The sequence below is a fragment of the Pseudorca crassidens genome, chromosome 8, assembly GCF_039906515.1.
Source record: "Pseudorca crassidens isolate mPseCra1 chromosome 8, mPseCra1.hap1, whole genome shotgun sequence".
In the NCBI taxonomy this organism is placed as follows: domain Eukaryota; kingdom Metazoa; phylum Chordata; class Mammalia; order Artiodactyla; family Delphinidae; genus Pseudorca; species Pseudorca crassidens.
The window spans coordinates 3,935,811-4,068,079 of NC_090303.1; the positions used below are offsets into that span (position 1 = coordinate 3,935,811).

At 48.0% G+C, this 132,269-nt stretch overlaps 1 protein-coding gene across 4 annotated transcripts; it reads left to right on the plus strand.

Annotated features, from left to right (window-relative positions):
* Positions 1-29,375: 29,375 nt before the first annotated feature.
* On the plus strand, positions 29,376-117,482 carry IKZF1 (IKAROS family zinc finger 1). Of its 4 annotated transcripts, none has more exons than XM_067745642.1 (8): positions 29,376-29,608; positions 42,689-42,742; positions 51,325-51,444; positions 96,407-96,667; positions 102,300-102,467; positions 106,593-106,718; positions 109,504-109,638; positions 116,674-117,482. In XM_067745642.1, exons 2-8 carry the CDS (start codon positions 42,703-42,705, stop codon positions 117,381-117,383), a joined length of 1,560 nt encoding a protein of 519 aa, XP_067601743.1. In that variant the 5' UTR covers positions 29,376-29,608; positions 42,689-42,702; the 3' UTR covers positions 117,384-117,482. The 4 variants fall into 4 exon arrangements, with proteins under 4 accessions (XP_067601743.1, XP_067601744.1, XP_067601745.1 ...); XM_067745643.1 differs by having other exon boundaries at positions 109,504-109,608; XM_067745644.1 differs by lacking the exon at positions 96,407-96,667.
* The last annotated feature ends 14,787 nt before the right edge of the window (positions 117,483-132,269 follow it).

Consider the following 132,269-nt stretch of genomic DNA (forward strand, 5'->3'; position numbering starts at 1 on the left):
GAAAAATAAGTTCATACAAAACATATGTGAGTTCAAGTCTAACTTCACCAACTGACCAACTGCTGTGAGCCTCAGTTTTACTCATCTGCAAAATGGGGATAATAATGTCTGCCTCCCAGAGGTGTGATGGGAATTCAGTGATGCATAAAACCTGTTCACACAGAGGTAGTGAGCAAAAAAATGTTAGTCATTTCTCATAACCCGGGTCCCTCCCTCATGAATGAAAATTTACTGTGGAGCCAGACAGGACCTTAAACTGCTCCCAGAGCATCTGCGGTGTCAGCAGAGATGCTGCTAATGGGTTCTAACAAGACACAAACATACAGGCCATTCATACAGAGATGTAGCCAGGTAACCCTCGAAGTCCCTTCTGCTTCAAACACTTGATGTGCTGGGAGTCGAGATTACCATAATTATGGTCGTTGCCTGGTCGTTGCCAACACACGGATCAATACTTGTGGAAGAAAAATCACATTTACTTTGGGAAATTAAATGAAGACTCTCCTTGGGCAAACTTTCTTTGCCTTACATACACCCCATTAGCAGGAAATGAATATATTTCATGTAATACATACATATTTAAATACAAGTAGAAATCAATTATTCCTCAATTCTTTTTTATTTATTTATTTATTTATTTATTTTTGGCTGCATGGGGTCTTCGTTGCTGCGTGCAGGCTTTTTTTAGTTGTGGTGAGCCGGGGACTACTCTTCTTTACAGTGCCCGGGCTTCTCATTGCGGGGGCTTGTCTTGTTGCGGAGCACGGGCTCTAGGCACCTGGGCTTCAGTAGTTGTGGCACGTGGGTTCAGTAGTTGTGGCTCACGGGCTCTAGGGCGCAGGCTCAGTAGTTGTGGCACACTGGCTTAGTTCCTCCGCGGCACGTGGGATCTTCCTGGACCAGGGCTCAAACCCGTGTCCCCTGCATTGGCAGGCGGGTCTTAACCACTGTGCCACCAGGGAAGCCCCTATTCCTCAATTCTAATAAGTTTGAAAATAACACTTTTGGAAAAAAGTTATAGTGACATTAGAGGAAAGGGGAATTCTCTTTGTTTAATTGAAATTTTCATAAAATTAGGTAGAAGATTTGACACATTTTCAGATTTTCCAAATGGAATCATTTTTCTTTTTTAGACAGAAAATTAGAAAATAACTATCCATACATTGTTGATGTCCAAATAGCAACAGATACCATTAAATGACAATAGGAAGCAGCTCCTAATATTGTCTATAGATGCTGTAGCAGTCAGTACAGAGGATTATATAAGTGAGATGTTTGGGAGAAGGGAAAAAAGAAAGGTGAGGTAATGGCGATACATTTTTCTAAACATTTTTCTAATCTGATTTTACAATGGCTCAATTACTCTCTTTTACACTTCATTTCCTCTGTGCCTCTAAATGTATACAGCTCATGAATGTGATCCACAACCCCTGGAATATCACTTATCAACCTCCATACCTTAAACCCCAGCACCATGGGGCAGACCTCCTCCATCCTCTTTAATGGCTGGGCTGATCGATCTCATTCATTGGCAAGAGCTATTTATTTCTTTTCTAATAAATACTTCTTAATTCAATTAATCTCTTTCCTAGAGGACACGCTAAATCTAGAGATTGTGCTTTAATAGCAGAGGTACCATGATGCGGGAAGATTGCTATAATAGCAAATTCATTCTTTCCAGAACATTAGCCCAGAACTTCTAATAACCTCTCAGGAGCAATCGGGTTTGCACAGGAGCACAATGGCTGAGTCTCTGGCCCAATTTATTCTCTTACGCAGATACCCACGCTAATTCACAAGCTTGAAATGTATCCGTTTTAAATTGGGAATTTAGAGGTCTTCTTGATAGAAAGCAGTAAAGTAGTATGCTCCAATTCCAGGCATGGCTAATGGAAATCTGATTCCTAACTGTTATTTAATTACTTGGATATTGTGTTTTTGGTTTCTGTGACCCATTACATACTATAACATCTTTATTTAAATGGCATCTCAGGTCATATTTTCAACAACCTATTAAAAAAATAACTGATTTATCTATAATAAAGGAACTCATTTATTACTAACAGTTCTAAACTGAATAAATTCTTCTTTCCCTTTTAAATGGTCAACAAAGTAAATAATCAACAAATGTTCCTGTATCATTGTAGAGGCAGGAGGCCCATCATGTGCCTCGCATTGGCTGGCCCTGGGCTTCTTTGCAAACACTGATGGAAAGAGAATTACACCTCCTGTGCCGTCTCCTGTTCATTTCTTTATAGATCCAACTCCTGGTTCCTGCATTTTCTAAATATCCCCGACACTCATACTGAAAATGCCATTCCTGAAGCTTTCGGAGAAAAAGAAAACCTACTACATTTACAAATAAGAGAATTCCACGTAAGAAAAACTTGCATTGAGGTAGCAGAGGGGTTGAAGACGTTTCAGTAAAATGGAGGGTCCAGCTCACTCCTGCGGAACAAAAGGAGACAGAAATTCTCTGGTGTCTTGATAATAGACCAAGATTACAGAGCGTGATTCAGTCTCACAGCTAGGATCACCCCAGCCTCAGGAGTGACTCACTCCCTTCACCCCCCACCTCTCTGGAATCTCTCTTCCTTACTCTCCAAGGTCCAAGGCATCAAGTCTTCTACGTGGGGGAGCTAGAAAGCATGGGTGTGTTTGTTTCATTAAACAAAGACACATCCTTTTCTGAAAAAAAATACCAATTTTAAAAAGCCCTTTTTAGATTCTGTTATATGAGAAATGTCAAAACTTGGGAAACAAAATCCTTAAATGTACATCAGCAGGGAAACGAATAGATCAAAAATGACGTGCCTGCATTACAGACTAATATGCATTTTAAAAAAGAATGAAGTACAACTGAATGTTAGAAGTTGGAAAATTATTCACAACATGTTCAATTTTTCTTAAGTATTGAGTAGACACAAAATTATTAATATACATAAAGTACAATGAATAGCTAACTAACAGCCATGAACCCACTTTGTGCATTAGGAAAACCAAGTATATCATTACTTTGAGGTCCCCCTTCCTAATCTCATCTCCTTCTGTCCTATGTTCTTTAGAAAATTATTCTTATTTCTCACCATCTATAAATAATATATTTGGTTTTTATGTCTTTGGACTTTACAGGAATAGAAATTTACCTTTTATATTCTTTGTGACTTGCTTTTCCCATTCAAGAAGAAGTTCATGACATTCATTCATATTGATGTGTGATGAACAGTTAGTTCACTTTAACTGCTATGCAGTACCCCCAGTTTTTAAAAATATTCACTTGCCAGTGGACCTTCTGGTTTCTTACAGTTTTGTTTCTACAAAGAGTGCTACTTTATATTCTTGAGTATTTTAGTTTTTCCAATCTGGTGATATGATAATATGATTTTAACTTGCATTTCCCTAATTACTAGTGAGGTTGAACATCTTTTCATGTGTTCAGTCATTTATGTTCTCTTTTGTAAGTGCCTGTTCAAGCCTTCTGTCATTTTGCTATTGCTTTATAATCGACTTTTAAAATCTGATTTGTAGGAGTTATTTATGTATTCTGAAAATGAGTAGTACATGTTCTTTACAGATTCTGGAAATGACTATGATATGTATGTACTTGTGAGAGAATCCCTCAGTTTGGAGCTTGTCTTTTCATTTTCTTTATAGAAGTTTTTAATATTTTCTTTTTTAAAATGTGCTTTTTGTGTCAAAACTTTCCTTACCTCAAGATCATGAAGAGTTTTTTTTCTATATTTTCTTCTGAAATAAAAGTTTTTTACTTCACAATTTGGTCTTTAATGTCTTCATTTTAAAGGAATGGATTGAGGAAAGGGTTAAATTTCATTTTTTTCCTTCTGTAGATAACGAATTATCCTCTAATTATAACTTACTGAAAAAATTTTCCTTCTCCATCATTTGCAATTTTAGCTCCATTATAAATTGTTTCCATGTATGTATGAGTCTATTTCTAGGCTCTCTGTTCTGTTCCATTGATCCACTTGTCTATTTCTGTACTAAGACTAGACCATAATAGTCACTATGTTATTCATAATAATTCTTGTTAGCTGATCAGGAAAATAGTCCCGCATTTTGAATCAGGATTTTCTTAGCCACTCTTAACTTGTGGATCCCTTCCACATAAATCCTACAATTATCTTTTTGAATTCCTTAAAATGGTAGAGATTTGACTAAGATTGAATTGAACTCCTCAATCAATCTGGAAAATTGACATGTTTAAAATATTGAGTTATTCAATCCATGAACATGGTACATCTCTCTATTTATTTAAAAATATGATGGTAAATTTATCTATTTATCTATTTTAGTCCTGTGTGTGCAATTGTATTTCTATATTATGAGGCTATTTCTCAGTTTACAAGTTTATTACAAGAATTATTATATTTTTCTGACAATGATGTAATAACTCTTATTCTCTCATAATTCCCTTTACCTTAGAGTCTCTTTTGTATGATGGGAATATAGCTACACTTCTTTGTTTGTTTGTTTTGATCTCTATTTGGCTACTTTATCTTTTCTGATAGTTTCATTTTCAATCCTTCTGAAATATCTATCTTATATCTATTATTAAAAACCTATAGCTTTGTTTATTTTTAAAGTCCACCCTCAAAATCTAGTTTAATCTCAACTAGAAAATTTAACCTATTCAAATTTATTTTAAGTAATGACATATTCTGATTTATTTCTATCATTTTGCATTTTCTGTGTATTCTGCCTTTTTTTTTTTTTTTACTATTTTCTTGTTTCCTTTTGAATTGTGTTTTTTCTTTACTAATAGTTTGACAATTACATACCTTATTCCTGTTTTTTGTTTTCAGTGGTCACCATAGAAGTTTTAATATGAACACTTAACACATAAAGTTAATAAATATTTTTACCTCGATTCAGAAAATGTTAGGACCTGAGGCTCCTCAACTCCAGTCCTCTTCCTTCTGGTTTACATGCTATTGTTGTAGTTGGAGCCCAACAGAGCCTGGGGCCAATGCCTTAAAGTTTGTCTAGGCGATTTTTTCCTGAAGCTGAAGTTCATTTCCAAGATTTTCTGTTCTCCCAGGATCTTCCATCACCAGCTTTGGATGGAATCAGAGAGCTCATCCACAGGCTTTTGTGAAACCAGAGAAAGTGACAGGAGGAACACACTGCACTTGGATGCATCTTTACCAGGATGAAAATGACCAGGGAATATTCTCCTCATACCTTACCTGCCCCTGGCTAAATCCAATCCACCTGGGCTCAGAGTGCAGCAGTCAAAGGCTGTGTCTGTTAGCATCTTCTAGGTTTGGGGGCTCTATGTAGTTGCAAGAATATTCTAAAGTTCTTTGAAGAGAGGGGAACTCTGAGGCTCTTAGAGGAAGTGACTGAGGTCACCCAGGAGTCAGTTGGTAGGACCAGAAATAGACTTCAGGTCTCACTCAGTTCAGACAAGACAGAATGTTCGCTTTGATGCTACCAGAGAGAGAGAGAGAGAGAGAGAGGCCAACAGACACCATATTTGTGAAGTCGATACGAGCGAATTATCCACTTAAGAACAGTTCTTTCTTCTCCCCTTCTACTCAAGCCCATCTGAAACTCCTCTGCTGACTGGTGTCACTATTAGGAATATTCCAGCTACAAGAAATCCTGAATGGTAAACACAGCAGCTGCCGTCCCCCACAGCTGCGACCACGTCTTCGTCTTGTGATTTCCGCAGCGCTCAGCCTGTGCCTCTTGCTTTCTCCTTGCCCTGCGTGCTGAGTGTGAGAAAATTCTGTGTGGGAGACTTTGTCTTGAACCCTTGGGCATGTGCCACTGCCGGCCTTTCACTCCTGAGTACACTGGCATGAGGGACGGCTCTGAAATGGCGTCAAGACAACTTTAGGAAAGCACAGGGAGAAGGCACACTTCTGACTTGCCTCTCACCCAGCTCTGAAGTCCCAAAGGCAGGGCTTCAAAGAACAGAGAAACTCTGGAGAAGAGATGAGTCTTCCCTTGGTTTCCTCCCCAGTAGGGCAGCTTGAGGCCCTACACGCCCTCCTCCTAAAAGAGACCAAGGCCACACAGCAAAGTGAAGCTGTGCCTTCAGATTTTCTCCCTTTCCCAGAAATAAGAGGTTACAGAGAAAACACAAATGGAATCTAAATCTGGTAAGATTTGCAGAACCTCGAGGTTTCGCTGGGTCAGGAACAGAGTAAAAATAGTCTATCAGGATGAATCCTGGCCAGAAAAATAGAGACAAGTGAAGGGCAAGAAAATGCATAGGAAAATTTCACTTTTTTCCAACTTCCTGTTTGGTTTCACTGTTTTTCTCTGGATCAGTCATTTCTCCCACCGCCTTCATGGTATTTCTGATGAGCCAACTAGGATACCAGAATCCAGGGGATTGCAGAGTGGGGAATTTTCACAGGTCTGCTCATCAAATCTGTGGCGAAGATGGATCCTGGATGTGGACCCTGTGCCACAGAGCCAGCCAGACCAATTCCTATGATGCAGGACCTCACCTCTCAGCACAAAATATGGCCACAAACAAGCCTTGAGGGAGACTCAAGAGGCCAAAGAGAAGGAACAACCGAGGGTCGCTTCATCACCAGACACTCCCAGCTGTCCCCGATGAGCAACTGCTCTCTTATTTCTGGAAACCTCCAGTATGGAGACATCCCTGCTCTCCTCGATGGCTACCTCCTCTCTGCCTGACACTTACGTTCATTTCCCTCAGGGTGATCCAGCCTGTTCTCACCCAGTTCCTCCTTCTCTCCTGATGCTCTTGTTATATTCTAGGGTCATGACTTAAAGATTCCATGTACCTGTCATTCTGATCATAATAATCTGCTTTTAAAGGACTATCTCAAGAAATTCAACTGCCCAAGGTCAGCAAGCATGAGAATAACCCACACTCTGAGATTCTCTTTTAGGACAAGAAGTCAAGTTCCATAGGTTGCAAGTAACAGAGACCCACTCAACCTGCCTTAAGTAAAAAGTGTGTTCTCATGTTCTTTTCTTTCTTTGATTCTTTCCTCATAAGGAATAAGGGGTGCCTGTGATACCCAAAGTCAGAGAGGTCCCCCGGGGCTTATCAGAAGTTAGAACCAGGAACAGGGAAGTCCCAATTGAGCACAGCCAGGAACCTCGTCTGTTCCTTGCTCAGCAGCAGGTCTCACCGTGTCTTCGCTCTTCCTCCCTGAGTGCCTCTTATTCCTATGAGTCTGCAAAATGCATTTCCTTGTTGAGGCATCTACACCAACAACTGAATAGAACTACCTCAACCTCAGGCTCACGACCTTCCTTGGATATCAATCAGCATGTCAAGTAACAATTCCAAATTCCTGGGGAAGAAAATCTAACTGGCCCGTCTTAGGTTAGGAGACAAACTCTAGTCCAATAAATTGCGCCCAGAAAGAGGAGGGACTTATGGTTGAAATAAAGACATATTCCCACCTTGTATGGGTGAGACCCATGTGGGCTCCCACTACCCATCTGCTATGAGACTAGCAAATGACTTTCATAGGCTTAAAGTAATTAATAAGCTTTGTCCAGGCCACTGTGTCTAAGAAAACGGCCGCTTGGAGGAGAGATGCACTTGCATTCTTCCCATATATTCTTTACTTTGTTAGGACTACACCTCAAGGGAGAGAAAATATTGAGTGGGCCTGAGCCCTCTCTGGGTATGACCAAAAGGAGCCCACATCCATCAGCTGGGCAGATGTAGTGGTAACATACCATGGGTTAGGTCACCGACGGATCAGTTATTAGTCGCACAGTCCCTGAGCGCAGGTTTAGTCCCAATATCAAGCCCATACCCAGCATGTGCTGCTGACCCCAAAAATGTGTATGCAGGACAGTAGGACAACCCACCCCCATTGCTTGGAAGAAAATCACAAAGCCCCAGTACTCTGGATCATCTTTGTTTGTAAAGGTGAAATTAAAACGTGCTTTAAGACTTAGAAGGTGGATGACCAAGAGAATATCAAACCGTAATTATGTCCAAGTTTCAATAACATCTTAAATCACCCAGTGCATTGTCTCAGTCTTTTGGAACTGCTACAACAAAATGCCAGTGACCGGGTAGCTAATAAACAATAGAAATTTACTTCTCACGGTTCTGGGGGCTGGAAGTTCGAGATCAGGGTGCCAGCACGGTTAGGTAAGGGCTTTCCTCCTGGTTACAGGCTTCTCGCTGTGTCCTCACATGGTGAAAGGGGCTGAGGATCTCTCTGGAGCTTCTTTTATGAGGGCACTAATCCCATATGTGTGGGATCCACCCTCATGGCTTAAGCACCTCCCAAAAGCCCCGCCTCCTAATACTATCACATTGGGCATTAGGAATTCACATATGAATTTTGGGGGGACACAAACACTTATAAAGAAGCCCCTGATGTCCTTGGGGCTTTCAGTCTATTTATCTCCTCTTCATAGCATTGATCATCCAGAACGGCATTAGATTTCATGTTCGCCTTCCTCACTAAACACTGGGGCTCTTGAGTGAAAGCACCATAACTTACCATGTCATAGGCTTAGAGCCTGGTCCAAGACCTGGTATGTAGCAATAGACAGTTGACAGTAGATGGATGGATAAATGATGTATGGAGGAAAAGATTTAGGAGTTGAAGGCTGAAGAAAGGAAGGAATGGACTGAAAGGAAAGGAAGGAAGGAAGGAGAGAAGGAAGGAGGGAGGGAGTTCCATAGCAAACATGACATCAGAGTAAGCCTTGGTGTCATCTATCCTGTGGTTCAGCTTGGCAAGCAGGTGTGAGCAACCTCCTGGACCAAACAAAACATCAACACAGTGCTGCTACTTGGCTTCACCCAAGAAGCTAACAAGCTTGACCCCCAGGCTAAAAGTTCCAAGTGTCACGTTGCTTTGGGGATTTCTCTTCCACTCCTGTGTACCTCTCTCCTCTACCCATTTCCTCTACTCCAACAGTGTCTTCCTCACATCAGACAGGGAGGACACTGCTATGGCCATTTGCTTTTGCGAGGGACTACGTTTCTGTGTAAACGTGCTCCAGTAGTTTTAGTCCAGTGGTACTTAACCTTCCTGGGTGGATGCATCACAGGCCTATCGACATCCTGATAAAAGCTACCACTCCCCTTCTAGGAAAACGCACCCCTACTGCCCCTCAAAGGCACAAACTCTGACACTATTCCAGGAAGCTTCTGGAGCTCACAGCCTTGAGATCTGTGGTCCAGGGCTACTGGACTCTGTGTTATTTGGCTCAGGATATTTTTTAATGTTAAACTTCTGCTCTCTCATTGGTAAAGTACCCAACTTAGAGGACTGTCAGGCACCAATAACCAGATGGGGAGAAAGATGCTTCGCTGATCTGAATCAGACCTCAAGGTGCAGGAAGGAAAGCCTTGTTGATCTTCCTGGTAATTGGGAGAAGATAAGGTACCAAGGAGATGCCCTTCTCCCAACCCCTCGGCTCCCACCTGTCCTGCACACACACGCAAACACACACACACACACACACACACACACACACACACACACACACACAAACACTGGTCATTGGACAAAAGTGCCAGAAGACTATCACCTCTGGGGAGCAGCCCCCATGGACGATTGATATGAGTCAATGGATCAGCCGCTCAGCTTCCTTCAGGTGGAACACCTAAGCATGCTCCCTTGTCTCCCAGAGGTCCCATGGGGTGCAGGTGCAGCTGCCCACAGTGTCACCTGTGCACTCATGCACCCGTGTTGGTCTCCTTCCCTCCCCAACTCACCTTTCAGCTCCGCCACCAGGGCCTCCTGGGATCATCTCCTGAGAAACTACCTGCATGTCAACCCTTGTTTCAGAGTCTGAATGAACACAACCTGACACAGGTGGTGGCCAGAACTTTGAACAATCAGATACGATTCTGAGAGGGCTTTATAAGGTGGTCAATAGATTTCACCATCAGGTTCAGTATCTGGCCTCCTGGAAGAGAGGAGCAGGAAGCAGGTGAGGGTGCAGATGTGCCTGGGAAGTAGAGGAACAGAGGGTGTGAAGAGCTCACCTCCAGGCACCTGAGGGTGTGGCCCTGACAGGAAACGAGGTGGGTCTGTCACTCAGGCCATCCTGAGGGAATGCCCCAGGGTGGGCTGCTTACACAGCAGACCCTACTTCTCACAGTTCTGCAGGCTGAACATCCGAGGTCAAGGTGCTCATAGATTCTGTCCTTGGTGAGAACCCTCTTCCTGGCTTGTTGATAGCCCTCCTCACTGTGTGCTCACACAGAGGGGAAATAGACAGGGGGTCACTCCTCTTTTTCTCCTAAGGGCACTAATCTCATCCTGAGGGTCCCACCCGTGTGACCTCCTTTAAACCTTACTACTTCCCAAAGGCTCCACCACTAAATACCATCACAGTGGGAAGTTAGGGCTTCAACAAAGGGATTTGTGGAGGATATGGATATTCAGTCCATATCAAAGTGTATAACTGTTTTAGTTGAAAACTATACATTGTTTCAGTTAGCACTTAACCATGTTTCTCCGATGGCATTTGCTACCCAGCTTGTTGCTGTTGTTTGAAGTAGCTGTACTACATCATCAGATGTCTGATCTGTGGAGCTCATTTTCCAGGGAGCAGCAGCCACTCTAGCCATGTGTATTTAGGGGAGGTGGGTCCTAGACTGCAGGAGCCCAGGAATTTAAGGGGAGGGAGGGAGCCCAGAACAACACCACCAAATGCCTCTTTGCAGACACCCTAGGAGACTCTTCCAGTCATGATGCCACCTTTAAGCCCTTAGGGAGTGGCTCTCAAAAACCATCAGCATCAGTATTACCTGGGAACTTATGAAACATGCAAATGAAGGGCTTCACCCTAGACCCACTGCAGCATGATTCTGAGTGGGCACCAGCAATCTATTCCAACAAGCTCTCAGGGTGAGGACACAGGTTCAAACTGGAGAGTCACTCCCTGAGGGGGGTGGCAGTCCTAGAAGGGTTGTCCTTGTAGGTATAATTTTCTAGCTTTGGGGGTTTAGAACCAGAGGAGTGGGGAGTTGAACACCTACCACCAGGTGTTTTTTTTTTCCAACATCTCACACCAGACAGGTTTTCCTCAACCCTGATATCACCCAATAGGTGCTGGCATCAGTGGTCTGGACCCTTGTTGAAGATTTATGAAGTCAAGAAAAGAAGCAGAACGTGTCCCAAGACTTGTGAGCAAAAGGCAAGAGGAGAAGCCAAAAGTCTTTCTGCCAATCTGTCATCTCTGTGCAACTTCTGACCCTCCTCTTCCCCAACCACCATCTCCCGCTTCCACACAAGTCTGGGATGGCCCTCAGTTCCTGCAGGGATTCTCATGCTTACTTTTAAAATCTTTTTGTTAATTCCCCCTTAATTCCTGTGGTTCCTGAGCCAAAACTGTTGATACACCATTTTGTCACCTACGCTGAGAATTCTAACACTATAAGTCTTGAGACCTAATTTTCTAGAGCAATCTACCCGTGGCATTCTAAATAGACCAATCACTTACAGCCTTCTTTTAAATAGTCCTTATTTTTTTTTTTTATTGAAGCATAGTTGATTTACAATGTTTTGTTAGTTTCAGGTGTACAGAAAAATGATTCAGTTATATATATATATTCTTTCTCAGATTCTTTTCCATTATAGGTTATTACAGGATGTTGACTATAGTTCCTGTGCTATACAGTAGGTCCTTGTTGCTTATCTACTTTATATATAGAGGTGTGTATCTGTTAGTCCCAAACTGCTAATTTATCCCTCTCCCCACCCCAGCCTGGACCTTATTTTTTAAAGAAAAATTGAGCAGAAAGTACAGAGATGTCCTTTATACCTCCTGTCTCCACATACTCATACCCTCCCCACGATCAACACCCCCAACAGATGATACATTTTTTATAATCCATGAATCTACACTGACACATAAATATCACCCAAAGTCCATAGTCATATTAGGGTTCACTCGGTGTTGTATATTCTATGGATTTTGACAAATATATTATGACATGTATCCACTATTATAGTGTCAGAGTAGTTTCACTGCCCTAAAATCCTCTGTACTCTGTCTATTCACCTCTCCCTGCCCCCTAACCCTTGGTAACCACTGTTTTTTTTACTCTCTCCATATTTTTGCCTTTTCCAGAATGTCATATAGTTGGAAGCATACAGTATGTAACCTTTTCAGATTGGCTTCTTTTACTTTGTAACATATACTTAAGATTCCTCAGTGTCTTTATATGGTTTGATAACTTGTTTATTTCTAGTGCTGAGTAACATCCATGTCTGGATGGGCCACACTTTTCTAAACACTCACCTTTTGAAGGACATTTTGGTTACTTACAAGTTTTGCCAAATATGAATAGAACTGCTATACATACCCACATGCAGGTTTTTGTGTGGACCTAAGTCTTCAACTCACTTGGGTAAATACCAAGGAACACACGGCTGGATCATATGGTAAGAGAATGTTTAGTTTTGTAAGAAACTTCCAAACTGTTCTACAAAGTGGCTGCACCATTTTGCATTCCCACCATCAATGGATGAGAGTTCCTGTTGCTCCACATTCCCGTCAGCACTAGGTGTTATCAGTGCTAGAGATTTTGGTCATTTGAATAGGTGTGTAGGTATATCTTATTGTTGCTTTAATTTGCAAATCCCTAATGACATGATGTTGGGTATTTTTCATATGTTTATTTGCCATCTGTATCTCTTTTTGGTGACATGTCTGTACTTCCATGCTTTTTATTCTAATGAGATTTCTGACAGCAAACTCTATAAGGATGTTTCTGCATGGAATTATTGTAATGCTGCCTTGCAACTTTTTATTTTGGATCAATTTGCTCCAAAACTAAAGTTGAATCCCCATTTTATAAAACTAACAATAAAATGAGCTCAAGTATTTGATTTGTCACTAGTAATATAGCTGGTCACTACTCTTATAGCCCATGAATTGATATTGTTAACCACATTATCATTTTTACAATCATCCTGAATCCTTTTTTTTTTTTTTTTTTTTGTGGTACGCGGGCCTCTCACTGTTGTGGCCTCTCCCATTGAGGAGCACAGGCTCCAGACGCGCAGGCTCAGCGGCCATGGCTCACGGGCCCAGCCGCTCCGCGGCACGCGGGATCTTCCCGGACCGGGGCACGAATCTGTGTCCCCTGCATTGGCAGGCGGACTCTCACCCACTGCGCCACCAGGCAAGCCCGGGGAAGCCCCTGAATCCTTTTTTAAAGTTGGCGACTACATTTTTTTCTCAATGAATAAGTAATGGTTCAGTACATAATGATTTGTAATTTCTTAAGTATCATAAAATACAAACCATTGGATCCAATTGTACTGACTGAAATCACTTTTTACTTTCAAAAGTACTATTTAGTTGCTTTCTTTCCAATTATAGCATACATCTCATCTCTCTAACATAGAAAGCTTTAGCTTTTCGGTCACAGTTTTTTGGGGTTTTTTTGTTTTTTGTTTTTGTTTTTTCTGCGGTACGCATGCCTTTCACTGTTGTGGCCTCTCCCGAGGCGGAGCACAGGCTCCAGACACGCAGCCTCAGCGGCCATGGCTCACAGGCCCAGCCACTCTGTGGCATGTGGGATCTTCCCGGACCGGGGCACGAACCCAGTGTCCCCTGCATCAGCAGGCGTACTCTCAACCACTGCGCCACCTGCGAAGCCCAAGGTCATGGTTATTTTTTACGACAACAGATAAAACCCATGAAAAGCTTCCAACTTCTTAATTTTACACTAAAGTTTTATTTTCACCAACTAGATGAAGACCATGCACTTTTTGAAGAACAACAACAAAGGAAACAGACATTTTAATACAAAATTATTTCAGCGAAAGAAAATACATTTAAGTAAATAATCATGGGTGATAAAAACACACCAGAGTTCCTCTTATGGATAAATTTGAATATCCCAAAATTTAATGAAAATTGACATTAAGATATGACAGTAAGATTGACATTAATGCAGTCAATGAAAGAAAAAACAGATAAGTTGGACTTCATCAAAATTTTAAAATTTTGTGCATCAGTAAATCAAGAACACTATCCAGAGAGTGAAAAGACAACCCATAGAATGGACCAAAATATTTGCAAATCATGCATCCAACATGACTCTAGATACTAGAATATATAAAGTCTAGTATACAGCCAGAATATCTAAAGTGTTCAGAATATATAAAGAACACCTACAATTCAACAACAAAAACACACACAATCCAATTAAAAAATGAGTAAAGGACTTGGATAGACCTTCCTCCAAAGAAGATATACAAATGGCCACCAACTATATGAAAAGGTGCTCAATGTCACTAGTCATCAGGTAAATGCAAATTAAAACCACAATGAGATACCACTTCACGATTAAAATAGATATAATCCAAAAAAATGGAAATTCATGGGTATCAATGAGGATGTGGAGATACTGGAACACTTCTACATTGCTGGTAGGAATTTAAAATGGTGCAGCTGCTGTGGAAAAAAAATTAGTAATTCCTCAATAAGTTACACATAGAACTACCACATAACCCAGCAATTCCACTCCTAAGTCTATACCCAAAAGAATTCAAAACAGGTACAGTATTCAAACAAAATCTTGTACACAAATGTTCATAGCAGCTCTGTTCACATTAACCAAAAGATACAAACAACCCAAATGTTCATCAACAGATGAATGGATAAACAAAATATCACACAGTGGGATGTTGTTCAGCCATAAAAAGGAGTGAAAAACAAATACATGCTACAACATGGATGAACATTATTCTCAGCAACTTTCTAAGTGAAAGAAACCAGACACAAAAGGCCACATGTTGTATGATTCCATTTATAGAAAATATCCACAATAGACAAATTAATGGAGATAAAAGCAGATTAATAGTTGCCAGGGGCTGGGGAGGGGTGAATGAGAGCAACTGTTTAATGAGAGAATGAGAGCAACTGTTTAATGGGTATGGGGTTTCCTTGGGATGATGAGAAAGTTCTAGAGATGATGGTGGTGATGGTTTACAAAACTGTGGATGTACTTAACACCCCTGAACTGTACAAATAGGTTATGACGTAAATGTTGTTTGATGTGTATTCTACCACAGTAAAAACAGTCAAATGCTTCAAAAGCATCATCTAAATTTGTTTCATTAGCCAATTTTATTTCAGAAACTAGTGCTTCCACTATGTAAAAATAGAAATTCTCTGTGTTTAAAGCTTATTTTCTATGGGACAGTTGTAACGTTTCCCACCTTCATCTCATGTTCTAAAAGAGCATTTTGTTTGTTATACTGGTTTGAAAAGTGTGTCTACTTTTTTTAGTTAATATGGCTTCCACAGGTGTGTATTAAATCTTGGGGTTCAAGATGTGTGATAGATTCATCATAAATGCTGTTCGATACAAACAATAAATGCTAGAGAGAGTGTGGAGGAAAGGGAACCCTCCTACACTGTTGGTGGGAATGTAAGTTGGTGCAACCACTATGGAAAACAATATGGAGGGTCTTTAAAAAACTAAAAATAGAACTACCATATGATCCATCAATCCCACTCCTGGGCATATATCCAGACAAAACTATAATTCAAAAAGATACATGCACCCCTCTGTTCATAGCAGCACTATTCACAACAGCCAAGACATGGAAGCAACCTAAATGTCCATTGACAGCTGAATGGATGAAGAAGATGTGGTACATATAGACAATGGAATATTACCCAGCCATAAAAAAGAATGAAATAATGCCATTTGCAGCAACATGGATGGATCTAGAGATTGTCATACTAAGTGAAGTAAGTCAGAAAGATAAAGACAAATATCATATGATATCACTTATATGTGGAATCTAAAATATGGCACAAATGGACTTATCAATGAAACAGACTCACAGACTTAGAGAACAGCCTTGTGGTTGCCAATGGGGGAGGGAGTTGGGGGAGGATGGAATGGGAGGTTGGGGTTAGCAGACGTGAGCTATTATATATAGGATGGATAAACAACAATGTCCTCCTATATAGCACAGGGAACTATATTCATATCCTATGGTAAACCATAATGGAAAATAATATTTTAAAAAATATATATATATGTATAACTGAATCACTTTGCTGTACAGCAGAAATTAACACAACATTGTAAATCAACTATACTTCAATTTTTAAAAAAAGAAAAGAAAAAATAAATAAATGCTGTTGGAGACATATTTATGGGTCTTTCTAAATTTTGTATATCTGGGTTTTATTTACCAGTGTGCAATAAACTGTCTTTCACTTTTCCAATAAAGTTGATAATTAAGCTATCAAAATATTTGCATCTAACACTCTTGGACTCATGGATATCTTAGAATTAAATTAATTTTCAAAACAGTCTTTGCTTATTACATATTTTTCTTTTTCCTTATGAATTAATCAGTTATCATGATGGTTTCCAACATAATTTTGACCCAACTTAGTTTCTTGTTAACACTTTTTTAATTCTGTGAAGCAAATCAAATGAGGTATCTCAACTACAATTTTTTATATTACATAGCTTTATCGATAATATTAGATATTACTAATAATACAGTCAAAGAATATAGAAAATTATTAAGAAGAAAGTATGAGTCACTCAAGAACCTCTCACCCACAGGTAATGTTAACATTTTAGTGAGAGCCTTGTAGATATATATATATGAAAAACCTGTGAAATGCTTAAAATCATTCTGCAATTTGAATTTTCACTCAACTACTCATAGTGGGTATCTTTTCATCTCAAAAAATCATCTACATCATCTACTTTTACAGGAACTACTATAAAAACTACTCATTTATAGGAACATATATTTATAGGAACATATCAAATTTTATCTTATCTTGTGATGAACATTCAGTTTGTTTTCAATTTCTGTTTCTAAAAACCTCATTCTAAAGAACCAACTACTATGTATAAAATAGATAACTAACGAGAACCCACTGTATAGCACAGGGAACTCTACTCAATGCTCTGTGGTGACCTAAATGGGAAGGAAATCCAAAAAAAGAGCGGATATATGTATACATATAGCTGATTCACTTTGCTGTACAGCAGGAACTAATACAACTTTGTAAAGCAACTATACTCCAATAAAAATTAATTTAAAAAAAAGAAGACTCAGAGTACAATGGAAAGAAGAAAAAAAGAACCAACAAATCGTACACACACACACACACACCCCTAGCTCTTGAGCATGCATTCCTTGAAGTTACAAAGTACACTTATACATTTTACGTTCTGATTCATATTGACATGCAATGCTCAGTGGCGCACTAATCCACCCTATGAATGCCACCAAGGAGCCCCACTTTCTCCACTCCCTTAACAGCAATCTTTTAGGTGTGATAAATAAAAAGTCATATCTTGCAATATATTTTAATTTTCATTTTTTAACCGCTACTAAAGCTGAATCTTTTTCTTGTATTCAGTGGCCTTTGTAAGTTGTATAATGAAGTGATTTGCCCATTGCTTATTGAGTTACTTCTTTTTCTTTTTTTTATTAATTTGTAAGAGCTCTTTGTATATGAGCAAATATATGTATATATGGACTTTCATATGCATTGCAAATATTATCTCAAGCTATCATTTGTATTTAAATAGTGGTCTTCTTGCCTTCTTTTTCTTTCTTAAAAAATGCTATCACAGAAATTTTCAAATATATACAAAAACAGATAATCATATAATGAATCCCCATATAGCCATCACCTCCATCAACAATTATCAAAGATATTACGAACCCGGTTCTATCCCTCAGCTGCTTTTTTTATTTATAATTGTTGTTGTTGTTGTTGTTTTGCTGGAGTATTTTAAAGCACAGCTCATTTTACCCATAAATAGATCAGTAGGCATCTCTAATTGATAAGGACATTTTGACATATAACTACAAGACATTTTCACAACCTATCCATCTTTAATACTAAGAAAATTTCACCTACCATGTGAAACTTTTTTGGATGATATATATCCATTTCAAAATACCACCCCCCCAGGTCATTTTGCTTAGGCTGTTTTGCCTTTTTAACCAGAGGCAATTTCATCTATTTACTTTGCATAATTTCTTATACACATTTCTATAATTCTTATCATATTCTCTTTCCCTACAAAGAATTTTTGCTCCACTCAGATGTTCTCTACACTTTCATCACATTCTCTTTTCTGAGCATCAGATGATTGTAGGCCTTTGAACCTACACACTGTTGTAATTCTGATCTTCATAGCCTCTCTTCAGTTTCAGCTCAACATTTCCAGTTGAAGTGACAGTGTTTGCTGAGATCTCAGGGTCTCCCTGCCCATTTTCCATGTTGTAGGCATTTACATAGGCATTTGGGGAAGTCATGGGTTTTCCCCAAAGCATTTCCTACTTACCAACGGCCTAGCTCACAGCAGAGTTCAGAATTTCCCTCAGATCGATACACTTACTTTAGTCTGATATTAACTCATCTTCCTTAAATCTCCCCTTGCTGATGCAGGGGGCAGCCTTTTCCAAGAGTTCTGATCTTCACCAGGTGTCTCTCTCCTTTTACTCAGGAGGACTTTCCCAGGAAAATCCTGCTGCAAGCAAGAAACATCAAGCTTCTCTGTGAGGGCACTGCACAGATCAAAGGCACGTGGATCTTTCTCTCTAGCACGTATCTGTTTTACTTATGTTTCAGGTAGGAGAATTGTCTACTTCTTCCCTCCTTCTCACACAGTCCTGAAGTCAAACCATTCAGGTTTGGCCAAAGAGGTTTAGTCAGTATAGGTTAGTAGGTGATGGAGTTGCTGGTTGTGTTGTTTCAGGGTGTGATAAGTTCTGACTGCTTTTGGAAGTTAGCCCTCAGTGTTTGGGGACTTCTGGGGAGCACGGCACTAAAGGACAGAGGGAGGGTGGACTTACAGATAATGGGCCAAGAGCCTGCAGAGCTTGTTGCCAAGGCTATTCTCAGGTCTGTGCAAGCCCACAGGAAAACATGGCCAAAGCCAACATCAAGTCATGGAGGGTCATTCTGGGGAGACCACAGAGACCATCTTGTCAACCATTCCAATCTTATGAACAAAGGAAATGATGCTTAGGAAGGTGAACTGAAGGACTTGCCCAAGGCTGAAGAGAGAAGCATGACCAAAACCAGGTCACCTGACTCTAACAAGGGACACTGTCTGTCTACCCAACCAAACCAAACTGTCTCTGGCTGGTGACACTCTCCACCTACCCAACCTCTACCAAAGCTCAGAAGGCCAGGGATGCTTCTCTAAAGCATCTCATCTTGTCCAGAGCCTAAAATCACCTCAAGGGGGTTGACCACCATGGTCAAACTAATTCCAAGGGACTTCAAAGATAACTTGCTCTATCTGGGGTCCCATCAATTGCAATTCTGGAATCCCTCATCATGGACATCAGGAAGATGGGACTAGATATTGGCCTGTTGGATGAGGTAAGGTCTACTGAAACAAAAGAGAATGGTTGGCCTAGGATAAGATGAAAAATACGCTTCAAAGGGAATAGACTACTAACCCTGCTGTCCTCCGGAAGCCCCAATCCAACGCTTCAATTCCCTCCTACCCTTGGCCTGCCTCTGTCCTTAAAGTACTCAGTCTTTTGTCTGTGAAAAGACAACAGGATTGGGTCTTTAAGAGAAGAAATAAATAGTAAGTAGTTCTCCAGGTTTTCTGCAGCTATGTCTCATATTTGACAATCTCACACTCACCGACTTGACAGTCTGCTTTCGCTAATCCATATGCATATAAGGTGTATATTACCCCCACGTCTACGAGATTCTCACTTAGCCAACGACATCTGTCTGTGAACTGTCACGAAATGCTAGAATGATTCTTTTTCTTTTGTGGTGTCAATTCCTCTACCTGTCATTATGAACCTTGTTAAATACCCTCTTCCCTCCCCTTGTGAAAGGCATGAACTGAGTGCTAAGTTTCAAACATACCCCCTTAGCACATCCAGATGGGGAGAAAAAAAGCACATCTAGCTATCTACTTAATCAAACATCTACTTTTACTCCATCAACGGGGAGGAGGCCCTTTTGTACATTTAACAAATTCAAGCAATTTAGCAACTGGGTTAAAGCCTATGTAAAGTACTTCAACAACATGGGAAATGAAGACACTGGTCTTCTGTCTTAGAATTGGTTAATGGAAGACGTGAAGTCTCAAAGCGCGCACAACCGTGGGTTCTTACGGAGCTGCCCTAATGCACTGCTGGGAAAACCTTGTGAAGTTTTCCATCACGGGGGGAGGTGGGTTGACAGTCTTTGCCTGTGCTGTCAGTTCCACTGTGGGAGGCTCCTAAATTTATTATATCTAGGAAATGATTCTGGTGCAAGCCTATCCTGGAGGAAGCAAAGAAGCAAGGCATGCAGCTTGCTCTTCCGAATGTATTGTCTGTTATTACTACAAGGCTGTGGGCTGAATCTTGGCAACTCCATGGGCAGGGACCTTGGGCGCTTCTCGGTCTAAACTTGATCAAGGGGAGGCAGAGCAAGAAAGAGGTCCCATTGGCCTTTCTTCATCTACCAGCTTGACAAGCCCTAGCTAAACAATATATTCAGAAAGTTAAATGGAATCATCACAGTGGAGCAGCAGTGTTTTCCACTGGTGTGAATGTCTCCATCAAATACCATCTCTGCTAAGTCATCAAAATGCTCAATACCACCGTTAGAAGATCACATGTCAAATATTACGTTTGGATCAAGAAAGAGCTTTGTCTCTTTTTTTGCAATCTCCTCACTTTGGGAGGGTCCATCACCTCAGTTTCTTCATCCACAAAATATGAATAATAGCGTGGTCCAACTTTCTGGGGAGGAGAAGATAGATGAGTGCTTTGTGCTGACTAGCTCAAAAGCCATGCAAATATAAATCACTGAGTACTGCACACGCTGCCCTGCTGCTGCTGTAGGCGCCTGGAGCTGTCACTGAAGCCTGCGAGAGCTCCAGGAACCTACAAGAAGTATGTGCTGGGAAAGCCAGGTCCAGAGTCTTTTGGTGGTGATGACTGAAACGTTGTTGTAGTGGAGGGGCAGCTGCTAAGTTTATGGTTATCGACCACTGAACTTGGACTTGCTCTGAGAAGCCTGCTCCACCAGGCCAACCAGCTCAAAGGGCATCAATCATTTGGTGCAACACTGTGTCTTATGGGCTTAATGGTATTGGAATCTGAAGGGCCAGAAGCTGCCCTTGGAAGTGAACAAAGGGCTGTTCACAGGCTGGAGGAGTGAGCGCAAGATGGACCTGACTTTTGCTTCACAAATAATCTAATAATAAAGGAATTAAACCAACACGCAGGCTCTATTGATCTATCATAGTGATTGAATGATCAGTCAACGCACATCTGCACTCTACAACTTAGCAAATGGAGCCAAACCTCTCAGTTGTATCCTCAGGTTAGTTACTTGGCTTGTCACCTTTTGGTGACCATGGAATGTGTCCCCAGCTACAGTTAATCGTCTTACAAATGTATACAAATCCCCCATCTCAACTTGCACCAAGTACTAGCAATAGCCTTTGCTACCATCTATCAATCAATACATTATCCCTTCTCCCCAAACGCAGGGTCATTTACTATAACCTATTGGAAAATGCTGCTTGGCAAAGACTGTTTATGAGATATAATCATAGAAAATAAGGGGATATTATAATGAGAAGTCAACCCTTCAGTTTAATTGCAAAAGACTGTTTGAGCTAAAGGAAATAGTGTATCTGAGCTCTGAAGTGGAAATAAAGTTGCCAGTTTCTGAAATGCATATCATAGAAAATGAGTTCTTTTTCTTCATTAGAAAAAACATATCTGCAAGTAATAAGAATATTACGAGTAAATACTAAAAGAATACATAGCCATTGGCTGTGAGTAGCTACAGAGTACATTGTATCTTTGAATAATTTCTAAATCACTGACTTAGAGAAATACTGAGTCCTGGCCTTGGTAAATTATAATCTGTGTTCTTATCCTATAGAAATGAAAAGGATCATCACCCCACACCACCAGAACAGGAGAAGTTTATTATGAATCTGAAGTGTTGCATTTGTACATTATTCTTTGTCTCCTTTTAGAAAAATAGCTTGAAAATGAACAGAATAATGTATGTATAAGGGTAGTATGAACTAAATTGTCATATGCTCTATAGACCTAAGGAGGAAAGAAATGTGGAACTTGCTGTGCTGAAGTTGTTGTTGCTAAGGAAGCACTAAATAGGTGAAGGCGAAACCCTACGATGTTCATGAACCTGGTGCCCCAGATGGACGGAGGAACAAAGAGAAGGTAGGTCCTTCCAGCTCTAAAGCCAGGAAAAAGCAGTTCCTATGCAAATTTGAAAACAAAGATGACAACTCTTTGTTGTTTGACTTAAACAAAATTGTTTTTCCTGAGTTAGAAAAGTCAGATTAACCCTTCAAAATCAGTACCCATAAATGGAAATATCAGCTAACTGTTCTGGTCACTGTTGCAGCCACTGAGGAAACAAAGGAAAAATATTCTATCTTCCTAGAGAGTAAACAAAATAAGTGTTAACTCTACAACATGGTACAGATGATAAGGGCTGTAGGGAAAAAAAAGGAAAGAAAGAAGGAGAACAGGAAATTCTTGGGTGGGGGTGGGGGGAGGGTTGCCGTGCTTTACAGAGGGTAGAAGTGACAGTCTCTGAGCCAAGATGACATCGGAGCAAAGATTTGAAGCCAGCAGGAGGGCAGGCAGGCAGGTACCCGGAGGACAGTGAGCTGGTCCAGATGCTTGAAAAGTAGCAAAGCAGAGCCAAGTGGCTGGAGACAAGTGAGCAAGGGGCACAAGAGCTGGACATGAGACATGGGAGAGACACGAGGAAGGAGAGAAAAATCACACCTCCTCGGGACTTCAGCTTTAGTCAGAGAGCGCCGGCACACTGTCCAGCAAAGAAGCACACAATCTTACTTCATTTTTCTCAGGCTCTCCCTGGGTGCTGTGAGGGGCGAAGACAGAAGCAGAGAGTGACTAGGAGGGCCCACAGTTTGCAGATGGAAGGCGACAGTAGTTTGGACCAATATGGTTGCCATGGAGATGAGAGGAGGTTGGGTTCTGGATACCTGTTGGAAGAAGAGCTGGCACGAGGTCTTGGCAGATGGGATGGGAAGAGAAGGAGGCATCCAGGATGACTTCAAGGCTTTTTGGGCTCAGCCATTTCCAGTTGCTATTAGATAAGATGAAGCAGGTTTGAGGGGAAATATCAGGGATTTGGTTTGAGGCCATGGTAAATATGAGATGTCAATTAGATCTCCAGGTAAAGTGTATGAATCCTGATTTCAGAGGGAGGTCTGAACGGCAGATGTCAGGATACACGTGACATTGAAAACTATGTCTGGGGCCTTGTCTGGAGAGCTCCAGCATTTCAGGAAGGAGACGGAGAAGCCCGTGACACGGGAAAACCTGGCAAATGTGGCCTCACGAACATCTACCTCCCTGATGTCATCAGGTCCAGAAGAAATGTTTATGGGTGTTTTAGGTAAACTTTAAAGCCCTAGATCAACGCTCACTTACTACTCCTGGAACCAGCTGGGCTTTGCACCAACCAACCACTTTGAATTAATTCTTCCCAGCTTTTCTCAGATAAAGAAACGATCAATTTGCAACTTGGTCAAGGTGAGTCCCAACTGCAAGCCTGCAAACCCCTTTCAGGCACTTGGCCTTCTTCCTCACCTGCTTTCTGCTGGATGTCACCTTCCAAGAATCCTCAAGGACCTCCCTAAGCAGGGGAAAGGAAAGAGAGGGGACTATCATGGATTACCGGGCACCAGGACTGAAGATTTACATCCAGGCTCTCAATCAATCTTGAAGCCAACTCCATGAAGCAGGATTGACATCTCCTGTTGTAGATACAGATAAGAACGTGATGCTCAGAGAGGTGATGTAATTCAACTAAGTTCCTACCGTGGCCTTACCTGGAGCTGGGAGAGACACAGATATCTTCAGGACAGTTTCCACTATAGAGCCCCAAATCTAAACCCCTTCTCCAAAACCATCCCAATTCCTCTACAGATGGGACAGGAAAGATTTATGATGTATTAACACTGGAAAGAGAAAGTTGCTATAACAATACAAAAATAGCTAGACTCAATGTCTATGTACTTTACAGATTGGAAAGCCCAGTCACAAACCTTCATCTTTCCTGGATGTGTCGATCTGATCCCTTTACCAAGACTGGTGCTGCCAAGATTGGCAACTTGGCCTCAGGGGAAATAAAACACTGAAAGTGACCTGGAAAGAAAGACTTTCCACCAGCGGGAGGAGGATGTCTTAAAGGTCCTTAATGAGTCCTTGGAGGGATCTCAGCTCTCTGCTGGGACACAGGGCATAGGCAGGGGGCATAGCTGAGAGAAGTGACCGAGATTTGTGTCCCAGCCCAACCACTTAGAAACTGAATACTTCAAAAGTATCGAACACTGATTCAGTGCTAAGTGTCCATTCAAGGTTGCTTAGCGCACATTGACTCATTCAGACTGTGGACGTTACTGATGAAGATCTGACTGTTGGTGGTGGTGTTATATTCCCATTTTACGGAAGAGGAAACTGAGGCCCGGGGAAGCCTAGGAGCTTGCCAAGCTCCCAAACGCAGTTTGGCTCCAGAGTCTGGCCCTTAACCTTCAACCCCGGGCAAGCCACGCTCTCTGAACTTGAGTATCCTCGTTGCGTTGTTAGACGGAAAATAACCTGGCAATAATAGTCTGGCAATGTGCTCCACAGAGCTGGGCTCAATAGAGCTGTTACCTGAATATGACTGTTTGCCTTTGGTTAATTGTCTCTTTTGAGGAAACTCTTCTAAAGCCCCCAGCGCTTCCTACACCAGCTCGAGTACCACAGAGCAGCTTCACCCTCTGTGTGTCCGCAGGCTTTGTGTCTGAATACCACAGAGCGTTGCACGTCAAAATGCAGTTTTTTCCACTTTTCTGGATTAGCAGTTAGAGGCCCTTCAGGGATAAGACCACATCTCATGCTTTATGGGGACTACCTGTCTCTCAAATACCACCCGCAAAGGCAGGCGCTCAATGGATACATGCTCTTTGCATAAACGAATAAATGCATCCCACCGGAAGGTGTGACACCACCAGAAATAGTGTTCCAATCCCGAACTTACCCCATACAGTCAGTGGGGGGAGGGTGACACTCAGCTCTCGGTTTTCTTTATCCTAATCTGTTCAGATCACTTCAATATCTGCTTTTCTTTTACTCACACAAAACATCTTTTCATTGGAAGGCTTTTGGGTGATTCTATCTCCTCCAAATCACTATATCTGACTCAGTTTGTTTTTCAGTTGCTTCTAAGCAAACGATATTGATAAAAAGTCACTGTTTTTGAGAGTCTAAGTGTATTCTTCTTACAAATACCGAAGGGAATAAGGTGAAAAAATTATCGTAAAGTGGGAAGGATTTGGTTGTCAGCTGCATCACATCCTTGATTCAAAGCCCAGCTGCACTGCTGCATTTCTCTGAGTTTCAAAACCAGGAGCCACGGAGCCTCTGGGGAGGACATGGTGCACCCTGAGGGGTCTCCTTCTGGGTCCCCAGGCATTTCCCACCCAGTCTCTGCCAGCTGGACGGTCTTGGCTCTGCATGAGCCGCCCCCCACACCTCCCCACCCCTGAGTCCTGGTTCTTCACTTCCAAACCCAAGAAGTGAACCCCAAGGAAAAGGGTCGAGGCCTTGCCCCAGGCTGGAAAGCTTTGGTTTTCAAAAACAGAAGAAGCAGAAGCTGGAGATCATAAAAACTGGGAAAAAGAAACCAGAGCAGCAGAGCCCTTGTTGCAGAAGTTTCATCCCAGTGCTTGGTCTTTTTCCTCAAGTTCATGATCCTTCACACCATACAGAACCACAAGCGTTCTGTATGAGTTTCACACTACAGAAAGATAACAGAATTTCATTTTTTACAGAAAACTTTATCTATTATTTAACAAGATACTTACTATTTAACAAGATACTTACTATTTCTCAACTGCTGGAGGCAAAGGGATGCTCATTTTATTGCTGTTTAATAGATTTCCTTAAAGAAAAAAACACCATCATCATCGTAATTACTTACATACATTATCTCATTCAATTTCTCTGAATTCTAGCAACACCATTGGAAAGTAGGTATGCTCTGCAGGTGACAAACTGAAACTCAGAGAGGTTAAGTAACTTACCAAGACTCACACAGCTAGTAAGAAACAAAACTAATAACCACACTTATCACCTCAACTATCCTTTTCCTCTACAAAACTCACTCTCCTTTAAAATGCAATCCAGGCTCCACCAGAACAAAAGCACCCGTAACTGACTCCATTATTATAGTAAGTTCTGAATAAGTAGACTTTGATTAATTCTATAGGTGTTTTTATTCTTCTGAGAAGATTATCTCGAAAGAAAAAAATGGTAATTTAGCAATTATTGTCTGAATGAACTAAGCTATTTTTAACACTCTAACGTTATGGAAACAGCTATCTATCTGTATCTATCTATCTATACACACATATATATATATATTTCTAAAGAAACAAAATGACACCTATAACTTTTTAGAGGATCACACCTGTTTCAATTTCCACTGATACGTTTTCTCCTCCAATGTGTTTTTTAATGTTTATCGTTTTTATTTTTTATCGAATGAAAGATTCTTTAAATTATATAGTCCTTTACACTTTAAAAAGTTTCACACACGTGGTTTCACGTAATCCCATAATAACCCTTCTTTTAATCCCCTACCCCTATATAGATCCTCCAATATGCTTCTACTGTTGTCTTCAGCAGCTTTAACTTCTGATGGAAGGGTCATCTCTGGCCCCACGGAGTCTTATCCACAGACCCAGGTTACAGGCCGAGTTCCTTCCGCTCCACCTCTTTGCGGTGGTACATGAGACTGGCTAGTAATAGTAGAGTTCATAATAAATAATAATTACTGCTCACAGAGTCCTCCTCTCTGCTATGGCAAGAAGCATATGGCAAGGAGTTTTGTATGTGATCTACTTTATTCACCAACAATTCTGGGAGGTAGCTTATATTATTACCGTCAATGTGTAGATGGGGAAACTGAAGCTCAGAGAGGTTAGTGACCTCGGTCAAGGTCACACAGCCCAACGGCCTGGGCTCCTAGCCTCATGCTCTTCTGCCTCAGGAGGCTTTGCCTTGGTGGGATGAACACATCTGAGTCCTTGACACGCACTCCTGGGGACCATGGCACACATTTAAAGAGAGGAGCCTGGGGGGCGGAGCTAAGAGTGTCGCACTCATCCAAGGTCATGACCCCTCCACCGGGTCATCTGCCTCCCTTGGGGCCCTGCACCCTATGTTTATTGCCTCATTGAATCTTGACAAGGACTCTTTAGGATGAAGTAGCGTTTATTTCTTTTGCAGATAAAGAAGACGAGGTTCAGAGAGGTTCAATAACTTTCCCAAGGGCACACAGGTAAGGGAAGGACTAGGAATTAAGTCAATGAACCTTCTACAAGTCCAGCCTCCTCTGGGCTTTTAAGCACGGAGTTAACTGTCTCGGGGTCGCAGAAGGGGTCCAGCAAGAACTTGGCGCATGCTGTTTGCAGCTCAAGGATGGTAGGAGAGACTTCTCCCAGGGATGGCAGAGGCAAAGGTGGTCAACAGGGCCCCTGGCCCCGCCACGAGCAGCCTCCTTAGACGGGCCACAGCCTTCCCTGGCCTCACTCAGCTGCCCGTTCCCTTTGCCCGGAGCCACTTCTCTCCACTTGGAAGGCCTGCCCAGCCTCCCGCTTCGAGGCCCCAGAGCCCTATTCTCGCTCTTCCCATGGAAAGACGCGGTCCCGTTTTGTTTGTCCTGCTCGCAGGGATGCGCCGGCGTTTATCTGAGCCTTACCGATGCGCCCCTGCAAGTCTTGAAAGGCCGCGGTCTTGGCTCGTGTAACAGACCCTCCCCTGGCGCCTGGGCGGGGGTTGGGGGCGATGCCCAGCACAAATCTGTTGAATTCATGACTCCTGCTCTTCTGCTCAAATTGAGCACTCTCGCCGGGCTCCTGCCGGGTGGGGCCTGCGTGATCAGAATGACGGACTCCTCGCGGAGGACGAAGAGGTGCGCCATCAGAGCCGGCATTCCCGTTTGAATCGATACTCAGCGCCTTACACTCCCGCTTCGGGGCTCGCGGAGGGAGAGGCTGAGGCACAGAGAGCCGAGGAGGGGTTACAGGTTTGCCTTCCGAGCCGCCCGCGCCGCCGCCGCCGCCGCCGCCCTTTCACACTCGCGTGTGCACACAGGCCAAGCCGGAAGGCGCGATCCTAACTTGTGCCTCGAGCGGGTGGGAGGGAAGAGAGACGAGAGGTATTCCATTGGTTGTCTGGGAAAATGAATTGCACCTTCCCCTCACTTGCGGAGGATCAACTTTTCCCACCCCCTCGGGTGGGCACTCATAACCTGGGGTCGCAGCCAGAACCGGGGATGCAAGTGGCCCTAGCTGGAGGGAAACGAAGCCGGGCGGGCAGTGGGCTGCCCTAGACGTCGGGGAAAGTGCTTCACGGGACCCCGAGTGCCCCGGGCGGGCGAGCACGCGGGTGCCCCGACGAGTGGCCCGGGGCACAGGGTTGCGGGTCCCCGGGAGGGCGCCCCGGCTTCAGCGGCCCCGCACGCGTCGTCCGCGCCGGACCCCCAAGGGTTAAGCGCGGACCCCGCGGCGCGGTGGCAGACACGCCAGCCAGCCCGGGACGCGGAAAGGCGGTCACCGCCGGCCGCGCGGGGCCGCGGCGGGATGCGGCGCTGGAATGAGGAAGCGCGGCGGCGCGGGGAGGGCTGGGGCGCGCGGGCGCGGGGGTGGCGGCGGCGCGCCCAGCGGGCCCGGCACAGGCGAGCGGGCTGCAGCCGGCGGCGGCGCCAGCAGGTACTGCCCGTGCCCGCTGCCGCCCCGAGAGCCTGGGCTCGGGGGGGGCCGGCGTCCAGCCCAGCGCGGCGGCAAAGTTTGCGCGCGCGGCCCCTGAGTTGCGGTCGGGACGGCGCAGCGCGAGCGGGCGACCGGCGGCAGAGGCGACGCGCCCCGCTCCGCGTCCCGCTCCGCGTCCCGCTGCGAGCCCCGTTCCGAGTCCCGCGCCGCGCCCGCTTCCGAGTCCCGCCCCACGACCCGTCCCCGTCCCTCTCCGAGCCCCGCTCCGCGTCCCGCCCCCCTTCCGGCTCCTGTCCCGCTCGGTGCCGGAGCGTGCGCGGGGTCCGAGGCGGCGGCGGGGCAGGGCGCGCCGGGACCGGCTTGGCGCGCAGCCCCAAAGTTTGTGGAGCGCGGGCTGCGGGCGCGCGCTCGGGCCGGTCGGCCGCAGGTGGCTGAGCGCTGGCCCGCGGGGGCGCGGAGCGGAGCCCAGGTGCGCGGCCCGTGGGCGGCGCTGTGCGCGCGGGACGGGCCGACCGGCCGGGAGCGCGAAAGCCTGGTGGCGGCCGGCGGGGGGTGGGGAGCGCAGAGGAGAAATGGGGAACAATGCGAGTGAGCAACTTCAGGAAGTCATTGTGAAAGAAAGCTGGGAAGAGCTGGGCGGCCGAGCGAGCCGGGCGCTCTGACAAGTGCCTGCGCGGCCCGCGCCCGGGGCGGCGTCTGCGGCGACGGTCCTGGGTCCCCGCGGAGCGCAGCCGAGCCCGGGCGGGACGCTTGGCCGCGGCGAGGGGGCCGAGCAGGCGAGCCCGGCTCCGAGGTTGCTCTTGGCGCCCGAGGATCGGTCTTGGACCCCCAGAGTGCGACGCACACATCCACGTGAGTGTTTCCAGGTAGAATTTCCGTAGGAAAACGTGGATTAAAAAAAGAGAGAGAAAGAAAGAAAAGACGAGGCGGTTAGATGTGTAAGTCCTGGTTTCGCTCGGGTCCGCCTCTCCCCTCTGGGGACAGTGGGAGCGCTGACTTTTGTCAAAGCCTGGGCCACTTGGTGCTGTGACTGCAGGTGCAGGGCAGGCCGGCCGCGGGACACCTGTGAGCCGCCCCGCTGTCCCCGTGGGGAGGACACCGTGGTCCCTGTCGTGTTTAAATCGATCTACGCTTATATAGTGAGATCACGGAAGTCAGCCTTTATAAAGTCATTCATAACGCGCTTTCTTTTCTTATTTTTGACGTGAGAGCTTTTTGTTTATACTGTAAAATAAACAGATCGAGTCTGAACTTGCTTTCCGCAAAATCGGAATTATCCCGGTTTGAAAAGTTGGTAGTACTTTTGCCGAGTGCCGTTTTGGCTGTCAGGTTACGAAACCCCTCGGTCAAAAGGCGTCGGGTTACTTGCGACTGTATTTGAAACGTGTTTGAAAAATTCGTCAAGGATCCTTGGTGATTCCTAAGGAATCTCCTGAAGGTGTGATTGTTTTTTCTTCTAAGTTGGAGGCACGGAGTGTAGCATCTGGAGAAGCAAAAAGGGTTACGATTCGATTCGCAGGGTCTGATCCGGCACTTCCAAATGCAGCTTTCAAATGCAGTTCCCATTCTCTCTGGACTGCAGCCCCCGGAGTGAATGTCAAGGCCCTGTGCTTCCCTCAATTTCAACACTCAAAATTCCCCACCCTGCTCCCCACGGGGTATTTCAGCTCTGAGGTACCTTATTTTAAACTTGGAAAGACAAACTGGTATTGAAGAAATATCTCCTTCACCTTCTGTTAAAAGTTAAAAAAAAAAAAAGGAAGCTGAAAATATTTAATATGCATAATATTTAAACTTTCATGGAAATTTCAGTGATTTTAAGGATTGGTTCACTTTGGTTGAGGGGAGAGTGGAACCTGCAGGAAACGGTCTGAGCCTCTTGAATTCACTGCTTTGTCTGAAGATGTTTATTTGTTGAGGTTATTTGGATTCATCTTTTATATGGGATTTTTAAAGTAATAATTCAAGTATTATATGTGTTGCAATTGTTTCAGTGACAAATTAGATTATTTGATATGTGGCTTAAAATTTAAGCAGTCACAGATATCTCTAACCGGAAGATTACTTGCTTACATTCCAGATTATACAGAACGTGTTAAAAAATAATTTGTGTGCACAGATATAAATAATGATGTCGCATTTAAAAATCCTATACAACTTGGGTTTGATATAGTGTATCCGATTTCAGAACTTCCCATGGTCATACATGTTTATACCTTTTTTACCTGGGAAAAAAATATGTGTTTCCTGGCCTCAAAGTCCACCAGAGCTGAAGACCAAAACATGTCACTGAGTTAAATGGTCAGGTTTTCTTCCCGTCCTGTTTCTTGGTGATAGTTGAAGGCAGCAGTTTCAGAAACTCCTCCTTGCTTCTTTAATTAATCAATGTTTTAATGAAAGTGCTACATCTTGGGAAACTACATATCCTCGGAAATTCAGGAGCATCGTAACAATAAAAGCCCATCATCACGGCCTCGTGGGATGAGCCCACAGGTCCGTGAATCAAAGTATGTTGCATTTGGGTCTTTTGAGAAGTATGTCTGAAGTCTCCTGAGAGAAGGTAACCAGTGGTTTCCTTGCAGCCATTTCCCTTGTTGAAAATTAAGATCACAGCCAATTTCCTGGCCAAGAGGCTGCAGCCAGTAGTGCTGGGACCACTGTGTCTTCCTCACTGGAGGCCTAGATTCTGAGGATCGTGGTTCTTTGGTTTGGGGATCTTTTCCCCTTGGCTTGAATTTGTGTGTCTCACGTTGGGTCCTGTGTAGGAGCATATTGTCAATATAAACGTCAAACTCTTGAAGTTTGAGGGGACCTGGTGTATATATACAGTCTACTACGTGCCATGCTGTGAAACACCTCCACCCCACCTGTCCACGTGTCGTGTGTATCCTTCACGGTTACATGTGTATTAATAAATACAGGAAATAAAGACATTATGTGACCATATGCACACACACAGGGAGTACACACAGCGTGGGGAGAGACGCAGGGGGCAGAGTGGGAAAGGGTTATAACATCAAACACACCTGACCTGAGTACGAAAGCCCCTCCTTTTTGGGTTTTGGTTGGTTAGTTTGATTTTTACCTTTTACTAAAACAAGACAGCTTTTCCTGCTTGGAATGGTGAATTTAAGCATAAGTGACGTTAGTACTCTGGGTGTCTGCCTCACGTATTTGCAGTTAACCCAGAATTCATCAAGGGTAGCAGCGTTCAGAGGCGTTTTTGTTTCTTTTTCCCGCCTCTAATATTTGTCATTATGAAATACTTTCACTACGAATTAACTCTTGGTTTTGTTGCCTTATTTGAATGGAGACTTATATCAGTGGATCCAGCTCACAGAGAGCGACCCTTTGGGGTTGACTGACAGCCCTTGCTATTGCTCTTTTTTTTAATTATCATTTTTAAAATTTCATTGAGGCATAGTTGATTTACAATGTTGTGTTAATTTCCGCTATTTCTACACACACATTTTTGGGTGCTGTGACTCCCACTTGTGGCCATAAGACCTTGCCCCTCCAGCCCTGATGATTACCGTTAGTCCCTGTCTGGTGTCGGTCCGTTTGTACCTGCAGAGCCCTCAGGCATGTGTGTGGCATCATTCCATGTCACTGGAGAAAACACAAGATGTAAAAGCGACAAGTGACCCATCCTTTTGAGGCTGACAAGGGGAGAACCGTTGATCCAGTTGACACCTTGAGACAGATCATTTTGGTTTTGCTCAGAACAGGCACATGTACACGTGTGATCCAGACCTTGGGCAGGTTGCATTTCAGAGCATAGGCATTACACACACACACACACACACACACACACACACACACACATTTAAAATCCAGATGAGGAGGGAGACAGGGGTTCATCAGGGACGTGGGCCTCCCAAAGCAGACTCAAGCCACACCAGCAAAACTGGTTTTATCATGGGGTCGACCAAATGCCCACCCTGGTTTCTCCACGGAGATCTGGCATGTTGTTGTTCTTCGCAGTGTAATAAATGACTCTGCACTGCAGGTTATCCTTCGGCATCTCCTGTGATATATGTTCACGTCCTTCCCTTTTCAGTGTCGTTGCTTTAATAGCTTGTGTTTGACATCACTTCGAAACGTTTGATGATAGTCTAACAAATATTTGTAAGACGTTAGGGAACATTAAAAGTGAAATGCTGCATCAGTACAAGTGAAACAGAGCAAACAAAAGAAGCTTTGCAGAGAGCCCCAGGGGGGAGAGGTGGGCAGGGCCCACCCTGCTTTGGTGTGTATTTGGTTGGGGGCCAGGAGTCACTCCTGAGAAGGGCCTGGTGGGGAGGCAGCCCAGGCCTCCTCTGCAGGAAATGGCCTCATCCCTTGAGTCCGTCTTTTTTTCCTTCTCCTGTTTTGCTGCAATGAACAGGTGGGTGGATGCCTTGGGTGCCTCCCACGATCCACCTGGGGATGAACTGTGAAAAATGGTGAAAACCCCGAGTCCAGGCCTGGGGGCCGCCTGCCTTCCCCACCACAGGCCTGGCTCTGTCTCCCTTCTCCCAGGGCCGTTTGTTTCTGCCTTTGGGGTGCTCAGAATGCCTGTTGACTAAAAGAGGTCCCGCTCCCACCCGCCGCAAGCCCGCCAAGTCAGACGTCCTAATCTGTAAACCCGTTTTGGTCAGGACAGGAAGCACGGGCTCCCTTCCTGCCCGTGTTTTCCTGAGAGAAAACTACCTTCCCTCCTTTTTTGCATATTTGGCAAATGGGCCCACCTTCCTCTCCACCCCAGTGGAAGGCGAGGAGGGCAGTGACGAGGTGAAGGAGACAGCAGGGTCCCTTGCAGGTGGCTGAGTCCAGGGGCTTCTGCGCAGCTCAGGGTCCGAAGGCCCCAGGCCTCCAAGGTAGGACTGGGGGGCAGCCCCCCTGGGTCTCCAGGGGCCACAGGCTCCTGGGTGAGATCGCCCATTTCTTTGCTGCTTTTCCACAGATGGGATGTTCCCAGCGTGCACTCTCCTCCTTCCCAGGGCAGCCTACAGCCCAGCCCCTGCCTGGCACCCCTCCCGTTGTCTGTCCTGGGTGATGGAGAGCCTCATTACCTTCCATGTGCTCTCTCTGCTTTCGGGGGTCCCCGCTTCACCTCCTGATGGCTTACGGCACAGGGCCACGGCTTAACGAATTGCTGAAGATGGGCCCCAATGAGTGGGAAAGCTCCTCCTTCAGCTTTTCTCATTCAAGTGTGCAATGATTCGTTTTTCTTCAGCAGTCAGCTCACTGCTAAAAGAAATCTGACTCTCTTCCTGCCATGTTCGCGCCAAAAGTGAGCTCTCATGGACGTGCAGTTGGTGCAGGGCTTCTGGGGTGTGTTGAGGGCAGGTGCAGTGTGCGAGGGTCCCAGCTTTGTTATTTCATCCCTTCCCTCCCTCCTTCCTCTCTGTCTCTGCCTCTGTGTCTCCATCTTCCTTCTGTCTCTCATGTGTGGGGTTTTTGCAGAGACGACTAAGAACTGCATAAAGAATTTGTAAATGACCTTACACATGCTGAAATAGACTTCTGGGCTCCATTGTGGAGTTCACATGCTAAAATTGACACTCGAAAGCTTTTTCGGGCAGTTTGAAACTGTCTAAAATTGAACAAGATGGTTTGGATTAGAGTCCTTTTCTAAAGCTAGGGGTTCCACGGCGAATATTGATTCATCAGTTTTTGGTAGATTTTTGTTCTTACATCAAACTTTCACTGGCACACTTGGAGCATATGAAATAGCACGTGAGACACCTCCTTAGACCAAATGGGGAAAATGTTTAATTTAGAATCTTTAGGAGAAATGAAAATGAGGGATTGATCTCTTATAAGCTGACTTTGGAGGCACTCTGAAATGAACTCCGGTGCTTTTAATGGAAACTAGAGAGAGCCGGCGACCCCCTGCTGTGAGCCCCACTTTGAGCCTGAAAAAGTGACCTTTACTTCCTCCTTTGTGCTGGGTTTTGTGTAGGGCAGTGATATTCAAAGAGATCCACAGTGGAAACATATTGATAAATTGTGTATCCTACTTCATTAAATTAAAAATCATACTGCTAATTATCTCAGGTGGTGAGAGATAATTGCAATTAATTACCATTTAAAAATGGTTTAGAAATTTCTAGGGCATTTCTACCTGCGTTTTCTCACTTCTCTCTGGAGTTGTGTTTGTTTAACCTGAATTTCAAGAATTGTCAGTTTAATTTAGAGCAGATAGCCTTTTGTAAAAGAAATGTAATTTGCTGGGAAAAAAAAAGTAAAACATTGAAAATAAATAATTTAAACTTATTTAAGGGCTGCAGAAAAATCTGACTGTAGTGTTTAAAATGAGTTTTCCTATATTTTGCTCCCTGATGGATATGAGCATTTTCTGCCTGATTATACATAAAGATGTGCTGATTTTGTAGGCCTGAAAACGAGGAAGTTGTAAGCCTCTGTGAGGTTCTACTGACGACACCCTCCCCCCACCCCCGGGTTTGCATGAGGACATTGTGGGCTGAAGGTTGTGGATGACAGAACGGACACCAAGCAGTCCTTGTTGGGCCTGCTACCCACTCGGAGGGCATATCCATATGGACCTTGTTACGTGTTCTGTTATGTTGGGCATTTTGTCCTTGGGATCCTACAAGGTTTGGGTTACAGGATAGCTCAGCTCTCTGTCTGTCACCGAATACAATGGAAATCTAGAACTTTTCTTGCTCATTTGGTCCAACTAAAGAACCCATTCAGAATATCAAGTGGTATCCTTCTGTGTGATTATTTTAGTTACTGTCAGTAGCAATCACTGTTACCAAATCATTGATACATTTGTACTTCCTTTACCCTTCTCAGATACAACTGAACTTGACTTAAGCTGACCCATTTGAAGCTGGGGTGACCAAAGTAAATTCCCAAAGTACTGAAGCTGCTAAGAGATTAAGCTGCGATTTAAGGAGCCTGATTTTTGAATTTACATTCTGTGTACTATGAACTTGGTTTTGAAAAGTGAATAGAGATGATTTTTTAAGAATTTTTATAAGAAGGCACTTCATTTTAATTCATTACAGCTGATAATTTAATTCATTACAGCTGATAATTTTGGGGTGTTGTAGACAGAACTGATCTCAGAATGCAAGTCCTTTAGGGAGAATTTCCCATTAACCTGGAAACCACATGGCCTTAACATGGAGAGTCAGCCATCAGGATGTCTGCACCCATTTCTCTCTGGAGCCAGCATCCTATGGTGCTCTGGAATACATTTTCTCTCTCTGTTTGCATCTAGATTTGTAGCTCTTGTTTCCCCACCAGCTAGGCGGGAGAGACTTTTCTAAATTAAAAAAAAAAAAAAAAGTTATATGGTAAACTGGATGGTGTCCTCGGTGGGAAAATCAACAATAGCTTTTCAGTTGTTGTTGATAAATAGATATGTATGGATTGCAAACACTGGGTATTCCTGTGGGGATTAGCATAATTTTACTTCCTTGGGTCTAAATGACATAAATATAGCTTTAAAAAGAAGCCCAATGGCCTTTGTAGAAACCTCAGTAGGACAGGTATGTTTTTCGGAGTGTTATGAGTAGACACGTGGATTTCGCTACCGTTTACAGTTTTAATTTTGAATTTTTCATGTCCGCATAAAACTTCACTGCTAAGAAGGCAAGAGGAGATACTGTATTCATGACAGCATCTTGCCTTGCTGAGTAAAAAACTGAGTTCGTATTGTAACTTTGTATTTATCTATTTTATAAAAAAATGAAAAAAAATCTTTGAAAAATAATAGGAACACAAAAACTATTCCTGGGTTCCTCTGTCTCTTCACTTTGTAATGACAAGAGATCAACACTTATGAGAATATCTGTGTAAATCATTATTTTGGTCCAGTTCCTACATTTTTCTTTAAAGATGGAGATGTCACTTCTGTTGCACAGTTGCTGGCCAAGCATGAAGTCTTCTAAAATCGGGAAGAAGGTAGAAGAAAATGATCTAAACTTAGACTTTTTACTTAAGTGATGAAGTGTAAAAGGCCATTTATATTTGAGGAAGTGACTTAGGAAATGGCCTCTGATGACGGCCAGAATCAGGAAAAGTCCTCTAAAAGAGTATGTAAATTCTGAGTGTGTCTGCCTCTCCCAGGGTTGCTGAATAAACAGCAGTTACTGTTAGTAGTTTGAGAGCCAGTGTACAGGGGTGCACACGTGAGCGGGTCTAGACACACAATAGTTGTGCAGTGCTGGACCTTCCTGGGGCACCTGAAACCCAGCTCTGGACCTGTTTTGAAAGCACAAACTGTCTCCAGCTCTGTTTTCTGTATTATTTTCTGATTTCTAATATTTCACATCTTTTTTCCTGCCTCACTTCGAGACAGGTGGCTCCATGATGGCTTTTACAAATAGTCTCACGGTTCTTTTCATTCTGTATTAAATCCCTCCTCACTAAGAATGTTTTCAGACTGCAGGGTTTTCAGCTGTTTTTTGAAGAGGCTTCCTGAGTTCCCCCGACCCTTCCTCTTTTGCATATCAGTTCCTGCCCCTAGAAAAAAAATGTGAGGACAGAATTGCACATGGGAGCTAATTTGCCCTCAGAAAGCAGGTTCACAGCAGAACAAACCGCTGGAGGAAGAGTTCTCTGTAGCTCAGTTTAAAAAAAGTGTGTGTGTGTGTGTGTGTGTGTGTGTGTGAATGCCTCAGTTAAATATGGGGGAAGGGGGGTGTGAAAGCCAAATTGGATTCCCTGCCATCCTGTTTAAATCTTGTTTTTCATTGTTATTTGCACCAGCCCTAATCTCTGTGGAATAATCATGAAAATGTGTAGATTGGCAGCTAATTTTTGAAAAATGAAAAGACTCAGAAATGGAATAACTGGGCTCCGAAGTTGTTACGTTCTCCCGACCTGTTTTGTCAAGTTCTTAGGACAGAACCAGACACAAAGACCCTGCATACTGCCTTTGCTTTCTCTTGGAAAGTTTCCTTTTTTAAGAGACAGTGTAATTCACAGTGATAGGGTAGATTTGCAAAAATAAAATCTGCCAGTCTGAAGATCAAAAGACTTTCTCTCAGCAGGAATAATGGGCTTTATTAAAGAGGTCTGTGACCTGAAACATTTTAAATAGATTATAGGCTTGGCCCGTGTTCCCCCTTCAAAATAAGCGTCATTGAGATTATAAGGAAATAACCCCAAACGTAACTCTAGTGCAACCTCACTCATCAGGGAGGAAAATAACCAATAGCATCCATTTGACCAAATAACCAGAATTTAACTACATTGTAGAAGTTTTGTGATGAAGTTTGCCTTAATTGCGGGGTATTACAAAGAACATGCTTATTTTCTGTGAAGATACAGGTAACACCCATTCCTTATCCATTTATACATTTAACATTTGGGACCGCCGCCCAAGTGGTCCTGGGTTCAGATCTCAGCTCTGTTGTCTGTTTAGATGTGTGGCCTTGGGCAGAATACTTCTTTCTTAGCCTCGGTTTTCTCATCTACAAAATGGAAAGAATAATATGGATTATGTATAATAAGAAGAATACAGTTTAATTGTAAGGATTAAAGATGCACACTTAGCAAATGGGGATTGAATACTAGATCTACAGTGGACACTCTGCCGGGCGCTCAGATGAGACAAGAGGACAACGTGGGTGGTGTCCAGGCCTGTGGGGATTATAGCAGTGACATGCCAGGCGCGTGGTAGTTGCTTCAAGAAAGCGAACTAACCCCGGTATCGTTTCCTTTCCCTCTTTTTCTGGCATATATAAGGCACTCAAGAAAGGCTATGAAATATTTCTGGACAGAAGCTCACCCACGTGGTTCGTCATAGCACATTTGTTGTGCTGTGTACTTAATTCTTTAATTGCCATTAATCAGGGTTGCTTGGAGAGTCATCAAACTGTGATTCGTGACAAGCATCTGGCTTTTCATTTTGACTTCATTAATCCAGACTCACCGTTTTGGGTTATGGAAAAGCCCTGGCACCTCAGGGAAAGTGCTGTGAGGGGAGGCGGCTGAGGAGGGTCTGGGGACCCCTGCTCTCCCCGGCCCTTCCCGCCTGAGTGGTCCTCGCAGGCTCCTGCCGAGCCATTCTTCGAGCTGCTTGCTCTCCGGCGGGTAGAAATGGGGCCACTCGTCCTGGAGACGTGCCCGGGCTCCTCTCTCGGAAGCCACGACTGCCCAGGGCTGTTGGGTGCTTGTCCCCGGGGAGGCGTCCAGGTTCCAACCCCCGTGGGTATGGGAGAAGGAAAAGAAGGCGAGGTCAGGGAGGGGCTTCCAGAAGGTCTTGCTGTCCTGGCCACCGTGGAAGCAGGATGCTGTGGGCCTTCTTCCATCTTGTGCTTGGTCCTCACTGTTGCCCTGTTCTCTAGACTCCAGAGGTACGGTGGGGAGAGAGATGGGCAAGTCCCGAGCAGCAGCGGGGGAGTGACGGTCCTGACCGCAGGCTGTGCCTCCTGAAAGGACAGGCCCCGCTGGCTGCCCCTTATCTCTGCATCTGCTTGCCCGTGTGCGGGATTCAGGGCTGCTCACTCCGAAGAGACAATAAAAGCGTTCACGTCTGTAAGAGCCGCCCGGTGACGGTAATTTCCTGAGATTGTTGTGTTTTCTGCCATCAATATGTTGGCTCTGGCCTCAAATCACTGGGGCTCCCTGTGCAGAGCAGAATATGGCAATGTTCCCGTGAAATAAGTGTTCCCTCTGGCATCTCCCTTTACAGGCCTGCTGGCCTTCGTTTGGGTTTAGGTGAAGGTTTGTGAAAATAAGGTGTTAAGTCACTTTTGTGATAAACTCCCCTTCCTGACTGCAAGCTCTTTTGTGCTGAGATCAGATCAAGCCCATTTTCCATTTGACACTGGGCACGGCTTCCACGAGTCTAAACAGAAACGCGGAGCCTGGGCCGTGCCTGTGTTCCCGGAGATGGGGTTATTTCACCGTCTCCTTCGAGGCCCTTCCAGGCTGCCCTTTGGCAGCTCCTTGGTCTTGGAGGGGGTGGCGTTTCCTCTCCCTCAGACGGTTTTCCATTGTCGGATTATTCCTTGGTCTTTGCCTAAAAGCAAAGTCACTTTTACAAAAAACTCACTACTTTTTAGTCCCAAGAGATGCAAATTTCGACTTTGGGGAAGTTGGAGGGAGCTGGTCAAGCTACGCCCCGAACCACCGTGTGATGTCAGACAAGACAGGCCACGGAGTCACAGGGCCGGCGTGGACTGTGCCCTAATAGCTTACGAATCTCAAAACGATGATGCCAACAAAACATTCGTCCAATCAAGGGGGGGCAGCCCGTAAGCACAGCCCCAGGACTGCAGTGGCTGCAGGCCCACACATTGTGGGTCCGTGTAGGGTTGGTAGAGAGGGCATTTGGAATGCTAAGTGAGTCTGAGGACCTAACAGTTCCACGTGGGGTTTGCAGACATTCAGTGAAAATGGAAACAGGCCTGTGACAGGGATCCTGCATCCTCTGATCACTGGGGTCGGCTGCCTACCGCGCCCACTGTCCAGAGCACCAATGGACACTGAGGCAGGGCTGGATCCGGGGGGTGCCCTCGCCCTGCCCCCTCGGAACACACAGGCGCACGCGCCCGCCCAGCCGAGCCGGGCCTGGGCCTTAGCCACAGGCCCAGAGCATCCTTTTGCTGCTTTGTGACATGTTCTCACATCCCCCCACCAAGGGGAGCCGGGAGTGGGTAGATTTTGCCCCGACAGTGAACCCAGAGGGTCCGTAGGGTCCGGTGGGCTGGAAGGCACCTTCTCCGGCAGGGCTGGGGTGGGGGGCCATCAGCTGGGCCTTACGAAACATCTTCTCTTTTTACTCGGAAATTCCTTGAATATACAGTAGGGTATTGAGGAGATCAGTCCCTGCCACTGAGCAGTGCGAAGTCATTAAAACAAGAATGTCCATGCATATTTGTCAATTAAAAAGACACGTGTAGTAGTAAATGAAAAAATTGTTTTACAACAGTTTATTTGGAATATGTTTAGTGTCCTGTTCTTCTAAAAAGTTCTGTGTGTACACACACACACACACACACATACACACACAGAAAAAATGTGAGTAGTCCTAAGGAGTGGAAATTATGGGCATTTACTTGCCTCTGTGTTAAAACAGTTGGAAAATATGTATCACTCACACAGCAGAAAAAAGTTCAAAGTCAACAAAATAAAAATTGGGAGTTAGAGTATCATTTGTTGCTGCAACATTTGAGTTCTATCTACTATACGTCGCCCCGTCAATACGGGGACACCTTAGAACTGGTTTGTGATATTTCACTGTAACATACCGTGTTTGTCTTCAGAAAGCTGAACCTTGTATTAATGCTGCTCAGTGAACACAGAGGTTTTTCTCATTTGAGTCTGCCTTGTTTCTTTAGAATTGTTTCAGCATGTTTCAGAAGAATCATAGGTTTTTTACCTTTTTTACTGTTAAAAGGATGTGAGACTTTGGACACATTGCTTTTTGGTGACCCTAGACAGGTTTCGTGTTTGCTTCTGGGGCTAGTTTGTCTGGCTTTGCTTTTGGTGGACCCTCAGTCTTGGGGCCGAAACATAAGTGGGCCATGGGGCCTTTTTCCCTTCTGGGGTCACGGGCTGTACCCCTAAGGCCCACACTTGCCTTGGAAATTCGAGTCACAGCTCAGACTAGTGCAATGGCTTTTTCAGGAATAGATGCAAACCTTCCCCATCCAGAGCCAGTGCTGGTCATCCGTGACTCTTGGTGACTAGCGCCGCCAGGACTGAAAGTGCAAATCTGTATTCCGAATGCACCATGACGACTGTTACGTACACACACGCATGGCCTCTGTCTGCTCGGAGCTGTAGCCTCCCCTGAGAGTGTCAGGCCCCCTGAACCTTCCATCACTGTGCAGGCATCTGCTGAGAACAGGCCTGAAAGCGCAGACACACACATCTGAACAGGAGAGACAGAGGTGGTCCCCCAGAAGGAAGTGAGCTGATTTCGAGTCAAAACAGGCTCCGTTGGCTGGTTGGAGAAGGCGCTCTTCTGAAGGTTGTCCAGCAGAGCATAAACACGCAGACTTGGTGGAGGTCATCTGCTGGTGGGCCCCAGCTTTCCTACCCACGGAGCCTCCAGATGTCACCTACCGGGGCTACCTGAGACCTGTGAGGTGCAGGCCAGGACCCCGAGTGCAGAACGCAGCCATCCCTCCCTCCTGCTCGGCTGACGTGGCCTCTCCCCAGTGTTTGTGGTGGCCGCGAGCAGAACGGTCCCCGTCGCCACCCAAGGGCAGCTCCTCCAGGCTCACTTTCTCTCTTTCCACCCGCCTGAGGAGCCAGCCACGTGTCGGCAGAACAGGAAGGTCTGGGCGCTCTCCGGGTCCGGTCTGGCAGCCGTCGTGAGGTTTCCTTCTCCCCGAGTCAGAGCCTGACAGAGTCTCGGGCAGGGGCCCTGAAAGAGCGGGGGACAAAGCCAGCGGCGCGAGGCCCATCTGCCAGGCTGGAGGTGTATTTATTATTGATGGACGGAGCACGGCAGCTGCTCATATATGCAGCCCTGCCTGGGTAAATGAGACATTCTTCAGCAAATTGCTTCGTTTTCTGATTGCTGATTGTACGCGTGTCACCAAGCTGACTCAAGGTTCATCGATGCATGCTCAGTAAATTAGAAAGAACATAACTGCGGATCGGCCCAGAGAATGAATTCCGTGCCTACAATGACCCAGGGCCATTTAATTTTCTGCTTAATTTTGTTGCAGTCAGTTTGCATTTTGGGTTATTATGCAGTAGGAAATTAACAATAAATAACAAATTTGGTCCTCCTGTCCTTGTAATGATATTTTTATAAATCTTTGTAATGCTGTTTTTAAAAGGATCAAGGTCTGTGCCGGTCTGATCCTCCAGCGAGTGTGTAAGGAGGAAAGTGCATTATTCTTGGTAGATAGCCCCGTTGTTAAAGAGCTCGGCCCTTATCTCTCTTTCTCTCTCTCGTATCTTAGGAGTAATTTGCTGTCAACTAAAATCCCTTCCTCTCTTTCTCAGATCACCCGAGGACCATGGATGCTGATGAGGGTCAAGACATGTCCCAGGTTTCAGGTGAGAGCTGGTGAGATGCCCATATGGGGAGTCCAGGAAGCCTGCTCCAGTGGGCTCCCAAAGCCAAGGTGCTCGGTGGGGGGCGGGGGAGGTAGAGGGCTGTCCTGCCAAAGGAAAGGCCGAGATGGAATTGGTATCCATGTTTCACTTCAGCTCTTAGAGATTATCCCAATGTGGCAAGCTGGACAGAAAAATCTCCCTCCCAGATAAAACTGGTTTTCCTGTTACATCTGCGAGCACCTTGGAAAGGATTCAATCTATGTTGATACTCTGGGGGAGCAGAAAGGACGGGTGATCTGCCCTAGAGTCCAAACACAGGCCAGTGAAGGTGCTTGAAAGAGAGAGAGAAAGATGGAGGGAGGAGGCGGACGAGAGACAAGGAGAAAGTAGATTGGAAAACAGAGTTTGGGGCACAATTCAGGATATTTGCTAAACGTGGCAATAACACTGCCCCAGTCACCATAGGTTTATTTCAAGCCCTATTGGACATAGCTTCTCCCATCATGGGAGACCCAGGGCCTGGGGAAGTCCTGGGAGATGAGGCCCAAGGTTGGATCACGCTGTCCTGCTGGGCGATGCCCGTGCGCTGGACCCCCAGCCGGTCTAGCCAAGCCTGCCCAGCCCCATATTCATGGGCCCAGGAAGCCCACTGTCTGGCTAGCCCTGAACCTGGATGTGTCCGCAGCAGTCGGGTTTTCAGTATTGTATATTCTCCAGTCTCAGGCCCATGGTCAATCCCAGGTAAGCCTCTCCGCTAGAATGGCCCATGTGGTCCTCTGGGCATGGCCAACCTGCCCACACTGGTTTCCAAGTTGTGACTGAATTCTGCGTCTGGGCCTCGGTCCGTCCTGGTGATGGAGATCAGGGCTGAGCGTGCGGCTGCCACTCTGCCTGCCCGCTGCTCCCAGGAGATGGGCAGGAGGGGAGATTCAAGTTCCCTCGACCTGGAGACAGCCTCCTGCAGCCCACAGTCCCCGCTGCTCTGTCCCTGCCACTCCTGTCATTTAGAAAGTCTGGATTGAGCTCTCCAGGCTGTGAAGTACCAGCAGACTCCTGGCTTTTCAGCTGTGGCATGTAGGCAGTTGATGGACAGTTGGAGGACGTGAACATTGGTCAACACGTTTGGCCTTATCTGTAGAAACGAAAGTTGTGTTGGAGGAATCAGCCCAGGAGACATGCTCGCACACAGGCACTGGGCATTTCTGCCGATGCTCGCTGCAGCGTTGGTGCTGATACTGGAAAACTTTGGTCCCTCCATGCCCTTGTTCGTTCAGCTCTGAACAGTGAGGGCCATCGGAACATAGTCATGTGGAAAGACATCCAAGATGTACGTGAAGGTGAGAAAAGTGTGTTTCAGGATGATATGCAGAGTATGATCCCATCCTTTGAAATGAAAACATATCACACACACACACACACACACACACACACACACACACACACTTTCCACATGCCTGTATATACGTTTAGGAAAATTCTGGAGTGATACTTATTAAACATGCGCTTCCTCTTGGAAGACTGAGGTTGGAAGGAGGGGATGGTTTAGAGAAGAAGGGGACGGAGACTTTGGTTTATCATCTTCTACCTTTCAGCATTATTTGGATTTATTTCCCTTAAACACATACTTTGTTTCTTAAATGTAAGTAGAACAGCAACAACAATAAAACTATTGAAAAAAACAAAAATTTTTGCTCTCTGGAGCCTCTCCTTCGGCTTGGCCAGGATCTGATAGCTGCTGGTAGATGCAGTCTGAGCTGAAGGAGAGGTGAGCCCCATTCCCTGGAATTGCAGACCATGGCTAGAGGTGATGAGAGGGCCAGAAACACGGGATGTTAAACATCCCAAAGGCGCAAAGAGACCCCTTCGTGGTTTCTGATCCTCTGTGTTCCCTTGTCACCTTCCTCTTGGGTGGCTTCCAGATTGGCGTCTTACATGATGCATTGAGGAGGAGAGCCCTTGGGTCCATGCAGACTCTGCTGTCCCAAAGGCAAAGCCGAAAGCCCGAGCCTGGGCTGGCATCTCTAGAAAGTTTTGTAGGAGAATGGCCAGTCAATATTCTGATCCCCTCAGTTGGTAACAAACATAACAAAACCCTCATTTTCTTCTCCTATTTTTCTTGCCCTTAACATTATGCTAAACACTCAATTTGTTTGGAAGTGGCTAAAGAGAAGGTTGGCAGGGGGTGGAGTCAAGAGTGAGGTTGGCCTGAAAAAGCCAACTCTTCTTTGGTTTAAAAAAGATTCAAGATTTGGTCTGAAATTTTCTTTTGTATACTCCTAGCAAAGCAAATGCTACTTGTAGTACTTTACACAAATAGTCCTTTGGATTGTGTTAACCTTGGAGCATTCTAAACAGAGATTAGAGCATTTAAAGAGTTGTGCCCTTTTTAAAAATATTTTTTAAATTTTATTTATTTTTTGTCCACATTGGGTCTTCATTGCTGCATGCGGGCTTTCTCTAGTTGTAGCGACAGGGGGCTACTCTTCGTTGCGGTGCGCGGGCTTCTCACTGTGGTGGCTTCTCTTGTTGCAGAGCACGGGCTCTAGGCGCATGGGCTTCAGTGGTTGTGGCTCGCGGGCTCTAGCTTGTGGGCTCAGTAGTTGTGGCACGTGGGTTCAGTAGTTGTGGCTCGCGGGCTCAGTAGTTGTGGCTTGCGGGCTCTAGAGCGCAGGCTCAGTAGTTGTGGCGCACGGGCTCAGTTGCTCCGCGGCATGTGGGATCTTCCAGGACCAGGACTCGAACCTGTGTCCCCTTCGTTGGCAGGCGGATTCTTAAGCACTGTTCCACCGGGGAAGCCCAAATTGTGCCATTTTTACTAGAGATTTGAAGCATACTTTTTCTACTTCTTGCTGCTTCTCCAATACAATCCTTGTAATGATCACTTTTCCTTTTTGATTTCTAAAATGGAGGAAGGTGGCAGTGAGTTGTAGAATAAGGAGGTACATTTAGCCAAACAGAAGTTAAATTTTTGATTTATGTGAGGAATATGTTCTGAATCATCCCCTTTCCCCACAAAATTATTCCTTGTTATATGCTGCTCCCAAAAAAGAAAAATAGATTTTTTTCTAAGTTGAACCCTACGAAATTGCCACTATCATAGGGAAAAAAAGTTCCAACATCAGCAATTGCATAGGAGTCCACCTAATCTATGTGCACTACTCCCTTGAAAAATAGAGAAGTACTTAATACCTAACTTTTTTTTCAAACTACCTGTTTCTTTCTTCCCTGGGATTTATCCTAAATGTGGACTGAGCCCTGGTTTACGGGGTCTTGCATATAGTAGACACTCAATAAATATTTACCCACTTGTATCCACCAGAGTCGGGAAATGCTGTTGAGCAGGCTTGGAGGAGAGTGTGTCTAAAGCAAAAGCCATCCTTTCCTTTAGGGCACATCTCCTTCATCCTTTGGGTAAGTTTTCTATTGCTTTCTCTGTCTCTGTTTTCTTTGGCACGCTTTCCAAATTATTGGTTATGCGTGTGGTTTATGGTTTGTTTTGGGTTCTAAGGGAAGAGGCAGCCTGTGGGAGGACGGGAATTGTGAGGCCCGTGTCAGCACCTCATCTGTGCCTCCAGCTCTGAGACCTGAAACCGTTCTCCGTGCTTCCTGGACCACTGTGTGTCCTCTGCAAAATGGGGGACTGGAGCCAATTGAGCTCAGAGGATGCTCAGGCTCCTGGGGCCCTATGGGGTGTTTTCTTAGTGGTTGTTTGTAATGTTCGTTGGAACCAGGAAACAAGAACTATGCTCTGTAGACATCCATCGCCTGCCTGGGGAATGAGGCTCATCTGTGTTGAAGTGTCAGTGCAAATGTTAATCAGAGCACATCACATTGATTGAGTGCTTGAGATTTACCACACACCACCCTCGGCATTTTTCTCCTTTCAACTTTACAAGACCCCCACGAAGAAGATACAGGGACCGTCTTCAATTCACAGGGAGCTGAGACTCACAGTTTCAATAACCAATCAGAAGTCCCGCGGGAGCCAGACATGGCACTGAGTAGGAGCTTCCCCGCTCTTCTGTAGAGTCTATTTTCTCAGTTGTTATTTACACCCAGGAATTATGTTCTCCTGGGTAACTGTGCACAGTAAAAACTCATCCACTAGGGAGAAAGGGAATCACAGAACTTTGTTGGGCGAATTATAATCTACGTGAGGAATATTTGCTTGCTGCTGATAAGCTAATTATACAATTTTCTCATCTAATTTGCCCAAAATGCTTCTCATAGGTAAAGCTTTATTTGAAACGTGGGTAGTAGGTAACTTACGTAGAAATTGGTAAGAAGTTTCTTCCACTTTTCTAAATAAGTAAAATGACCTCTCACCTCCTAAATTCTTCCATTTCAATACTTGATTTCTCACTGTCTACAGTTCTGCGTGTCTGTGTGACATTGTACGTGCACTTGGGGGACATATGGGCACTTGGTGCTGTGCATACCTCTTTCTATAGGATGTTACATTTACAAAATAATACCATAAGCTTATTTAGCATATTAGCATCCATGCACTTTATTATTTTATCCTCACAACAACCTTGTGAGCCAAGCCAAAATCATGTTTTTTAGCCTCATTTTACTCTTGAGGAAAGCGTCTTAAAGAGGTGACTTATTATGGAATCTGTCTTATAATTGGTCAGGTCTGAGCTGTACCCCGTGTCAACTAACTTCTAGTCACAGTGTGTTAATATCTGCTGTGTGTTGGCTTGATTTAATAACTTCATTTTCTTATCTTTTATCACGGTGTTGTATTTTATACCCGGTGTTGTATTTTAAGCGGTTAACTGGGTAAATTGGTTTAAAATCAACACATAAAAATATGTTTGCTCCCCATGAAGGTTTTGATGAAGTGGTGGAGGTTCATCGTGGAAATCTCCAGCAGGGGAAGGATCCCAGGGTCGCTGAGTACCAAGGCTCAAGCCAGTGATTAATGCCTCAGTAGCCGCTGCTCAAACTTGGGGGCTTTTAGGCAAATCAGATGAGCTCTTAAAAACCATCACAGAGTGCGGGCGAGGTGAGGCTGAATTCCAGCAGGGCTCGTGACAGGCACGCGGCTGTCTCACCTCGCTCTCTTCCAGTGCTGACTTTTTACCAGATGCCCCTGCACACGCCGAGACTCATGTTTTATTCTCGCTGCTTCTGCGTGGGGAGCTCCTACGGATCGACCCGACCCAGGGTATTTAGAATCATGGTCCCTACTGTTTCCATTATTCCTTTTCCTCCCCCATGTAGGAAACAATGAAAGCGCTGAGATGCTGCAGGACTGCTGGGCTGTAGCTCAGCACAGGAGCCCAGCCAGGCGGAAGCGCGCCTAGGATCTCACCAAGTTCTAGTTGGTCCTGTTCCCAAGAAACGAATCAGCTAAATTTGAAAAAAGATTATGTGGATGCATTTTTCACGTGAATGGAGGAGAGAGACCACATCCCTTCACTGGATAAATCCCAATTCTTTATGATGCTCCCTTGGTTTCCTTGTGCCCGGGCATCTAAATTGATCCCAGAGTTCTCCAGTGTTATCATCAGGAAGCTCAGAATAAAAAACAACACAAGGGCTTCCCTGGTGGCGCAGTGGTTGAGAGTCCGCCTGCCGATGCAGGGGACACCGGTTCGTGCCCCGGTCCGGGAAGATCCCACATGCCGCGGAGCGGCTGGGCCCGTGAGCCATGGCCGCTGAGCCTGCGTGTCTGGAGCCTGTGCTCCGCAATGGGAGAGGCCACAACAGTGAGAGGCCTGCGTACCACAAAAAAAAAAAAAAAAAAAAAAAACACAAAACATGAATACAGTCTAGTTTCTCAGTGTCCCGCTCCCAGCCCGTAACCATGACAGCTGGTTAATCAGAAAGGCGAACGTGCACACCCCACACTCTGTACCTTTAATGATCCAGTCAGTTTGTTGGGCCAGAGTTCCCATGGTCCGTTCTGTGGAGGCTCCTTGGGGGTCTTCGCAGAAGCAAGTGGCCTGGGCCTCTGGTCCTTCAGCCAGAGGCTGAAGATGGGCACAGAGGACGGGTTTCGTATATTGAAGTTCTGTGGAAGAACTAGAGATTTTCACCCGAAGTGAAGTAAGTCAGACAGAGAAAGACAAATATCATATGATATCACTTACATGCGGAATCTAAAATATGATACAAATCAACGTACCTACGAAACAGAAACAAACTCACAGACGTAGAAAACACACTTATGGTTATCAAAGGAGAAAGGGGGGGAGAGATAAATTAGAAGTTTGGAATTAACAGATACACGCTACTATACATAAAATAGACAAATAACAGGGTCCTACTATATAGCACAGGGAACTGTATTCAATATCTTCTAATAACCTATAATGGAAAAGAATCTGTAAAAGAATATGTGTGTGTGTGTGTGTGTGTGTGTATAACTGAATCACTTTGCTGTATACCTGAAACTAACACAATATTGTAAATCAACTTTACTTCAATAATTTAAAAAATATATTATTCTTACCAAAAAAGAATTGAAAAAGAGTCCTCTGACCACCTCCCTGAAGTGCTCAAGGTTTGAAGACCATAGCTCTAGGAAATCAGAAGGAAAAAAGAGTTGTCAGTTGGTCATATGCTTCCTGCGGGCTCCTGTTCAGAGCTTTGGCCCACCTGTACAGGTGAACAGTAACACTGCGTCTTTAGCTGTTGCTACTTTTAAAGTCTTCCTTTTAGGGCGATGCAAATATTACTGATGGAATGCACATTTAGTGTAACACGAGCACTTCAATCAATTTCTCTCTGGGCTTTGGCTTTTCCTTGGGAAATTCTTATCAGCCTGCCCCACCTTTAGCTATCCATCTTGTATTGGCTATCCAAATATACCCAATAATGCTCTTTCTGAAAATATGCCAATTGAGGTAATTACAGCTAAGCTGGAATATTAAACTGTGATGTCTGTTTTTTTTTTTTTTTTTTTTTTTGGTACGCGGGCCTCTCACCGCTATGGCCTCTCCCGCTGCGGAGCACAGGCTCCAGACGCGCAGGCTTAGCGGCCATGGCTCACGGGCCCAGCCGCTCCGCGGCATGTGGGATCTTCCCGGACCGGGGCACAAACCCGCGTCCCCTGCATCGGCAGGCGGACTCTCAACCACTGCGCCACCAGGGAAGCCCTGTGATGTCTGTTTGCTAGAGAATGCGATACTATTCCCCAAAGCATCGCCTTGGTGCCTTGCAGCTTCTATTTTAAATTATTCCTGGAAGGGTCGTCTCCTATGCCGGGGATGCTGCCCTTCCCCTGAAGGGTTGTGTCGCTTTCGCAGGTGGTTTATTCAAACAAACAAGACAGTTTCGCACTCTGCCTCGCCCTGTCTTCCAGGCTTGTCTTCCACAGCAGTGCTCATGGGCTATTCTGCATCCACTGGGGGCCTCACCAGCTCTTTCCTTGCCTGGTTTTATTGTCTCCTAACTCAATTTTAGGTAACATCTATGTTAGAAGGTACAGGGGTTTCCATTTCAAAGGAGACGGAGCATTTTCTACACATCTAGGCTTCCCAGTATTGAATTCTTGGGAGTGGGAGGGATTTCCCCATTTCTGGAGCTTCTGATGAAACCTTATAATATAGTCAAAAACAGAGTCGGGCATCCCGTAAAACCCTATCTCATTTGGTAAATCCTACTTTGTGAAGCAGCTTTTAGAGTTGTGTGGATTCTGTTTTGCTTTCATATTTTGAGGATAAAAATTCCTGGTGGCAGACCCTCTGTGCACGTGGGGCAGAATCGTGTTGATTCCCTGTTCATCCTCCTTCCAGGCTTCCCGGCCCCATCAAGTTAATCAAATCGGGCAGCTGGCAAAATACCTGCCCCCTGGCTCTGGAAAAAGAGAGTGAACAGACCCAGAATGTGTAGCTCTGAGCAGGACACTCAATCTGGTGACCTTAAAAACGAAATAATATGAGGGTGTGGTGAGCAGGCTTATAGGAGGGCAAAGTGGAACAAACGTACAGGGGAAAATGTGGCCCTAACACGTGAAGAGGCTTAAAAACGTGGATGCCTTTTGACCCAGGCACGAAACTCCCGGGGTTTATACTACGGTGGTTCTTAAAAACGTGGGCAGAAGCTGTCTGCTTGGAGGTTTACCACAGTGTTGTTTCATTAAAAAAACAAAAACAAAAACAGATTGAAAACAATGTAAGTTCAAAAATAGAAAAAGGATTTAAATAAATCCTAGTGTGCCCATGCAATGAAGTATTACACAGACACCACAAAGTTATGGAAGTAGGGCCACTGGTTATGAGAATGTCTAAAAAGTACAGTTTATTTTGATCAAGAAAATATGTCACCACGCATTATCCGTAATATATAAGTATCCATGTATGTGTACACACACGCACACACACACACCACAGTTTTAATAGTGGTGATCTCTAGGTGATATGTATTTTTCACATCTGTGTCCTCTCAGTTTTGGGTGTGGCAATGGTATTATTTTATAAAAAGGAAAGCAGGTTCTAATCCCCAGAGAGAAACGTGAACTCAATCCAGTAACTCGAATGAAGCCAAACCACGGTGAGGCCCATCGCAGTGACCACCCCCCCAGGGGTGACCATGTCCCCAGAAACTCAAGCTCCTAATTGCCTCCTCAGGGAAGGAAAGCCCCCCGGTGAGTGACACCCCCGACGATGGCGATGAACCCATGCCTGTCCCTGAAGACCTTTCCACCACGTCTGGAGGCCAGCAGAGCTCCAAGGGTGACAGAGGACTGGGTAAGTGGCCTCCTGTCCACAGACTGTCACGTGCTCTAGTCCTCCTGGACCTTTGTCTCTTTACAGTCATTTCACCTGTGGTTCCCCCTCAACCCCCATGTCAAGAAAACACAGCATGCAGGACGGGAGACCCCGCTCAGTGTGGTCTTGAGCCCTGTGTGGGAAGCAGCGTGGCCAATCTGCGGAGCATCTCCCAAAGCAGGCACCTCACTGGCCTCATGTCCTCAGCGCACTGCAGCAACATCCACGTTTATGGATTGTAGACAGGGAAAATTATCCATTTTATGTGTAATGGCAATAGGGCTGTTCATTTCATAGCTCTGGTTTAGAAGGAGCTGAATCTGGCCATTTTTAGTTACCCTTCACATCTCTATTTCTTGAATGTCCAGTTTAACTGAAAGTAGAAAATTTGACAAGTAGAAAAATTTTAATGTTAAAAGAAGATCTAGATCATCTTGACTAGCGGACGTTTACACGCCTTCTCCATCAAAGAATGTGTATGGAAGTATCTGCAATCTCTCCCCTGGCTAACCTACCCAGGCTACAGTTCATGGTGAGAAGTCTCAGTCCACCCTCTTTAAGAAAACAGAGGCCCGGAGAAATGCAGTGAATTAGCCAGGGTCACGTAGCGGAGTCAGAAGGAGACTCAATTTCTGACTCAAGACTGGTTTTCACTCCATGATACCCTATTCTCATCAGCGAATGAGCCAACAGTTCCTTGGAGTACCTATCTTTTTTCTTTTTATAGAGATAAAACTGTGATGTTGAGAGCCACTTATCTGCACAAAAGAGTATCATGAAGGGTACGCAGGTGGAAATGAGGTAGGACAGGTAGGACGGATCTCATGTGGATCAGCTCATAAGAGCCACGGCCAAGGAGGGCACGTGTGTAAAGTTCTCGGGGTTCTGAAAATCGCCAGTTATTTTCCTGTAGGACATCCTAATGTGATAACTAAGAAACAGATTTTGTACGTTTTCATGTGTCTTGGAAACCAAGTAGACGCTGGGTATTATGGTTCTTCTGTTTTAATTTAGCTGTACAATTAGCTGTACAAACAGACAAAGATAGTGGCTAAAGCCCTTTGACGTAGATGAACCAAGAAAACATGTACATTTCTGAATCCCTTTTCCCTGTTAGAAGATGTATATGTGGGTGAGTAGGGGGAGAGAAGGAGGTCTGTGGACCTTGCCTTTTGTTCCACACACATCCTTTCAGGGTTTCCCAAAGCTGAGACACAAAAGAGCATGCTTTATTGTAACTGATGCACTTATGTTTAAAATTGTCTTCTGTTTATTACAAGAGATACTGGTTTGTCATACACCCTGTACTGCTGCAAAGTTTCCTTTCAAGGCACATTTACATAAATCAAAAGATCAAATGTAAATAAAAACATTAGGACAATGAGGGTGTGTATACATGATAAAAATTTGCAAAGGCTCAGGGACCAAAAGCCAGAAGATATTATGTGGATACGTACCCACTAACCATTTAAATGAACCGAGAACCCAGACATCAGAGTTAGGACTCCGGGGTCATTATGGAGAAACTGGGGAGCCGCCCCCCTCCGCCCCCGCACCGAAATCCCTGCAGCTGCTGTGCAGGCTGACAGCCATGGTCACCTTGGGCAACCTGTAGAGAACTGAAAGTCGGGCCGGTTCCTGGAGAGTGGAGAAGAGTCCACTTGGTGTAGGTAAACAAGCCTTCGTTATAAATGCCTTCACGGTCTAAATATACCACCCCTTAAGAACTTCAGGTTGTGGGTGATCTGCCTTGGTAAGAGGTCATCAAGCCCCTGGTTCCAAGGCTGCGTTCTGGTGGTGAACTTCGGGCTGGGTCCTGACAGAGCCCGTGCAGGTGTGGCTGGTACAGCGGGGGGGGGTGTGATCTCCCGCAGGCTCTCTCCAGTGCTCGCTCGCCATGCAACACGATGCTCACCCACTTCTCCTTTCAGCGTAAGGTTTCTAAAGACTGAATTTCAGAGTTGTAAAACTTCAAATGCCCAAGCATCCTCTTTCCTTGGTTTGTAAACAGCGGCTGCCGCGTGGACGGGCAGGGAAGGTGGTTGGAAGTGAGGGCCAGGGACAGAGGAGTGATGGGTCACTGCCAGGAAACTAGAAAAGACAGAAGCACAGACTACAGGAGGAGACAGCGGGCAGGTTTAAGGAGACAGGTGAGTGGGAGAGAATCCCAGAGACCAAGGGGTAGAGAGGAGCATCGAGGAAATTGACTGCTGTTCACGCTCGGCCAGTGAGCTTTAGAAACCATCCTTTATGGCTTTTGAAGGAAACCAGCTGGCTTGAGCAGGCGGTGGTAGGTTGTTTATTAAAGTGATGCCTCTTTGGTAGCACTGAACAAATGAAGTATGTCAATAGCGTTAGGAGACCACTTTAAAAGATGGGGAATTCGAAGCTGGAAGTAAAAGGAAAGGCACTCAAAGGCACGTTTCCTCAGCTCCCTGGGAAGAAAGCAAAGGAAGGAGGGTCAGGGGACAGACAACAGGAAGCAGGAGCCCCGCCCTGCTCGGGGGCGGGGGGGGGGGGGGGGGCCCTCCCTTCACAGAAGCCGGAGCAGCACAGCACAAAAAGGAAGAGCCAGGGAGAAGGCACCGGGGAGGATGGTGAGGAGGGCGGAGGCTGGCCCAGGAGAAGGTGCACCTGGGAGGGCAAGGGTGGAGCCTGGGCCCCTCCCAGGCAGACCTCTGAGCCTTGTTGCCCTCATTTCAAACTGGCGGCAGCATCGGAACTCAACTCACAGAATGGTCTCCAGGGGTAACTGAAAACATGCAAACTCGCTTTGCTGAAGACAGAATAACAAAGTCAGAAACAGACAGTAAAAGGCAGAAAAAGATCTTTTAAAGGTTTATGGGCAGAGTAAAGGAGCCTGTTGTAGCTTCCCCTGAGAGAAGGGAAAGACAATGGATAAGATTTGCAGCACCAGGAATAGAAGAGGAATTTACTAATTAAAAAAATGTGGTCCAGAGATCAAGCAAACTGAAAAGACAGCCAAGAAGACGGGGGAGGGATCAGTTAGGAGAGGGCAAGACCAAGAGAGAGACTGAGGTGCTGGCTACCCCCAGACCCAAGGTCCAGTCAAGGGTGCTGGCTGCTCCGGTGGAAATGTCAAGGAGAAATGGCGAGAGGCCAAAAGATGGGAAAAGATGGGAAAGTCTTAGGTGATAGTAGATCACTGGGTGTCTCTTTTAGAAGGAGCCAAGGGGTGCTTTTGAAAAGCTCTGAGCCCTCCTTACCAGTTTTAGACAAATCTAATCCCAACCAGAACAGACCTGAGTAATCAACAAGTTGTTGGGAAAGGTAGAAACCAGCCCCCTAAGATGGGGAGGTAGCACCTCACTGGTGGCAGGTCATTCCCAGCATGAGAAGAGTAATGACTTTGCACCTCAAGCCTTCCCGCAGTCTTGAGGGAAGTCCTGGAGGACTGTGTGGAAAGGTGGTCAGAGGAGTAAGGCCAGGCCAAGGCTCTGGCTCTCATCTAGCTCCATTTTCTTCTGGGTCTGAATAGAGGACGCAAGGGTCTGAAGTGCAGCGTGAAGAATGTAAGATAGACACAGGAGAGGACTTCCTGGCCATGAGGGATTTAGTCATCAGGACAGTCTACTTAATGAGATGCTAGCTCGTTCTTCTGAAGTGGTCTGTTTAAAAATGAGAGAAATCTCGCCTCTGAAGTGGTTGTGTATGAAACTGCTAAAACGGAGGATGCACTCAGTGACCTCCTAAGGCAACCCCCAAATTTACTCAGTGACCCATGGCAGGTGCCCTAGAGAAGTGGAAAATGGGTCGAGAGTTCTTCTGACAGCTGTTGACCAGGGGTGATTAAAAGTGTCTCCTGTAGAAATGATGTCAGGACGGGCGTCTAACAGGACTGAGTAAAGGAACGAAAAGCTTAGTTCTTTTCCTCCTTTGTTCAATAACCCGTACGTTGCTTTCTTCCTTCGGGCCTGGATTTTTACCCATTACTGCCTTGCTCTCCCTTTGCTTGTGTGGGTTTCCCTGTCCTAAAATTGGGCAGGGGTCCTCCAGCTGCCGCATGCTATCAGTGAGTGCACAGGCCTGGAGAGGAAGGGTGAGGACTGCAGGCTGGCTGGCTCCAGCCCCAAGAGAGACTGTGAGTAAAGTCAGAAGCCCCTTCCCCTTTGAGTGTAGATGGCTGGCAGGGAAGGAGGCTTGCTGGGCTGGAGCAGAGGAGACAGGGAGAGGCCAGAAATGGAGAAGAGAGATTTGAGGCCAGAAAACCAGATGGTACCCTAAGAGAGATGCCTGGCAAGGTTAGGATTTAGAGTAGAATCAAAGGGAAGACCCAGGGGCAGAAGCCCAGTAATGCCCAGGGGGTGGATGAATTAGCCGACAGCCAAAGACGCGAGGCTGGTTTGAGGTTGAAGGAGGCTTTCCAAAGGCTCGGTCGGCTCCATGGACAGTCAGGATGACCTTGTGTAGTAGTCACTCGAATGCAGAGGGAGATGCGAGGTTGGGTGCCTTTTGAATACGGGGCGATGACGTGTGTTTGTGCCTGCCTGCCACATTCTAGAATGTTCTTCCCTTGCTCAGGACCTACGCCCAAAGTAGGGCGGTGACAGCCCTTGCTTCCTGGGTGGTTTATCGTAGGATGTAATTCCTGCAGGTCACATCCCCCAGAGTGGTGTTTGGAGCCTTCTAGAAGCTGAATTCTTGCATCAGCCTGGGTCCTTGGGTCCTTCCCTTGGAAGATTTTGACCAGAGTTTGATTCACCCTGGCAAAAACGGAAAGAAAAAAAAAAGTAGAAAAAAATCTGGCGTTCTTCCCCCTGGAATCCAGGAAAATGATTGTGTCTACACATAAATTCTCTTTTTTGGTCCATTCACTTGAAGTAAACATTGCTTTATTCCATCATGAGTTCCAGACCTAAAGTGTGAACCGTAAGAGGTTTCACACCTTTTTCACTGGTGATCCTGGTACCAGATCTCACCTTTGTTTTGAAGTTCCAGGCGGGGCACCATGACGGTGGCAGGACGGTGGGTGAGGGCTGTAGCACCTCTCCACAGCCTGGGTTGATGGGAGATGCTGGAGAGAGTTTTTCACGGTGGAAAACAGTGGGCTTTGGGCTAATTGGAGCTGGGGCGCTGGCGTTTGAGTACGGATGCTGCGCCCGCTTATCTAATCAGCAGTTAGAGGAAGTCGTTTTTATCTGTGCAGTGCATCTCCTCTGAACCGAGAAACCCCATTTGAGCTTGGGAGAACTATTATCTCACAGCATCTGAGCATTAGCTGCAGCTGGTCTCGAGCTTGTTGGGATGGGATGTGCGCTGTGAAACAGTCTCACAGAGAAACCCGTCCAGGGCTGAACTCCATCCAGGGCTCGGGTATCTTGGTTTCCCGGTTTCTTCTGAGGAACAGCTCAAAGCATGTCATTTAGATTCGTGTCCACGCCTCTGGTTTATTTAGTTCCTTACTCCTTTTCGTAGTTGACACATTGTGCAGTGCTTTTGTTGGGGCACCTTTTAAAGATTCTGTCGTCTTCATCTTCCAATTTGCCGTCTCTGCCTGCGGTGCCTGGTGGAGACCACAGAGGTTACCATACATCACCAAACCAAGAGGAGGCCAGTTGGAAAGATTCTCATTTTCCTGAATTTCCCAAAACGTGAGACACAGCATCAAAAATATATATATATATTTTGCCTACTGTGTAAGTCTTTCAAGTTTTGAAGAGGGACTATTAGGTAGCAGGTTCATTGCTTCCCATTTAAAAGTAAATGTTAAGTTTTTTCTGACCTCTGTTTTGTGGGGCAGTGCAAAACACTTGGAAATCATGATCTTTGTGGAACATCTTGACACGTTGGTACACGAAATTAAAATAAGTGATTGTGTGCTGCATGGGGTACCATCCTGTACTGGGTTGTGGTGTATAAAGTGAGACCAGGCAGCAGAGGCTTCTGTGTGTCGTGCCTGTGGGGCCTGTGTGTGTGTGTGTGTGTGTGTGTGTGTGTGTGTGTTCTGTGTGGTAGTCAACAGGACACCACAGTGGGTCGCGTGGAGGAGCATCTCTGTGCCTCGGACCCAGCTGCAGTGATTCCGTCCTGCTAGCCCTGGCAGGTCGCCTCCCTGTGCGGTGAGGGTGTCACCTTGCCCATCGCTGTAACCAGGGGGCCGGCGGGGCTGCGAGGTAGGGCCATCCGTGCAGCGGCAGCCGTGGGTGTCATTATCATCCATCAGGCATGCTTGCTGTGAGATCTCTGCGGGATCTGGACACCAGATGAGCACGTGCTCAGGTCACCTCCTGGCAGGTGACTTGGAGGAGAAGCACCAAGGTGGTGACCTCACAAGACGCCGAAAATTCCCAAGAAAGAAGGCAAACGGGAAGCAGCACGTGATCGGTGTGGCAAGACCAGAGGGTCTCAGCAAACTCCGGGTCCTTCCCAGCGGCTGGCGAGAGCGGGATACGAGGCAAGGCCTGGCTGGAGGGTGGAGGGCTCGTGAGTGTCCCCCCGCCAACCCCGCCGTGGTGAGGGCTGGCCCACCGGGAGGATGTGCTTGGGGACGAGGGACTCACGGCACTGAACTGTCAGGTCATCTGAGGGCCAGTGTGTCCTGCTTGTACTCGGAGATCAGTGACCACACGGTTGGAGGCTGTCAAGGTGTGTGTGACCGAAAGCAGGGCCCCTGCTGGAGGCCAGGCTGCTCTGGGCCCCGCCCTCCTGTCACCTCCCCACTGGGTTCACTTTAGGATTTGGGACTGCACCGTTTAGGTTGGCTTTGTGCTTTGTTTGAACTTGTGTTTCTGTGACTCTTAGGACATGAGGCCCTTCCATTCAATACCAGTAATATTGACTGAGCCCTTCTCCCTGGCTGGCTGATGCAGCCGCTGCCTCGCAGACCTTAGCAGTTACAGCTTGCAGACTGATCGCCCAGTGCCGTAAGGCACGGCAGAGTGCTCACAGGGACATCAAGTTTTCTCTAAAGAAAGTGGACAGAAGGGCTTGTTCCCAGCTGGGCTGGGGAGTGGGACCATGGGGAGAATCAGGGAGCTGAAGTTCTCACAGAGGCGCGAAGGTGAGTCATGTCTGACCTTAGAAAACGCGTGGTAGTTGGGAGGGGCAGAAGTGGGTGGGCAACGTCACAGCCAGGGCCCCCGTGGCCAGCTCTGGGAGCGAGCTGTGGGGTTTGGAGGGGACCCCGCCAAATGTTTCCTCCAGACCTGAGTGCTGGCAAGATCATCTGGGGACAGCAAACGGGGAGAGATGTCCTGTGCCTGAGCTGGGAGGGGCCGGGTGGGGAGGTGATTCCCAGCAGTGGGCACAGCGTGTTCCACGCGGTGTGGGCACGTGAGTGAAGGGACTGCAGCAACTCTCTTAACAGAACGGGAAATGGACCCAGAGTTGGGGTTGGCTGGAAGTCCGTTGACAAGTTTGTAGCCGAGGAACTGTCTGGAAGGCAGGGCATGGGAGGGGTGGACGGAGCTGGTCTGGCTGTGCCAGCAGGGGTGCTAAGCACCAGGGCCTCGGGAATACATGTGTGTGATTGTCGGGAAGAGAAAGCGAGGGAGGAAGCAGAGAATCAGTTGCTTGATTCGGGTACAACTTTCTGGAAAGAAACATGGTGTAGAAGTTACCGGGATAGAGGTTTTAGGGAAGATGCGAAGCATGAAAGGGAGGACGGAGGGGCTGGGAAGGGGCCTTCGGGAGTTGGGTGGTAGCTTCCCAGAGGGCTCGGTAGGGGTGGAGGCCCAGATCGAAATGCAGCGGAACAGGAGGGGCCGGGGAGCTCAGGCAGCCGGCAGACAGTAGGGATGCGGGGACGGGCCAGGAGCAGGCTGTGAGGATGCAGCCAGGGAGGGTTCTCAGGGTGGCCTGTGTCAGAGGAGGATAGTTAGGTCTGTTAGAAGGCAGATGGGAAGGAGTGACTAGAGAGAAAGGACTAATATACGACAGCCCAGTGGAGCCCCAGCGCAGGCAGGCCCGGCCACCCAGGGGCTGGGCTGGCGTGTGTCTGCCTTTCCTGCCCCCCACCAGGCCCTTGTGACCCTCTCCCCTCCTGCATTCAGTCTCCATTCGGGAATGCCACGTCCGATGGGCCCTCCCTGACCTAAAGTGGCAGCACCGACCTCTCGCTCTTCGCCTGTCCCCACGTGCAGGGAAAGCACGCCCCTGGGCTTTGCTCACTGCATCCCAGCATCCGGTGGGCGCCCAGGATGCGTGCACCGAATGCATGGGATGGCGGCCCAGCTCTCTCAGGCAGAGAGCTGGCAGGACAGCAGAGAGCGCTTTTAAGTTGAGGGTTCATCACGTGGATGTTTTAGGCCCCTTTTCTCAGTGGGTACCATGGGTATTTGGGGCGGAGAGCCCTTCCTGGGCTGACTGTCCTTCCCCCCGCCAGGGGCTGTTTAGCCCCCTGTGTCCCACCTCAACCCCCTCATCATGATGCCCAGGTGTCACCACGTTTCCCCACTGAGAACCATCTAACCTGAACACCGTCGTCCTCACGTGGTCCCATGTGTCCACTCACGCGAGCTTCACACTGCAGACAGGCGTTTTGTGGCTGACTGTTGAAGATTTTTTAATACAGTCAGTAGTGTCCCAGAACCAGAAGTATGACTTTTTTTAAAAGGGCATAACCTATAGAAAAACGGGGCCCGGAGAGGTTGGAATACCCCAAGCCTGGCATTTCCAACCCACGCTTCCAGTTTTCTTTTTTTGTTTGTTTTTTGAATTTTATTTATTTATTTTTTATACAGCAAGTTCTTATTCGTTCTCTATTTTATACATATTAGTGTATACATGTCAATCCCAATCTCCCAGTTCATCTCACCACCACCCACACCCCACCCCTGCTTTCCCTCCTTGGTGTCCATACGTTTGTTCTCTACATCTGTGTCTTTCATTTCTGCGTTGCAAACTGGTTCATCTGTACCATTTTTCTAGATTCCACAGATATGCATTAATACACTGTAGTTTCATTTTGTGTCTCCAAAGGAGTGTGTGAACTTGGAAATGCTGGTTATTTTTACAAAGAGAAACCAATGATGGGCTTCTGTCCATCTTCTTCTGACAACCTAAATCCGGGATCACATTGTACCTAGTTGGTTTACTGAGGGAAATAAAGATAGACTCTTACCTATTAAAGTAGAGAGATAAGCAGTATGTTCTGTGTTAGGGTTTTGGTCCCCATTTTATTCTCTGCTTTGTTCCATCTGTGTTGAAAGCATACTTAGCTCTGGGGATAAAACAACCAACCGACATTTTGTTAACTTTCCTTCTACATGGGGTTTCAGAAAGAAATGGAAAAAAAAAAAAAAAAAAGCTTTTGAGCTGTGGTTGCCAGTTGCCACCTGTCCTATCTGGTTAGGACATTTCTGATTTGGGAAGTGTAAATATAACCCAGAAAAAAAAAAGCTTCCCCTCCTTTTATGCAAAAGTAGAAGCCTAAGCAGAGCCGAGCCCTAACCATTGCCCTGTAAAGTTTCCACAGTACCAGTTCGATGAGATGAAAACACTTGCTCGGTTGAGCCAGGCCCCAGGAAGCCGCCTTCCTGGTCCCACAGCCGTGGGGTGGGGTTGAGGCCGAGCCCACTGTAGCCGCCAGATAAGCCCAGCACCCTGCAAGGTCTTAGCAGGAACTGCAGTTCACACGTTACCGCAGAGCCGCTCAGAATTGTAAACGCTTTGCCTGTTAGGACTTGGCGGGGGGACAGGAGCTTACGGGCAACTAGGAGACTGTCTTCAGGTTCTCGGGCTGGAATCAAAGCTTCCAGGCTCTCGTTATCTATTGGTAGTCGGTGGACTACCGTGATTGGAAGGATTTACACCGAAGAAATGGGCAAATGCTACAAATTAGGAACTTTTCTTCTTTTTTTTTTTTTTTGAGAGCTAGTTTACCCGCATACAGTGGCTTAACTCTGATTGTAATGTCTTGACAGCTCCAGTGGAAAGCAGGAATTATCTTACTGATGGCTGTGTGGGGTGGGTGTTTTTTGGAGTGGGTGTTAGGGAAGTCTCAGTCTGTTGGGGAGACCGGGGGCAGTGAGGGGTAGATGCAGCTTGTCCAACACGAGTAGATTCCAAGTGACGCTTTGCTGTTGATGTCACAAACTGGAAATGTCACAGCAGCTAGATTCTCTGTATTAATAAGTAGAATGCTGCTTTAGCAGTTTAGTTTTGCTGCTGGGGGAGTGCGATTAGAAAGGATTCTGTGTCTTATTTATGAGATAGTATTAGTATTATTATTGCTGTTTTTTCGGTTTAAAGAACTTTAAATGCAAAGCGAGACTTGTCTGCATTCCATCAATATGTTGCTAAATTACAGTGATTTTTCCAGGCAAGAATTGGGCTCACGCCGTTCTTCAAAACACATGGCATTGAACTTGGTCTTCTCAAAAAAGTTTCCGTATTGAGTTCCTTGGATGAAACACAACCCTGAGATGTGGGTACAGATCTGGGAGGTGACCTCTGTGATGGTCCCTAAGTATGTGGTGGCTTCACTGGGACATTTTCTCAGCGAGGGCCCAGCAATGCGTGAGCGGCCTGGGGAGCGGTTGGAAAGCTAATCGCCACTGGAGGACCAGAGAGGCTCTTTCCGACATTCGTGCTCGAAGCACCTGACCCTGGCAGCAGCTGGATTAACGGAAGAGTCTTCGTGCCCTACTTTGAGGAGTGAGTTTAGCTGCGAGGATCTTTCAGCAGGTCTAGGGCGTGTCTCTCGAGGCTGCCTGCCAGGAGAACACTTCCCCTGCAGGGGATGTGGCTGCAGGCTGTTGATTTCCACTGAAATCACCCGGGCCTGATTCCGGTGAAGCCCTGAACATCCGGTGTCTTCCCCGCAGGGTGGGGTGTGATGGACGGAAGGCCTGCAACCCCAGGGCCTCACTGTGCTGACAGAGCGCGTGGCAGAGACGGCCACTTTCCTTTTCAGATGAAGGACTGCCACACTAGAGGTGAAATCCTGCTGAAATGAGAAAAGGACTTTTATGACAGCCCTGCAGGCAGCTCTGTGATTATTTTTATTGTTATTCTTGGAATCCGGCAGAATTTTGCTCCTGTCACAATATCTCTACTCTCTCCAGTCAGACGCGGTAACAATAAAAATATGACTTAGCCTGTACTCCCCCCAGCACTTCTGATGGCCTCTGTTTCCCCCCACCCCCCATAATGTTAAATGATGACGATTAACTATTATCGGGTATAGAGAGCACTTAGGTAATCTTAGCATTACGGTTCAAGCGGCCTTTGGCGAAATTCCTGTTCAGTAGACAATGCTGTGGTTTTAAGTGAGAAGAGAAGGGAAGGGAAGGGGAGGGGAGGGGAGGGGAGGGGAGGGGAGGGGAGGGGAGGGAAGGGGAATTATTTTGTCATGATCAACACGACACTTACCATTTTAAAGAAGTGCTATCATTATAAATATGTGGACTCACTGCTGATTTTTATACTTGAAGCCAGAGCTATAGGTGTTAACAGTTAAGGGTTTGTATTTGTTCATTTGTTTGTGTTTCCCATTTCAATAGCTTTTTTTTTTTTTTTTTTACTGATGGAGTATCTCCTAACAAGGCATCCTTAAAATCAGCCTGCCCTGTGCACGCACACACATGCACACTCTCTGCAGGGTAGGTGTGGGGTCCTTCCAGCCAGGTCCTCGCAGGCAGCTGGACTCCAGACCTTCTGAGACATGGTGACCTTGAACAGCCCTTGTTTGGGAAAAGGTTTCATGGATGAATGACAGCCAACATTTCTGGAACATATTTGTGAAATCTGGGAATCACCTGTTCCAGGGTAGCACTGTCCATGGAATACAATAAGACTCACATAGATAATTCTCAATTTTCTAGGAGTCACATTAAAAAAGAAAAACGGCACAGCTGGGACGAATTTTTATATATATTTTATTTAACTCAGTATGCCCCAAATTTTATTATTTAAACGTGCTGTCAGTATAGACAATCATTAATGACCGTTTTACCCCTTTTTTCTACTGAGTCTTTGAAACCCAGCGTGTATTTGAGGTTTGCAGGACATCTCAATTTGGATTGCCCATGTTTCAAGGCTCAGAAGCCTCCTGTGTCCAGCGGCTACCTACTGGACGGAGCAGATCTGGGATTCTATGGAAGTATGTGTCGTTACATCATAGAAAACCTTTTACAATTAATTATTGCTGAAATTAGGCCCCAAACTAGTTAGTCTTCCACTTTCTGAACGTAGTTTTTAAATCAGTTTTATCTTCAAAACGTTTTCTCAATTGTCATCACAAAGGAATTGGAAATTTTGCATTTTAGTTCTTCTGGTTTTGGCCACATTTGATTTAGAGAAAACCTAGGTCCGGTTCCATTTTTTTTACATCATTTGATTTACTTAATGTAGCTCTGTTTCAGCCATAGGTTTTGTAGGCATTTGATTAAGTACATAGTAACAGGAATAAAGCAAAATGTAAACATGTAAAATAAAATAGTTTTCCAAAGCATAGTAGCGGAATGAAATACAGAAATCTACTATTTTTTCTTGTTTTAGTTTTCATCCATTCATTTTATTCTCATGCACTCTCTGTGGTCATTTTGGGTGGTGGGAAATCCTTTTGAATGTTTTGAAGCAAGGCAACTGTTTTATAGACGTAAAGCACATTCCCATAAGAGTGCCGTTAGGACAGGCACCACACGAACTGAGCTCCAAAACCAGGCACCATCATATTGGTGAACTTGTTTGCAAAAATTGTGGAGAATGAAGCTTCTTGATAACGTCCCAAAAGATGCTGCTGCAACCTGATGAAGCAATGGGGCAGGGGTGGTAAAGGAGAGGCTTCTTTCTTTTATTGTAATGTGGGAAAGGAAAGCAGCCGGTGCCTGTACTGCACCCTGAGTAAACAAGCCTGGGGTTTCATCTCGGCACCAGGTCCTGCTGCCCGTGCATGGGGCACCCTGGCACCCAGCCAGGCTGAGCTGTGTGCAAGCCAGACCCCAGCCTTCCTGTGCAAGGACGCCTCATGCTTACTTACTGGCTCGCTTCTTGCATCTCAGGAGACAGCGTGTCCCTGTGTGGCTGCTAGGTTTCCTGAGCACAGCAGATCCAAAGAGCCGCAGAGGCAGCACTGTGGCTTTGATTGTGCTGTCGCTCTCTCAGGCTTTTTTTCTTTCTTTCCTCCTGTCTCTTTCCTTCTCTCTCTCTTTCTTTCTTTCTTTCCTTCTCTCTCCCTTCCTTCCTTCCTTTCCTTCCTTCCATCTTTTCTTTCTTTCCTTTTTTCCCTCCCTCCCTTCCTTCCTTTCCTCCCTCCCCTTCTTTCTTTCTTTTTTCCTTTCCTGCCAGTGTTTCTTCCTTCCCGTCTTTTTTTTAATATTGTTCTTGGAAACAGTTTCATCAAGGTTCTCTAACTTGGGTCCAAGGACCAATAATGGAAACCTTTAGCTCAGGAACAAACTATCTTAGGAGGCCTCAAGGAGAGGCTGCTCCAGTGCCCTCAGGTACCGCATACCTGGGCGATAAGTAACCTAATGTAGCAGTACAGTCGGCAGTGACGGGAAGACTCACAGCCTCCCAAGTTCAAGGTCACTGGCTCTTGCCTTTTGCTGCTTGTTAAATGGAATAGACAGGGATGACCTGGTTCATGATTTGTTGAGAAGAACCACGTCTTTGTACAAAAGGGCTGTACCAGGAAAAACCATCATGGGGAAGGGTTGCCTCTGGAGCTGAAGAGCACACCTTCCCCAGCTGAGCACACGTGGAGGAATGCCGTGCCGCCAGGCTGGGTTCCAGGCTGCTGCACCTGAGTGCATGTGCCCAGCACTTGTCCTCAGGGGCCCAGATTTTTCCATTGCTCACACTCACTTTGTAGCTTCCGCACCGTCATTCCCCGCTGAACCCCAAGCACCTGCTTTTGAATATTTGAGGCAAGCCTTTCTTTTTCTTTTAGGAATAGTTAAAAGTCCCTTTGGAACCTTAGACCTTTGCACGAAAGTGTTGACTTAGTCTGGGGAATGCTGTTGTTTGGTTCAAAAACACAGTTAAATTGTAAAGTAGTGAGAATCGTTTTCTGGGTTGACATAAGTTCACCCTAAAAAATCACCCCCGGAAGATGATGAGTCCAGCTTGTTGTAGGATTGGAAGCGGAGCTCCCTGCATGCACTGCCTGCATCTGCAGGTACATTGAATGAATCAGACGTTTTCCCTAAGTGCATCCTGTGTAAGGTAGTATTTAAAACTGGCTTGGAAAGGATGACCATCTTGCTGTGTATTTGCCGTGCGCGTCTCCTCGTGCGTGGGGGATGGACAGGCCACGTCCTTTGCGACTCCAGATTCGTTTCTTTGTCCCTCCCGATGAGTCCTTGAAGAAGCCCTTCGGCGCCTGTCTCCCCCATTCTCTTTACAGGTTGGTACCATAAGGACCTGTCATCCACATCTCACCTCTGTACCCATTGTACTCTGGGAAATATATTTCACAGCTTCCAAGCTGTGTACCTAAATTCACCTGAGCACACCTGGCCTTCCTGCACTTCATCAGTGCTGAAAATGCAAAACCAGCCTAAGATGCCGTGAGGCACGTGCGCCGCCTTTGGATGTGACCCGCCCTGAGGGCACCGGATGCCCGGTGCCCGTGCGTTGCGTCCAGCTAGATGTCAGGGTCCCTGCAGGCAGCACTTCTCCTGCTGCTTCTCCAGCCCGTAACACAACGAGGGGAAAAGCAGGACGTAATGAACATCCTGACACTCAGAAATACCAGATCCAGTGTATTGTGAAAATCCTCTATTGTGTCTGTTCATGAGACTGGCTGTAGAAATAGAAAATCGTTTCAGTTGAAAGTCTGGAAACAATATTTTAACCATCGAAGGAAAATAGTTAACACAAATGGGAAGGAAGCAATACTTAACACAGTTGAGGGGAAAATAAAATGTCATCTAAAACTTTAAATCCATATGTATGGGAAGTAAAAGGGAAATGAATATTTTCAGTTTTGCTGTATAATTAGGATTTGCTTTGCGGTCCAGAGTCTGTGAAGGGCCCCCCCCCCGGGCTTCTCCCAACCCTTAAGGGGACAAATAATCCGAATTCACAGCATCCTGGGATCTCAGAAATTATTAGCATGCCCTACATTGAAAATGTTTACAGGCGTAGACTCTGGGTTTGTTTGCTCCTCTTCAGTCTGGAAAATTGGAAAGAAATCCGATTGCTCCTTGACATGGTATTGAAAACTGTACTGTCTTCAAAGTGCTATCACTGAATCCATCCCAAGCTGCTAGACCAACTGTCATGGGGAGTCAAAGCTGTGTGAGAACCGGCATCCACAGGGGTTAAATGGACAGAGGGACCTGAAGGGTCCCTGGTAGGGTTGTGGCTAAATGGCTAGCCCAGGTTCTAAGCAGTGTCAGCGTTCCAGATTGCAGGGAGCAAGCTGGAGGTGGGGATTGAGCCAGCCTTGGAGGATTGATTAGTGAGAGAAATGTTTGTTAATTACCTGCTCCCTCCCAAGCACCCTGCTAGGCACAGGGGCAACTAAGAAAGGTGAGATTCCGGGGCTCAAAGAGTTTACCTGCTGGTGGAGAGAGGAAGGATGCAGCTGAGCAGAGAGAGAGAAATAGTAAGAAGGGAAAATATAGAAACAAAATATTTCTTCTTGTCCGGCAGACAGTTCTGTCTGCTTCATAGTAATGAAAACGTTTAGCTTGATGCTTTGAAGTTCATGCCCGCACTGACTGCAATATGACCGTACCCCTAGGGAAAAGGTGAATGGGCGCATCTGTCTGCACGTGCTTGAAACCAGGCCAATTTAGGAAAGCTTCTGAGGCTGACTGCTTCCGCCACCCCAGCACTCACGGAAGCAGCCGTGTACACAGCTTGCTTGCTCTCTGCTCTGTGTCTGCGGTAGGGATGGATTCCCAGTCCCATGAAGCATTCCAGACCAAAGTCCCTGAGTGGTCCTGAGCCCAGGGCTCAGCATCCTTGATAGGGGATGGCCGGCCTGTGTGGGCACCTCGTGAGACAGCCTGCTTGAGATTTCGAGAGACACTGAATGTTAGAAAAGCCTTGAAGGAATCTGCTTCTGTCCAGAGCCATCCCTGTCTCCGAAGTGTGGGAGCCCCACCAATCATTGGAGACAGTAGACCAGGCCCTCAAAGCACCTCCTTCTCCCAGCCAATGTGTTCCGGTTCCCTCCGAGTGTGATGAAATAAGCAGGATCGTCTGTTTGCTCCGCCTCTCCTCACTGTTCTCACGGTCCCTGGGCATTGCACGGTGTGCCCAAGTCTCCTGAAACCCGGCACCAAAGGGCCTCGCTGGCCGTGGCTGGGGATGCAGGTGAGAGAGGAAGCCCAGTCTCTGCCCCGAAGATGAGCTCCCCTTGGTTCAGATCTACCTCTGTCCCCAGGGTGCGAGGGAAGACCGCATGTCAAAGCCAATTTTGTTACCGTGCAGGAGTCTCTGCTGTTGGTTTATAAACACGTGGGTACAAAACACATCTTCTGTCCTTTTGAACTTTAATGTTCTAGTTCTGCAGAGCAGGGGCCACGTAGGAATAGAGCCTTCCTTGATTGGGTGCAGGTTTCTCCTAGATGCACAGTCGGGTCAGATGTGTGTAGCAGAGACTTGGGTTCACCGCCAAATAAGAACTCATCGTCCCTTTCTCAGAACAGCTTTCAAGACTGTCTCCCTCCTCTTGCACCTGTGCCTTTGGCGTTTGGAGTGTCCCGTGCTGTTGGGTACAGTGTGTTTCCTTTCAACCTGTTAGGGTCCTTCTGGAAGGACTGTGGGTTCCTCGTGCAGGGACAGTGGTGAATAAGAGGGGGCCTCCCTTGACTTGTTGGTACCTCAGCAACTTTGCCTGATGAAAATGTAGCCTTTTTTAAAAACATTCAGATAATCTAGTTTTTTAAAGAAGATGAAATTAGTATACCTGTGCTGCTAATGACTCCACTCTGTCTGATCCCCGATTCCCTTAGGATCTTTGCCCTGCTATCAGGACCAGCAGATATAAAAAGGAAGCAGTTCACGGTAGTTTGTCAGCAAACCAGGCCTAAGGTCAAAGTCTTGCTTTTAAACCTAAGTTTCTAAAAGGTTCTTAAAAGGAGCAAAGCTCACACCGTGCATCAAAGCAAAAAGCAGAAAAATATACCATTGTTCCCACTGAAATTCTTCCTCCATCCTATTTTATTCTAGGTGAAGCTAGTCTTGCAAACAGCTGTGTCTATGAGATCTTTCATCGAGTTTAAGTTTTACTTTTGTAAATAGAAACGTTATCTTTAAACAAATCGGTCCACTCCTTCAATCCAGAATTTCCACAGCTCAGTTGAAACGTCGGGTGTCGTGTCGCGTAATTTCGTGAACCATTCACATGCAGGTGGTACACCATAAAGACGGAAAGATTTCTTAGAAAGTTTTAAGTGAAAGGGAAATCAGGTAGAAAGTGTGCTTGAAAATATTAGGTACGTGGGTGGTCTTCTTTGTGATGCTTTGTGTAGTCATCACGGTTCTGCTGCTGTGACTGGATTCCCAACTCTTTGGGTCAGGAAGGCTCACATTCCAAGATGCACAGAGAAACAGGGGGAGCCTGGAGGGAAGGATGCTTTACTGTCATCGAAGGATGAAGTACGTCCTTTTCTTCATTTGGGAAGAATAAAGAAAATGCCAAGATTTCCCTATGAGATGCCCGAGGCATTTCCAGGAGAATTCCCCTTTCAGAGAGACACATCTGTAGATGCCCATCAGTCGGCCGTACCTTCCAAATAGTCAAACAGGGAAAGGAATTCAGTTTTTAAGTTTGTCAGAAAATTTTAATTATTTGAAATCTTCAGCTGCTGCCACTGGGAGTGACAGGCCCGACGTTTCGGAGTCCATGGAAAGAGCATGTGATTCCCACAGGAAACAAAACGAAGACGCAGCACGACTGATGAGTGATTTCAGGAGATGCCCCACAAACTGGCTGTTAGCAAACATTCTCACCTCAAGAAAAATAAAGAGTAGGGTATGTACATTGAGAAACAGTTATTTTTGGCACATTCTTTGAGGTCAGATACCACTGTGAGGTGCTGCTTCCTCGTTACTATGGCACAAAGGTCAGAACAAGAGTGCGGTGGTTCTGAAACGATGGGCGTCAATCAGAGCAGCTACGGAAGCTCCGCCCACTTGTGGAAGGAGGCCGGCCGCCATGTTGATTCAGGAATGAACAGATGGATCCCATGGCAGGTGTGATCAAAGCAGGCAGCTCTTCTGAAGGTAGGCAAGGGAAAAAGTAAAGAAAACACAACTTGAGATAGTACAAAACCATTATTATTTTATGCATAATAGTACCCACTCACTTAATAAAATGCCCCAGAATCATGCCCTACAGATGCCGACACCCTGCCCTTAAATGACCCGCCGTCAGTTGGAGGGAGACAGAGTGTGGACAGGTGGGACAGGTGGGCATCACTCTCTCTGTTTTACAGATGAGAGCGTTCCCAGCATCTGCCCAGACCGTAACAAGGCCTAGAAGGGTAGTTGGTGCTTAGAGTCCCCCGGCCTCCTTGGGCAGGTGGTGGTTATACAGTTAATGAGGTTAATTAACTGATCTTCAAATCACACAACCTGTGTGAACCCAACTTTTCTGATCTTAAATCTTTCATTCTTTCATTCTTTTGACTGTTAGTTTTACCATTTTTATTTTAAGTGTGTGTGTTTACGATCTTTGTCACCGTTCAAAACACAAGTATTAGCTGAGCGACGTTGGACAGTACTGTCTTGTATTCTCAATGGGATTGGGAAAGTGGTGGGAGAATGTGGCCCCGATCGCTGCAGTCCAGCTGGCATCACCGTGCGGTGTTCGCAGGGCACAGAGGGAAGGGTGAAGGGGATGAGGAAGGCAAGACCAGCCTTCCCGAGGGGACAGAATACACGAAACGCTGCCGGAGCCAGAAAACCCCCACAGAACAGGCCAGGAACGCAATCAGCTTTGATGAGAAGAGTGTAGGCTTTTCAGAAGACATGACATATGTCCTGTTCCCTCAGGAATGCGTGGGATTGTAAGAGCTTGATGGGAGAGGGGTCAGGTGGGGGGCATATCCGTGGGCCGAGGAAGCATCACTGCAGCTTTGGTGTCTGCGTGGGCCGAGGCGGACCCTGGTCTGACCTCAGAGGAGGTGCTCCGGAGACGTATTCCCTGGGCAATCACGGCCCTGGGTGAGGGAGTTGGGGCGGGGAGTCGCTGGCTTCGCTTTCCCCGCAAATGATTGCAAGTTGAACCCTTTATTCCGTTGCCTTTCAACAAGAAATCCCGTTACCTGGATCACCCTAATTGAAACCCTATCCCATTCAGGGCATGCATTCTTCTAGGTGAAGTCGTGTTCTAGGAGCTGTGAGAAAGGAGTTCGGGGCAGATGGGAACCCTCTGTGCAAAGTTTGAGTCCAAGCTTTGGAAACCAGACAGCTTGTCTTATTTATTTTACAAATTCATCCAGAAAGCTGTTGGAATTTTGGAAAATTCCAAAAGTAGGGATGAGAACCCACGTGAGGAACAATTGAAATGATCCCCAAGTCAGACGGAGGTGTCGGCGCAGATCTTCCGCGGATGCAGTGGCTGTGAGGGGCGTGGCCCTGGGTGGGCCCTGCGGACATGCAGGCCTGGGTGTCACTCAGCATCACCGTCGTGACCACGTGGCTTTGAGGCGCCTCCCCCCACCCCTTCCTGAGCACCCAGTGCAGCTGCCCTCAGCTCCAGAGGCCGTGGTGGGAAATCCTGGGACACGGAAGCCCCTTCAGGGGTCCCAGGGGTCACGGCCATGCTCCGTTTCTCAAGAAGGCAGTACAGACCTCCCCTCCTCCCCTCTGTTGCCACCTCCATGGGTTTTCCTGGTGCAGAGGCCATTTCAACTCTCAGGGCCTAGAGAATAGAGTGAATTGAGCAGGTGAGACAGGTCAAGTCTCTGAACCCATTGTAGCCCAGGCCGTGGTGCTTCCCATGACCTTGAGACAGCATGCAGGTGATTCTGCAGCTGGCGAGAGACCCCTCCAGGACTTGGAGACAGGTAGATGGGAAGGTAATTCTGAGAGCGTGTCCCCCAGTAGACTCGGCCAGCGGCCCCACGTCACGTACAGATAACCACCTCGGTCTGAGCCATTGCAAGTGTGTCTCTGAAGTGTAAAACTATTTGTGCTGTTAGATTTCCCGTCATTTTCTGGTCTTTCATTTCCTCTCATTTGCATTGGTTACTCATAAATGTAGATCTTCAGTGCGACTTGTACAACCGCTCTGTGTGTCAGTCTGTGAAAAGAAATCTTGGGGCCAGCCGAGCTGCCGGGGTCGCTTGGTCCCCACATGCCAGTGGGGTCAGCTGGAAGTGGGATCACCCTGGGCCCGGCCTGGGCTGCTGACCACCAGCAAACAGAGGACAGTGGGCTTCTGGTTCACTCACTTACTGTTGAAGAGCTGCTTTTGAACATCCTAGCTGTGCTTTTTAGCAGAAAGTTCTGGTGTCTTCACACGATGACTCTAGTTGTTTAATTCAATTTGTGGACTACACCTCTGGGCAAAACGAACAGATTATAACCTTTATAAGTTCTGATTCGAGATCATTGAAATCCTCACCATATCACCATAGTCCATTAGATCCTTTCCTTTTTTATTGTCTATTAATAGAAAATACCCAAGCATCTAGCGCCTTGTAGTTTTATGATCTGGGAAGGAGTGGATTTAACCATTATACTAGTTTTTTTTACGTTTAAAAAGTCATTTCTCCTGCAGAGAAATCGTATGCCTTAATAAACTTGATGAACTAAGATTTGCATGATTACACCTTAAGGTTGAAACACATTTCATTTCATCATTTCCCAGAAGGGGCACTGAATTCACCCATTTCCTGTTTTTAATCTCAGAATGTTCTGTATTTCCTCCATATATCTGCTTTCCTGGCAGCAGGACCCTGGAAGCAATTGACAGCAAACTCTTTGACCTCAGATGTTTGCACTCGGCACGTAGTTGCCATCAGATCTACAAGATCTCTGCACAGAAAAGGAGGCGTGAGGCAAATTCGCTGTCCCTACTGTGCGCAGAATCGTTCAGCCAGCTGGTCCGTGAGCCCCTGTAAGGCTGGGCCTGGTGCCAGGTCTCGTACCGGGTCTGACCTCATAGTCACAGTTCTCATCCACAGGCCACCTCATCCAACATCTCGGTCATGTAGCATTTGCGAGGCAGGGAGCACTTCTTCACAACTAAGTGTTCTAAATTACTCAAGCCTACTCCATTTTACGTTCATTGTGTTTTAACCCTTCTGGATAAGGAATCTTTGCTAGAACCTGCTAGACCCCCCGAGATCCTTTTAAGAATATCTTGAATATGCTCTCACCTTTTCTTCTTAAGTCCTTCTCACTGTTGTAAACACTTAGACCCAGCATGTCGGAGAGAGCATTGCACGCACTCGCTTGGCGAACTGTGAGCCCTGCCAGCAGGGAGGTTTGTATCGTCAGGGCGTTCGCTTGCTCATCCATTTACTCATTCCTTCAGCAGACATTTCTCACACCTGCAACGTAACGTACAGATGACAACTGTGCAGTCTTCTTGTGGCCAGAAAACTTACCTGCACGTGTCCAACCCTTAGGTCCTGAATGTGGCTTCGGAAATAGTCATTGTGGTGTGTATGGAACTTATCACTCACTGTTGCCTAAATGACCCTGGCCTTGAATTCTCTCCTCTGTTTGGATAATATTTTCAGTCTCTTCCTTGACTTTCTAATTTGCAACTTTTAATCTGCTGAGTGTTAAGAAAAGAACCACTTAATCGTTTCCACAGCTGCCCACGACGTGGAAGACAGATGCCCCCGCCAAGCGTGGAGGGACTCACCCATGAGTAAACAAGTGAATTTTGGCTGAAAGGTTTCCTACTTCTCTTTTATTGGTTGTCTCAGAGGTCAGTTTTACTTTTTCTCTCCTTCCGGACCTGTTGCTGTAGATGTAGATCGTTGTCGTCGTAGATGGCCGCGTGGCTTCTGAGTAAGGGGAATGGCATGGGCATGAGATCAGTAGGTGATGCTCTTGAGTTCCTCAAGTTTATATTTCTAAGTTTTTCAATCTCTTTGATCTTTATTCAGATCCTTCCAATTTAAGTTTTCGTTGTGCTTCTTTCTGTCGCTTGAACCGGCAGCCTCCAAATCAAAATGAAAGGCTCATAGTGGGCAAATGAAAGGCTTTATCTAGTGGGCAAATCGATCTCCTTATTTCTTTATTAGAAATGTTATTTTACTTGGCTCTCAACCATGACATACCTTGGAATAACTGGCAAGCTGAATAGGAATATTTTGTCTTTGCAGGGGGTAAAACTTCCTCTGAATTCCACGGGTGGTGTGTATCTTTCCATCTTACATACCGTTAGACTTTTTAAATACTTGGTTTTCTGAAAATAAAATAAAATTGCTTCTCAGCAAGGTTATGGCTTCCCGAATCTCCCTTCCCTGCTTCGATGGCAGAATCTCACCATAGAAGTCAAGCTGGAGAGCCGGGGTCTGGAGGGGCTGCGGGACTGGTTGGCGACGATGCTTCCCCATGGGACATGCCGGGGGCCATCCTCTTCCCCGCCGTCCCATGGAAGTTGCAGCTCCACTTTTCCCAGACTTCCAGGGCACTTGGCAGAGAGAGGAACCTGCTTTTCTGTACCCTCAGCCGTGCCGGCCACAGCTCTGGCCAGAACGTGCCGTCTTAGCCTTCAGACCCTTGACCACCACCGCCCCACCCCGGGGTGGGTGGGGCTCCTCATGTCGGCCACCACCCACCCACCGTGCATAAGTCTGCTGCTCTTTCCTTTTCCCTTGGCCTGTGAACCCTGTGAAGCCTGCAGGGTTTTGCACTGATGCTTATGAGGGAGAAAAGAAGTTTGCCGTTCTCCCCCCCATCCCCCTCCAGCCACAATGCTGGGGACTCTCTGATGTCACCAGATGCAGTGACTTACCGTCGAAGCCAGTCCTCTGGTGGGGACATGGGGTCTCCCTGGCCCCAGAGGCTTTGGAAGCCTCATTGCCAAGGACCCAAGGGCTGCATCTCTGCTCTACGAGATCCGCCAGTGAGTCTCTCAATCTGCTGGATTTATTGAAAAGTGTCCACGAGCCTTTGCCTGTTTCTCCTGGGGCCTCTGTTACAAGGAGGGAGGCCCGTTCACGCCAGGGACCCAGCCCGTCCCAGAGCCAGGGTGCAGGAAGTGTATTAACACTGAATGACAAAGGGTCCAGGGAAGGCGGAATTGCCTCCGGAGCATCTGCAGCGGATGGCGCTGGTTGGCGGGTTCTACCCGCGTTTATCTGTAACTCGGGACTTAAAACCCCAGGGCTAGGGGCTTCCCTGGTGGCGCAGTGGTTGAGCGTCCACCTGCCGATGCAGGGGACACGGGTTCGTGCCACGGTCCGGGAAGATCCCACATGCCACGGAGCGGCTGGGCCCGTGAGCCATGGCCGCTGAGCCTGCGCGTCCGGAGCCTGTGCTCCGCAACGGGAGAGGCCGCAGCAGTGAGAGGCCCGCGTATCACAAAAAAACAAACAAAAAACAAACAAACAAACAAAAAAACCCAGGGCTGCCTTCTGTGCAGATGAGATTCTTCATTTTTTTTTTTTTTTATTTTGGGGGTAGGAGTTTATTAATTAATTAATTTATTTTTGCTGTGTTGGGTCTTCGTTTCTGTGCAAGGGCTTTCTCTAGTTGTGGCAAGCGGGGGCCACTCTTCATCGCGGTGCGCGGGCCTCTCACCATCGCGGCCTCTCTTGCTGTGAAGCACAGGCTCCGGACGCGCAGGCTCAGCGGCCATGGCTCACGGGCCCAGTTGCTCCGCGGCATGTGGGATCCTCCCAGACCAGGGCTCGAACCCGTGTCCCCTGCATCGGCAGGCGGACTCTCAACCACTACGCCACCAGGGAAGCCCCCAGATGGGCTGCTTCTTGATCAACAACCCCCCACTTGGAAGAGCTCAGTGGTTCTCCCAGCCTGGGTTCCCTCCAGGGCAGCTGGACGTTGAGTGCTGTGAGCAGACAGTTAATTTCATTTAAAAGATGAGCCTGTGGGAGGGGGAGCAGAGGAAGGCACTGGGCGGAAAGCAGAAGGGAAAACCAGTGCACAGGTGACCACCGTCTCTCCAGGGCGCTCTGAGCGCCAGGCTGGGTGCAGGAGGGGCATGCGTGGCCCCCTTCCCCCACTGGCCGAGGGCTGCCCCACGGAGGGTGAGCTTCCACTTTCTGAGATGAGAAACCAACTTACCAAAACCCAAGGGAGAAAAAGGACTCAGACAGTTAGGGGTCACGGGCCTTTGGCGACCCTCTTGCATTGCCGCCCTTTGTCCCAAAATCGGAAGGAACGATGCAAAAACTAAGACAGGTAAACAGTGCCCTTGGTGACAGGCTGTGGCCCCGGGGGTGGGGGTGGCATCCTCGGTGGTGCAGAGAGTTGGCGCCACAGGTCTTCAACATGAGCTGGTTGAGGAAACTGAAGTTTGCCCAGGAAGGAAAACACGCAGTCTCGGTTTGACGTGGATGCTTGGACCACGTCAGGATCCAAGCATCACGTGAGGGGTAGGAAGGATGGGTGATGCACCGTCATCTAGAACGTTCACCCAGGAGGCCCGGAGGTGGAGTCCTGGGGTCTTGGGTGGAGATGGAGACAAGGGCCTTGACCCAGGGCAGCCCCCTCCGGGGCCGCTGCACCCCAGGTGGCGTGCACAGGGGTGCGGTGACACCCACAGGCTGAAGGTTGGCCACCGTCTCCTCGGGACACGGCCTCTCTCGGTTTATATTCGTGTGATTCAGCATGTGAGCCTGTGAAGAATAACCGGAAAGGACCACTCCTGGGAAGGGGCTCCTGAAATGTAGTCTCGAGAGATAATCAGTAGTTTTCTATAAGAACAATAGTAGTTCTTGGAAAATAAGGAAGGGGGAAGATAGTGCATTCATTTAAAAACCCGGCGGGCCCCGGGAGGGAACTTTCCATCTGAATTCAGAGACCTCAAAGGCAGGTTGGTGGGCCCCCGCCCCTCAGGCACACGCCATGGAAATGCTAGATAAGGCGTGTTTCTGAGCGCCCTCCAGGCTCCTCCGGTGGGAATGCCTAACACAGAGAACCGCTGCTGGTTATCTCCACGCACAGAAAACGCCGCAGACGAGTTAATTCACGGTTTCTTTCTCATTTTTCCCTTGATTCCATGCTTTACTCTCGTGGCCTGTTCTCATTTTTAAAAACGGTATTTGGATGTCCCAAAGAGGAGCTACCTGCATATACTCATGCTTTCTGTACCTTTAGTCCATTGTTTTGGTCTCGGCTCTCAAGTTGTGTGTTTGATGACACAAGGCAATGTTACCATGTTTTTAACTCTGGCTTTTTAAATACAAGAGAAAAATAACAGATTGGCCGCCGAGAATTATTGGGAATTTCTGGATCTAGTATGGTTTAGTGCAGACGTGCAGGTGACCCTTGCACCATATCCCCCAGCCCACTGGACCACAGGGCAGACGTGTCCCTCTCCCTCCCGGGCTAAGAACTAGGAGATCATCCTCTTGTAGAAGTTTGACTGAGATGCAAGACAGGGTGTGTGAGTGTCAGCGTCTGTCTGGGGGTGTGTATGTACGTATGTGTGACTGTGTGTATGTTTGTGTGTATATGAGTTTCTGGGTATGTGGGTGTGTATGTGTGTCTCTGTGTACATGAGAATGTGTGTGTTTGAGTATATGTGTGTCTGTGTGCGTATGGGGGTATGTCTGTGTGTATGTGTGTGTGTGTATGGGGGTGTGTATGTGAGTGTGTGTCTGTGTGTGTAGGTGTGTATGTGTCTGTGTGTATGGGGGTGTATCTGTATGTGTGTGAGAGTGTGTGCATATGTGTGTCTCTGGGTATGTGTGTGTGTATGGGTGTGTGTGTGTGAGTCTGTGTATCTGTGTGTGTATGTGAGAGTGTGTGTATATGTGTGTATCTGGGTATGTGAGTGTGTGTGACTGTGTGCATGGATGTGTGTGTGTGTCTGTGTCTATGTGTACCTGTGTGTGTATGTGGCAGTGTGTGTATGCGTGTGCCTGTCTGTAGGCATGTGAGTGTGTGTGTATGGGGGTGTGTGTGTATGTAGGGCCGTCTGTGTGTGACAGTGTGAATGTGTGTGCATGGATGTGTGTGCCTGTCCGTAGGCATGTGAGTGTGTGTGTATGGGGGTGTGTATGTAGGGCCGTCTGTGTGTGACAGTGTGAATGCGTGTGCATGGATGTGTGCACACACACTCTGCTCAGCCGCCCCAAATGCAATTCCTGCGCTGCTTCCCTTTCTGTCACTTCTCCATAATTCTCTGCATTTCGGTTGGGCTGCTGTCCTGGGCTTCCTCTTTCCCCGCATTCCTGTATTTCATTACTCGCCCTTGTTCCTCTTCTAGGGCTTGTACAACACAGCCAGGAGGATGTGGAAACGCAGTTACAATATGACACACGGGCTGCCGTGTCACAATCGCGCTCCTGGGCCTGTCTCCTGGAGGCTTCGGGATGAGGCGGGAGGAGGGAGGCACGGAGAGGGGAGAAGACAGAATGCAGAAGCGCTGGCGACGCCGGCGTGCTTCTCCTCTAAAGCCTGGAGTTTCCCGCTAGCGAGGCTGCGGAGGCCTACGGCTGCCATTTCTGCTCTGGGAGCCTGGGGCGCCCAGGAGCCCCTTCCCGAGTCGAAGCCTCCTTGCCCCGGGCCCCCGCGGGCTCCCAGCTTCCCTGTGTGACTGTCTCTCTGTCTGTCTGTGGGCTGTTAGTCTCCTCCACGTCCCCTCTGCCCAGCCCCCCCACTGCAGCCCCTCCATCCCGACGCCTAACCCAGGCCCCCCAGCGCGGCCCCCTGAGCCGGGACCTCGATGCTCCCTGTGGCCTGGGGGGCCTCATCTCAGCTTCCAGGAGCCTCCAGAACCCAGCCCTTCCCCACTGCACCCCGTCGTCTGGAGGACCTCCGCCACCCATGCGGCCGCCCTGTGTGTCCACTGGGGATGCCTTTTTCCCGCTTCTCATTCTACACGTGATCCTTCTGGGAGACCAGGCCCCGTATCTCTCTGCTGGTTCCAAGCAGGGGGACTCCCTGGTGCTGGGCCCCCTGAAGTGGGGGCCCTCTCTCCCCCTGCCCCTCTGAGACTTCGCCTTCCTGCCGTCAGAGACCCTACTGCCCTCCCTCGGGGCTTCGCACCGCACTCTGCAATGCTAGGTGCCCAGGCGCGCTCAGGGCCTTCCTCATAAACTCCTTCACTGCCGGCCCCGGGGGTCTTCAGAGGCCAGAGCAGCCCTGGTGGGCCCAGAGGAAGACGGTGAATTGTTTCCCGAGCGATGACCCCCTGATCTCAGGCACCAGGGTTCAGTCTGCTTTCCCGTCAGACGGGCGTGGACTCATCAGGTGAGCTGCAGGGAGCAGACAGGCATGGGCTGATCAGGTGAGCTGCAGGGAGCAGACAACCCTGGGGGTTGCGGGGAGAACTGGGTCCTGGTCCCCACCGGCAGCCCTGGGCAGGGCAGGCGGCCTGTCTGAGCCTATTTCTCCATTTGTAAAGTGGGGTCGTGGTTTCCTCATGGGGCAGCTTCAAAAAGGAAAGAAACGGGTGCCCGGAAAGCGTTTTGCACAGTAGCTGGTAGCACACCCAGACAGGAGGGGACAGGTTCAGGCCGGGCAGCCCTGCCCTGGATGCAGACGGGGGGGACGGGTTCAGGCCGGGCAGCCCTGCCCTGGATGAAGACGGGAGGGGACGGGTTCAGGCCGGGCAGCCCTGCCCTAGATGGTGCATGCTTGGTACAGCTTGAATGTTGAACGGGAAGAACACGTGACCTAAACTGGTCCTTTTCACACGTTTCTCAGTAAATGGTTTTGAATCACAGAGCTGGTGGGGGCGGGGGCCGGGGGGCGGGGGGCGGGGGAAACGGAGGAGAAACCTTCCTCATTTCAAAGAAATGTTGCCCGAGGGAAGGACAGGACTTTTTGAGAGACCCTAGTCCTAAGAAACGGCTGAAACCTACTGGGAAGAGTGGGATGTTTCAGGTTCTTGCCGAGAGATGTGAAATGTTGGTTGAAGTGCTGGGATGCGGGGCTGCTGAGTAATGAGTGAGTCCCTTCACAGGGTGTGGGGTGTCTGTGCCCTGTGACTGCTGGGCCCTCGCCCTCCGAGGGTCTGCACCCCCGAGCCAGCCTTGTGTGCCGGTGTCACATCTGAGGGGACCCAGCCTGAGGCCGGGTGATGCTCTGGGTCCCGGAGCTTCTCGAAGGTGGAGGGAACACAGCAGGACTTCCTTCCCCAAATCCATCTCCAGCGCCCTCCCTGGATCACATCCCAGAGCCTTACAGGGAGAGTGGATATACTGACGTGGCATTTGTTAGGCACGTAGAGAGTGAGAGGGGTGAGAGGAGAGCGGGAAAGCTTCAGAGTTCCATAGGAGAAGGACTGTAAAATGCAGAGCATTCAGGCTTCTTCCATCCGGGTTCGCAGTAAGTCCACACTAGACACTGAAGAGCTTGTGGCGGCCGCACCTCTGGCCCATGTCCCCCCTGTGTGAGTTTACTGTCAAGGTGGAGGGTTCCTCACCCGGGAACCTCTCCAGGATGGTTCCCAGCTAAGAACGGAGGGAGCAGGGACCTCACCATGGCTTCTGGGTACGGTGGAGATGCCTCTGACCACGGGGCTTGGTGGAAGTGGGATGGAGCGGGGCCCGTCTGTGCCCTGGGGACACTGTCCTTCGAGTGTGAGAGTCAGCATGACAGCCTGGCTGTCTGCCTTCGAGGCTGTTTCTCTGAGCTGCCTTTGTAAATACATGGGCAGGAAGAGCGGTCTTTGCCACTGACGCGCACACACACGTGCAGAGACACGCACGTGCACACACGCACACACACGTGTGAGCCCGGTGCACAGGCCAGGGACGCCCACCCCACCGCGTGTCAGTCCCGCCACTTGCCCAGCCTCGGCCCTGTCCCCCTGCAGATGCCCAGGTGCTCGCGGACCCGAGGTGCCTCCTACTTTCTGCCCTTCCCTCTTCCATCCTGGCCCCTCGCCTGGCCTCACCTCACCCCCAGCTGCTGCCCCACAGCATGCTTTTGGGCGGAGAACAGGAAGAGATGGGAAAGGCAGGGTGAGGGCTTGTCTCCGCCCTGGGCCGTAGGCCACAGGCATCCTGAGCAGCCTCTCCTTACAGATCAGCGCCCTTGAAGACAGGGCGCGTTGCTGCTCCCCCGGGCTCAGGACAGCGCGGCGGTGGGCAGAGCTGTCCTTCCAGACCCACCCCCCCCCCCCCCCCCGCTGAGTCACCTCTTGCTTGGAATTCTGGCAGGGACCCCCCTGAGCTTCTGGAAGGGAGGGACGGCAGGGGACCCGCCCTCCGTGTGTCCCGGGGGAGATTACTTTATCTGCGGCCTCCCCGAAGCATGGCCTGGGCTCCTGGGATCTGTGGGGCTTGACACCGTGCCAACTGCGAGGATGGGAGGGAATGGCCTGGAGTGTCTGCAGAGCCGGAGGGGGCCCTCCCTTCACCCCTCTGCCGACAGAGCAGCCCGTCCTGTACCTCCTCAGTGTGGCAGAGGTGCACACAGTAACCGTGCTTCAGGGGCCAGGCACATGTAACCGTCGAAACACCGCCTTCAGCTTTCACCGCTTCATTTCGCGCTGGCAGTGACATTCAGCCCGTTGCTTCAGTAAGAATGTGCCCCGGGAAAACCACAACTGAAACACGCACAGTGTTTACAGTCACATCAGCTAGAGCACCTGCGGGTACACCCAGCACACGCCCCAACGGCCGAGAGCTGTCCATCCCCATCCCTCCTGTCCGTGTGGCCAGGGGTCCAGTCACCCATCGCCTGGTCTCTTCCCCTCCTCACGGGGCCTTGACACTGAAAGGAGGCCCCATGCACCTGCGCTGGCCCCGCCCATTGGCACCGTCCACATGCCTGCGAGCGGTCTGAGCAAACTCTCCCTCCCTTACCATTTCGGCCTGTCTGATCCAGTATGAATTCCCCTCACCGAAACAAGATTTTGAATGGAAAAGAAAAACAAAATAAAATTCAAGGTTTCACCTACATCCAGGCCCTCACACTATTTCAACCTCCCCAGGTCCGTGGTGAGAATTTTATGGCTTCTCATTGCTTCTCCAGCCATCTGAATTTCCTTCAGCCCTTATTTATTGCCTGAAAATGTCCCTTTCCTTCTCTCATTTTAAAGCTTGAGCTAAGCTCTCTCACTCTGTTTTTATTATGTTTCCATGTTCTCCTTTTCATGGTTTTCTTTAGATTATAGGCATTGGAGGGGAATTTTAGAAATTTCATCTTGGTATTTCTGTATACTTGCTATCTTTGAATAGGCAAATACTATTTTTACCAATAAAAAGGTATTTTTTCTTTTAAAAAAGAAAAAGAAAGAAGGACACAACATTCTGAGAATATTCCTAAATCTATTCTTTAACCTGTTGAATGTTTCACCATAAATTGCAGTAAACTCTATCCAAGAGGGTGAGTAGGGGGCGATTCCAAAGGACACCAAAGCAATGACTTCCAAGACAGTCCCATAAACAGAATCATCATTTTTGAACCTGTTTGCTCAGTTGTGCTCTTCAGAAGAAGAGTCTTTGCTTATCCACGTTTCCCTTTCTAAATTATAGGTTTAGCGATCAGAGCTCTTCCAAGCTATTTAGTTCACTGTGAACACTTAAAATTGTACTAATGAAATATAAACAGAAATAGGGCTGGTCCCCAGCTGGTCTCCTCCATGGAGAGAATCAGAAGTTGGTTTGTCCCCGTCAGCCCATCAGGCTGTTGGTTAGTTCCGTGTGTTGTCTGCTCTGGACGGCAGACCCAACAGTGGTCGTGGGAAGGGACGCCAAGTGGACTTTGACCATTTTGTCGCTTTCCACTTGAAACAACCAAAACTGTCCCACGACCTGGCCGTCAGCTGGAAACCCTGTAAGTGTGAGTGAAGGCCTTATAAGGTCGCCCCAGCCCCATTCCCAAGTGGAGGTGAGGACCTGCCGGGGTGTTTGGGGTGGGAGGGAAGCCTGCCAAGACGTGGGTTTCCAGGTGCCAAGGACATGGTCCCCGAGGGTGTCTGTCTTTCCTAGGCACCGTCATGGTCTTGCAAAGCTCCAGCCCTGTTGTTTTCCCCGTGTATTAAAAACTTGGTCAGTGCTAGTCGGCTGTAGCCAATCCTTTCAGCCTGAAGTCTTTGTTGACGAGAAGATAGGTGTTATCATAGGTCCTGGTTATCTGCCCAGGGCTCTCCACTGAGAAGGGGGCCGGCTGAAGAGCAGGGCCTTATAAGCGTTACAGTGCATCTGCACGTGGACCCGACAGAATAGACACGATGATTCCCGTTCTGGGGTGAGGAAGCTGGGGCTCAGGGCAGCTGGTGCCTGACCGGGTCCGCATCACCTGGGGGGACAAAGCCAAGTGTCCAGCCCTGCAGCCCCTGCACCCCACTCTCCGACAGCACCCCTTCTTCCCAGAAGCTGACACAGCTCCAGGTTCGGGGACATCTGGGGCATGATGTGACACAGGCAGGAGTAGCCGGAGGACAGAAAGGCTGGGCCCACGTGCTCGGTTCTCTAAACTGAAGGCAAGTCCAGCACTTTCCCCGAGGCTCACTCGACCTAAGCGCACCCACTTCCTTGGGAGCGACACTCAGACCTAAGAAGTACAGTGCCTTCTGCCTCAGACTTTGCAGTTCCTCTTGGAATGAAATTCTGAAAACGTCCAGGTCGGATGGTTGTCTCCAAAAATAAGGAGTTTGTTGATTCAGTGACCCTGTGATGAGCCCCTCATGTTCTAGGTCTTGTGCAGGAGGAGAGGAAATGAGAGAAGGGAGCAAAGTCCCCGTAGCCTTTGATCTGATCACGGAATTGGGCTCCAGACACACCAGCTTCCAGAACTGGGCGCGAATCCCAAGGGCTCTGGAGTAGAGATGGTGCAGGCTGTCGTACCGAGAGAGAGGGTGGGTTCTGACCGGTTGTCGAAAGGGTGGGAGAGCAGAGGGGCCCCTCGGGGGGCGGAGAGGCATTGCTAGCTGAGCAGGTCGGGGGGACGAGACCTGAGGCCGGTGGCCCTGACATCTGCACAGGACACAGGTCTGCTTGGACGAGGAGGACGTCTCCGTACCGGCTGCAAGGCGTTGACAAATGAGTGCAGCCGGTGGTTTGGTTTTTCTTGCGTTTTTCCTGCAGGTTCATCCGTTTGGTTGTCTGAATAGCATTACAGCTGGGAGGGTCATGGTCATTGCTGACCAGTCCTAGAGGATTTGGCCCAGGACTTGGGGGTTTTGTCTCATCACAACAGTGCAGACCAGTGGAAACTCTGGACATAGGTGCCCTGATAAAGGCAGCCTGTGGGTGAGGATCTCAGGGCGATGGGCAGGGTGGATTGGAAGCGGAGCCTGAAAGCGGGGTCCCCGGGGTGAAGGTCATCCCCTTCCCTGGGCCGGGCAGTGGGCAGGAAGCCCTGGAAGGATGTGGGGCGGGGGTGGGGTGGGGGCCATCCTGCGGGGCAAGGCAGCGGCTTCACACGTGTGCTGGCTGCGATGTGACTGGAAAAGAGTCAGAGAGACAGAACTCAGAGAGAAATTGGCCGTGGAAGGCCAGGGGTGGGAGTGAGGCCACGCGGCCGGATGAGAGGGCCACTGGCACATGGGACGGGGCGGAGAGCTGGGTCTGAAGAAAGACCTTGGGTCTGGATTAGGGACGGAGCCCAGGAGAGCCCTGCAGTCGGGGCGCTGGCACGTCGCTGCTTCCTGTGTCCATGCAGGACACAGGGCTGAACAGACGCCGGGGCCCAGGCTACGGGAAGGACCTGGAGCGAGAAGCAGCGTGTAGCAACAGGAGCCGCTCGGGAGCGGCTCCGCTGACGTGTGAGGCCTCAGCCCCTGCTCGTGGGCTCGGTGTGCGGGCTCGGACTAGCTTCCTCTCCTGTCAGTCTGGAAGGACACCCCCTTCTGGGCGTGAGTGGTCAGGAAATGTCAGCATTCTCTTCCCCAGCAAGACACAGAGCCCCCTAACATAGAGGATGGTCCGAGGACAAATAGGCACCCCAGGAACGTCTGGGTGTGGCAGGATCGCAAGAGAATCTGGATCCGGTACCTATGCAGGATGTAACCAGCTCTCTAGCAGGAGCATGGCCTTGGGGTTTTGGCTCTGGGGGGGGGTCTCTGGTCCTCTCCTTTGCCCACTGGCCCACTCGGGGACCCTGTCGCTAGGGCAGTGACAGGGTGAGGATGCCCTTCCCTGAAATGCTAGATCTGCAGATATCGCAAAGGTCACTGCAAACCATGCTTACACAAGTTAATAAGAGACTGATGATCCGGCTGTGACCGACAGGCTCATATGATTTAAAGAATATGTAAAAAAGTCACATGACTGCACATTTCTAAATTCTCCTACCTACGAATCTGAATGTGTTTACACTGAAATCGTCAGGGTCTTTTTTTGACTTGGAAGTGGGCAGACTTCCTCTCTCCCAGTTTGAAAATCCCAAGTATGTTTTCATCTCTCCTGGAGGCTCCAGCAGTGTGAGAAGTATATAATTATATCCTTTATAGTTTGCACAACTAAAGGCAAACTGAAGAGTGTGGTTTTGGGGGCTTTCACCTTTGTCCCAGAATGGTCATCAATTGGCAATCTGAATAGGGTTCAGAACCTGAGGCACTCCCAGCGTTTTATACAAAAATGTTCGTGACAATTTGGGGAATAAAAATTCCTAGCAAATGAGCTCACTTTGCTCTTGGTTACAAGAATATATTTCATGAAATTTAGGAAACTTAACAAGGTTCATTAAATCTGTTTGTGTCTGCACCTTTTTATGAAACAAGAGCCTGAAATGTGGGGTGAAATTTACTAGGGAAATGAAGACAAGCCTGAGAGTCAAGGAGGCATCACTTCTGCCCCCATGGTGAAGCTTCTGGGACCAGCCAGGATTGTGATCAGAGACACATCAGGTCTGCACCTGTAACACAGCCTCCCAGGTGCCTGGGGAGAAAGGTGGAGTGGCTGATTTTCACACTCATCAGGCACGTGGACACCATCAGAGTGCAGGGTACTCAGGTCAGCAGTCCAAAGAGAGCAAGAGACCCTGACCACCATGCCCACCATGCATTCTCACTGCCCGTGGGCAAGGGGGCTGGGTGGCCATGCAGAGAGCAGCAGGGGGAGGGGGGCACACTTTCCAGACCACTCACTGGTCATCATTTTGTTGTGTGGGCAATTCCTTTTTTCTTAGTAAAGATATTTATTCTTTATTTTATAATTTTTAAGTGAAGTACAGTTGATTTACAATATTGTATTTGTTTCAGGTGTACCGCATAGAGATTCGGTATTTTTTACAGATTATACTCCGTTAAAAGTTATGACAGGGCTTCCCTGGTGGCGCAGTGGTTGAGAGTCCGCCTGCCGATGCAGGGGACACGGGTTCGTGCCCCGGTCCGGGAAGATCCCGCATGCCGTGGAGCGGCTGGGCCCGTGAGCCATGGCCGCTGAGCCTGTGCGTCCGGAGCTTGTGCTCCGCGACGGGAGAGGCCACAGCAGTGAGAGGCCCGCGTACCGCAAAAAAAAAAAAAAAAAAGTTATGACAAAATAATGGCTATAATTCCCTGTGCTACACAATATATCCTGTTGCTCATCTATTTTTTTATTTTTATTTTCACATTGGAGTAGAGGTAGTTTACAATGTTGTGATAGTTTCAGGTGTGCAGCAAAGTGAATCAGCTCTACAGATATATATATACATCTATTCTTTTTCAGATTCTTTCCCCACACGGGTCATTACAGAGGATAAGCAGAGTTCCCTGTGCTCTACAGTAGGTCCTCGTTGGTTACCTATTGTTTACACAGTGGTGTGTGTCTGCTAACCGTGCCGGGGATTCCGTAGGGAAACGCGCTGTAGCTCTCACGCGGGGCGAGTGTGCGTGCAGGTGCGGTAACGTTCTCGCGGTCCAGTGCCTCTCCAACATCGTAAAGGAGAGAGCACAGCTCCCAGAGGCCCTTCCAGCAGGGAGAGTGTGTGTCTGGAGTACTGACTCTATGTGTCAATTACATATGGTCTCAGATTCACCTGTTTCCCTGCTAACCGCCAAGAGGATAAACTCCAGAGCTTCCTGGAAGACCCAGCCTCCTCCCTGTGACCTAATGCTAGTTCCTGCCTTGGAGGGCCTCGTGAGGACTAAAGGCAGCTTGTGGAAAGAGCTTGTAAGTCCCTGGTGTTTACAGAGCTCCTGGTGAATGCCTTCCCGGAGGCACTGGACCGACCAGAGTAAAATGGGATGAGATGGGACGAGACGGGACGGGACGGGGCAGGATAGGGTGAGTTTTCACGGTTCCCTGCTGTGCATCATTTCCCCACAGGGCGTGAGAGCTCTCCTTTTCCTGAACTCAGAAGTAGGTAACTGCAGGAACGTGTATGGTACCCGAGCAAGGGTGAATTCTTATCAGTTCAGCTTTCCTCGGGAAAAGCACGACAACTTTATAGCTACAGCTGTTTTGTTTTTTAAACTTTCTGTAATTTGAAGGGAATCAAATCTTTAGGACAACAGCTTTCAAATTCATTTGAATTATACTAAGCAAAGCACTGACGCTCTTGAAAAATGATTAACATTCAGTGTCCGACGATGTGCTGTAATATTATTTATATTCAAAGGTAAAGCATTCTGACAGAATTCCATACCTTAAGGCTTACGCTCTGATCACCCAGGATCTGTGCAAGTGTACATCTTCTCCTGGCGAGGCAGCTTTGAGATGAATGCTGTTCATCATCACGCATGGCCTGTACTGAAGGGGTACCAGGAAGTTCACTTTCAAATCAAGTCACCCTCAAGCGCCCTGTCAGCAACCTCAGCTGTATCTCAGGGAATTGGGGCAGTGACATCATTTAATCAGAGAACTTTATGTTATGTGATATTCCTGATTTAAAAAGGTAATGCTTACCTTTCAAAACATCTTGGCCTTTTCTCCCTTATCTGAGATGGTAGCACCCCCATGACACAGAGCAACTGAGGTACCAAAAGTCAATACAAAGGGTTAGAACTCAGTGAAGACGATAGAATTGCAAAGGTCGCTGTGAAATCAGCATCCCGTGTTTGACTGTCTGCAGACCGTGGAGCACAGGTGCACCCAGGTGGACCACCTGATGACAGCTCTGCTGGGTGGGACACAGGTGGTGACTGTTAGATTCGGATGCTCAAGGAACAAAAGGAATAGAGGAAGACTAAGGGTTTGCTAGGAAATCATTAAGGTAGCGACTTCAAGGAGTAGCTTTGGAAGTGTCTACCAAACTGTTTCCCCATTATCCCAGTATTTTACTAAATTTTTCATGAGGAAAAAAAAGGGAGGGTCTATGGTCAGATAAGTTTGGAAAACACTGGTCTAAGCAAACTTCAGTAGGTCTGTTTCCTGCAGGAAACTCTGCTAATTCAGTAGTTCAGCAACATGTTTAATTTAGCAGCTACTCGGTATGCATAACTCAGACAGTTACTGGGGGTCACTCCAGCAGAGAAAACCGTGTGTGTGTGTGTGTGTGTGTGTGTGTGTGTGTGTGAGAGAGAGAGAGAGAGAGAGAGAGAGAGATGTGCTGTATCTATTAAGTTTCAAGATACAGGCACACACTGAAAAGCTATGACCTACAAAACCGAACAAACTTGGCGATTTGAGGTGGTGATAGTATTCATGAGAGCAGCTGATAAGGAATACCCACAGAAATTGGTAGCTCGTTTTGAGGTAGAAAACACGAATTTTTCCCCACTCAGTGTGTTGCATGAACATTTTCTAATTTTCTGGGAACACTTTCTAAGAAAAAGCTGAAGGAAGAACATTTGCAATGCAGTCAGCCCATTAAGAGTCACACTGCTTTTGTGAAGATAAGTGCTTTCCCAGGAGACACTTGGCTGTGATGCTGAGATCTTGGACCTGTTTATACCAACTCCCCTGAAGGGTTTCTCAGCAGAGAAAGTTCTAGAATGTTCTAGGTTGCAGCCCCTAAGATGTTCAACACACCAGACATTGCTCAGCAGTGCCTGTGTGTTATAGTGCCATGAGATCAGACCTCTAGGAAGTGGGGTCGTCTTCCTGTGTAAGCACTGTGTTATGGTTTCAGCCCTCTGTCTGAGCGCTAACAGTACCAGATTAGTAACTAAATAATGGTTTTGAGTAATATTACTTTCCTTTTAAAAAACAATGCTTTCTTTTAAACTCTTACTCTGTCTCTCAGATGGTGTTACAGCCCAGCTTTCTTTTTGCCTTCTCTATTGCAGTTGCTTATGGGGTTGACGGCTTTAGGGATTTTCATGCAATAATTCCCAATTCTTTCTCTCGTAAGTATACACTTTGCTTCTAGAAAATGATAACGTGTATTCATTTCATACTCAGTTCCCATAGTGTAAATGTTGTGAATGCATCTTTTTTCATCACCTTCCTTAAGATAAATTAAATACCTATCACGCTGTTTATTAAACATCTGTCATCGAGAACATCTCTTACACACTGAGGTATGTATGCCTGGTTTTAGACTGTTGGATATACAATGGAGCATGCCTTTTGTGGTGGCCATGCAGTAATAGTAAGGGTAGAAGTAACAATAGTATCGACAGAATTGTTACCCTCCTAATGCTGTTAAACAGCCTTGTTACGAACGTTACGAGTATCTCTTCTTTGTTGAGTATGACGATAAAGGCCAGACTTTCTGTCACCGTTAAATAACCCAACATACTTTCAAGATACTTTTTACAGTTTTTGTAGGACGGAGAAGGATACATACTGTCCTTCTGTTGCTCTGAAGTATTAATTTCAGAACCGAGAGGAGAAAAATCGCGGGGCTTTGAAGCCGTTAGTCCGTGGTCCTCGCTTCCTGAGCAGCACACTGAGTGCTTTTGCGTGCGGGGCGCTCCTGATCTGAGCTGTCAGACCAAACACAGATGTTAATTTCATTTTTCTTTTTTATGAATTGAGAGATAAGTGTGTTTGGGCAGCATCCCTGAGGGAGTATGTTAAGGACTGGCAAGTGCTTTATAAAAATGTCCAGAGAGCTGAATATTCAAAGTGGTACAAGTTGGTTGCCCCCTTAGGACTTAAGTCTTCAGAGCCTGTATTAATAAATTATCTAATATTAAAGCAACATCAGAAGACAGGCCATGCTTGTTAATACTGTAACGCTTATTAACACAGGCTGTAGTCTAAAAGGTGTCAGTAGCTGTTAAAAATAGGTTTCTGACATCCCGGCTATCAAAAACTCTTTGGTACCTAAAGGGTTTAGCAGTATCAACCTAAGGATATCTCTTTTCTCATAACCTACATTGACTGCTTTTCCAGTATAGAGAACGGACTTGAGGACGCGGGGAGGGGGGAGGGTAAGCTGGGACGAAGTGAGAGAGTGGCATGGACATAGATACACTACCAAATGTAAAATCGATAGCTAGTGGGAAGCAGCCGCATAGCACAGGGAGATCAGCTCGGTGCTCTGTGACCACCTTGGGGGTGGGATAGGGAGGGTGGAGGGAGACGCAAGAGGGAAGAGATATGGGGATGTATGTGTATGTACAGCTGGTTCACTTTGTTATACCGCAGAAACTAACACAACACTGTAAAGCAATTATACTCCTATAAAGATGTTAAAAAAAGTTATAGAGATCTTTCTCTTACTAATGTTCCTTTGAATTAACTTTAACAGCTTGAAATTTATTTCTGTGAGATCTATATGCACATATATATAAACGTATATATGTGCATATATATGTATATGTGTGCTGCTATGATTATATAAAAGGTTATACTAGGACAGATAACTGATTTCGAGATGAGCAATCACATGGTTGAAATATTAAAAAGTCAAAAGCACTTAAGAGTAAGATAATGCATTCTCAGATGTGTTTTCATGAAATCTGAGGAAGGTTTAGGCTCGAGCATATTGTAATATTGGAGCAGATCCTTTGGTGAAGACTTCAGTATGTAAAAAATTGCTACCTCTACAATACTTGGAGATACTGTAAGATAGATGATACATGTTTCGATACACTTCCTGTCTATATATTTATACAGTTGGGTTCACAAGGTATTAGTATCTCTTTCTCTCCTCCTTCCCCACCCCCTCCCACGTACCCAAGTTGTAACTAAATGGCTGTTGACCTTGATGAAGTCTCCACCCAAAGAGCAACCCAACTGTTCTGGGCCAACATCACCACCTAGTGGTCATAGTGGAAAATTGTCCTCCTCACTCATCTCTTCTTTTTTTCCTTCTTGAAAATTAAAAACATAAACTGTTCGACCCCCTGTACCTCAGTTTGTGTCCCTTGTTACCTGAGGAAAATGTAAATATGCTTGTAACTCATTCTTTTTTCCATAATCTTCCTCTTTTGTCTCTCCCTGATTTCATTCCATTTAAAACCTAAAACATAAAATAAGGATAAACGTATTCCTAACCATGCATCTTTGCAAGGGAAAAAAAAACCCTGCATTTTAAATGATATAAGTTATAATAAATGGTTTCAGTGACCTTAAAAATGCTTGAAAGTTTTCATAAATCCTTTAGAGGCAGCGCAAAAACTTCTACACGTTTTCTCTGCATCTAAAATGTTTGTTTAATTACCCTCATTCAAGATATCTCTTAAATATTTTTATTCAGTTTGATTTTTACTAGTCGTCAGTTGCAGGAATACTTCTGTCTCCTGTTTCTTCGTTTAAAATATTGAGCATTTTGAGCTTCCCTGGCTTAAACTCACAGGGACAGCTTGGGGATATCTTTTCAATGGAAAAATGCTGTCAGAGTACCATTTACCTCACCAGGAAATATAAAGACACATTCGAAAGGAAGAAGAAGACAAAAGGGAAACAGAATCCCTTTGTGAGGCGGGGCTGCCAGTGTGCATTATTCCTGTGCATTAAAATGATTTGATCATTCATGAGGCCGTACGATGCTTGGCAGGAGACTAAGGCCCCGATGACCCCGAGTTCCCTGGATTCTCTCATTGCTAAACTTGTCTAAGTGCTAAGGTTCAGGGGTCCAGGGTCAACCGGATCTGCCCTGTTACTAAACACATAGAAGGACTCTTAAATATATAACAACGAAACTTTCATTTTCCCGAATCTTCAATTGCATCGGGGAAGGAAAGTGGCTTTTGCCTCAGGATTTGAAGGCATCCACTCTTCATGCAGCCACATTTATTAAATAATGACATTGGGGTCCCGTCCATGAGCTCCTGGGCGTCAGTGGAAAGGCTGCAAGGCCAGGCCTGAGCCAGAGTGTTCTGGGGTCAAGAGACACAGAAATCTTCATTTCATGTTCTAGCTTTAATCACTTCCATTCAGCACCTTACTGAGTTTGACATTTTTCTAAGTGGTGGGAGGATGGAGTCAGAAGCTATTTGTAAGTATAATCCCTGTATTCAAGGAGAGTCTAACATGTCACAGAAGCAATACTGCGGCTGAGCAGTTTGGGGTCCAAGGAAACGGAGCCAAAGAAGTGGTTTAGGAACTCCGAGGAGGGGAGGGACCTAGAGACAGCCTCCGTGGGGTGGACCCCAGTCCACTAAATGCAGGCTAGGGAGGACGGACCATTTCCTGGAATTGATGACGGGCGGGTCTGAAGAAAGAAAACGACGGGGCTGGTCCTGTGGCGTTCTCAAGAGACGATGCAGGAACCCTGCTTGTCCCTTTGGGTGGGCTCCGGGCTGTGTGCATGTGAACCTGCAGGAGATGGACAGCTTGAATACACTCCCAGCACCTGTTCCCAGTCTCCTCCTTCACTGGTTGGAGCAAAGGCTGGTGCCGCTGACTCTCGGCGGGTGGAGTTCAGAATCACGGGCCCACCAGCACTCAGACCCCCGAGGGCCTTCCCGCACCAGCGCCCGCCCCTCTGGCGCCTTGCCTGGGAGCCTGGCAGCGAGAGCCCTGGCTATTGCCCTCTGCCCTCGGGCTGCTCCGAGGCCTCCCAGGGCGGGTGCCCCCCGTGGAGGGACCTCCGATCCCCGCTTTGCCGCTCTTTCTGCTTCCCCTCGTTCAGGAGCTCAGGGTGGGTGGCGGCATCTCTGCTCTCTCTCAGCCGGAGGCTTGTGTCTCTGAGCTGAGCATGTCCAGGCCCCGCGATGTCCCCTAGGAATGGGCTTCAGTGTCCCCCGACTTCCTTCCTTCTGACCCTCTCCGGGCTGCACTCCCCCATGTAAAGGAGGCGTCCGGCCTGGCTGGCTCAGGGGACTCTAGATGTCAATAACAGAGGCCCCCAAGACCGCAGCCTCTGCTGTCCTTTGCTCAGGGCTCGTCACGAATCAAGCTCCTCATGACCTAAAAGCCCCGAAGCCATTTTCCCATTTCCCGAGGCGGCAAAGCCAAGACACCCCTGTCCGAGCTTGTGTTTCTAAAATGTGTATTCTACCTTGAGTGATGGATGTCTGTTAGATTCTGACCTTTGAGATCAGGTCTGTGTTTGCCATGTTTTAAGACAGTTCCGTGGCCTGATTTCCATCATCTATGAAAATAAGACGCATGTCGCCTGTATTCGCCTCCCGATCAGACGAGAGGCCCCGTTTTCACAGACGCAGGGGTGGGGGGCATCTCTGCCCCTCTTCCGTGCAGCCAGCACCCAGCCGCATTTGTCCACGAAGAGATGGGAACCTTCCCCCGACACTGAGAGAAGATGCACACGTGCTTGAACCTGCTGAGCCCTCGCTGACGTGTTGCCCTCTGGTTCTCACCTCCACTCCCAGCCCCCTCAGGCCCCCTTTCTCCCCTCTTACTTGCCACAGATCTTTCCTGTCACGGTCTGGCCTCAAATTCGCCCCCAGAGCCCTAGCACGCGTCCGGTTCTGCATCCCCGGCATCTGGCCTCCGGGACTCAGTGCGTCTACCCTTTGCTTACCTGGAGCGCTCTGTCCGGTTCCCATTATTTACGCTGCCTTGACCTTGCCACTGTGATGCAGGGACCCCCAGTCTGGGGGTCTGCCTACCTTTTTTCCGAAAACCAGAACATCGCAGGATACTGGATTTTCTTCTTCGAGTTTGGTCTCTTCTGGCACCAAACACATCTAGCTAAAGTCGTACGAGGGGACCCACAGTGATCGGAGGGTAATTTAAAATAAGCTCTCTTCAGCCTCTGGTTTTCGGCTCTGTGAACAGGGTCCTCAGAGAAGCTGCCACATGGCAGCTGGCCCGCCTTCACGAACTGCTGTCCGATGAGTGACTGGCGTCAAGGCTTCTGGCTTGAGGGCATCTGCGATATTTAAGGTGACATCCGTCCCTCAATTTTCACTCCCGCTGTCCTCATCCCGTTCACTCCTGACGCGCTTTACCTGCTCTGCCAGCAGGCTGCCCGCGGGACCGGGACGTGTGTCCTGATGGCAGAAACCTCAGGTCACCCGAAGCTCCCCTGTTGCTCACCAGGAAGGGCCTGCACTTCGTCATCGACACAAGCCACAGGGCCACCAGACGGTCACACAAACACCTGTCTTCTTAATGCAGAACAGGTGGGAGTTTGGGGCAAGTGTTAATAAGTCCTATACTGAGGTGTGTTTTGGAGAAAGCAAGAGTCGGTCCCATTGAGCTGGTTGCCTCTAAACTTACGACCTGGAGCTGAGTGCAGGAAGATGGGCGAGGGGAATTATGCCAACGCTTGTTCGTCTGCCTGGTTCCCCTCCTCCGTCCACGGGGTCCTTGGCCTGCACCCTGGGTCCCACCTCCGGGCACTGGAGAACCTGCCACACCTACAGTCATTTGCCCCGCTGTGCTCTGAACTGGCCCCATCTCATTTTCAAAAGCCATGAGACAGATGATTAAAAATAACCCCGGTGAAGGAGTGCAGAGGGCCTTGAGCATTCCGGAGCAGAACCCAGTGGGCAAGGAGGCCCTAGTGAGTTAGCTTTGAGAACGTGATTCCAGAGGGCTCAGGGGTGAAGCTCCTGCACACGCTGGCACGGCTACCCTCCTTACCTGTCTCGTCTCCTGAGCTCGCCGTGTCGGAGGGCTTGGTTCCCTGTCTCCGGAGGCTGGGAGAGGTCAGCAGGAGGCCGCTGAGATGCAGGATGCTCCCAAGTCCCTGCTCTTCGGGATCTAGTAGGGGGGCTCACCTGGACACCCCCACTTACTGAGTCCTCGGGACAGTCTTCTGTGATGCCAGGATGTGATGGGAAGAGATATCCCCTCACTTCTGGGGTCTCCAAGTCCACAGTGGGGGTGTGGCCCGTGTCCCAGCTCATTCGTTCCATTTGCTTATTTGTCTGCAAGTCTTCTCTCCAAAGATCTGATGGGCAACCTGGGCCGTGTGGCGGTTAGGAGCGTGGGCCCTGGGGCCAGGCTGCCTGCAGTATCTCCCAGCTGTGTGACCTCAGGCAAGTTGCTCGACTTCTCTGTGCCTGGGCGTCTTCAACTGTAAAATAGGATAACAGCACCTCACTTATGGGGCCGTTGTGAGGGTTACCCATTACAGGGCAGTTAAAGTGCCTGGCACGCGGTCCGTGCCGTGAACATTCCTGGGGAGCCCCCTCAAGGGGACGGCTCTATGGGAACGTGCTTTCATTTGCCAGGCCAATCACTGGCCTAAGTTCACTTTACATCTCTTTACCCACTAAATCCTCTCAAAGCCCCTGCTGGGCTAGTGTGGGTAGTTCCCGTTTTTACAGATGAAGATTGCCCAAGATCTCAGAGCTTATAAAGAGTGGAGCTGAGATTCCAAACCAGGACTTTTGATTTCAGAGTCTGGGCTCTGGGCTTCCAAATCACGAGAAATGTGTTGAGTCAAACAAACTTGGAGTGTTACTAGCACAGTTGTTCTCAGACTCGAGTGTACGTGGGAATCCCTTGGAGGCTCATGTGAAGAACGCCCAGGGCAGGGCCCATCCCCCCGACTTTCTAGTTCAGCGGGTTAGGGTGGACCCAAGAGTCTGCTCTTCCAACAAGTTCTCAGACGATGCCAGTACTGCTGGTCCAGGGACCACACTTGGAGAACCACTGATTTACAGTGTTGATCAAAGATTTTGTAGCCGTGGTTACTGTCGATCTCATTGATTATTTTACTGGGCAGAATTTACCTACTTCCTCTTATTCATCTCTAGAGACTGTGATGAACGTGAGGCCTTTCAGTGTAACTGCAGTTTCTCCCGGTCATTACAATATTGGATTCAGCCATCCATCGTCAGTTGGTGTTTCAGAAGAATGCAAACCAAATGGCTATTTTCTTTACAGAGAAAAATACGTGAATGACAGAAATAATGACTCTAAATACAGAGTAGACAGTGGTTATTGTACTATTACCAGGAGCCCTTCACCCCCATGCACACACGAGTCTTACTTTCTGAAAAGCTAGTGCAGATCTGTTACGTTCACCATCATGCTGGTCAACCCTTCAGCAACTGGAAGAAACCTGAGAAATCGTGGCACTCCTTTAGGACGCAGGGTTTATTTTCATCATGGAATAAGAAGGATTTAGAGTGATCACGTGCCAAAGAAACAAACAAACAGAACTCTTTCAGGAATCTTTGGTCAGAAATCTGAGCGCGTGTTTGCTGAGTTTTGTCTCCATGTTTGTTCATACATGAATGAAGGAAAGGTAGTTTATGCTTTTCCTTATGCTTAAGGGGACTTTTTCAGGCTAGATAAGCGCTTCTTAGGGGGTTTTGACAAACAAGGTCCCACACCGGGCGGGGGCGGGGGGGCTACGTGATCAACACTCACCTTCTGGCGTGAGGGGTCTTCTGGCTCCCAGGGTGTTGGACTTGGCCTCAGGTCCCTCCAGAGGGGCCCAGGCTGTCACAGTGGACCCAGTGACCTTACCCTGCATAGAGGTCCCCCCACACACACCCAGTCTGAAGCGAGAATTTATAAATTCCATGCATTTCCACCGTCTGCCCTTCGGACCTACAGAGAGGGCAGACGAGGGTCCCAAACCCGTGATGCTTGTTGCCATATATCACAGTCCCCTGTGGGCCAGTGGGTCCAGAGCCCGGGCCACTGTCCCCTGGTGTCAGCCTCCAGGAACCTGTGTTTAGAAGGGGTCGCTCCCTCCAGGTTGTCTCTGCTGCTGTGCTGTTCTGTTCTGTTTTTGCGATGACACTGAACGGCCCCCTGTGTTGTATTGTCTCTTTCAGCTGGTAATGTTAAAGTAGAGACTCAGAGTGATGAAGAGAATGGGCGTGCCTGTGAAGTGAATGGGGAAGAGTGTGCGGAGGACTTACGGATGCTCGATGCCTCCGGAGAGAAAATGAATGGCTCCCACGGTGTCCAAGGCAGCAGAGCTTTGTCAGGAGCTGGGGGCATTCGACTTCCTAACGGCAAACTAAAGTGTGATGTCTGTGGGATAATTTGCATCGGCCCCAATGTGCTCACGGTGCACAAAAGAAGCCACACTGGTAAGGCCTGGCGTGGTTCCTCCTTTGGCGGCCTGGAGGGGCCCACGGGGTGTTGCAGAGGACAAGGCCCTTCCCGGCTGAGTGTCCTGAGCGAGGCGTAGCCTCCCTATTCAGGAGCGATATTCAGAAAAGGACTTCTGAACATGCACCAATTCGATCCTATATATTAAAGCCGTAAACAAAAAGGAAAAGGTAACCGGCGTGCAAGTTCTGACAAGGGCCTGAGAGCACATTCTCTAAATATTGGCGGCGGGGCTGTCAGGTGGTTCACCCTTCAAAAAACAAGACAAAGCAAGATAAGAGGAGATTGATACACTGAAATCTACTCCTCTAATTTTCCACTAGGAAACCCATGAGTCAAATGTGCATGTTGGGGGTGTCCAAACTGACAAGGCTTGATTTTTAGAAACATTCGTTGAATGATTGAATAGCAGCAAAATTTAGTCTTTCAGAAAGAGTTCTGTTTTCAGATGGCTTATCCTCCAGCAGGTGACACTCCCGCCAAGATGCTTTGGTTGCCACTACTTTCTATCTCAAATTGGTAAAGAATTTAATACGCAAACCCCTGTCCTAGTGGACGGGGCAGTGGAGGCTTTGGCAGTAGAGAACAGTATTCTGTGTCCAGAAATGAAGGGATGCAGACAATCTTGTGTCTGACGGCTGCACCCAGGCTCCTGACATGTTCTCACATTGAGGGCCGGAGGAGTAGGGTTTCCATTCTGCACCGTCCACATCCCCCAGGGTGCACGGTCCTGGTGGGTGACCAGTCACGGGTGTCCCCACCAGGACTGTCACCACAAGTGGCACTAGACAGTCTTCAAAATAAAATGTTAACAGGTAACATCTTACCTAAACTGCATGCATAAGGTGTCTTTTGAATTAAACAGAAACTTTACTCTTCTGCCTGAAAGGTGGAAACAACACAATAAATGTGCCAACTCCAGTGGTCACTGAAAGTTTGGACATAAAACATACCGTGAGCCATTGCTGTCCCGGTGGGTGGCATCTTAGGTCATCATAAAGCCAGCGTCTGCCCCTGTTCTCCACAAGAGGAGAAAAACAAACCGATAAAAGCAGGCTGAAGAAGCAGGGTGGGTTTTGTCAGCTAGCTCAGGGAAGTAAGGAAGAGCATCACAGCCTCATGCGATTCTCCCCAGGGGCCAAACGCTTATCTGATTATCAAAACTGAAGCAGGAACTCAGAAAATTCATGGAGCAAAACAGCTGGGTTGTCAGGAAATGCGGACCTTTGTGGAGTTGTCATTTTTGTATTTGAATCAGGCAGTTCCCAAAATAATTTCTGTTTGTCATACATCTGGAAAACCGTAAAATATGTTTATTTTCAGTCAACATTCGTTTTCGGTAAAAACTTAACTTCTACAGTTTAGCAGACTTTGCTTTTCCTAATGTGCCTCTTAATCCTCCAATTATCCGGTGGAATGTCCACGCCACATCCAGCCCCAAGGGAAGCTCGCAGGAGAGTAGACAGGCTCCCCGCTTTGTAACGAGGTGGAAATTAACGTGAAGGTAGGTTACATGATGATAGACCCTTCACAGGATACACCGGGACCCATATCAATTCATTCCTGATGGAGAAATAGACCTCGCACATGAATTACTTTCCTGCTAATTCATGTAAAACCTGACTATACAGTGAAAGTTCTCTTCAATAAATATTTGATAACTGAATGAAATGCTGGCATCCTAAATGGCCAAAATATAATGAGTGCCTGCCCTGATAAAAAGAATAATTGCATTTAATGAATAAACCCGCCAAGCATAGACATGCAGAGTAGACCGGCTGTTTGCTGCCCACTTCTGCCCACAGATAGTGGCCACGGGCCAAGTAGGTGCCAACACGCAGAGTCTTTCGCTTACAGAACAAGTTCATTCCAGAAAGAGGGACATAGAGACCATCAGTTTTATGGTTCCTGCTTTGACTGTTATTAAAAAAAAAAAAAAAAAAAAACGAAACAAGGAACTCCTGATTTGTTTTCATAATGCTTTTCCACTTTGCATAAATATAGTCATAGGTCTATATAGAAATAGTTTGGCCAAACTAGGTTTGAATAAATAGACATGCTAGAAGGTTTACACTTTCCTGGAATCGGAGTGGAATGTATCAGAAAGACATGCTTTGCTAATCACCGACCCCGTCCTGAATTCTCTAACACGTCAAGTCCCCATAAATCACTGGGGTGTCCTTTGAAAATGCAGACTCTGGTCCAGACCCAGAGGACACTGGGAGCATCTGTATGTGGTGGGACATGCAGTTGCCAGTGGACCGGAAACAGTGCCATTTCGGGGGGCCCTTCGTCGGGGAGCCTGGGCTCCACCTAATGTCCCCACAGAAGCCAGGACTTGCACCTGCCGTCACCGAGTCGGCTGGGCGCACTGGGGTTTCCTTCTGGAGGACTGCAGCTGTCCGGGGCAATCTCCCACGTCACCGCCTCCGAGCGGGGCCAGGGCTGCCCTTGTGTGAGTCGTCCATTGATGACACCGTTTCACTTCCCCAGTTTTGCTGTTCAGTTTCATTTTTTTAAACTCAAGCGTCGTAGTAACACTTTCCCGCCAACTTCTGAGGGCTCACGGGGGAGTCAGAGGGAGGGTAGTGGGAGAGGAACGTGCAGTAATCTGATTCTAAACGATGGGATTTTCAACAGGAAGCATCAGGAAAAGTGTCTGAATTATGGTTATTCTGTCCGGCCCTGTGCCCACTCTGTTCCCGTCTATAAGGCGGAAAGGCAGAGTCTCCGTGCTTTATAAACACGGCATCGCACTGGGTGCTGTTCCAAGGCACAGCTGCAATAAGCCCAAGCGAAGCCTTGTAGTTCAGTGTATTTTTTAATTCGCTTTCTTCAGATATAGGGTCAGAAATTTCATGATGTGGGCATCCGTGGAGACTTTCTTTTTTGCCCAATTAAGTTATGAAAAGGAGCGCAGACATTTCTTACAGGGAGTCTCTGAAATGGCAGATTATAGAGTTCCTGGGATTAAAAACTAAATTTTGAATTAATGATATGAAAGCCCTCATCCCAATTAACTAAAAGGGAATACAGCCTTGGAGGAACTTGGTCTAACTTGGCTCCCATCAGCCGTATACGTGCGGGGGGCAAGCGATCACCAGTAGCAGTACCCAGGTATCGTGGGCCGCGTTGTGTCGTCTAGCTCCGGGGCCCTGATCCCTTTCCTGCTAACACCTCCAAAGGGCAACCACCTTGAGTTGAGCTCCGTGTTGTCAGTTCAGGGAACGCTGTCTTCCGGTCCCCGGGCCCTGTGATACATCTTCATGCCAGCACAGCAAATCAGGAACAGATAGATTTCCAGGAAAGCTTACCAGCGGGATTAAGACACCAGGCCCAGCAGGACACACGAGAGCCGATGACTCAAACTGGAAGACAGATTGCACTCTCCAAGGCACGGCCCCTGTCTTTCCTGCCTGCCCTGTCCTGCCGAAGGGACGCGTGGCTGGAAGGATCTGTCCTTTCTCACTCTGCTGACCGGCTGTCCTGCACAGACGCTGGCTGGACCGCAGGGTCCAAGCCGGTGTTCCCTCCAGCCCGCCCGAGCTCGGGGGGAGCCCAACAAACACCTCGTCAGCACAGAGGGGACGCTTCACAATGGGTGGGGTCACACTGAGGCACGCTGGTCACCAAGAGTGGCCCACATCCTTGTCACACTCATTTGCGTGGCATGAGACCACCCAGCTTTCCAGAACAGCCAGCCCGAGGGTCCCCCTGCCAGAGCAAGTGGGTGGAGGCTTTTCCCCTGCGAGGTCGCCCTGGACTCTTCTTCCTTCTTTTGTCTGCTTAGAGTTAAGCACGGCAGCCACACGCATGTGTGTGTGTGTGTGTGTGTGTGTGTGTGTGTGTGTGTGTGTGTGTGTGTGTGTGAAGGCTCAGAAGTGTTTCTAGTAGGTAATTAACAATCTCTATTGGACGCTCCTCGGGGCTGCCTGACTATCAGCTATTTTAATCTCATCCAGTGTGGCCTCCTAACTCAGAGATTTAGGTAGTTAGTTACTTTTATAATCACCTTCCCACCTGCTGGACTTCCTCTGGTCAGCCAAGTCCAATCTAGATCTAGATTTGGGAGAATTCTGAATATATTCTGGTTCGTGTCAAGTTTCCAAATGGTCTATGATTGAATATCATTGTAAATTAGTTGCAGTTTTTCCAGTAGCACATCGGTCCTGCCCACTTAAAATTAAGAATGATGGTAATCATGAAATTCAGAGGCCGATATAGACTTTGAAATTTAATCTGGTGTCGATTTTAAGAGGACCAGATATGCTTCTACTTAATCGCTTTTGCTAAGTGCTGTCTTGTTCACCAAAATCACGTAAGCCGATTGGGAAGATCGACTGCACATGTTAACACATTCTTCTTTCTGAAAAAAAATTGTTACTAGGAAGTGCATTCTCATGGTATCTCAACACCAGATATTGTGGTCATACAGAGCTCTCCTTCTTAAAAAAAAAAAGGAAAAAAAAAGCATTTGTTTTTAAAAGAGCTTTAATGCTTACTTAAACATGACAAATGTATCCCTCTTTTAATTGAGAGTTAAATAAAAATGTTCACCGATTTTAGATTCTGAGACCTGTGACGTACTCAATAGCATATTTCTTGAGCACAGATGCCTGTTTCATCCTCTGTTGGATTCAGAGTTTGGGGACATGAGCTGACACACAGCAGAGGGTCCAGTGTTTTTTTGTTGCTTTTGTTTTTGTCACCACTCCAGTAGTGCCACCCCTGAAAGAATTCCTAGTGACAACTAAATTGCACCTCTTAGAATATTTGTACTGAAAATATAACTGTCTTCTATGAATATGGATAGAACAATACTAGCTTCAAGGTTGTAGGATTGTGAGGAAAGCAAACAGCCAGAAACCTCAGTGCAGGTCAGATTTTGAGGCAGCAGCACGGGGAGATTCGGGACTTTTCTCTGGACGGTGCAGACCTTCCCTCCAGTTTCTCAACTTCTCATTTTATTCAATCTTTCTCTCTCTCTCCCACCCTCACACTCTGTCTGTCTCTTTCCTGATTTGCCTGCATAGGGACAGACAGGTAATGGAGAAGAAATTGAAAGGGAAAATACAGGGAAAATGTAAATGAAAAGAAGTTATTATAACTGTTATAATGAAGTACCTTTCATTTAAATATAAGAATGTAACGCTGAAATGAACTTGTGATCCTGAAATGCATTTTTAATGAGTTTCCTTTTTATTTTGCTGCTTCAGTGGCATATTTTAAAGACCCTTTGAAAAAAGCCACATTAAAAGCCCCACCAAATGCCACAACACGCAAAATTGGATATTGGTTTATTCCAAAACTGCTGATGAGGAAGAGTGGCTCTTCATCACAAAATGTTGCCGCCGCTTTATTTAAATGAGTTTGAATTTGCATTGTGATGTGCAGTTCTGATTTAGGGGGAAAAAATTAGATTTTCAGATCAAATTGACCCAACCAGTGAAGCGTTAAGGAACTGGCAGGTTTAGTCTGAAAGCCTCACGTTCCATCAAACCTGCAGCCGGTGGAAGTCACCGGGCCCTCGGGAAACAACTTTCTCGCCATGTCCTCCCCTCGTCCCAGCGCTGGGTCCCGCTCTCACCGGCTCCCTTCTCGTCCCCGCAGGAGAGCGGCCTTTCCAGTGCAACCAGTGCGGGGCCTCCTTCACGCAGAAGGGCAACCTGCTCCGGCACATCAAGCTTCACTCGGGCGAGAAGCCCTTCAAGTGCCACCTCTGCAACTACGCATGTCGCCGGCGGGATGCCCTCACCGGCCACCTGAGGACGCACTCCGGTAGGTCCTCTGGGCGCAGGCGGGGCTCGGCTTGGGGACTGCCTGGCATCCTCTCAGGGATGCCCTGCTCCCGGGACACCGCTCCCCCGGGCATCGGCTGCACGTGACGGAGACAGCAGTGCCCTCCCCCACGTGCTCGGATGGGTGGGGAACCTTAACGTACACACGCGTGCGCACGCACACACACGCACGCACACGTCTCATCTTAGGTAGAGTATTTCAAAAGAGGCCTCCTCGTCCCCTTGTGTCAGGTAAGTGGGTTTCTCTTTTAAAGGATTTGGCAGCTCGTATTGTCTTGAGTGTGCCGCTAACACCCCAAAGTTTCCAAATACGTCTCTCAATGTTAACTGCTAAGCCACCCACGCGACTGTTTCATGCCGAGCATTTCGGGAGTCATCGTGGGGCCAGTTTTCTTTGCAAAGGTGGTAGATAAGGTGATTCTGTCCTGATGGGTGTTGCCTGTTCCCTGAGGGTGCGCTCCCGACTGGGCCCAAGTGCAACGGTCACGCCAGAGGCCAGCCGAGGCCTCCGTGGGAGAGTTCGGTTTGGGGCCGTTATAAGATTTTAGTAAATGCGTCCTGAGTAATCAGGGTCTCAGCAAGGTCATGGTAAGCGAGAATGTCCCACGATATTCGAAGCGCTCCAGCCTGAGAGCACAGATCCACCTCTGAGTAGACTGGATCTTCTGTCCCCGGAGAAGCTTCCTTGGTGTTTCATGATCCAGTGGCCCCGTAACCTTCCAGGTCAGAGGACAGGGTAGGGAATGTGTGCTGTGCCAGCACGCCACCCGCAGGGGTGTTTGATATCACGCCCTTCCAGCCCCGAGAGCAGGAGGTGATGGGCCCTCGCCCCTGCCCTCAGGGAGCTCACTGATCAGACTGTCCAGACCTGCGGTGGGAGAGGAAGAGGCTGTAGCCCAGCTCCCCCCGACGCCCCCAGGACAGCAGCACAGGAGGCGGGGATGCGTGTCCTTGGGGAAGGTTGGCTTGCGCTCAGGCCCCGCTCCCCAGAGGTGACGGGTGTAGTTGATGCCAGGGTTGGGGCCGCTTCCTCGTCACACATTTACTGAGCACCCTGGGGAGGAGATGGCAGAGCCCCAGCGTGTGCCGGGTACCGTGGTGCGAGCATCCGAGGGGCAGCAGGAGCGCAGGGAGGGGACAGTCAGTCTCGGGCGGGAGGTGTCCATCCGGGAGGAGGCAGGGCTTGGGTCCCGCCACAGGGCGAGTTTCTAGGCTCACCTTCGGAAAAGTTCCCGGTGAGCATGTTGTCCTGGAAAGGGAGGTGCTGGGCATTTACAAGTGTTGTGGGGAGGTGGTCCTCCTCTGGTGGGTGGTGCCTGCAGGGAGTCAGCGCAAGGCCACGGGGACAGTGGGGGGCGGGTCCCGGCAGCTCTGCTTCTCAGATGCTCGGTCCGGCCATCGCCCCTCGTTCCGGCCTCCTTCCTGACCGTCAGCGTGGCGGAGGCTCCCAAGTGCTCTTAGAACCCTGGGATGGCGTGGGAGAGCTTCTCAGAATCTTCCGAGAAAGGAGCCACACGAAGCCGAGGAGTGGCTTCTCCACGAGGAGAGGTCGGCGGGGGTGCCTGTGGGGCTTGGGCCCTGCTGAGGGCTGGGGAGGACCTTGCTGCAGGGGACAGGAAGACAGGCGGCTCCCCAAAAGCGGGATGATGACGCCGCGACAGTGAGCATTCGCAGGTGCTTACACGTGTGGCTAATAAGGAGCACATGTGTCGTCCCCCCCGAGGTGGAGGTTTGCAGGGTCTCTGTAGGCTTCAGATGTGACAGTGACACCGTCTGTGTACAGAGCCTACCGGGGAGTCTAGGGCAGAAAAACTTCACAGGTGGCCTTCATGTGGAGTCAGGTTGACATCATCACAGCAGTAACACTGCATTAGAGTTGTAGGATGCACAATATCCCCTTTGGTAGAAAACACAAAGACTCAGCCCTAGCTTGACACCAACCAAACTGTCGTCATCCCTGGGTCACTCTGATTGGCAACAGAAATCTCTCCTGCGTATCAGTTCTATGGTGAAGTTAGAAATATCTCGTGCAGTATTTTAACTTATTCTGGCTCCATGCCTGCTTATTTCATTTGAGGCATGATGGTATCCTGCTCAGTGTGGCTGATTATATATAACAGTGGTAGACTCTGGACACTTTATTTCTATTAGGGATCCACTGATGAGCGAGTAGACAAAACTGTAGTGAGAAAACCATCATTGATCCAGGGCTGCTGGTGATTCTGCCGTCGGAAAGTGCCACAGACACACAACTCCTGCAAAAAAAGAAAAAAAGACAATGACTTAGGTTCTACAAGATGATTTCACTAGAATGAAGTGAGGACTTCAGCCTTTGTCTGCAAATTCAAATATGGTCATGTTCTAGTCCGTTGTGAAATGGCCACACCCCCATTCCACTAAAAACCACCATCCACCTGGTAGCTTTCCCTGGCAACAGGTGGCGGCCTGAGGTTCCGGCTATAGGATTTGTCCCGTACTGATAAGAGGGGCTTGGGTAGTCTGGAAGGGTGAGGAAGGGTTCCCCTCCCTTCTTCTCTGCTTTCTTTGGAAATTGCAAGCTTGGCTAGAGACCTTCTTTCCTGCAGAACAGTGGACTACACTTCAAGATATACTTTCGTTCAGTTGCTTTCATGAACTTCTTATGTTCCAGAGTTAAAATCATCATATACGCAGACAGAAATGGGTATTCAGACACCAGGCCATATGTATGGAAATTTGCTAAAGCTGTAACTTTTCCGGGAAGAGACATTGAGTGGGTTATCTATATTCTATGAGCTTCTAAAGGCCATACTCAATAAAACGTGCGGTTTTAGCAACATTGTCTACATCAATGTTGTTTCTCTGATGTTAGGGATACAACACTTTCTCCAGATAATAAAAGCTCCCTTTTCCCTCCAGTAAATGTTCCAGAAGTCAAATTTTGGTTTTCGTCTAGTCTTCTTAAACCATAGTTTCTGTTCACCTAAGGAAGAGATTTAACCAATACAAGATTTGGTTAAGCCGTTTCACCAAACAGTCCTATTTGGATGGCATCGATTTTGACATAATACTCTCAAATATGTGAAATCTAACAATATGAGAAGGAACTAAAAGGTTCTGGCTTTAGGATGGAAATTTGTATTGTATAAATAATAGAAGATCCTTTATCCATTTTATCTCCTAAAATGCTATTAAAATCTTTAAACTTAGGCATGATATGAACTTGTGCTAGTCTTCTTTTCCTAAAATACCACTCAATAAAATTCAGGAAGAACTAAACTCTGTATAGAAGTGCACTGCTCAATACAGTAGCCATGAGCCATATGTGGTGTATAAATTTTAATTAGTTAAACAAAATTCAAACTTCTGTTCTTAGTGGCGTGAGCCATACTTCGAATGCTCAGTGGACACGCGTGGCTGGTGGCTGCCATATTGGACAGAACAGGTGGAGAACATTTCCTTCTTCATAGTAAATTCTGTGGGACAGGGCTGATCTAGAAGCCATGCCATCCCTAAAGGTCTTTGGGGAGAAAACAGAGCTTTTCCAGGTTAGAACAAGAAAATACATTTTGGAAACAAAATGCTTATTTCATTAAAGTCTATTTATCCACTGTGGTGTCTTACAGACCTCAGGTATTTGTTTAGCACTAGTTTAGGAGTTGAATTCACTTTGGTTGCATCAGACCTGACGCCACTGTCACTCCAGACCTGGCCCACGGTGTGGCCATGGACAAGAGGCCAACTTTGGAGCTGAGTCTGTATCTTATCCAGCCAGCTCAGGCCTTCCTCACATCTCTGCCCTGTTGTCGGGCATCCCTGTTATAACACTGCAGTGGTTTGTTTCTTCCAGTTAAAGTTCAGACTTTGTGATTTAAGTAGAAGAGAATTTGTTAGGCAGTGAACAAGTTAAAATGATAAAAAGGTAACAGGAGTTCTTGGTACAATCAGGAAACCCCTGGGCATTCACATCTTTAAATTCAGTCAACTCGACGGAGCCCATAATGCTTTTAGCTCTCAAGAGCAGAGTTTTTTTTGCCTTTTTGGTAAAAAGTGTATTGCATGCCTTCCCATGACACGTACGGCCGCTATTTAATCGGGGTCTTGAACTCCATTGTGTCTCCTGCAGTTGGTAAGCCTCACAAATGTGGATATTGTGGCCGAAGCTATAAACAGCGAAGCTCTTTAGAGGAACACAAAGAGCGCTGCCACAACTACTTGCAAAGCATGGGCCTTCCAGGCACACTGTACCCAGGTAAGCGCCGAGGGCACAGGCTGCCTGGCCTTGGCTCCCCCTCCCTCCCCAGCTGGGGGGAAGGAGGGCCCCCTGCCCGCTGGGATGCAGCTGGACCAGAGCACAGGCCCGGGAGCCACCACGGCTGGGATGGAGGGATGTTTTTGGCCGCTGAACTCTCACTACGAGTGCCCTGTGCTTCCCAGCTTTCCAAGACCTCCTCTTACCAGGGAGCACGTGACCTTGAAACCCCTTCCTCTCGAAGTCTGGGGAAGCTTCTAAGATTGTAGTGACCCTTGAAAGTCTGGGTTTTTTTCTTTTCTTTCTGGTTTTTGGTGTTTTTTTTTTTTTTTTTTAACCTGGAGTATCAATTGCTTCTTTGTGCTTAGTCATCAAAATAAGATGTGAAATCTGGTTTTAAAAATGATTTTTTCATGAAGTGGATCAAATAAGAGCTTTCAGGCCATGTTTTCATTCATCAGTGTTGGCACCTGCCTGGAATGTGGGATGATTGGAAGACCCTGACTGTCTGTAGTCTTGCAGCTGTCACAGGTTTCAAGGGAAGCTTGCTTTTTTTCCTCATGTGCTCTGATGCTTCGCTGTGTATTGCATCTCGAGATAACATTTGGCTCTGATCTGAGATAACGTAAAGTGAAAGACGTAAACAGAGAGAGTGTGGATCCATTTAGTCCTAAGATGCAGATTGATTTCCTTTGGTGATCAGATGGTTTGGGATTCTTCATGATGGCTTTCTGTCCTGTACTCAGATGAGACGGCTTCTCCTGTGGAGTTAATGCTGGTTGAGGGTCCATAAAAGCCAGTGGAATTCGTGCAAGGCTACACCGGGTCTCGGGCAGGCAGTGGGTGGGGGTCTCGCTGTGCTGGGCTGGTTGACCTGTGCCCTCTGTGCATTTCTCATGACCCATCCCTCCCGGGGCCCCCAGGACCAGCCCCCATGAGCACTCAGATGGGCCCTTAAGCGGGCTCACCCCTCCCCATCCCCTTAGGTTGGCGCCATTCTTTGGGCTTTAGGTATAGACAAAGCCTAGCTTATGAGATGTAGCGAAGATTTGATTTTTCTGAATATGATTTTATTTAGGAAAAGGCTTTTTGGTCATCTGTCATAATTTCCTAATGTCTTTGTGGAAAACATGAGGTTCCCTTGAGCCTTAGGTGCACAGATTGTGTTACAAGCTTAGAGAGAAATGAATCAAATGGCAGAAGAGTCAGTGGTCTGGGAGCCCTGGGCTCGTGGCCCCTCACTGTGCTGTCTCTGAGGGTCTCAGGAGGCCCCATGGCCTGGCAGAGAGGAAACCCAGCTCGAGGTGCTGTAGACGCCCTGGACAGGCCACAGGCCCGGCTTTGCAGAGAAGGATGGATACACCGGGAAGCATATCAGCTTGATAGATCAAAAATACTACCAGTGCAATTGAATTCTACAGATTTTATGGGTACCCCTCGTATAAATCAGGGTGTGGGCTGTTACGTTTGTCCATTTAATAAGAAACCCACATTTCCAAGGCTAAAAAATTAAATTTACCAGCGATAATAACCAATTTGAAATATATTTTTTCAAAGTGGCGTTCATCGTGAAGCAATGAAGACATAAAATGCTTAGAAATAATCTTAGCAGGTCATGTGCAGTCCATGATGAAGAAAGCTAGCAAACAATACTGGGGCCAGAAAACATGGAGGAGTCACAGGGAGAGAGGCCTGGACACTGCACGTGTGTCCTCTGGGATCACAGCATGGTTTTAGCATGAAATTGGTTTGTCAATCTTATTGGAATGTTATAAAGTGTATCTGGAAAAGCAAATGAGGGAAATGGCATTTTTTTAAAAAGAAGAGTAATGTCTAATGCTGTATTCAAACGTAGCTGTCATCTGGACCTCTTTGAAGAATGGACAGACAAATCCATAATAGAAATGAGTAAAACTTCCAGAGACCCTGTGATCAATCAGCCCGTCCCATCTGAAAAAGGAAGAAGCACAGAGCAGTGGGATTTCAGTGGACTTTTCAGAATCGGTGTGGGAAGAATTGATTAGCCATTTGGAAGATAATCAGTTTGCAGTTTTAGCTTCTTATAGCTTAGGAGAAATTGCAGGGGGATGAAAGAGCGATATTTCCAAAAATCCAACCATAAAAACTAGAACACGGATGGTTACGCAGGATACAAAGCTGTGTCTTCAATTATGGAAAGAAAGGGATGACATAGAAAAGCACAGCTTGGCTAGAAACACTTCCTAGATCAACATTCACCTCCACAATTTCTAGATTTCTTACGGTGCATGTTTTTTTGATTTTCCGGTTTGCTGTGTTCAGGGTCCAGGAGCTCTGAGTTCATTCCCATGTTGCCAGAATTGGCTGCAGCATCTCTGTGGCCAGGTTTCTCCTGCACCTCTGTCCACTGTGGCAGAGTCCGAGCCTTGGATCATTTCTAGCTGAGAGTTCTTTGACTCTCAGGAGGGCTGCTGTCAGGATTGACTGAATTAGTGGATTGGGGTGTATTTGAAAAGTTAAGAGGACTTGTCAAAGGGACACAATTACTTAATCACAATCCGGCTTCTAGGGACAGTGGTGGTGCTTATTCCCTGGTCTTGGGGGATAAGGCAGGTGTCATTAGCAGGTGGCTCTGGTCAGCCTCCATCTGGCTGGCAGGGTTGCTAGGAAGATTAGAAATAATCTCCGGGAAGATCCTGGCTCTTGTAGGCGCTTAACACATGTCATATTTAACACTGATGATGAGACTGAATCCTTTCACCGTAAGTGTTTCTAAACTGGTCTTTCTAACTGTCTTTGACTTTAGTCATTAAAGAAGAAACTAATCACAGTGAAATGGCAGAAGACCTGTGCAAGATGGGATCGGAGCGCTCGCTCGTGCTGGACAGACTAGCAAGTAACGTCGCCAAACGTAAGAGCTCTATGCCTCAGAAATTTGTTGGTAAGAGTTAAACGTTTCCTGTCTCTTAAAAGAACAACCACGCGGGTGCTTTAGATGGTGATTAGTTGAGGGTAGAAGAAAGGAAAACATATCTCATTTTTTAAAAAGCAAACATTGGCAAACTTAACATTTCTCAAATATCTCGGAATGGTTTTCCAATAGGCTTCTTAAAAATAACAGACCTTCTCCCAGGAGTTGTCCTTAGAGGTGGTTCTGCAGCTTCTGGGGCACTCGGTGAGATCTGCCCGTGGGCGCTCTGTGTCCTTTGGGGGTGGCCTGTCAGTGAGCACAGGGCAGCGGGGGCATGGCCTGGAGAGCAGCCTCTCTGAGCCTCAGGTGCTCATTTTTCAGAAGAAGCTCATAATACTCCCCACATGGGCTACTTTGAAGGCTAAAAGGGCAGAATTGCAGGGCAACTGGCCTGTGAGGTGCCCAGCAAGGAGATACCGCTGACTCTACCTGTGCCAGGTGCTTTCAGGGTGGGACAGCCCTTCCTCTAGGAGGTTATTGCCAATGTAGCCATCATCCAGCCCAGACCCTGGGAGTTCAAGAAGGATGACACCTGGGCAGGAGGGAGGGGCGAAGGGCTCTGGGCTGGGGACCCAGCCTGAGGGTGTGAGTTCACAGCCACACTGTCACCTTCGCAAAATTAGTCAAACTCTCCAGCCTTGGTTCCACTCTTTACGTATATCACGGGGTTTTATGAACCTAGATTAGCACCAAGGAAGTGACAACATTTAGAAGCCCTCAGTGTGAAGATAATATCATGAAGATAATGTAGAAGGAGGAACATAGAGGAGAGGGTCACGTCCAGGGAAGAGGACCGGGGTGGGGAGGGTCATGTCCAGGGAAGAGGATTGGGGGGAGAGGGTCACGTCCAGGGAGGAGGACCAGGGGGGAGGGTCATGTCCAGGGAGGAGGACCAGGGGGAAGGGTCATGTCCAGGGAGGAGGACCAGAGGGGAGGGTCACGTCCAAGGAGGACTACCAGGGGGGAGGGTCACGTCCAGGGAGGATGACCAGGGGGGAGGGTCATGTCCAAGGAGGACTACCAGGGGGGAGGGTCACGTCCAGGGAGGACTAGCAGGAGGGAGGGTCACGTCCAGGGAAGAGGATCAGTAAAAGCTTGTGAAGCTGACAGTGACCTGTCACTGGGAGGGAGGAAGAGGATTTCAACACATTTTTGACAGTGGAAGAATGGAGGAGGGTTCTAGGCAGATGGATACAAATACAGAGAAATGATGATGCCGTTTGGGAGCTGGAGCGGGACGTGTGGACACGTCTGACAAGCAGGGCGCATCCCAGGGTGACCCACGGATCCTCAGGGGAGCCATAATAGTAAAGCCTGAGTCAGCTCTGGCCACAGGTGAATGGCCTTGGAATGCCAAGGTGAGAAAGGTAGCCTCAATGCAGTAGGCAGAAGAAAGCATTGGCATGTTTTTGATTGGAGCCACATCTTGGAAAATAGAGAGCTCGAGTGCCAAAGACTGACTGGAAATGCGAGGACGGTGGGGCTGTGGTGGAGGGAGGGAGGTATGGGGGCCGTTCCGGGACTGGGGGATGGAAGTTATGAGTCATGGGGACCCATGTGCCATTGACAGGTTCTGGGAAAAGATAGAGTCTGGGTCTGAGCTGCTCGTTTTCAAGGGCTTTCTGAGTGACGCCCTGTGGGAGCCTGGGAAATGTGTGTTGGGAGAGGGCGTGGGTCCAGCACGGGGTTAGTGGTCAGTGAGGGCTGGGGCAGCTGCTTTCCTGCAGGAGGTGGGCAGGACCAACAGAAGGCCAAGTTCTTGGGCTCCATCCTGTCTCTGACACTTAAAACAGGCTTCATTTTGATCGGAGGCTGGGTGTTGGGAGGGGTGGGGGGAGGAAGGATTCAGTTAAAAAACACTTTTGCAAACCACCGGCTGGAGACGTGGTCTGGGGAGTCGCCCACACAAACCTGAGCCTTTAGACTGTTGGGCGGGGGGGAGGCCTCAAGTTTCCTGTGCAGAGTGGGAGTGACGTGACGTGGAGGACCAAGTGCTGCGGGTGGGATTTCAGGTAGCACCGGGTGGAGGCGAGCCTGGGGCCCCTCAGCTCCTCCCTGGAGGCCTTGTGTGGAGGGGGCTTGGGGGCCGGTGACCAGGAGAGATAGAGCAGTACGTGTGCCCGAGGATTGTTGACAGTCACGGGCCCTGGGGAGCTGGGTACCACTTCCTCCTTCAGGTGAGGAAAGTGAGGGATACCAAGGGCTTTATAAATGGGCATTTCAGCCCCTGCAGCTTATGGAGACTTCAAATAACTATCTGTGAAACTCCGCAGTAGCCACCGCGGGTGAGACCACAATTTAGGTGTTGTATTGAGATTTAGATGCTATTTATAAATAAATAAATAAATAAACAAACAAACAAACAAACAAAACCAGAACCCGTCTGTCTGGTCAAGCAAAGCTAAGGTAAAAAGGAGTCACTGGGGAGAGGTGGACAGCACAGGAGAAGTGGCAGGGTCCCGGGGGGAACGACAGTAGACAGTAGGACAAGGATGGCAGAGTGGAGATTGGAGAAAAGGGCTCAGAACTGGCTGTGTGTTCTGTTAGGTGTTTGCCCAAGAGTTTGGTGATTGGCAGTTTATTTCTAAACTAATGCCTCTTCTTGCCCCCAGATGACTACCTTACCCTCATGTCAACTTGATGGGGTTTTCATCAACCACTCCTAACCTGTGGTTTCTCCATCTCTAAAATTAAAAAGGAGATGGACCTCTAACCTCTAGAAGTGGTCTATCTTGTATACAAATTCAGAAAGAGTGTGTAGGAATGCAGCTGTAACCGTACAAGCTGGCAGGGTATTGGTGGGATTGAAAGAGCTCTGAGTTTGAACTCAAGAGAGGCTCAGACCCAGCCCTTCTACTACTATTTCTATTTATTTAGAGTGATCTCTTAATTGATTGGACTTTACATGCCACTCTTTTCAAGAAGCTTCTGTAGGTGTTCTGTTTTCATAATTGCTTTGTGTTTGAGGAGGTCTGCCTGCTGCCTTTCTACCTGAAGAGCATTCTGACAAGTATGTGATGTTGTTCACTCTTTTTTTTCCCCTGGGAACTTTTTAGATCTTGCCATCATGACTGAAGGCAAGATTTTCATTTTCTCTCTGAATGCCTGAAGAGTTTTTTCTTTAACCTAAAAGTTAAATACCCTAACTGGGATGTGTCTTGGTGTTTTTGCATTCTGAATAAAAATTTCCTGACATTTTAATCTGGGGATTCCCTTCTTTTCTCTTTTATTTCTTGGAAATTCTCTTTTTTATAAATATATATTTTGTTTCATCTGCTGTGATCTCTATTCAGAGATACCAGATGTCCTTATGTTGGAGAGTTTGTCTTCCATATCTGTTAGCATTTCTCTAAGTTTATTTTTTTGGCTTTTTCACATTTATTCACTGTTATTATCTTGTGTTTTTCCTCTATGTTAGTAATTCCATTTTTAGGAGTTTATGTTCTATTACTTGATGTTTCTAATCCATGTGTTAATTCTGTAATAATACTGTTTGGACCTCATTTTGTTTCCTGAGATCGAAAATCTCTGTTTTCATCTTATTCTGTTGTTTTAGCCTGCCATGTTTCAGTATCTTTTTTAATTGAATCTGTGTCACAAAGCAATTATGAAACATTACTTCTCTTCCTTGAATTAAGCTTTTCCCTAGGATGGGCTTAGTGGTCTGTGTTTCACTTCCTTTCTTCCCTTGTCTTGCTAGAAAATATCTTCACAGCAACCATGACCTTTTCTTTTCATCTTGCTTATTCAGCTTGGGCTGATAGAGTTTGATTGACATGTCTACATTCTTCCTATTGTATCTGAGATTTTTTTTTTTCTTGTGAGAGCTATTGACTTTTCTCAATACTGAAAGAATGCCAAGGATGGGGTTGGGAGAGTTCAGGTGAGGCGAAGTGCAGCCTTTGTTAAAAGAGTTCCTCTCCACTCTCTGTCCCTCGTTCTGAGACCTGGTTAAATGCCCTAAACCAGTTATCACTGTACTGTACCTGGTTGGGGAGTATTTCCCACAGGGGCCTGCTCTGGTCCTTTGGTCTATTTCCTCCCAGTGTACAGCATTGAGGACTTAACTCCTGTCTCCCATCCAGAGAACCAGTCTCACTGCTCACTTGGCCAGGGTCACCTGGTCTCATTAGCAGAGGTTTTAACTGCTTTTTGATCATAAGTGGAAAAAGACACCTATTTGAATTGATTCTCTATGGATATGAGGATATTAGGGAAAATGCTGAAGATTTTGTTGATTCATACTTAAGGTTTTTGTAAGTGAGATCAACGGCCAAGCTTTACCATGTATCTCATGCCAGAATTTTCTTTCCTTGGTCCTTGATTTTTTATAAACATGTATTTCATTAGACTATGTACCTTTCTTTAGCATATTGCCAAAGTGAATGTTGTGGGATTTTCTCACATTGTGGAATATTAGGGAAGAGAAATTCTGTGGGTGGTTTTAATATGCCACGTGAGTCTGAAATCTATGTTGTTATTGTTTATTTCCTACCTCCTTTTGTTGTTGATTCCCAGTTTTAAAAACAACAGATTTCAGTGGTTGCTTAGGAAACCACAGAACCATGACTTTGGGAGAAACAGGATGATTAGGTGGGAAAGCACCATTTTTGGTGGAGCTGTAAGCACTTTTATATGTATCAGAATTGTCTGTGAAGTCCACTCTCCTCCCCTCCCTGCTGGGGTTTGGTGGAGGGATAGACTGAGATACCAGCCAGAAGGGACTCCTTCTCCTCTGAGGTTAATGTAACCAGACACTTGGCACCTCGACACAAAAACAGGAAAAACAAAACCACGTGGTTTCTGTAATGCTACTCAATTACTTCTAACCTTAAATGGGGAGAAACACCACTTCTGTGATCCCTGCCACCCAACTTACGTAGAAATTCCATTCTGTTGCAGTTCTGCAGAGGGCGTGGCAGTCCACTGACAAGTTTCTTTGTGTCATCCAAGGGGTCACATTGTACTGTTGTCAGGGCGTGTGTCACTCCTGACCACCAGCAGATTTGAATGAATGAGAGCCAGGCCGCTGTATGATACACATCCCTAACAAAGCAAGAAGTGGGACCTAGTGATGCTTTCTCGTATGATGGGGCATACTCCTGGACAGTTATCAAAGGTTACGGACATTTTTGAGGATTATTAATAAGTCTACGAACTGTGGAGCAATTTTTCCTTTCGTTGCTAAGAACTAGCTGCAGACCGTGCTGTCAGGTTTCAGTGTGGGAGGTGTGGGGGTCCTTGCTGTCACCAGCCGCTCCAGCCACCATCAGCTGTAACCTGGACCCTTAGGCAGCCGGAAGGCATTCCTCACCTTTGCCTCCCGCCAGTGACCGAGAAGGGTGCTTCCTTCCTTCGGACCTTTCTGTCTTCCTTCAGACACAGTCTCTGCAGGGTTTACCCAGCCTACTGATCCGCCCAGGGCTCTGGCCACCTTCACCCATCCCTTCAAGGCTCCAGTCTCCCTCTCCTCTCCGTCCTCTTGCTTCTCCTGTGTGGGACACACTTCACGGTCTGCAGCCAGCTCTTAGCAACAGAAGGATAAACTGCTCCATACTTCCTAGACTTATTATTAATCCTTAAAAAAATCTGTGACCATTGATAAATGCCAGGAATATGCCTCATCATACTAGAAAGCTTCATTAGGTCCCCGTAGCAAACCTTCCTTTCCTTTCATGCAACTTCTCAGACAGGGATGCACTGCATGTTATCATGTGTTAATGTCTGTCTCCCCTGTGGGCTGCTGAGAATGGGGACCACTGTTGCTTGTTGGCCATTCCGTCCCTCCTGTCTGCTTCAGGGTGGACGCTTGGTGGAGATTTGGTGCGAGAAGGAAAGAAGCAGAGCGAGGGGTGAAACGTAAACAATTCAGACCTGCCTGTGGATGGCCTCTCGTCCTGTGACTTATTAACTAACCACCGCTGAAAGTCCAGTGAATCAATAGCCCTGACCATGAGGACAGACAGTTCATTAATGAATTTGCTAATGAAGCCATGGTTTCCTACTGAGCTTAGAACCAGTGTATCGGGAAGGTGTATCTTCAAGTATATTCATTTTATTTCATTGTGAAAATTTATACTCGAAAGTTAATTACAAGAAGTCAAATCTTTTCTCAAATTTCCCCTTTCCAGGGGAAGCGAGCTCGCCGCCTTCTACAAACAGTGATATTAGACCTTAAGTTTCTTGAGGCTAAGCTTGCTGACAAGTCCTTGACAACAATTCTTGGGCATCGTTCATGTTCAGTAATTGTTTGAAAGGACAAGTAAATGTAACCCCTGGAGCCTCCTTGCTTTGCTCCCGGCTCTCCACCACGTGACTCTGCAGGAAGGCTCAGTGCTGCTAAGGCCTGGGAGGCGAGAGTGGAATTGGAGGCCAGGCAGGATGTGGAGGCCAGCGCGTCCGATGATGCTTTTCACTCTCACGCAAGTCAGAGCCAGCTTTGTGCTGACAAGACTGATACTATTTCACTATAAAGAATATACAGTTTTCGTATTTTTGATTAAGCCTTATTCTAGCATATTAAAGATGGGAATTTAAAACATACGAGATAATATTATTTTAAATAAGTACATCATCACACATTGTTGTAATCATATAATTATGTTTTAATTAAATAAATTTGATAAATTAAGCAGTCATTGTAAATTTCTTACAACAGTATATTGAAAATACATCATTTAAATATTAATGTTAAATATAAAAATGTTTATAACATCCGGAGTAAAAGACACAAGTATTGGTTTCATCCGTTTGAATATATGCTGTTTAAATCAGCACACCATCCTTATTTCCCCGATTCATTTATTGATCTGTCCAGACAAATTGGTTTTAAACGCCGACCCCGGGCAGAGCCCCGTGCCAGGTGCCCGGCAGGCAGAGATGTGTCAGCTCTCCCCCATGTTGGAGGTGCTCCCGAGGTCGGTGCCCCGCAGGTGTAGTTGTCAGCTCTTGCCGCCGGGTGCAGAGGTAACCTGGGCCTCTCTGACTGTCCCCCGCTTCCCACAGGGGACAAGTGCCTGTCGGACCTGCCCTACGACGGCAGCGCCAGCTACGAGAAGGAGAACGAGATGATGCAGACGCACGTGATGGACCAGGCCATCAACAACGCCATCAGCTACCTGGGGGCCGAGTCCCTGCGCCCCCTGGTGCAGACGCCCCCGGGCAGCTCCGACGTGGTCCCGGTGCTCAGCCCCATGTACCACCTCCACAAGCCCCACGCCGAGGGCCCCGCGCGCTCCAACCACTCGGCCCAGGACGGCGCCGTGGAGAACCTGCTGCTGCTCTCCAAGGCCAAGTCCGCGTCCTCCGAGCGCGAGGCGTCGCCGAGCAACAGCTGCCAGGACTCCACGGACACCGAGAGCAACACGGAGGAGCAGCGGGGCGGCCTCATCTACCTGACCAACCACTTCACCCCTCACGCGCGCAACGGCCTGTCCATCAAGGAGGAGCACGCGGCCTACGACGTGCTGCGCGCGGCCTCCGAGGGCCCCGCGGACGCGCTGCGCGTGATCGGCACGAGCGGGGAGCCCCTCAAGGTGTACAGGTGCGAACACTGTCGCGTGCTCTTCCTGGACCACGTCATGTACACCATCCACATGGGCTGCCACGGCTTCCGAGATCCCTTCGAGTGCAACATGTGCGGCTACCACAGCCAGGACCGCTACGAGTTCTCGTCCCACATCACACGGGGGGAGCACCGCTTCCACATGAGCTAAAGCACCCCCCACCCCCACCCGCGGACCACGCCCCGCCCCCAGGAAGAGCATCCAGGACCCGCGCCAGCCCCTGCGCGGGCAGCCGGGATGGACCGACTGCTGTGCTTTGACCTCTAGGTCGTGTTTCGTTTTGTTCTGAGTTGGTTTGCTTTTGAAAACAAGAAGTTTTTCTTGTTAGATGCAGGGTTCCATTTGGAGCCCCCGAAATGCTCTCTTACTAGACAATTCTGTAGACCGCTGGCTGAAATCCCCTCCCCTGTTGCTCCCTAGAAATTGCTGTCCTCCAAATGATGGGTCATGTTAGGAGAGAATTTTATAAGAACAGGCGGAAGCCCGGGAAGGAATGAGCCGGTTCTGTGCTAAGCATGGGATTCACGCCCCAGATGGGGTTTCCGAGGTCCCAGGAGCCGTGTGCGCAGCCCCTGAGCTGCGGTCGTGAGCTGACCCTGGGGGTGAGTGCCCCTACAGCAGGGCCGGAAGCTGCGTGTGCATCCAGGGAAGACAGGCCACAGGTTCTAAACAGAGATATGATTCTAAGTCAAATTCTGCACGTTGTTGGGGACGAGTGACCATTGGGCAGAGGGAGCGAGGGGTTGCACAGCCTTTGGACTCATTCTCGATTTCCAGACCGTGAGGTTGCTCAGCCCACAGCTAAGCCCTCCCAGGCCTGTTGTCACGTGGGATGAACTCCTGTTCCCCTGGGGCACCTGGGACTACTGTCCTCTGCTCCGTCATATCAGTACTTTTAAGGGCCCCCCCCCTCCAAACCTATCACTACATTTTTAACACCAGTCCTGAAATTAGAACCTTAATTCCTTTTGAAATTTTCAGATAATAAAATCCCCCAGAAACCAAAATTTTATTCTAAATTCCACACTCATTTCTTTGGTTCTGTCCTCCTTCCCTGCTGTGTTCTACCTATGACCAGAAGGCTATTTTCCCTGCAGAAGGCCCATCCTAGACCTCAGTTAATGTTTTGTTTGCAGCCCCAGGCCTGGATTTCTTACCGTCAGTACATTTCTTACCCTGCTCGCTGTGTATATTATTCTCATTTTTAAATCCGTAAAAGAAGGATTCAGAATGACCCTTCATTTTTAGGTCAAGGAAGTTTGACAGGTGAAGTCCGGGAGACGCTTCTTACACACAGCACCTATTTGTTTGAAACTAAACTTTCCAACCATCTGAAACTCTCTCCTGTAAGGACAGCACCCTGCATCCACGTAGGCAGGACGCACCCGTCTGACTCGGGACCATCTCGTGACCAGAACTCGAAGTCCAACAGGACAGAGGCAGGTGGCCCCAGAGGTGCTCTCTGAAGCTCCACGAAGGTGTCCGTGGGTTCTCATCCCAACCAGGAAGGTAATTCTGTCATTAAGGACATTCATCTCCACCATCTAGCAGGAAGGGCATACAGTTTCAAATGTTTCCAGTATTTGTCGTCACCAAAAATGTCCAAGGTGACCATGAAGAAACAGGAAAAATTGTGCACAAGCACCTCTGCATGTCATCTAAATCCAGAGTTCTTGGGCTCAGCTCTCTTGACATCTGGGGCTGGATACTCTGTTGCAGGGGATTCCCCTGGGCATCATAGGCTAACAGCATCCCTGGTCACTACCCGATAGATGCCAGTAAGACCCCGAGTTGACTACCAAAAATGTTCCCTGGGAACAAGAGTTGCCCCTAGCGGAGAACACTGCTCTAAGCAAATTCTGAACCAGTCAAGGGTCTGGAGGCCTTCCAAAGGGTCTGGAAGGGTCTAGAAGCCCTGCAAGAATGTTTCCCGTCAGCAGGCTGGAGCCTGACTCCTGTTCCTTTGGATTCATTATAAATTCTATCAATGAATTATCCCTCTTCAGTCTTCAGAAACATACCCTCTCAGGTGCATTTGAGTTTTCTGGAAAGGATGGCGTCCCAGCATCCTTGAGGCATGGGGTTCTTTGCTTACAGAACCGTTTGACATTTTGAACCTGGAAATAGACAAAGTTGTAATAATTTGGGCAGTGACACACTGATGTACTGGGTGAAGGGGCAGAGGGAGGCTCTGGGCTGTGGACAGTGTTAGTTCCATTTGCAGTTACAGAGAAAGACCCACCTCATCCCCAAGAACATATATATTCAAGGTGAGAGACTGCTTAGATTTCCAGTTTGGAGGCCAAGTTCACCTGCCCTGTCCTTTCCCAGCCAGCTCCACAGGGTCCATTGGCTGAACGGAGTTATTTTTCCCTGTGACTTCAGACAGAGCTGGACCCACCACTGTAAATAGTGGCTACAGGAGTTCTTTTCTCCAGGGCTTTCCCCTCCCTGTCTCTGCCTTTTATAGCCAATATAACTGTTTATTTACACACCTTTTGTTGTGGTTTTCTATTGTAACACCATTTTTCTTTCAAACTATTGTATTTAAAGTAAGTTTCATATAATGTCAACAAGTAATTAAATTATGTTTGAAAAGCGGCCATGTTCTGTACCGAAAGCTGTTAACGTTTTCCTCCTAGCTGGTAAAAGTAGGATTTTGCATGATCTCACTCCTTTTTGTTCTGTGGTTTGTTCTGCTGTTTGATGGTGTGAGTGTGTGTCTTGGGGACTGTCATGGATGCACTAGGTTTCATGCATTCTCGTTTCGTTGAAAATAAATATCAACCAAAGGAGGGGCGCCAGTAGCAGGTGGATTCATTGATCACAACGAGAAATCCCTGCTTGGCGTTCCTGCCACTCCGTGTCACCCAGCTTCCCTCCACGTGAAACACCTGGATGCCCGCTCCTTACCCAGGTCCTCCTGCATCGCGTCCCTTAAAGCATGGGCTTGTCCTAGTAGAAGAGTCACTAAAAGGAATTGTGTTACCATTGCTTTATCGCCCGAGGGCATGTCCCAGCACCCAGCGCTTCAGATACCCGCACGTTTCACTTCCAATTCAGAATCAACCGCAGAATGAAATCTTAGAATCTTCACTGAGAAAGACAGCTACCTGTTATGGAGATGTGAGTTCTTTTTCTTTCTTTTCTATTTTTGTGCTTTTTTCTTGTTTTGTTTTGATTGTGACTCTCCATGGTGTCATCTTCTTGCCGAAACAAAAGCGAGATGGAATGAACTGCTGTAGACAAGTCATGAAGCAAATGTATTTCTCTCTCTTGCACTTCTTAAGTTCCAGCAATAATGAAGGGTCACCACTACTCAAAACCCAGATCCCGCTCCTTCAGTCCAGTGTGTGTGTGTGTGTGTGTGTGTGTGTGTGTGTGTGTGTGTGTGTTTTACTTTAAAATGAACCAAAATTAGAGTTATTTAAGAGATACAGACATCAGAAAAAAAAAAAAGCGCATAGGCTGTTGGCACCATAGCATTCACTGTGAACCCGTGTAACCAGGTATGAATATGCAATCTTGTTTCCAATCCTTTCTGATATACTTTTTTACAATGTTGTGTGTGATGACTGTTCAGGGTTCAACTTGTTTGTATCTAATGCAGCTTTAGGTGTTCGGCTGCCTTTCTGGCAGTTACGTGTACAGGATTGTAAATGGGAAAATGCAGTTGTATTTCCAATCTGCCTCTATGACGATGTTAAATTATTTCTGTTTTGCTGTGAACAAGGGGTGTACCCCTGGAGGAATAGAGTATCCTTTTGTACACATTTTGAAAAGCTTCCTCTGTAGTGATAGAACAAATAAATGCAACCAGTACTCTGTCTGCCCTATCCTGTGAAGCCCACGCTAGTCTGAGAGAAGGTCCTGCAGAGCTGCCGCCTGCTACAGACCCCCTCCAGGTCGGAGGAGACAGAGGTGGGCTTGGGGGCGGGTACAGTACAAGTTGGAATCATATGTGATCGTCTGCGTACGATGTTCCTGCCAGTGCGTCAGTTCACTTCAGCAGACTGACATCCCGCCCCCGCCCCGGGCCTAGCTGTGCTGGGCTTAGGGTACTTGTGGGTTTGAGGGTAGGTAGAAGTCGTGAGCAGCAAGACATACATCCTTGGCTCTTCGTAGAGCTGTGCTTAATGCCGCATGCAGCAGGCCCGTGGCCCGGGGAGCCCAGAGGCAGTGACCGACCACAGTGACCGCCTGGTGGCACTCTCCCTGCAGAGCTCCACACTTAGGGCAGGGGCGCTTCAGCTCTGCTGCAGACCCGCACTGCTGCAGACACTCTCGGTGGTGAAAACCCTCTGGTCCTTTTGGACAACTAGCCAGACATCCTATGGGTTCAGGTCTACTAAACAAGGTGAAGTGACTAAGTTTCCATGGTCCAACACTTGACCCAAATGGGGCGAAACTTTCATGAAATCCATAGACTGTACTGTTTCACATCCGGCTCCGGCACCAGGGGCTTTTCGTAAGTGGTGTTGGCAGCATCCTTCAAAGGAAGTTCTCACGGTGAATGCCTCCTTCGGTTACAGCACTGACAGTGCGCGTGAGTTCTGAAAGAACGTGTGGCTTAGAGAGACGTGATGACACACCCATTGCCAGATCCATCCCACCATTTCACAGCTATGTCCCGTCATTTCTCAGTGATCACAGGTCCAAAAAAGAAAGACGGCTTGCATTAACTCAGAAATGACCTAGGCTCAACCTAAGGAGAAAAAGTGACTCAGAAGTGTGGGGTTAGACCATGAGAGTGAGGACGTGACTGTGTTTGTGTACATCTTACAAAGCCTAACGACTGTGTGTGGAAGGGGTGTGAGGGGAGCAGCTGCCTGCCCTCCTCTCTCCAGCCTCCCTGGTGCCCGTCGACCGAGCATGGTGGGTGGGGGCGGTGGCGTCCGTCCTGGATCCCGGGACGTGGCGACGCGTGAGGGTGAGTTTTCAAACACCCCCTTCGAGAGCCACTAGCAAGACGAGACTTCATTCCTTGGTTTTCACTACCTTTTATTCTATTTGAGTCCTCCTAAGAATGATTATTCTCAGCATGTCTTTCTGATGCTGTAAACCATCGTTCCCATTAACCTTCCTCTGGGCCCCTGCGAACTTGTAGTGAGTCAGTGGTATATCCACTCTATGCGCCCAACCCGGTGGGCCCCACTCTGGGGAGGCTGACCTGGAGGGTGTCACCTTCTTGAGGTGACGGTGAGGACCAGAGCGTTTCACCTCCACACCTGGGAGGGAGCGGAGTCAGCATCGGTCTGCCTGGTTGGCCCCAGGAGGACTACGCCTGATTCCAGGTGGACGCAGCAAGGTTCGAAGAGCCGGTGGCCGGCACGGAGGGCCGGGGAGGGGCTGAGTGGAGGAAGCGAGGTATGGACGCAGCTCTCACACCCGACACTGTTCCCAGCGCACCTGGAACAGCCTGGCGCGTGCTGGACGTCTCCCTCTCTGGTGGTGCCCCTGGGGCAGCCCTGGAAGTTTCCTGCACACGGTTTATCATCCCCCACCCACCCCCTGAAAACAGCGGCTCACCTGCAGTCCAGTTCTATTCCTGATGAGTGCTGTGCTGTACTTTAAATATTAGTGTGAAATCTGGGGAGCTAAACATCAGAATTCGGGGTTCAGATGCCAAAGTTTTCTGATCCCATTTCCAATTAATTGGTCATCTTTGCTATCAAAATAAGACGTCTTGGTGGTTCTGTGACTCCTTGGTGAGGTTGTGCATTCTCATTAAAAGCACGTGCATTCTCAAGGAACAGGATCCCTTGGACATTGCCAAAAGTCTTGTTTTTTTTGTATGGCCACCTCTCAACTCCAAACACGGAGCAGAGCTCAGAACAGACATCTAGGAGCTGGACAATCTGTTGAAGACTCGGAACACGTTCTCAGACCACTGACACAGGAGTTCAATTCCTCCAAAGCCCAGGGCATCGCTCTGAACCCCGCTGGCCTTTCTCTGCCACCAGAACCCAGAGCAGCAACCCTGGGTGGAGCCCGAGTACTGCCTATGTAGCATTGATCTTCTCTGCCTTTCCCCAGAGAACCCAGGAACGAGGGGGAAATGGATTCCCTTGGCTCCTGGAATAACAATTCTGCCTCACAGCCAGGCTGCTGTCCTCCCACTGGCCTCTCCCAACATTAATCCAAATTCCCAGTTCCTGGCTCAAGGCTGCTTCTGGACTCCCTAAACCACGCCACCTTCCCCAAGCCCCAGGGCTTCCAAAACTCCCCCATGACCCTGGTTCTCAAAGGCGACTCAGAATCACCTGGCTGGTTCTTTAAAATGCAGTTTCCAGAGACTCACTCCTGACCGTTCTGGAGCTGGAGGTCTGCATGGAGCCCCCCACACCAGGTGTGGGACCAGCTCCCCAAGTCCGGATAAGCTGACTCCCCCCAGCCCCTTTGTCGTCAAGGCAGGTACAGCCTTCACCCTCTCCTCCAGCTCAATAAACCCCCTCTTTTTTGACAGAGGAAGAAAATTAGTAATTATTAATAAAAATGAATAATTATTAAAAATTAATAATGTCTCTCTCTTCCCCCTCTTAAGTTTGAGACAACTCAGATATAGACAAGAGAGTCAGAGAGTAGGAAGTCAAAATCCTATCCGTGCTACCCATAGAAACCTAGATTAGAGGACATGGCTTCAGTGCATGGACCACAGCGGGCTTGCAAACCTCAGGCAGACTTGCTCTGCTGGATGCAGACAGGACTTAAACTCAGGCACCCCCTGAAGAGGCTCAGCCCCTACCCTGCAAGAAAGGGGAGGGGGACCAGAGCCCACATCCTGCAGGCAGCAGACCCCAGGAAAGCAGCAGAAAGCAAGCTCAGTTCCTGCAGCCAGACAAGTGTGGAAAGGTAGAGAACCAGGCGCAGGCGAGCCACTGGAGACAGAGAAGAGAGTGATGTAGTGGGAACCAGGGAGAGCGATGGGAGGACCAGGCAGCAGTCCTGGCAGGAGAGACACGGCTGTAACCTGTACAGCAGCGGGGCTGGAGCAGAAGCAGAGAGGGGAGGACATGAATCTGTGCCACTGGAATGCAATCTCCAGGAACAGGGACAATTTTTTACTGTCATATCCTCAGTGTCAAGAAGAGTACCTGGCACATAGTAGGTGCTTGCTATTGTCTGAATGTTTGTGTCCCCCCAGAATTCAGATGCAGACATCCTATGCCCCCGAAGGTGATGGTATTTGAATGTGGACCTTTGGCGGGTGATGAGGTCATATGGGTGATGCCCTTGTGATGGGATTAGCGCCCTTATAAAGAGGCTTCAAGGAGCTCCCTCACCCTTTCGAATGTGAGGACACAGTGAGAAGTCTGCCACCCGGGAGGGGGTCCTCACCCGACCCTGATCTCAGACGTCCAGCTTCCAGAACTGGGGGAAATAAATTGCTGTTGTTTATAAACCATTCAGTCTTTGGCATTTTGTTATAGCAGCTCACAGATGGAGATGGAGGTCAATAACCATGCATGCATAATCATCTACTGAAGATGATTAAAGTGATTGTACATGAAGGAATCATGAGGTGTTGACCCCAAGTCTCCGGTCCTATATGAGCAGTTAGTAGGGAGGCTGGGCAGTGGGATTGGCGAAGGAAGCTCGGTTTTGTTTAATTGAAGCCATTGGATGACAAGAGTAGGTCAGCTGTGAAGACAGGTCAGAGTTTGAGAGTCATGTGGACAACAGCAAGGAAAGCGGGATGGACACAGGAAGGTGCCCAAGGGGAGAGCCAGGTGGGAGGGTGGGAGACGCTTTGGAACTGCAGAGGGAAGAGGGCAATTGTTCCAGACAGGAGGAAAGCATGCTGAGTCCAGCACCTGGGTCTCCTCTATGAAGAAGAGGCCAAAAAGCAAGTGGTCAGGCAGGTGGGTTCAAGAGGCAAGGATGGGCGGAGGACGGCTGGGACCCGAGACGCTGGCAGAGAAGAAATGGGGACTCCCTGAAGCACGGGCCTCAGGCCTCAGCTGGGACCTGATGTTTCAAAAATGCCAAGTACTGGGCTGAACTTTCCTAAGGAGGAAGGTGAAAACCTCAGTGTGAAGTCCCCTCACTTTTTCTGCTTTTTGGCAAAGCCAAGGACGGGAACAAGGCACCATCCCTGTGCGATGTCTCCTGTGGCCACCCTTTCCTAGGGCCCTGGGCACCCCTGGGGAGCCGGCCCCACATCCCTCCCCAACTCAAGCAGCCCGTGCCCCCCTTCCCTGGCAGCGGGGTGCCGCCCCGGCAGAGCAGATGGGCTGTGGCTGCCTGGGGGATCGCAGGGCCGGAAGCAGATGCGGCCACCGTGGTCCCCTGCGCACAACTGGGACCCAGCCGCCTGGGGAGGACATTTGCATAATAAGGATAATTTGGTACCAAAGCTGTCCCCTGAAGTGAACTGCCTGGATCTCGGTACAGTTAACAAATTTCACTTCTTCTTTCCCATGTTTTGTCAAGCCAACTAGATAGGACATTGAGTGTGTGACTTGTCCAAAGATGTCTTCTTTCTCCCTGCATGAGTCAGGCCTCCTCCCTCTCCCCCGATTTTACTTTCCCAGGGTCCCCTCCCCGGCTGGTCCACGGCCCCTGTGGGCAACCCAGCAGTGCCCCCTGCCCAGGCAGAACCCCGCTCCCTCTCAGAGGGACCCCGTGGCAGGGCCCCAGGCTCCTGGCAGCAGCTCCTCCCGGACACCTCACCCCATCCCCACACCTGCGGCTGCATCAGCCCTCCCGCTTCCTGTGGGCAAGGGCAGGCGAGGCCCCACAGCAAGGGGGCGTGCGGTTTCAGGCCCTCAGTTCGATTCCCCTTTCAGGGCCCTCCTCCCTTCTGGGCACTGCCCTCCACAAAACCCGCCATGGCTCCCCCTGCCCACACCCGGACCCCACCCCTTAAGGCATCACAATTCCTTTGCGAAGTTGCCTTTGAACCATCTTACAAGAAAGAAATCATACGTGTATATCCACTGCTACAAAAATAAAATAGGCACAGGTATGAGCTCAGGGGTCTGTTGCCATCACCGAGGGCCTGGGGGTCAGGGAGACGGGTCTGGGGTTCAAGTCCACCCCCTGCAGAATGGCATCCAGCCTGATCAAGACCTGACCCCCGGCCTCTCTCCAGGCTGCTTCCAACCTTCAAGGCAGCCTGGTACCCAGGCTCCCTCTCACCACGAGCCCGCTGGCCCTGGGATGCCCCCCGAGCCTTGCCGGCTGCTGAACTAGGCGTGTGACAAGGCTGAACCCTTGTCCCTGGCTAATTTTTGGAGTTTTCTCAAGGCCAGTTCTCTGGGCTCCTGGAGCAGCATGTTTAAGTCTGTGTCAGGGCCCTCACGGTGCTGTGTTAAGTGCCAACCTCCCCTGTCGGACTATGAGTCAGGGGTCTTACCTCATCACCCCCAAACCTCCAATCCAAGCTGGGGTCATGCCCCTGTGGCCCCAGGAATGGCACGCGGCATGTAGGATGGACTCTCCTCCCCTGCGTCTGGAAGTCTGTGAGGTCTTATCTCACCCAAGATGATGGCCTGGACCCCAGCCCACGGCTCTTCCTTCTGAAGCCCCCTCGCATCTTTCCACTTGCTTCAGGGCCAGCGTCATCTCCCCAGAGAAAGGCAGGCGGCAATGGGACACAGGGCCCAAGCTCCCGGGGTCTCCAGGAGGGTCCTCTCTCGTGGGTCCTGGTGTTCAGGCCCTGGCAGGGGGGTCTCGTCCAGGGGACAGGCTGAGCAGCCCTGGGGGTGGGGTTGGGGGCTGCTGCTCAGACAGCAGCAAGGACTGAAGGCAGGGCAGCCAGGTTCCACTGACCAAGTGTGTCTCAGCTGAGTCAGGAGAGACAGAGGCAGAAACACTCGATTCAAACCAGGGAAGGCAGAAGGAGTGGAAGACAATTAAGTTTTACAGAAGAAGAGGAACAAGGGCCACAAACAGAACAGTAACAAATGTCGTGGCTACCGATCCAGCTGTATCGATCCTTAGTTTAAATGTCATTGATCTAGAAGCACCAATTAAAACACAGCGGCTGTCAGGGTGGATCCACAGACAAGACCCAACTACACATCGTCCATGAGAAGTTCACTTTAAACATAAGACGCATAGATTGAAGTGAAGGGATGAAGAAGGACACACCCTGCCAACACCAGTCGGAAGAAAGCAGGAGCGGAGCCTATACTGTGTTCAGACACAGCGGACTTCAGAGCCAGGGAAGTTACCAGGGGTAAAGAGGGGCCCTGTGTCACGATAAAGGGGTCAGTCCTCTGGGAGGACGTAACAATTCTTAACGTGTATGCACCTACAAACAGAGCATCCCAATATGCGGTAGGACCACGAGGAGAAATAGACAAATCCATTCACGGTTGGAGACGTCAACACCCTCCATCAGAAACAGACAGATCCAGCAGACAGAAAACCAGGAAGGACGGGGCTGATGGGAAAGACAGAAGGTGTTTGGGTGAAGAAAGGTGTGAAGGCACTTGGGGCAGAGGGACAGGTGAGCACGGGTCCGGAGGCCAGAACATGGCCATGTGTTTGGGGACGGCCATGCCATTGAGTTTGGCCAGAGGGACCCGGAAGGGCTTTTGGGGTCTGCAGCCTCCGTGGTGCTGAGGGGCCAGCCCACTGGGGGGTCCAGCAGGAAGGGGGGCATCCACACTGAGCCTGAGAAGGGCCTTCTCAATGCTAAGCAGAGGCTTGGGGAAAGAGGCAGGAAACGAGCCCCCGTCCTGGTCCTGGAACTGCCCGGCTGTCAAGGGACCTTGGAGGAAGGGCGGGGAGGGGCGTTATCAGCAGCTTCAGGTAGTGAAACGAGGGCCAGGGAAGCAGAGACACTCTTCAAGGTGACAGAGAGTCACCCTTGAACCACACTTCCTGACGCCCCTTATGCCCAAGGTACACAGTCCCTGAATGAATATTTCCCTGGGTCAGACACATAGGAAAAAGAATACTACTGCACAGCAATGCAGATAGTAATCCTGAAACAAAGGTGTCGCTATCCCTGTGCCCTAGAGACGATGTGAAAGAGGCTGAGAGGGTCCCCACCTGGCCTGGGGTCCCCCAGCTGGGGGGAGCTGTCACCACACTACGAGGCCGTGGGGCAGCTCAGACTCCTGGTGACCTGGGCAGGAACTCGCGTGCAACAGGATCGTGTTAAACCACCAGAAAGGAAAACAGGTAACAGTGTCTTACCCTGAGGATTACCTAGTCACTGCCACACACTCTGGGTGCGCGCCCAGCCCCACTCAGGCTGTTCTGAGAGATTAAACACAGAGCAGCCGAAAAGGCGCACGGAAACAAAGGCGCGCAGAAACAAAGAGCAATTCTGCTTCTCGCCTGTTTGCTTCGAGAAACAGGGCATCCTTTTCCACACCTGCAGCTTGGAAATGCCGGAACAGAGTATTGAGATCCTTCCCCAAAGAGAGATCCTACACAGAACGATGCTGTCCCAAACGTTAACTGCCAGCCACCCCCGGCGATTTAAACTTAAAATCATCAGAACTATATAAATTATAACATTCAGCCTGTCTGTTGCAATAGCCTCATTCTAAGTGCTCCATAAGCCACGTGGGACTTCTGGCTGCCATGCTGGACAGAGCAGATAGAAAAGCTTTCCATCGCAGGGGCAGCTCTGTCCCAGGGTGCCAAGCGGCCCCTCAGCGTCCAGCGTCTGGAGGGGGACACCTTAACCCCCTCCCCCGAGAAGACCATGGGCTCGCAGCTTGTTCCTGAGGAAGCCTGCCCTGGGGTACCGAATCCTGAAGGCTGCCGCCAATATTCAAATTATGCAGCAACTTTCACTTCCCCTTGGGGAATCAGGCCTTCCACTCTGCCAGCAGGGACACCGCATTCGCCTGAGACCATGTCCCTTTAATAAAGCAGGCTCGCAGGCCCTTCAAGGTGTCTCTGGGGTAGGGCTGCTCTTCCCCGATGCCCCACGGGATCTCCCAGACTTTCACCCTGCTTCCCCTGGGTCTGTGCCCCGGCGGCTCCCCCTGTGACCTCCAGTTCCCTCCTGGCAGTGGCGACCTGCAGCCGCGGGAGGGTGGGATTTCCAGCAAATAGGGAAGGACTCTGACGCCCTGCTGGTAGATTCTTGCAGGACCATTCTCCTCTCAGGAGAAAAAGAGGAAAAAAAGGCAAATCACTTTCCTCTTGCTTCTGCTTCTCCTCGATAAACTGCTTGTCTCATTTCCTTTGCAGTTAGAGAAATGTTCCTCGTGAAAGCAATTTCCACACATCCACATGCTGTGCCACCCAGGCCTCCAGGAGGGATTTGCATGGCAGTTTCCTCCCCGGGCCTGGCTCCCCCATCCCTGGACTTTGGCTAAAGTCCTTGCATCTCTGTCGGAAGACAAACAACAGCTCGAAATATCCAGCTCTTCCTTTGATGGTGTGTGCTCATCTCCGCTGGACTCCAGGGTGGGACGGGATGCACCTCTGGGAGCTCTGGAAGGTTTCCCCCGAGAACTGGGGGCCTCCCAGGGTGGACGGCGACCTCGTCAGCCAGCAGCAGCCTCCCGAAGGCCCAGGCCTCTCCGTGGCCCTGCTGCAAATGGACAAAGTCCAGGCCTCTGTGTGTGCTGGGGGGCTGGGGGCCCCTCGGTTAGCAACTCACTCTAACCTGCCTCCTCTGTAACAAGCAAGGTTGAACATACTCGTCCTGAGAGCAGGGGGAGGGGTTCAGGAAACGCTAGACGTCAAGAGAGTACGTGTGCACTGCCCTCCCAGGGAGCCATTCCGTGTGTGTGTGTGTGTGTGTGTGTGTGTGTGTGTGTGTGTGTGTGTGTGTGTTCAGTGTCTGGGCTGAGGACCTGGGGACTCTCTGGCAGGTGACCGAGCTGGGAAAGCACAGAGGCTGGAAGGGTGGAAGGAACCGACTGCCCGCCTTCCCCCATCTCCACCAGTTCACACGTCTGCTTGGCCCAGGAAAGAACAGGTCCCTTGGAAGGGACTCGAGGCTCTTTCTGTGTACACAGAAGCCAGCATCAGTAAAGCAATCCAGCTGGAAAGCTCCCAGTAACACTATAGGCCAGAGCATTTTTAAAAGCCAATTCAGTAAGCACAATTTGTTTTTAGTTTAAATACAAAAGTGAAGAAACTCAATATTTGAGTTGTGTGGCAAACTAGCTGAACATTCTCTAACATCTGAGTTGGAATTCCTTAAAATAGTATCAAACTTCAAATGGAAAGACAAATACCATATGATATCGCCTATATGTGGAATCCAATTTAAAAAATGATACCAATGAACTTATTTACAAAACAGAAATGGACTCACAGATCTCAAAATCAAATTGATGGTTACCAAAAGGGAAACGTGGTGGGGGGGGGAGTGATAAATTAGGACATTGGGGTTGACACATACACGCACTGCTATGTATAAAATAGATACCTAATAAGGACCTGCTGTAGAGCTCGAGGAGCTCTGCTCAATACTCTGTAACAACTTATATGGGAAAAGAATCTGAAAAAGAATAGATACATTGTATACCTATAACTGAAGTACTATGCTATACACCTGAAACTAACACAACATTGTAAATCAACTATACTCCAATAAAAATTAAAAAGTAAAATAAAACAAAAAAGAGCTCACAAATGAAATTTAAAAAAAAAATGTCAAAGGGCTGGCTGGATACAGGCAACTCCAGAGCCCACCCAGAGCCCCAAGGAAAGCGGGAGACGCGCGCCCCCTAGTGGTGAAGGCAGAGAGTGCAGCCGCCAACCCCCTGCTTCCAGGACCGGGTCTCACAGCACCTACCAGGGGAGAGCGTTTCTGCACCCTGAGCCCAGCTCGCCACTGCGACAAGGACAAACGGAGCCCTGAGGCAGTGAAAACTGAACTGGTCACTTAGCATGTTAAGGCTGGAAATGTGTTCTCTCAGTATCATTAGCTTATAGTTTGATGTTCAATACCCTTAAAATCCGTTATTCAGCTGTTATGCCCCCTGAAAGCAGTTCTGGCATAAACTCTGTCAACACCAAGCGCAGGAACCTCCCCCACCCAGAGGGGGTCCTCACTCTAGCCCAGAACCCTTCTAACTTGATGGGTGCTCCTCTCCGACCCCTACCTGGGATCCCACCTCGACCTCTGTGGAGCTTCCCCCTGGCCTGAGCAAGGGGTCTCGGGAGCTCACCTGCTCAGGAGCGATTCTTCTTTCCACTGGCCCTTAACCCGGGGCCTCCGAGTCCCTGGAACCAAGATGCCTGATGTCTGTAGGGAAGGAAATTGGCCTCTACCCAAGTAAGTTCAGTGGCTGAGTCTGCAAACTAAGCCAACAGTAGGTCAACAGGAGAAAAGGCACACAGTTTTATCTGGTGTTAAAAGTTGTACGTGGCACAAGGGCTTCATGGAAAGGAGAGAACCCCCCCTCCAAGAAACAGTGAGGCTTGGGGGCTGTTGAACCATCCAGACAAAGAAAGATCAATTTAATGAGAAGGGCCGAGACCGAGGAAAGGGACTCAATGTGCGGGGCTGGTAGTTTCTGGAAAGGCAACGGTACATAAGGGTTGGCTAGTAAGGTTGGTGCGGGTACTGTGATATTGTGACTCATAAGAAACACATATATGCTTTTGCTCATTGACCTGAATCACCACGCACGTTTCTCCTATATGATTGGCCTTCACGCACCATCCCTGGCTCACAGATCCTGAAACACTTGGGCTGTCCTGAGTGATAAAAGCAATGGGATCAGCTCCAGAAAACCCTTCAGGGAAGGTGGCTTTTGGGGTCCCACCTAAGGATGGGGCTGGTTGCCAGGAGAACCAACCATGTTGGTTCCAACCAACCAGTTGGAACTTTCTGTCCTACCCCTCACCCTCCCCCCAATTTCCCAGGAGGAAAGAGGGGCTGGAGGTTGAATCTATCACAACAGCCAATGATTGACTCCATCCTGTCTGTGCCATGAAGCCTCCATAAAATCCCAAGAAAACGGGGTTCAGAGAGCTTCTGGGTTGGTGACCACGTGGAGGCTGAGGGGATGGCAGCACCCAGAGAAAGCATGGGAGCCTCACAACCTTTCCCCCACCTTGTCCTGTGCATCTCCGCCATCTGGATGTCCATCTGTATCCCTT

Coding starts and splice junctions, on each gene's coding strand:
- IKZF1 (XM_067745642.1), top strand. CDS start 42,703: ATGGATGCTGATGAGGGTCAAGACATGTCCCAGGTTTCAG. Junction 42,743..51,324: donor AGACATGTCCCAGGTTTCAG/GTGAGAGCTGGT, acceptor TTGCCTCCTCAG/GGAAGGAAAGCCCCCCGGTG. Junction 51,445..96,406: donor CAAGGGTGACAGAGGACTGG/GTAAGTGGCCTC, acceptor TGTCTCTTTCAG/CTGGTAATGTTAAAGTAGAG.